This window comes from Haliotis rufescens, unplaced genomic scaffold (genome assembly GCF_023055435.1).
Source record: "Haliotis rufescens isolate VD_foot unplaced genomic scaffold, xgHalRufe1.0.p SCAF_12, whole genome shotgun sequence".
NCBI classification, from domain to species: domain Eukaryota; kingdom Metazoa; phylum Mollusca; class Gastropoda; order Lepetellida; family Haliotidae; genus Haliotis; species Haliotis rufescens.
Genome location: NW_025963802.1, coordinates 31,260,604 through 31,404,782, shown reverse-complemented (window position 1 = coordinate 31,404,782; position 144,179 = coordinate 31,260,604). Strand labels below are relative to the sequence as shown.

The 144,179-nt window shown below is 40.5% G+C and overlaps 6 protein-coding genes across 12 annotated transcripts in view; 3 read left to right on the top strand and 3 right to left on the bottom strand.

Annotated features, from left to right (window-relative positions):
* The window catches only part of LOC124118122, a 9,391-nt gene extending 7,390 nt beyond the window's left edge, over window positions 1-2,001 (top strand). Inside the window, exon 6 of the mRNA XM_046480214.2 lies at window positions 1,654-2,001. Coding sequence (XP_046336170.2) covers window positions 1,654-1,754 — 101 coding nt within the window. The 3' untranslated portion in view covers window positions 1,755-2,001. The remainder of the gene's footprint in view (window positions 1-1,653) is intronic.
* A 16,730-nt stretch (window positions 2,002-18,731) lies between these two features.
* LOC124118115 (A disintegrin and metalloproteinase with thrombospondin motifs 20-like) lies at window positions 18,732-28,945 on the top strand. Its single transcript, XM_046480203.2, has 5 exons — window positions 18,732-19,089; window positions 20,877-21,169; window positions 22,259-22,423; window positions 25,115-25,265; window positions 28,156-28,945. Exons 1-5 carry the CDS (start codon window positions 18,780-18,782, stop codon window positions 28,209-28,211), a joined length of 975 nt encoding a protein of 324 aa, XP_046336159.1. The 5' UTR covers window positions 18,732-18,779; the 3' UTR covers window positions 28,212-28,945.
* A 5,644-nt stretch (window positions 28,946-34,589) lies between these two features.
* Window positions 34,590-36,849, bottom strand: LOC124117366 (baculoviral IAP repeat-containing protein 2-like). The gene has a single exon (XM_046479196.2). It carries the CDS (start codon window positions 36,516-36,518, stop codon window positions 35,568-35,570), a length of 951 nt encoding a protein of 316 aa, XP_046335152.1. The 5' UTR covers window positions 36,519-36,849; the 3' UTR covers window positions 34,590-35,567.
* A 1,570-nt stretch (window positions 36,850-38,419) lies between these two features.
* Window positions 38,420-69,843, top strand: LOC124117340 (coiled-coil domain-containing protein 149-like). Of its 4 annotated transcripts, none has more exons than XM_046479185.2 (12): window positions 38,420-38,686; window positions 47,148-47,306; window positions 48,693-48,755; window positions 49,823-49,927; window positions 57,455-57,577; window positions 60,504-60,676; window positions 61,712-61,784; window positions 62,613-62,697; window positions 63,326-63,464; window positions 63,710-63,807; window positions 66,698-66,979; window positions 69,103-69,843. In XM_046479185.2, the coding sequence occupies exons 2-12, from the start codon at window positions 47,193-47,195 to the stop codon at window positions 69,501-69,503; spliced, it is 1,656 nt and encodes a 551-aa protein (XP_046335141.1). In that variant the 5' UTR covers window positions 38,420-38,686; window positions 47,148-47,192; the 3' UTR covers window positions 69,504-69,843. The 4 variants fall into 4 exon arrangements, with proteins under 4 accessions (XP_046335141.1, XP_046335132.1, XP_046335125.2 ...); XM_046479176.2 differs by lacking the exon at window positions 38,420-38,686 and adding an exon at window positions 39,590-39,805; XM_046479169.2 differs by lacking the exon at window positions 38,420-38,686 and adding an exon at window positions 44,221-45,493 and having other exon boundaries at window positions 63,710-63,786.
* An 8,441-nt stretch (window positions 69,844-78,284) lies between these two features.
* Window positions 78,285-93,974, bottom strand: LOC124117322 (obscurin-like). 2 transcript variants are annotated; one of them, XM_046479143.2, is made up of 11 exons: window positions 93,812-93,974; window positions 90,041-90,334; window positions 87,786-87,919; window positions 85,992-86,217; window positions 84,635-84,862; window positions 84,173-84,292; window positions 83,246-83,376; window positions 81,630-81,855; window positions 80,796-80,908; window positions 79,551-79,779; window positions 78,285-78,715 (listed from the first exon to the last, which is right to left on the bottom strand). In XM_046479143.2, coding segments are annotated over exons 1-11 (1,827 nt in total). In that variant the 5' UTR covers window positions 93,936-93,974; the 3' UTR covers window positions 78,285-78,713. The 2 variants fall into 2 exon arrangements, with proteins under 2 accessions (XP_046335099.2, XP_046335105.2); XM_046479149.2 differs by having other exon boundaries at window positions 87,786-87,904; window positions 93,812-93,973.
* Window positions 93,975-96,761: 2,787 nt separating this feature from the next.
* Window positions 96,762-124,681, bottom strand: LOC124117302 (WD repeat-containing protein 91-like). 3 transcript variants are annotated; one of them, XM_046479125.2, is made up of 17 exons: window positions 124,553-124,681; window positions 123,194-123,458; window positions 122,670-122,792; window positions 120,962-121,044; window positions 119,047-119,162; window positions 117,289-117,646; window positions 116,379-116,604; window positions 115,204-115,235; window positions 114,229-114,323; window positions 112,812-112,908; window positions 110,029-110,123; window positions 109,588-109,623; window positions 109,402-109,513; window positions 101,957-102,065; window positions 100,506-100,618; window positions 99,758-99,949; window positions 96,762-98,674 (listed from the first exon to the last, which is right to left on the bottom strand). In XM_046479125.2, exons 1-17 carry the CDS (start codon window positions 124,673-124,675, stop codon window positions 98,516-98,518), a joined length of 2,334 nt encoding a protein of 777 aa, XP_046335081.1. In that variant the 5' UTR covers window positions 124,676-124,681; the 3' UTR covers window positions 96,762-98,515. The 3 variants fall into 3 exon arrangements, with proteins under 3 accessions (XP_046335081.1, XP_046335074.1, XP_046335089.1); XM_046479118.2 differs by lacking the exon at window positions 109,588-109,623 and having other exon boundaries at window positions 109,402-109,549; XM_046479133.2 differs by lacking the exons at window positions 109,588-109,623; window positions 124,553-124,681 and having other exon boundaries at window positions 109,402-109,549; window positions 122,670-122,775; window positions 123,194-123,329.
* Window positions 124,682-144,179: the final 19,498 nt, after the last annotated feature.

Below are 144,179 nucleotides of genomic sequence, written 5' to 3'. Positions count from 1 at the left end.
ATATACAGATAGTCACATACATTGTACTGCTATATACAGCCAGTCACATACATTGTACTGCTATATACAGACAGTCACATACATTGTACTGCTATATACAGATAGTCACATACATTGTACTGCTACTTACAGACAGTCACATACATTGTACTGCTACATACAGCCAGTCACATACATTGTACTGCTATATACAGATAGTCACATACATTGTACTGCTATATACAGCCAGTCACATACACTGTACTGCTATATACAGCCAACCACATACATTGTACTGCTACATACAGCCAGTCAAATACATTGTACTGCTACATACAGCCAGTCACATACATTGTACTGCTATATACAGCCAGTCACATACATTGTACTGCTATATACAGATAGTCACATACATTGTACTGCTATATACAGCCAGTCACATACATTGTACTGCTATATACAGACAGTCACATACATTGTACTGCTACATACAGATTGTCACATACATTGTACTGCTACTTACAGACAGTCACATACATTGTACTGCTACATACAGCCAGTCACATACATTGTACTGCTATATACAGATAGTCACATACATTGTACTGCTATATACAGCCAGTCACATACACTGTACTGCTATATACAGCCAACCACATACATTGTACTGCTACATACAGCCAGTCAAATACATTGTACTGCTACATACAGCCAGTCACATACATTGTACTGCTATATACAGCCAGTCACATACATTGTACTGCTACATACAGCCAGTCACATACATTGTACTGCTATATACAGCCAGTCACATACATTGTACTGCTACATACAGCCAGTCACATACATTGTACTGCTACTTACAGACAGTCACATACATTGTACTGCTATATACAGCCAGTCACATACATTGTACTGCTACATACAGCCAGTCACATACATTGTACTGCTACTTACAGACAGTCACATACATTGTACTGCTATATACAGCCAGTCACATACATTGTACTGCTATATACAGCCAGTCACATACATTGTACTGCTATATACAGCCAGTCACATACATTGTACTGCTATATACAGCCAGTCACATACATTGTACTGCTATATACAGCCAGTCACATACATTGTACAGCTATATACAGCCAACCACATACATTGTACTGCTATATACAGCCAGTCACATACATTGTACTGCTACGTACAGCCAGTCACATACATTGTACTGCTATATACAGATAGTCACATGCATTGTACTGCTACATACAGCCAGTCACATACATTGTACAGCTATATACAGCCAGTCACATACATTGTACTGCTACATACAGCCAGTCACATACATTGTACTGCTACATACAGCCAGTCACATACATTGTACTGCTATATACAGCCAGTCACATAAACTGTACTGCTATATACAGCCAATCACATACATTGTACAGCTATATACAGATAGTCACATGCATTGTACTGCTATATACATCCAATCACATACATTGTACTGCTACATACAGCCAATCACATACATTGTACTGCTATATACAGCCAATCACATACATTGTACTGCTATATACAGCCAGTCACATACATTGTACTGCTATATACAGCCAACCACATACATTGTACTGCTAAACACAGCCAGTCACATACACTCTGTTGTTTCTGTTTCAGGCCGACACAAGCGAGCCATCTGCTACAGGCTGCGCTGCAGATACTTCATCTACCGTGGACGTCTGTATCGCCACTGCATCCTGACTCTGCGGAGATGTTAGAACACGCGGACACGACAACGGATTGCATATCCTCTGAAAAAACATCGACATATTGAAAATATATAAAAACATTGAGTTACAGAGAAATCCTGACATGAGTTCGCTCTCTTGGTACAAGTTATTTAATTTACACACGAACAGCTGACCTTTTATGATTGATCTTGGTATAAGTCCAGTTGCATCTGGAAAAGACTTGCCACCTGTCAATTCCTCGTGAATTGTTGAATAAAGTTGTTGTTTTTCACAATCCTTTTATTTGATATCGGTTCCTAATGGGTGCCAACGTGGACCTTCCGGGTTAGAATAGGTCCTTACCAAATTATGCTGGTCTTTATAAGCGATGAAATAGACGCCATGGCCAGTGACTGGGCTTATTGCGAGTCAACGTACTCTGATGTGGCTCACGCTATCAACCACTGGTTTACCATGCATCATTTGGACACTTTGCCACGTGCATCAAATAAGCCGGTACACACAAGTATATGCATTTGCATAGAATTTTACGGATAGGACTACAACCTTTATTTAGGCCTTGACTTTCACTTAGGCCATGACCAAATAACTCTTAAGCAAGAGTCGTATTACGTACTTCGAAATCTTTGCAGAGAGAGCATGTCCGATCGATAGTACCTCAAAAGTTGTGAAATGTAGACACCAAAGGCTGGCGTTCCGGGTTTCAATAGTTACCAAGAAACCCATGGTTGTCGTTAGAGGCGATTGAGTAGATCGGATAGTCAGACTCGCTGATTTGGTACATAGCATTATATCCTGATTCAAGAGTGAGTGAGTGGGTGAGTGAGTTCGGTTGTACGCCGTTTTGGCAATATTCCAGCAATATCACAGCGGGGGACACCAGAAATTGGCTTCACACATTGTACACATGTCGGGATTCGAACCCGGGTCTTCGGCGTGACGAGCGAACGCTTTAACCACTAGGCTATCTGTCCACACACACACACACACACACACACACACACACACACACACACACACACACACACACACACACACACACACACACACACACACACACACACACACACACACATATACCACAATTCAAGAGATGGAAAAGTTTGAAACATCTTGTTCTTCAATGCAACACTGCCTGTGGCGCTTACATACAAACACACCGACATTACTCCGTAACCATGATACTCGTTAACCAGGACGTTAACCAGAAAATGGTAACAAATTAAACCGTTTATAGCTGCTAAGATGCGTTCCATTAGATATACAAAGTTTGTGACAGAGAACTTTTAGATTGAAAGGAATTAATAGATAAAAGACATTTCACATTTATCACAAGAGTATTCTGGACATTTCATATTCATCATTGGATTGGTACTATGTTATCGTCGATTAGTTAATGAAAAAAACAGAGAGGTAAGATACTTTTCATTTGTAGCATCCGGAGTTAGTCACAAAATCAATAGAGAGATGATCAATCTGGCACGTAGGTTTCGGTATTTTTCCGATTACGACACACATGAGTTCATGGACATATCTAACTTTTAACGAATGAAAATGAGGTATTGTGACATCTGACAAAGACAGGCCAGGCTCGAACACTGTAAAATGATACCTTCAACATTAGGAGAGGAGAGCGTGGTTTGCAGTAGATCGAGTCGAATCCCGATCGTTCTAAGTTTTCTCCATTAAGTGAACGAGTCTAGACGGTCTGATCCTTTCCTGTATTGATAGACGGACTGAGAGTAAGTAAAACTATGTGAGTATAAAGCTGTTGTTGTTTTTCTTTATTATGCGAGTATGAATGCTGATGGAGACAACTTGGAGTAAGCGTCGTTAGACGAATCACTCCTTGACTGAGCTGAACCGATGCTGACAAGGCGAGTTGCACAGTCATGGCTTAACTGACCATAGGTCGCACTTGACACCCAAACGCAGTTACGACAGTATAACCAATATGTCCCCGACCGCTATACAAGACAATTGAAAAAGAATTACCTAAAACATTAAGTTTCCAGGCGAAATATTAACGATATGTTATCAACTGACAGACGTGCTTATCATTTGTACAAATAATAGTATCAGAAAACAATTACAAAGCCTTCATCATCACACAATGATTACAGAAGACTAAACTCAAACCTCAAACCTTTGTCTGAAGGCCTATACAGTACAGATGTTATGGTTTAAGGAGAGTCTTTTTTCGAATTTAATTGCTTTTTGGAGTGACAGAAAATTCACATTTGCATTCTCCCTATATTTTCTTATGCGAATTCCGAGTAGAATTTGTCCCCAGCAACCTATGCTGGTCGTATGAGGTCCAAATACACTCCGCGAGTTAAACTTATCGGTCCTATTTCTCGGCACACAACCATGGCACTTTGAGCGGTACGCTGTCCGATATTTTCTTTATAATATTCTCATTTGTTTCATCTGATGAAAAGTTTTTGTTTGTTGATGAAAAGAAAACACTCAAGGTCGTTAACTTTCTGTTTAATTAATCATAAACAAAAAGAATCTGGATCGTTACATAATCTGTTGGAAAAGATCGGACACGATCATCTGTGGGAAACAATCGGACACGATCATCTGTGGGAAACAATCGGACACGATAATGTCCACAGGGGTAAACACCACATGCAGCGTGAGCCCGTAATACAATTACAATCCTTTTGTCACATCTTACTTGATTTTCTAGAATTATTCACATAGATATTTCATTTTTTGAAAAATTAATGTCGTATTTACCAAGTTTTTATATGATTTCAAATAGTAAACTTTAGATTTACCATCCCGCTGTGTTTGGTGATAACAAAATATGAATTCAGATGTTACATAAGAGATCTTATGGTTTGGTTTGGTTTGGTTTGGTTTGTTGTTTAACGCCGCACTCAGCAATATTCCAGGTATATGACGGCGGTCTGTAAATAATCGAGTCTGGACCAGACAATCAAGTGATTGACAACATGAGCATCGATCCACGCAATGGGGACCGATGACATGCATCAACCAAGTCAGCGAGCCTGACCATCCGATCCCGTTAGTCGCCTTTTACGGCAAGTATGGGTTGCTGAAGACCTATTCTATCCCGGACCTTCACGGGCCAGAGATCTTATGGAAAAGAAGTGGGACACCAAGTAGTATAAATAAATTACACGAAATTAAACCAACTATCGGTTACACCTGCTATGGTTGCCAGTCCAGATTTGAAGATGTCATTATACGACGATGTCTTGTTGGCCACAGCACGTATACACATGAATAGTTAGTGAAAGGTGAGCATCCTCCGTTTTGTATCCCTTGTGATGAGAGAATCACGGTCATGCATGTCCTGCTTGACTGTACTGGTCGTTCCACCACAAGGGATAAATATTACAAATCATCATCTATTAAGGATCTTTTTAATAACTTAAGTGTTCATTTAATCATCAGTTTTAAAACCAAAAATTGAACGTATTGATACATTTTGATGTACATGGTTGTTTCTGAAATTGGTAGTGTGGTAACTGAGATTGTTTGTGGCTGTGCCCTCGACGGGGGTTGAAGTACTGTAAGATTATTGTCCCCCTGAGAGGGTATCGTAAGTCCATGACATTCAAAGTATGTTATTTATTCCATAGATTTAATCGTGGAATATCTAACTTTTTAATTTCGGTTAAATTTGTCAATAATCACGTGAAGGGATGCTATAAATCCTGCTGGGGCCCGTGCAGGTAGCGAAGTAAGTGCATATACATTTCGAAATTGAACGGCTTGACGCTGAAATAATTAATTAAAGCGACAAAACCCTTTCCATACCAAACAGAATAGTACGATTCCGACTATATCATGAGCATGAATTATGAATCACTATCAAATAGTGGTGATGCCAGGTTGTCGCGAATACACTAACACTAAATGCGTTTATTGAAATCCGCTCAACCTTATTCTTTTGTTATTTGTTTTATTGATTATTTAGAACATTCAGACATTAACTTCCGCTATTTACAAAGAAGACGCTTAACACATGTCGACACAAGCTCACAACCCCAGTCAATCCCTATTGCGTACTAAATTATAGTCATTTGATCACATCTGGATACAAACTATAGCCTGCCACCAATGTTCTGCCTTTGTAAAACGTGAATAATTATGGTCACACCCAAATGTGACAGCAGATTTATTCCCTTCAATCGATCTCCAGGATATTACTTTTTCAAAAAGGTTTAACATGCTTTGGAGAGTATTAATGGTATGAGAAGACTGGATTTGCAAACCGTCATATTGCCGATATCTCGATAAGTCCATTACAACATGTCGAAGAATGTCTTATATAGTTATTATTATTCAATCGCTTCCGTGGACTAGTGGATAGGGCATCTGTCGGGAGAGCGGGAGGTCGGTGTTTTCGGCCCCTGGCCGTGTCATACCACACGACGTTAAAGATTCAATATATTGTAATTTTATTTCTGATCATGTAAATGGCATCATATTGATTGAGGAGCTTGTAAAATATCGGTTGATTAGCTGTATCGGTGTTGGCTGTAAATAATGGAATCAGATCAGGTAAGTTTGGGCTTGTTTACTGTTTAACGCCGCACTCACCACTATTCCAGCTATATGACGGCGGTCTGTAAATAATCGAGTCTGGACCAGATAATCCAGTGATTGATAGCATGAGCATCGATGCACGCAATTTGGATTGATGACATGCATCAACCAAGTCAGCGAGCCTGACCATCCGATCCCGTTAGTTGCCTCTTACGACAAGCAAAGTCGCCTTTTACGGCAAGCATGGGATGCTGAAAACCTCTTTAGGATCTTCAAGGTAAGTTTTGGAGTAAGATAGAACCAAAAGGTGTACCCACACGGTTCGTACAAGCCTAACTACCAGAACCACTAGTACCGCTATACTGTATTGTGTTTGGTAGGTCGAGTCCTGCGAATCAGGTATTTTTGTTAGAAGTAGAGCAACAGTGAAAAGTTGGACTTGCGACGGGGTGAGGTGAGGTGAAATGGGGTTTAACGTCGCGCCCAATAGTATTGCACATAGCGATGTGCATGCTCGTGTGTGTGTGTGTGAGTGTGAGTGCTTGTGCGTGTGCGTGTGCGTGTGCGTGTGCGTGTGCGTGCGTGCGTGCGTGCGTGCGAGTGTGTGTGTGTGTGTGTGCTAGTCCGGACTGATGCCGATTTATAGTGCTTGCCCACTGAGATACCATGGCGCAGTTTAACATGGATACCCCACTCAGACACAGTACACTGACTCCGAGCCCACCAGTCCTTGTTTTTGCCCCTTAATGCCAAGCGCCAGACAGGGTAACAACAAGTACCATATTTTAACGTATTTTGGTATGACGCGGCTGGAGATCGAACCCCGGACCTAGCGCTCTCCGGGCGGACGCTCTACCACTAGACCACGGAGGCGGTCCGGACCTGCGACAAGGGCATCAAACGCATGATGACACATATTCACGAGACACAACTGATAAAGGTATTTACTGCGATTTTGTTGCAGGTCAGAATGTCGCAGTCTGCTGCTCCGAAATTCAGGAGCTTCATTTCACGTGATCGTCAGTGAAGATCTTTTCTTGAACTCGATGTGTTGGTCTGCATGGTTCGTTTTCCTGTTTACTTTCAGGTTTGGGGAAAACTCACGGGCGTGTTCCAAAGAATTTTGTATTTATCATTTTCCATGACGCCCTCTACATATTTTGGGTCGTTCCATGGATGGACCTCTATGTCAAAACCACAAGCATGGCGAAGACGGTAAGAAAGGGTCGAGCCACTCTATCACGTAGCTTAAGTTTCTGGCCATCCAGCGACAATGAGTTGGACAATGATTAAAATCATTGCATAATCTACATTTCATATTTACATATTTAAATATGTAAATTTTCAAATGTTTTCATGCCTTAGAAAGTTATCTATCATTCCGGATATCAAGGGTATGTATGTGAAGAGTTTTATATGCCCATATTACCGGTATTAAATCACGATAGTCATAGATGTTTCCACAATGTGAAATATTGGGTTCAAATTACTTTATTTTCACATATGCTGATGCCTTTGCCATCAAAGCTCTGTTACAACCCTTAATGTAAAAATTACTCTTAATGTAAACATATCTTACATTAAGAGTTGCGGGTTCACTCTTGTTACAACTCTTAATGTAAAAAATACTCTTAATGTAAATGTTTTTACATTAAGGGTTGAAGTGATAGAAAATTATTTTTACATTATAATACTTATCGAACTTTCCTGAAACTTCGCAGATTTAATTGATCGTTACTTTGTCTAGATGTGCAAATGACTAATCATTTTTAGATCCCCTCTCTACAACGACCACCTGGTTGTTATATTCAGGCTCCATAAAAGGGTTTATAACCCCTAACCCTTTTAACCGATTTTTATCAAACTTGCTGTTTTACAAAGGTTATTTTTCGATGCTCTGCAAGGCAGGGTTACTATCCTAATACCGTAACGAAGGAAAGGAGGACTCAGCCCAAGCAGATCAGACCAAGTTGTAGATGATGTTGGGTTGTTAGAATGGTCCATAAACAGTGTTTTAGGCATAAAATAAAGGGGGGGGGGGGGGGGGGGGGGGAGAGAGAGCTGACATAAGCTACATTTCGACCAATCAGATGCCCCGGTTATATTGCCATGATGGTAAATCTCTGAATATCGATTAATCAGCTCTGCAGATGCCCTTTCTGTTACCATGAACCAAGGAAGTAACGTAAATAACGTCATATTGTATAGCGTCCCTAGATACACCTTTGTAACAAGATTTACAAAATCGTCAGTTATGACCCATAAAGAAAACCTTTAAATAACGACCAGGTTGTCGTTGTTGAGAGGTTGTTGGAATATAAAAGGTGTACTGCACTTACACAAGTTCAATGGCTCTACTTTTTTTGGTTCCTGAATAAACGCGCACAGTTGAAGGAAGCTATTACGAATAATAAGTCTTCACTTTATTCAGTACTTGTAGGCCATGGGACTTTATGTACAAACGAAATACAATTTAGGTGCAAACAATATAAAATACAACACATTCCTTTGCATTTTATTTTTGAAAAAGCAGTTTTAACATTATTGCATATTATCAAAGTTCGAGTATTTGTGTCCTTACAGCATTGGCGTAAAAACAAGTACTTTTCTGTATTCATATTGATAATAGGGTCTTGCGATGACAGTAGTGTATTAAACTTCAGAATATTTGGAAAGATATAAAAACTTTGCCTCAGATCGCTATAACATAGAAAAATTTAAAAAAAAGGGATATTCATTTTCGATATGGTTTAGGTTACAAACTTTACATTTTCTAAATTCACGAAAACGAGTCCTGGTTTTATTTACAGTTATACTACTCCAACAGTTCTCACATGAAATGGATGTTTTAAACTGTGCATAATAAGCCATTTGGTTTTTTTCGCATAAATTACCATGCCAAACCTAAAAAAAGGTTTGACCTGCTGACGTAACATATTTAAAAACGCGGTTTTATTACCACATGTTTGAAAGTACCAGACATCACCAAATCCTAATCTGAAAGTAACAGATTTAAGTTTCGTTACCCAATTTAGGTGGCCTTGTTCATCGTACAACCGCAACACAATTGTAACATTTGGGGGGTATACGAGATTCCTGCATGTTATAAAGAGACAGCCAATATTTGACACATTTCAAAACAGCGAGCGACTGAATAGAAAATCTGCCAGACTCGGTTCTATGTCATTGAACCCCCAAATTCCAGCCCCGTATAAAAGTATTAGTGTTATCTTTGTATCGAAAACATTTTCAGTAAAAGTGAGGCGAGTATGGTTTCAAGGAATGTATACTAATTAACAGGACCTTGAACACCTTTCTTGCCTCAATTGGAATATTATTTAAGCGTTTATGAAAAAAACTTAAACAAAAAGGGACAAAGCATACACCCTTGAATCACACCCATGAAGTGAGTGAGTGAGTTAATATTTAAAGTCACATCGGCGATATTTCAGCCATATCGTGACTAAAGCGATTAATACATTAAGGAAACATTAATTTAGACTATAAAAAAACCTGTCAGCAAAGGACAGTAAAATTACCAGACTTATCACAGATATTAATTTTTAAAACTAGTATGTGACCATAAAAAGCTATTACTCAACAGAAAATATACATTGGAAAAACGGGCTATAGATCGCCAGCAATTGAAGGTGGTTCACCATACTAGGGACCATGGGGACTTATAGTACCTTTGCTACCTACATGGACCCAAGCAGGATGTACACCATCCCTTCAGTCGCTGGCGATTGTATGCAAGTTTAGCCATTGATTAAAACTAACATATATACTACGATTAAAATCGTCAGTGGTAGGCCTAAATGTACTTCGAGTGATGTGGAACTTACGTATCCTCTCTGGGGGACAATAATTTTACAGTGCTTTAACCCCTTTCGAGGATACAGCCACTGACAATCTCAGCTGCTTATTTAATCTATCAAATTTAAAACAACATTTATTTATTTTGCTTAACAGATTAATCAAAAATGTTCAAACAATTCTATCCTTTTAAAAAACCAATGATTAAAAGAGAAGTAATATTATTAAAAAGATCCTTGACAGATGAAGATTTGAAATACTTATCCTTTGTAATGTACGACCTCTTCAAATCTGGACTGACAAGCCAAGTAGCACACCCATGAAGCAACACATATACCAGATACTCTGTTGTTTGAACGAACACATTACTGTACAAGGATTGTAACATTTTACCCATTTTAGCACTCAAACCATGTTTGTACAATGGCTTCCATAGATGTCGTCAAGCCAGCTGACTTATTATGTTTCCAGGCACTGATGCTTTCAAAAAGTTCTGGTGATTGTGGATTCTAATATGTCAATTGTCAGTTCTTGCACATAACCTTGACCTGTCACTATGTCCTCCACCTCACCAAGATTATCCTGAATACCCATTGGTTCAGAATTCAGCGACGAGAAATAGTCCCCCAGTCTTGTATATCAGTAGGGTTGGGTCGTTGCGGTCGTCCAGCCATACGTTTTATGATGTCCCAGAAACGTTTAGAGTCTACCGCTGCTGCATTTTCTAGGGAACTCCTCTTACATTGTGTAAACTGGTCCTTCTTGGTTCCACACAGTTATCTGTATTCATTGCAAACTTTGTTTTACTTAATGAGGTATGAGTTATCTTTAGTTATTTCTGAACGCGTTTACATAATGGCACTGTTCATGTTTTTTACAGAGACACTCATCATCATTGGGGAACATGTCACTCGATGCCAAACCATAATCTATCACACTACATCCTGAATGCCCAATTGGAGGCAAGGTGGCCCAGTGGTCTAGGCGCCGCGATTCGCTGTGCAGTTGCGTTCCTTGGGTACGCCAGAAACCTATGACTGTAGGTTCGAATCCCGGTTCGCCCCGATTATGTTGCTAGGTTTGTCAGCACCTTACCCGTGCTCGTGGGTTTCACCGAAGTGGTAAACGTCTGAGGCCTGCATCACTTCGGGCTTTCCTCCCACATTAAACTGACATTAAGCCGTGATATAAATAGAATACTGTTAAAATGGCGTTAAACCCAACTCACTCACTCACTAAATGCCCAATAAATGTTCAGTCACCGACTTGATAGTCAGTTCCAAATCTTCCATTCACAATATGTATATTCAGAATTGAACACATTTCCAAAAGAGTTTGTCCAAAGTAAATTATCACATGAGTATTTTTCCATCTCAAATTGTGTAAAAACATCTATTAAGTAATTATTACTTTTAACATGGTGAATAACATCGTTCTCCACATAGTCCCGCGTCACACCGGTTCTACTGTTCATGTACAATGGGCCCGTGAAGATCCGGGGCAGAATACGTCTTCAGCAACCCATTCTAGCCATAAAAGGTGACTATGCTTGTCGTAAGAGGCGACTAACGGGACCGGGTGGTCAGACTCGCTAACTTGGTTGATGCATGTACTCATATCCCAAATGCGTGGATCGATGCTCATGATGTCGACCACTGGATTGACTGGTCAAGACTCGATTATTTACAGACCATCGTCATGAAGCTGGAATATTGCTGAGTGCGGCGTTAAACAACAGGCAAACAAACAAACAAACAAACAAATCCAAGTACAATGATAGAAACAGCTGGGTCTTCTTACAGTCTACTCAATAAAAAATACAACAACATCTCTACCCCATTTTGTCTATCTTTGTTATTGTTACCAGGTCGATCTCTCCGGCTGGATATACAATGTACGTAAACATACATAATGTAGCGCTACTGAAACCAAACATACTTATATCCAACAGAATAGTAATAGCATGTTATCTGTAGCGAAAATCAATAACACGTCTTACCAGTGAATAGTTTATCAAGGGTATTCCTCCCGAATACCTCCCGAACCATGACCTTTTACGAATTACGCTTATTACGAATAATTGCAAGAAACCGAGCAAAAACAATAAAAAACGTGAACATAGCAAAACGTATCCTATATTTCAAATCAAACTTTGTTTATAAGAAGATTTTACATTAAGGGGCGATATGTACGATATTAACTCTTAATGTAAAAAAAAAAGTTTTTACATTAAGAGTTGCGGGTTGTTACTGTTAATGTAAAAACGTAACCCTTAATGTAAATTTTTTTACATTAAGAGTAATTTTTACATTAAGGGTTGTAACAAAGCTCATATGACCTCATTAAGTTTAAGACGCTTAGGTTGTGGCTAAGCAAAACACTATTATGCAAACTGACACATTCCCATTAGGTCACCAGCTTAACCACTTCCATGAACCCGTTCTTCAGACAATTGCGAAAACTTTTAAAGTCAAAACATTTCCTTACACATTTAGCCATAGCACATTATGCTTTTTATAAACGTTTACCTAAGTTTAATAATATGATCATTATATTCTTCACTTGCAGCTGCCTTTCCTGGCAACATATGAGTCGCATGTTGAAGATCCAGTTTGACGAGAGTGAGGTGAGGTGAAATGGGGTTTAACGTCACGTCAAAGATTATTGCACTTATATAGCGACGTGCATGCACGTGTATGTGTGGCTGCTTGTACTACTCCGGACAGAAGCCGATTTATAGTGCTAGCTCACTGAGATACCATGCCGCAGTTTAACATGAATACCCCACTCAGACACAGTATACTGACTCCGAGCCGACCAGTCCTTGTTTTAGTCCCTTAATGCCGAGCGCCAGACAGGGTAACAACAAGTACCATTTTTAACGTCTTTTGGTATAACGCGGTCGGGGATCGAGCCCCGGACCTTCCGCTCTCCGGGCGGACGCTCTACCACTAGACGACGGAGGCGATCGTTTGACGAGAGAGTAATCGATGGAATGAAGGAAAAAGTGTCGCATTTGTAATGCCTCTTCAAGTTTCCTATAACCATTTTACGGTCTGGTGACATCTTACACGAGGACAGGATACATAATTCACTCTCTTTTCCTGGTGGAAAGATCTTCAGGTGTGTGACGTCGTGTGAATACCACGGTTCGTGATTTATGCATGAGTCGCGCGATCCTCTGAACTACAGTCCGTTTGATTCTATTTGAGACCGATGAATTGCTCACTAACTCAAAATCTAATAATTGCAACAAAACCAAAATGTGCACAGCGACATGAATTGGACAGACCAACTCTGATGGTTTGTCTCATAATTTTGGACACCCGAATAAAAAATTGTTTAACAAACGATCATCATATTGTTGACATTTTTCGCCATCCCATACCAGGGAGGACCAGTCGCTCATGGAACAGCCAGGTAAAGAACAAGCACGTGCACCGTATATGGGGGTCATCTCAAAAGCCGTTTTGGATGTTCAATCGGAGTCACTGTTGCAGGTTTCTGAAGCCGTGACAGTGCATTCGGAATCGGTGTCGCTGTTGTCCGAATCGCTATCGCCGCTGTCCGAGTCTACCCTGATGACCACTGGCTTGATTGTGGCATGGTCCAATCCACTATGATCCCAATAATGTCTCTCTATTTCATTCTCAACTTTCTCAACACTCTTTTGCCACGTTTCCTGCGTGATGGTGTCTATTGATTGTTGAACCAGTTTCTGTACATCCCGCAGTTTGAATGTTGTATTTTGCCTGGCAACATCAGATTTAATGATACCCCAAATTAGTTCTAGTGGGTTTAAATCGCAATGATAGGGCGGCAATCGCAAAACTGAATGGCCATGTTCTTTAAGATACTCGTCAACTTTAAAGACAGGTGTGGTTTTATTAGACTTTATAATATCACACAGAACAGGTTTCGTTGCTTTTTGTGGATACGGTATTTCTTTGTGTGTCAACCATTCTATCATATCGCCCTTCCTACTGTTAGACGTTGGGGCTTTTGTGTTAGGTACCTGAACGCCATGATATGGAGCATTGTCCATGACAACCAGACTCTTGGGGGGCAATATCGGTACCAGTTGAGTTTTAACCCATTCTAGGAATACCGCTCCGTTCATTTTGGTATGATAGTCTCGGTTGTCCTTGGATTTTGCCTTGAAGACTAGCGAACAGCCTGGTAGGAATCCCCGACTCTTGCAGTCAGCATGGAGCACAATAAGCCGCTCACCTTGCAAAGTGGCAATTTCCTGGCACAGGTATCAGAAGAGGAGCTAGGGAACCATTGTGTTCCTGTGGTATGGGAAGCGTTTACCCACGTTTCGTCCAAGTATACGGGCTCATAACCCTCGTAACGTTTTTCTCGTATGGTGCGTAAGAAATGGTTCCTTAGTAGAACAATATCAGACCCCTCGCATAATGCATGTCTATTATCAGAGCCTACTTTTTTGTAACGGAAACAAAAAATGGTGTAGCAATTTCCATAACATATATTGTTTTAGAGTAGGGAGAGAGACATAGATATTTTGTTTATACAGAGTCTTAATGGCGTTTCTAACCATCTCTTGTTGAAATGAATCGACTTTAAAACATCGCTTGGGTTTTGAGATGGTCCCCTCATGTGTGTCACATCAGGTTGAATCAGTACACTTTTTTTAACAGTTTTTAATTTCCCTTCTGTTATCCCAACTGCACGTGCAGTTCGTAAACGATACTTTTTCAAAGCATATTATGGTCTACCGCTTTCACATTCTTTTTAAAAAAAATTGAAGACGTTGCAAATAATTTACTTCGCGTCGAGTGATGTTCTCATTGTTTCAGGTATAGCAATCACGCATCTATGGTTTGCTCAGCAAGCCTTACGTCACTTTCGCACATGAAACTCGCCCACCTGGCTGTTCTATGAGCGACTGGTCCTCCCTGGTATGGGATGGCGAAAAATGTCAACAATATGATGATCGTTTGTCAAACAATATTTTTCATTCGGGTGTCCAAAATTATGAGACAAACCATCAGAGTTGGTCTGTCTAATTCATGTCGCTGTGCACATTTTGGTTCGGATGCAATTGTTACATTTTGAGTTAGTGAGCAATTCATCGGTCTCAAATGGAATGAAACGGACTGTAATCCATGCACACAAAGCATTGCATCGAGTACTGGAGAGCCAACTTCATTTATAACTGTAGAAATAAAGTTCAGTTAAGGGACTGTAGCTTACTAAACTTGTACTTAAAGAACAGCTGAAGGTGTTTTATATCATGTCTTATGAGATATTGGTGTTTTATTACGTTCAGTATATTTATACCGATATATATATATAGCAAACATTGCAATTAAGCACGTCCATTTTATGAAAAGCATGATATTTCACAGAACTTTGCGACATGACACTTCGAAATGCCACCTGAAATCAGAGGTAGTGACATCAAATGTAGTTGGATAATTAAATGTCCCTCGTTTTCTATTGAGATAATATCGGGAACAGGTAAAATGTCTGAAACAGGTATAGTGCAAAAAAACGGATATAATCATGCCTAAAACAGATATGAGGCCTGAAACAGATACGATGCCTGAAACAAATACAACTAATGTAATTTTTGTGGTTGTTATAATCCCGGAAAAAAGTGTAATGTCCCATATTGGGATAATGTCTGCAACGAAATGAACGTGACAACTGTACTAGCAATCTCCACTATAATCAGAGGAAACTTATTCAGTTTATTAGAACTGGGCATATATCATGACAAGGATATACATTTGCTCGGGCTTTATTCTGGTATTTATGAAATATATCCATTTGTTTAATCTTTAAATCTTTTTTGTTGTTTTTCAAATTATATGTCACTGTGTGTATTATTTATATCGTTTATATTGTTATTTATGATAACGTGCCAACCAACACGTACACCCCTATTCAAACTTCATCAACGAACCTGGCTGCTGTCTTCTTAAACTTCACCCTCTGAAGGTTTGTCTCCCATCGGCCGGCTGGGCTACCAACCGAGGGCAACTAGTGCTCTTCCACAAAATGTAAAAGAAGTTTTCAAAGCCTCAATCACCTCCATTCCACTCACAGAGCTTATTACATCACCAGAAACGACGGAACATTCGGTTAGATTGATTAAATTGAGCGTTTAGAAAGTGTCCAAAAATATGTGTCGAGTTTTTTCAAGCATGAAATAGACGAAATAACGACGCATTTGCTGCGCCTTGTACAAATATAAAAAGCCAATCACATAGAACCACTCCCTGGTCACCTTCAGTTATATGCACTATTACCTATTTCAGACAGTCCTTTGTGTATTGCACGATTACACAGTAAATGACATCAAATCTTTAGGAATATGATTTCTACTTACACCTTGTGTACACTCAATATAATCTTTGGTATTGATTGTGAAGGAATACCTAAAACTTGGTTCTTACTTTTACGGAATTAAACGTAATCAATATACAGCAAGGACGCATATCCACTCTCGGCTAATGTAACCCTGTCATACATGTCTGGCATAAGGACGACCATGCACTGTCTCAGGTTGACATTGGCTTAACGTTTTCGACGTCACCAGTCCCGACCACGCCTATGAAGGAAGTGCCATGTGAATCGGGTGTCATCTGATAACATGACGTTGACGTCGGCACGTGGGCGGCACAGCACGTGGCTGTCGAGCATGGTGATGAGCTGCATGTAGACGATTTTCTGATCGGCGGACCCGTACTGATGAACGTTTGCAGTAATTTGATTGGCCTTTTGAGCTCGATTCCGTATGTGCCGGTTTCGGGTCAGGTACTGTACGACCCTGTACTCTTGTCGTTGACCTGGAACACCCCAAACAGTATCCATCGTCAAAATTTGGGGTTTGTTGGTACCTGCTAAACACGAATTGTTCGCTAGTTCATATAAATACAATGAATGAAATCAAGTAAATCACAACTGCATCATAAGCAGAATCAATAAGATTGACAAAACTAATGGTCCACAGAGATTAATCCACCTTCCTCAAAACAGTCCAAATTAGGAATGCCACCCACGCACGTTTGTGGCGCTACTGCGTGCGGGAGGTGCAAACTATCGGATGTGTTTTGGTTTTATATTTTACAGACATAAACATACATTCGTGGGATGCTTGTCGTCAACACTTATGTTTGTTCTAATACTTGGTATTAACATTTTTATTTCATGATTCCCAACTTTTGTAAAGAGTTTATTACATATTACTTAGCCATATAAAATCACACGTCTCTTAGTTAAAAGATCCTGGCATGTATGCGCAACGCAAAAGATAAGTGTTAGATAACATACATGAAAACTTTGCAGGATAACATTTTGAGGTAAAATATTACTGTTTGAAGTAACATGTTATAAGGAGGCCCAAACTAATAAAACGTGTAGTTCATTTCATATTCTAATATCTGGCAGATACTAACAGATAAGTCTCAAGCAGCTGCAGTGGTGCTGACGCAACGATAGGGGGAGTAGTTTGGAGCCTCTCGGTAGTCCCAGAAATTGCATTCAAATCATACAAAACGTGTTTGTTTGTCTGTAAACAAATCGTTACACACAATCCCTCAGATATGAGTCACTAATCAGCACGTCTATACCTAGACGGAAAGTGGGCATCCGTTCGTAGAACATTGTAAAACGTAAAACAATTTCCCTGTGTTTTTATTATTTTAGATAGAACCCATGAACACATAACAACCTAATGTAAAAAACCTGTATCAATGAAACGCATATTATTATATATTCCAATTTTATAGTTTTGAGTGATTTGTATACCCCCATATGTTGGAATTTGCTGGGATCTGAGTAAAGATTGCACAGTCCCAGAAATGAATTTATGTATTTAAAGAATAAAGTAATATACTTTCAGCTGTTACAGTAATTTTACTGATGAAAGAACTGGTGTGGCATATTCCAAGATCCTCGGAGAGCATACCGTATTCGACCTAATAAGCGCCCAGGGCGCTCTCAAAATTAGAAATAGGGGGCTCTTATTTGAATTTTATTTGGTGAAAAAGACAGAGTTAAAAGATAAATTTCGTGGTTTATGCTGACAGCCTGAACTGTTTATATACGAGAGATACATTTTTCCAGAATTTAAATGCCCATAATTAAGGGTGCATATAACACACGTACGTATTATACGCGAATAAATAAGTGTTGTGTACATTGATCAATCGGAAGGGGTTCTAATTGGTATTGTTCACTAGCCAATATATTAGCAAATATCGCCGTGGGCGCTTATTAGAGCGGGGCGCTTATTACGTCGATTACGGTATGCGTCTTATCCAACAACCTCATGTATGCTCTTGGTACCTATTTTTCCAAGGACAAGAATATAGGTATAATTAAAAGTAAATATACGTTATCTATATCTCTTCTTGTCTGGCCGATGTAGTAAATCGCCTTGTACGTATACGTCAGGCATAGAAATACCCAAGGGAACATTTATTAAAAACCTATTTCACACTAGCATGTTTTTCATTATGTTCATTGTTGGTTGAATGATCATGTATGCTTCTGTGGGCGCCAGCACAAAGCAGATTCTACCCAGACCTTCACGAATTCAGTGCAGGACTTTGTCTGTAGAAAGAATAAATGAGTGCGCATTAAGAATTCGCTAAGTGATGCTACATTGTACCGACTGACTGTGGAAACCTGGCAGTGAAGATACAGACTCACGTATGCAAACACTACATCTTCGGGATGGATCTGTGGACAATTTTGCATTTGATGATCACCATTGCAATATCATACATTTCATGTTCGGAGCAGCACTGTGGGGTGTTTATACTATTTAGAAGACGCGGGTACGCTTCCGCCGATACTGTATCAACATATGAGTCACTGGTGGACCGATTCCATAACGTATCCATGTTAGAGTGTGCCGACAGGGTGTACACCAAGTACAACTGGTTCATCTATGGTGCAAAGAGCAGAACATGCACCGGAAGCAAATGCCTGTTTCTGCCAGTAACACTTTCGGAAACTCCTTCAGACTACATCATCTATCATCGTAAGTTACACCTTTGTTTGATTGAGTGTTCTTGATATCAGTTACATAATGTGGAAGAAAAGACCCAATTGACGCAGGTGGTGGGCGCACACCTTTCAGTGAAGATAATGAGCAAGGAGAGGGTTGCCATCAGCTCAAGAATTATTATGGAGGGAATCTAGGCTTGTAAAGGTTTCTTCAAATAATGTACTCTAGTAGGTTGTCAACATAGACCTCAAAATGGTATTTTCTCGTTAAAAAGGCCAATAGGCAAATTGGATTGTTCAATAAGAATCAAGTCGTTTTGTCATGTATTTGTCAGTTATTTTGTCTATCTAAAAGGTACAGTAGAAATGTATTTCAGTAAATGACTGGACGTGATTAAAGCCGCAGTTAGCAATAATCCAGCTATATACCTGGTAGGTGAGTGAGTTGGGTTTAACGCCGCTTGTAACAGTATTCCAGTTATATAACAGCGTGTCAGCTTAATGTTGGAGGAAGGCCCGAAGTGATGCAGGTCCCAGACGTTTACCACTTCGGTGAAACCCACGAGCACGGGTATGGTGCTGACAAACCGAGAAACATAATCTGGGCGAACCGGGATTCGAACCCACAATCATAGGTTTCTGGAGTGCCAAAGGGACGCAACTCTGCACAGCGAATCGCGGCGCCTTAGACGTCTGGGCCACCCGTGCCCACTCGAGATTAGAAGTTCATTGTGTTTAGCGCGACCGGTTTGGAATCTGAAAACCTGGTGGGAAATTCATTGGTCGGACAAATGCAGGTTCCTGCTCCATGTCACAGACTGACGACTGAGTGTTCGGGGTCTATATGCCAATCATGTCCGAGGTCGATTCAAGTGTAGACATCATTTTCAGGTTTATATCGCCACCGACATTTATGATAAGATATATGTGTTGTACTGGAAAAAGTAGATTGAGTGGTATTGCCTCTGTAAATTTAATTTGAAGTATATTTCAACGGTGGTACAAGAGTATATATATATATACAGCATATAATATACAATGCAGATCAAGATGGTAACAAGCCTCAATAAAACAAATGTAAAAACATAAAATGAAATAAAATAGAATAAAATAAAAATAAAAATTAGACACCTTAATGTAATACTGTGTTCAAATGTACGATGAATCTGGACAGATGTTTCAGAGTGGATATACTTTAGGTGATAAAGTTTTACACAATTTACACATATTTGGCAAGATATAACAATTCTTTGGGGTGTAAAGAAATGGTTGTTGGAGAAGTGCTAAATAGATAGTGAAATTCTTGTCCAACAGCAGATGAATTGCATAGTGTGCAGACACGGTCTTCTCTCAGTAACCCTCTCCATCGGCCGGTTTCAATGGGTAAATGATGATTGGATTTGCGAAATTGTAAAATGTGCTAGTAGATAGTTTTGGGAAGTAATAGAATGTTTTCGAATTTTGGTAATTCTTTTAAATGTTGGTAGTATAAACCTTTTGAACTTGATAAGATACACATATCCATTTTGTCGCCCCTTAAAGCATAGGTCACTGGGGATCATCACGTTTTATCATTTAGATGTAGTGTGTGCAGGAAGAAGTGTTCCTCCTGGCATCTCCTCATTTTGTTATATATTGTTACAGCAACAATACTCTAAAACGGCATGGTATAAGCCATAGGGTGTTAATGTCATGGTATTATAAAATTAAAATATATATGCTATTTAAACAAAACATTGTTTTCATCGATCTGAGAAGTTGAAAATACCATCACACTTGCGGGGAAACAACGGAAAGTCATCTTTGAACATTTGATTCTAGGTGACCAGCCACATATGTGTGAAGACATTAAGACCAGGGACCCGACAGCTGGTGACGGGGAGTATGTGCTATATCCCACAGCTGCCTCCATGCATGGGTGTCCTACTAAGATATACTGCAGTAACATGGCGTCTGGATCCCCGCTCGAGTTTGTGACTTTACCAACACTCAACGAAGGAAATTACCCAGAGGTCCACACTATGAACTGCACTGAAGAGATACCCTATCTGTCTGGGTTTGGAGTTGGAAGTGAAGGCAACTATCTATACTCTAAAATACGAATCCATGTAAAGGTGAGAAAAGGAAGCTGCAACGCTAGTACCATTAAGTCGAGAGTTTGTAATGACGCTTATATTTGGGAGGTAGTCGACACTTAATCCTGTGTGATATACATGTAGGAGAGTGTTTACTAGGTTGGGTTTAAGGTCAGGTAAAAGCTCAGAATGATGGAAGCCATAGAGGTATACCCCTTTGTGGGAAATACACGAACACGGATAGGGATGCTGGTAGACCAATGATCGTTATCAATACCGGTCCTATGTGGGATTCCAACCAACGACCAGTCGATTATTGCAACAAAGGGAAGCAGATGTGATACACATGCGATTTATCATCCAAAACTGGCTACCACAGGAGATATCGCTTGGATGAGATCAAGCGATTTATTACTTACACGTGAAGAGATCACCCGTTTAATAAACATACAGCTGTATTACACATTGTGTAATACCAAAACGCGTGCTTATGTACTCTCGGAACACGTTTCACGAACAAATATTGAAAGCTCTCAACATCTCATGGCGTATTCAACGACATTGTGTGTGGAGATGATAGGTCACTGGGGGGAGCTTATGCACACCCGATGACCCCAGCAACCTTGTTGCTAGGCTGACGTCACATGGCATTGTTTCGCCGATGGATCTTGCAACCAAATTCCACAAATTACGTCATCGGGTATTGTGACGTCGTTGTAAACTTTGAGGTGCAAGGCCCCGTTCCACAAGGTGATCGTACTGTAGCGCAACGACAGTCGTTAGTCTAAGTTAAATTATGTGAGTTGCGATAGCCACTTTTATCAACTATTGACTATTATTTGCTCAATTACATTCAACGGAAATCATTTGTGGTATCGGTCCCTTGCATGTAATAAATACGTTGATGTCATTTACCCTTGATATCCTACCCAACACGCTATCACGATATGGCTGAAATATTGCCGATGTGACGTAAAGCTTTTACTCACTCACTACCCAACACGCTATTTCTCATTGCTGCTATCGCCCCTTGACATCCTACACCAGCCAATCGAGTCTATTGAAGTCGTGGCATCTCACACATGATACTCTATTCTGTGTAATGAAGTACTCACTCCTGTCTTTCAGAACATGACCATCAAGGCAGATGACTTCACGTTTGTCAATGTGGTCATGGGGAATACTTACCCATACGGCACAGCGTCTGACTGCTACACTTACCAAGCTACCTGTGGTCCTAAAGGAACGTTCCACATCAACACCCTGGGAACGGGGATGCTTGTGGATAAACAGGTACTGTGTCCGTATGTAAACTGTTTCAAAGACATACGTTAAATCGCCTATGCAATAAATCACACATCACCGTCATATAGCTGGAATATTGCTGAGTGCGGCGTTAAACAACAAACCAACTAAACCAACCAACTTTACACCAGTTCCCCTTGCAGTCAATGGTGTCTTTAACGCATTTTATTGACGCTTCTTACAACACAAAGACGACGGTCTATAAAATTTGGGGAATACCCCAATTACTTGCCTTTACATCGGCGAAGGATCGGGTGTAAAATAAAACAATAACCTTGACAGTACGTTATTGAAAACACATGTGGTTTTTGTTTGGTTGTTAAAGAGAGAATGACAATTAAATCCATACAACGGGAATTACTAATATGTTCTTTGTACCTTCTTCACCTGGAGGCTCAGAATGGAGAATCTTGCTAACTATGCTTGAGGGATGGGTTCTTTTGATTTGGTATTCGTTTACCAAGTGAAGAGTATCCGAATGTTTACCTTTATGCGCATGCCAAGGAGCCAATTTCTCCGCGAAACACGGAACTTGATGAAAATTGTATGGAATTTCCTCAAATTACAATGAATTAATTCTTTAGAAGAGAGCTAACCCAACGGATCATATATTAGCTGCGCCCCGTAAAATGCATTGTTGCCGAATTTCCATGGTGTAAAAACAAACACACCTAACATTATGATGTGGTGAATGTAGCAGATATTCTTTATATATACTTTGCACCAAAAAACAACAACGCAAAAGTGATTGTGGATGTATATATCATATAAATAATGATGATAATCAATTGTTCTAAATCGGCATACATCACTCTCATTGACCTAGGTTCCCTATGGCACACATGAAACAGTACATTTTCAAGGTGAAGATCACCTGTGCTCATTATTTTGTATGTCCACCATTAGAGTTCAAAACTGACTGTCATCGTCGTCCCATGGAAGCAATCAGATTTGGAATTGTGGCCTGGGGAATGTTTACCCACTCTTCCTGCAGTGCTTGTGTCAACTGTCGGAGGTTCTGTGGATGTTGCTGGCGTGCTCGCAGTCATAAATCCCGTTGGGAAATGACGTTCTCTTGTTGCATAATGGGAAGGACGTGTGGCCGAAGAATCTCATCCTGTTCTACCCGTGTAGGAGATAGCTGCCCACACCATCACACTACCACCGCCAAATCTGACACCTTGACACGTTGACACCTTTGACCTCGCAGCCGACGATGCAGGTTCGTCAAAATGACCCCTCGAATAGGTCATACCTTCAGCGCGTAAACGTTCCTCACTGCCTGGGCTGATATCCTTCGCAATCCTGGTATGGCCGTAGTGGTTCTTTCACGCAAGTGACGTAGCCATATGAATATGTTCTGTGCTGTAGTAGTGATACGGGAAGGTTACTTGTTGCCCCGTGTGTCTGATAACAGTTCCAAAGTCTTGTGATGATGCTTGGTGCTTCGTCTGTATGCAGTCGGCCGATGACGTTGTTGCGTCAGTCAGTCATGGATGGTTTCGCTGTTCACTTGCTCTACTATTGTGATAGCGTGCAAATGAAAACCCAACGTTTTCATAGGCCTACAAGTGATGTTCGACGTGCATGTCATATTGGTGTGTTTCGGCGCTAGGCTCTCACGTACCAAATTTCTGCAGTACCTTTTTCCACAAATATAAATCCCAATCCATGCAGAAATGACGAATTCATCATTGTATTAATTTTGCATGGATATCGGCAGAATTGTTTAAAGTTGAATACGGTTATATTTGACAAAAACAGAATGTAGCATTACATACAGAATTCATAAAAGTATTAATACAAATATTGATAGATATTGATATAGAAAATTGGTCTGAAAAACATCTACATTAAGTAAATGTTATTCCTATTCAATGTATAGAAGTAATTTCTGTATATGACTGTAATTAGCAGAGGGGAAAACATTAAGGACAATCTTACCACGTTTTCAATGCTCGTCGCATGATTTATTCATTGAAAAGGGAAGATATATAAATAGTAAAAGAGAATAGAGAATTTGACAACTTTGTGATTTAATAGCAGACGAAGATGAAAATCACTTCATCCTTGAAAGACCAGCTTTTACAACGTTAAAATATTGATACATCAAACAAAATTATCTTGTCCATCCAAATATAATCCAAAGTTTTATCTTTGTAAAGCAGTATACTCCATGAAACACTGCAGAATCTGTCCATGTTTACTTATTAGGCAATGTTACAAAGAAAGATATATTACACTGTAATATATATATATATATATATATATATATATATATATATATATATATATATATATATATATATGTATATATATATATATATGTATGTGTGTGTGTGTGTGTGTGTGTGTGTGTGTGTGTGTGTGTGTGCGTGCGTGCGTGCGTGCGTGCGTGCGTGCGTGCGTGTGTGTGTGTGTGTCCGTTATTCAGTTATGGCCTGATGAGACTCGTACGTGGTACGAGTTGAAAGCGCTAGCCTATTAAAACTGTGTTCAATCTTACTCCACTTATTTAATTATATATATATATATATTATACTGTATGTAATGTTATATAGGCATGTTGACTCTTGAGTAGCGATTTAATGAATTGTTTATTATTCCAGTGCCGTGAATAACGGTAAAAGCATCGCAAAGTGCATCTCAAAATAATAAATAATTTCTTATTCTTTTCAGCTCAACTGGATTTTGCATGATTTTTCCCATAAGGGAAAACTGCGTGTCGCTAGATCACCAGGGGGAGAGAAGATTGAACTCCTCTGCGGTGGCTTCTGCGGAGGATGCGTGCCGGATGGACCAATTGTGCTATACCCGAATACCGAGGATGGTGAGACAATCGTATTGTTATGATCGATTGGCTCGGTGGGTTTAATTTCAATGATCTAAAACCTGATAAAGGTCATGGTATCAGTATATGTTCTTTCCTTGCGTGAGATCTTCTCTGAGATTAGTCTTCTTGTAATATGATCAATTTACTTAGTTTCGCTTTGTTTTATTAAAATAAGAAATCGGTGTCAATACGTTTACATTTTCCTAATGAAATTGTTTCAAATAGGCCTCTCAAGAGTCTATCGTATACATAACAGAAGGATGGAGTTGGGCTGAAAGCCGATTTGAACAGTATTCCAGTTGTTTCACGTCGTGTCAGCTTGATGGGGGAGGAAAGCCCGAAGTGATGCGGGTCTCAGACTTTATCCACTTGGGTGAAACCCGAACACGGGTATGGTGCTGACAAACCTAGAAACATAATCGGGGCGAATTGGAATTCGAACTAACGGTCATAGGTTTCTGGCGTGCCCAAGAGATGCAACTCTGCACAGCGATTTGCGGCGCCTTAGACAACTGGGCCACCCGTGCACCCTACCCCCGTGATTTTCTTTCAAGGTAAAAGTGGAACTATTACCATGTATATTCTCAAAAACTCAATAATTTGCTTTTAAGTTTTCCAATCTCAGAAAAGAACCTACTTTAATTCTGCCCAAACCATTGATTTTTCATCTTTGTTCACCACTATCCCACATGACAAACGTAAGCGAAAACGTTAGTGACTAAGGTGGTGATCATGAACATGGTTACATATCTACGAGTATCTTCAGAGGTTCAGGATAATTTGTCAAATGTGAAAGCAAATGTCATCTGAAGTTTATGAGAAAACAATATGTTAAATGCTAGACTTCCCCATTGATAACATCTTTTTGCAATTGGGGGTGAGACATTTAGGCAAAAAGCAGGCACCCCCCACCAGCAAAAATTGTGATCCCCTTCTTGCTGATATGTTTCTTTATCCATACGAACCGGAATTTCTGCTCGGACTGGCAAAATCAAAAGCAAGGAAATTTGGCCAAGAAGTTTAACTTAGGCTTCAGGTATATCGTTGATCTGATATCGTTCACTAACGGTTAAATAGCCAATTCCCTTCCTCTAATTTACCCACCTGATCCAGAAATGTAAGAGGACATTGAAACAGCTTCATCTGTTTCACTTTAAGAGCTGTGCATAAATATTCCAATAGTGTAATTTGAACTAATTTCCAATATTCCAGCAGTTCAAACCTTTGGTGTCCACATTTCACAACTTTTGATGTACAATCGAGCATTCTCTTTCTACCAAGAGTTCAAAGAGCGCCATACGACTAAAATGTTGTTTGATCAAGGTTACAGCTTTTCGATCTTTCAAAAGGTTTGATGGAGGACATCTCCAAATGTTACGCTTCGGTGGCATAAATGATATCCGATGCAAACCTATTTTGACACTCCGGTGTGTTTTTCGGGAGAGAACAATTGACTTGCCTTTGCATGTGTTTTTGACGGGTGCCACCGGTGGGACAGCATCACCGCGATATTTTTAGGATAGTTATTCTTTTACAGTCATTGTCAGTAGGCTTATCCAAACAATTACATGTACAATTATAGGCTACAAAATGCAATGTTGCAGTAACTACAATATTCAAAGGGTGAGTGGCAATACATTTCGTGCAGAAAACACGACAGAAATCTACAAAGAGAAATTTCAAGTTTTGAGGACAACAGAGAGCTTTGCTATTTGGCGCTTTTCTTTTATTGTGACGTGCGGTGTAGAACAAAACCTTTGCAAGGCTTGCTTAGTTTTCTTTAAGGGTGCCTACCTCATGTTAGCTAACGAAGTTGTCGTGCTATACGTGCTTTGAGTGCCTGTCATAAGTTCTCGTGAAGTATAACGGTGCAAACAAACTGCTTGAGCATATAAAGCGCCATATTTTTTATGATATGAGAGGTGGAATGTGAATGGTCAATAGGAGGGGCATAGAAGGGACATTACTCGTAAAAGCTACTAGCGGCGCTACGATCTAGCCCAGAAATTCCAGCCAAGTTCCGCAAGGGTGGAAACTTGGCTTTTAGAGTCTTAACGCCCTTGCCTCGGGAAGATGTTCAAAACACTGGACTCAACCCATGCTGTTTCACTCAATGTATTTTCTAACTTCAAAGAGTTCGCTTTTTATTTAGTCATGGTAGAATGGAGATAAACATACAGTTTTGAGCTAGGTTACATGAAAATTTAACATTTGAAGTCGCACGTATCGCATTCGGTTCCCAATTGAGTGTAGCGCAGTGAATATCAATCTGCTGAAACAAAAAAACCCAAATAATTATGAATTTATCACTGAAAATCGGTGATGCCACCAGATGTTCGTGAAAAGAGTGAGCATATCTTGCTCTCCCTATAGCACCCGCCACTCACACAAACGACATCACAATAGTATGTGAAAGTAACCTGGGTAACGAGGTTAGAAAATCCCGTGAAAGGTAATATCATGGTACATGTATATCGACGCGAATCATGGTAACAAGCAACGCGTCATATAAGTCAATTCCTCAGAATGTCTTCCATAAAAGTTATGAAATGACTTAACAAGGTCTTTGATGGCGAAAGTTCTAAGCAACATTTTGACGCCGTAAATTGCAGCTGATAATGTATTGAAAACGTTTCTTGGAGACGTAAAATAATAAAAATTCTGACACATTTAGTCTTACCTCCACATTTTGTTTTGTCATTTGTCGAAAACAGACAATGTATAATTCTCTTTGATTCGAACACATAATGATCTCGAAAGCTTTCCCTCATTTCTAGAATACATAAGCAGCTCCCAATGGTCTAAAAAATAACCTAATTATATGTTCTCCTTTTCATAAATATTTACTTAAATTCAACAATATAATCATTATATTCTTTAATTGCAGCTGCATTTCTTGGCAACATAGGATCCAGTTTGACCAGAGAGAAATCGATTGAATGAAGGCGAAGTGTCACATTTCCCATGCCTCTTCAAGTTTTCGGTAAACACTTCACGGCCTGGTAACGGGAATATTATAAATAATTTTATTATTAACTCTCTTTCCCTGGTGGAAAGGTCTTAAAATGTGAAGTCAAGTGTGAATGCCCCGGTCCCTGATTTAAGCGTGGGTCGCGCACTCCTGGATCGAGTACACAGCCGCTAGAGAGCTAACTGTACAAATAAAGTTCAGTTAAAGGACTGTAGCTTATTAAAATTGTTTTAAAATAACACCTGGAGGCGTTGTCTCATGAGAGTTTGGTGTTAAATTACGTGTGATATATTTATATCCCGAAATATGTACTGCAAACATCGCAATTAACCACGTAAATTTTATAAAAAAAACACGTGATATTTCACAGAACTGTGCGACAGAACTTTTGAAAACAAAAAGTTCTGTCACCTGAATTCCGAGGTCGTGGTATTTAAGAAATAATCGACGAGTGAGAGTTGTTTATCGTACAATAAAACACGAGTGGTTTATTCTTCCTACATTGTTTTATTGTACGATAAACAACGACCACGAGTCGTTTATTATATGACATATCAACATTATGTACAGGCTCTTTAAGGATGATAATAAAATGTACATGCCTTAAAAATATTTACCCGTATTTGAATTATGATGACACCTCGGCATTGTCGGACAAGACGATTTTATGTACAGGTGGGTATTTCCCGCATTTTCTCACAATCCACAGGTCGATTACCTGTACCTTTTCTCCCAATACCGATTGTCATGTCCCTCCCGCTTTTGGATGCGGTCATTCGGCCATCGCGTTTATTTGCGTTGCCGAGCTACATCTATGGGGAACAGCTCACTAGACAGCCCCCCCCCCCCCCCCCCCCCTCTTTATACTGTTTATTTATTTACTGTTCGTTATTTATTAAATAAAATGGGGCGGTCGGGTAGCCTAGTGGTTCAAGCGTTCGCTTGTCACGCCGAAGACCCGGTTTCGATTCCCGACATGGATACATTGTGTGAAGCCAATTTCTGGTGTCCCCCGCCTTAATATTGCTGGAATATTGCTAAAAGCGGCGTAAAACCATACACACTCACTCACTATGAAATAATCCATGTGTTTATTCCGGTATATCTGTGAAATTTATCAATGCGTTTATTCTGTTTGTTATTTATGAAATCTATTTATGTGTATATTTTTTTGGTTAAATGTATTGATATTTACGAAATTTATCTATGTGTTTATTCTTTGTTCTGTTTATATTGTTAATGATTCAATTTATACATGCGTTTATTCTTTGTTTTGTTTGTATTGGTAATGATTAAAATTATGCATGTGTCTATTCTTTGTTTTGTTTATATTGTTATTGAAATATATGTATGTGTTTATTCTTTTGTTTGTATTGTTATTGAAAAAATCTATGCATGTGTTTATTCTTTTTTCTGTTTATATTGTTAATGATGAAATATATGTATGTGTTTATTCTTCTGTATATATTATTAATGATTAAATTTATCTGTGTTTATTCTTTGTTCTGTTTATGTTGTTATTGAATACATTTACGCATGTTTTTATTCTTTATTCTGTTTATTTTTTTATTGCTGAAATGTATGCATGTGTTTATTCTTTGTTTTGTTTATATTGTTATTGAATAAATTTATGTTTGTGTTTATTCTTCGTTATGTCTATAGTGTTATTGAATAAATGTATGCATGTGTTTATTCTTTATTCTGTTTAAATTGTTATTGATGAAATTTATGCAGGTGTTTATTCTACTGTTTATATTGTTAATGATTAAATTTATGCATGTGTTATCCTTTGTTCTGTTTATACTGTTGTTGAATAAATCTATGCATGTGTTTATTCTATATTCTGTTTAAATTAGTATTGATAAAACTTACGCATGTGTTTATTCTCTGTTTGTTTTTTTATTTTTAATGATAACATTTATCTATGTTTAGTCTTTGTTCTCTTTGAATTGTTATTGATGAAATTGACACATGTGTTTATTCTTTGTTCTGTTCATATTGTAAATGATTAATTTTATCTATGTTTATTTTTTGTTCTGTTATTGAATAAATCTACACATGTGTTTCTTCTTTATTCTGTTTAAATTGTTATTGGTGAAATTTATACACGTGTTTATTCTTTGTTTTGTTTATATTGTTAATGATGAAATTTATGCACGTGTTTATTCTTTGTTTTGTTTATATTGTATTGTTAATGATGAAATTTATGCTTGTGTTTATTCTTTGTTTTGTTTATAGTGTTATTGATGAAATTTATGCTTGTGTTTATTCTTTGTTTTGTTTATATTGTTAATGATAAAATTTATACATGCGTTTATTCTTTGTTTTGTTTGTATTGTTAATGATTAAATATTTATATGTGTTTATTCTTTTGTTTATATTGGTAATGATTAAAATTATGCATGTGTCTATTCTTTGTTTTGTTTATATTGTTATTGAAATATATGTATGTGTTTATTCTTTTGTTTGTATTGTTATTGAATAAATCTATGCATGTGTTTATTCTTTTTTCTGTTTATATTGTTAATGATGAAATATATGTATGTGTTTATTCTTCTGTATATATTATTAATGATTAAATTTATCTGTGTTTATTCTTTGTTCTGTTTATGTTGTTATTGAATACATTTACGCATGTTTTTATTCTTTATTCTGTTGTGTTTATTTTGCATATTGATTATATTGTAATTTATAAGTATAACCGTTGAACATATAATCAGATTGAGAAAACATTCAGTGCTCTACGTACGCACACCATCATTTGGTAAGCATGCTCCCTCGGACATATTCCTTATAAGGAGATTGAAAGGAGGAAATGAACAATGTTAAAATATTTTTTAAAACCCATGTTTTAACATTCGAACAATTATGAGTTTTGTATGTAAAGCCTGATGCTAGATTCTTTATTCAGACAACAGTCCCTATGACTTTGAAAGCAATATGGGATTTGCAAAAGAAAGACTTGCCTTATTGTTGTTGGTTAAAGTGTAGTTAAGGTCACCTTCGGCAAACCTGTTTTAAAACTTTCACAATGTTTCACTTCACTGCTAGTACAGGACAATGGGTGTTTCTGTTCAGATATAAGTAAGGCATATTTGTCCATTTGCTGTGTTAAAGTTCATTTTTCGTTAATAAATATGAGATGAAAGTACAAATGGGTGTATTTATTATTCCTTAGTGAACTATGAAGATTGTTAAATTTATATGCATCACTATTTAGTTATAATGGAAACCACAAAAATCTGAACGAACGGAGGACCGTGTTACAGTATTTGCCGCTCGATGGAAAAGTCCAATGTTTGTGTGCTCGAGCCGGAACCTCCCTCGTCTGTGTTTCGCGTGTATGAACTGGAACTTCGGTTCAATTTCTTATTGTCATGTGTTTTCTTTATGTTATTTAAAGTGCATGCAATATCATATAAGTCTTTGAAAAGAATTTAAAAGTGATACACATAAGGAAGAGAATTAATGGATGTCAACTTCTTTATTACGTTGTGTTCCTCATAATAAAGAAGTTGACATCCATAAATTCTATTCCCCATATCATATAACCACCTCAACGACAAATCGCTTATTTAAGTACTTGTCCGCACATGTATATCTTACCTAGTGTCATTTTAATGGTCTTAATCGTGATTATTGCCTGAAGCAATATCGTTGTCAGCCTATCGATGTCACATATGAATTTTAACTATCTATTTGTATTTTCTGTGTTGTAATTATTTAAGGGCTTTTGAGGACAAAAGTAGTGTCATAGTGGAAACCGCATCAATATTTTTGCTTTAAAATGCTTTAATCCAAAATACATAATTGTTTCAATATGTTTATTTATCCAAAATACATAATTGTTTCAATATTTTTCCAAAGTCTCCCTTGTCTGTTTAATACATTCTGCAAAAATCCCCTCTTATTAGGACCACTCATCCACCTATCTTTAAAATAAAGTGTTAGTTATCACCCCAACACGTCCCCGGATCTTACGTATGTTTATGTACGTGGGTCAATGACCTTGCGCCATCTTATTCTGTACAGCTCACGGTCTGTGTTCTGTCACGTGCTAACCAAGAAGTAAACCTACCTGCTGCCTTCCATCGGCCGAGTGAGCTACCAACCGATGGCACCCCGTCGTCTTGGACAAAATGTTGTAGAAGTTTCCAAAGCCGTAATCTACTATGGTTCATGCTTGGCTTGGCTTCTTATTGGTACTGACCCGTGAAGATCCGGGGTGGATAGGTCTTTAGCAACAATTGCTTGCCGGTAAAGGCGACTATGCTTGTCGTAAGAGGCGACAAACAGGATCGGGTGGTCAGGCTCGTGACTTGGTTGATGCATGTCATCGTATCCCAATTGCATGCTCATGTTATCAATCACTGGATTGTCTGGTCCAGACTCGATGTTTTACAGACCGCTGTCATGTTGATGAGTGCAGCGTTAAACAAGAAACACGTCGTATTGGTAATTGTTAGGTATTCATTCTACCACGTTGTAACTTAACCATGAATGGGTAAGCCTAGCTTGTTTCATATTTTCTTATCCTTTAATTCCAGTGTCAGTAGTCTTGCCTTGTGTTTGCATATAACTCGTATACAAATTTCTACCAAACTATCAATGCGCCACGATATATCACTTTCCCTGCCCCTAAATATTTCTCCTCAACTATCTCCTCTCACATTTCTCTCTCCCGATCTCCCTCTAGTTGAATACCATCATGCCTGGGGCACCCTTATGTAGTAGACACATCAACGCAGTCGTCATCCTTTAGTTTTAACGTCCATAAGGAACTGCCACGTCAACACGATTTGACCATGTGGCTTATTTACACATTGTACACAGTAATCGTCGCACCATGTAAGACCCAAGTCGGTCTGTGGAAGTTTTAACAGAAGTAAAATATTATAATAACACTTTATAACACTTTATGGATAACAACTTCTGGTTTATTGTACGTAGCGATGTAGATTTGTACACTGTTATAAAGCTGGAGTGACTACAACAAAGTGATGAAAAGTATCTTTATTCATGTTATGAAAAGAACCAGATTAACATTGACAACAACAGGTAATAGAAGCATCCAGGCAAATGGATGAAGCCAAAGTGCAGAAAGTATAACAAATGGCACACGGGTAATGAGGCCAGATGTGCAGGGAGGATAAGGATTATACAAGTTGTAATAAGATGATTGGATAATAATTAAAAGAGTCTAAAAATATCTTATGTGGCGCTGTGACAAGATCTAGAACTTATAGTTCTTAACATTTGTCATTACAGGCTCATATTTGTCAATAATATCCAGCTTGGTAGATGTTTTAGATTTCAAATCAGGCTTTTTAAACTGGTGTATATATTTATAATAACCACAGAGTGGTATTTATCTGTAGCTGGATGTATAAGTAATAGACCCGTGAAGATCCGGGGTAGAATAGGTCTTCAGCAACCCATGCTTGTCGTAAAAGGCGACTAACGGGGTCGGGTGGTCAGGCTTGCTGATTTGGTTGATGCATGTCATCGGTCCCAAATGCGTGGATCGATGCTCATGATGTCAATCACTGGATTGTCTGGTCCAGACTCGATTATTTACAGACCGCCGTCATATAGTTGGAATATTGCTGAGTGCGGCGTTAAACAACCAACCAACCAACCAACCAACCAACCAACCAACCAACTATTATTGATAATATCGAGCCGTGTCAACATTCAGCACAGTACAAACTACAATAGCACCATGTAAGATAAAGGCTAAGAGGTATCTTCTAGGTGTGGCTCTACAGCTCACCTTTTGCCATGTTTTGGATGTTGTTTGATCAGTTTGTACTAGTCACTTGCTATACAAGGGATTCCAAACAGAGAAAAAAATAATATCTTGTAAGATTTTCGGAAAGAAATGAAACCATTGTTCGCGTGGCATTCTGCATTTCCTGTGTTGTATTGATATCTTGTGAAAACATTGGTTCTACTCCTTTCACATATAAAACATGCGTGTTTTAAAGTAATGGCTGAATAAAAGCAAAATAATTGTACATCATGGCTTCTGCCAGTTGTAATAAAAATTAACATAAAACATCGGAACAAAGAAAGAAAAATAATAACTAATATACAGATTAATTAATGTAGTAAATCACTGGCTTCTACAAGGTACCCCTGAGGTGTAATTCAGAGTAGGGTATTCAATATGTTACCCACAGTGGCCGATCGGTTACTGGTTAACCTTTCTTTCAGATGACGGCAACAGTGACGTCATGGGCATTCATGGATTATGGCATTTTCTTTTATTCGTGACAGTGCACTGATCAGATGCTTCGTTGTTATAGGCTACTTCTCAAACAATGAAACCAGTCGTACATAGGTATGAATAAACGTTAAAACATGTTTTATTAATTCTATTGCGTATTATTGAAAACGATCAGTCATTGTCTCTATCAATTATGCAAAAACTGATAAATCATATCCGTGCAATTATTAAAAATACAAACTCTATGCGAGCAAATTATAAACAATCTTTACTACACACAGAACGTCAGGTATCAGGTACAGGAGATAGGTGGTTTTGAACATGCGAAATCAGAGCAATTATCAAGGCTAATTTGTCCTGTTAGTAAATCATTACAGAAGTGTAAATACCTTCGTTTGCAATGATAACATCGAAACAAAAAGTCTTGAAAAAGGAATCTGAATGTCTGCCCTAAAACTAATAATTTTCGAAATAATTACGTAGTTAGGCACCCTTATTCTGCTATCAATAAAATGGCAAATACACATCAACATAGCTAAAACGCTTAAATGCTATAAACACTCTTTCACTAAGTCATTTACAGTTTCAAACAGTATCGAAGCATAGACAAAGCGTCACATTTATGTTATATGGCCACACATTGGATTACTGTAGATTGGTATTGTTTGCTTTCACAATACATATCAGATAATATAATTACTACAGATGTATGCAGGTTCCTCCAGGAGAAGTGAAATCTTAGTTCTTACTGCATGTAGTAGTATTCGCAAAATAATGTGGCCCGGTCACCTAGGCGAGTACATCTGCGCCACCTGTAGTACATAAAGTATTCCAAAACAATTAAAACAAATAAAAACCGATAAAACAACACCCACATGACAAAGTAACAAGGTAAATTTACCATACAAACATCGGATGCGGTTCGAATGAACTCAAGCCTAACATCTGAATATATTTATATGCTTATATCTACCAGTATTGTATATCCTTATTAAACATTGTAGAATTAAGGAAGTAATTCTAAATTAACATCTAGTTAATTAATATCAACATTCTTCTGACACGGCTCTGAAGCTGAAAATGCATCGTCTCGAGAGTTTTACATCAAGTCTTCCACCGCCAGAAACAATGACGTGGCGTCAGGAAAGTCTTCCCCTCTGTTCTGCTTCCTTGATGCAATAGCTTGTCGAATTAGCTCCTCCGAGACGCCCATGGCAAGCACTGCCTCCACCTGTGGAGAGTTCCTGGGTTTACTCGGAGGACTACCTGCGTGTCCTTGATTCTTTGTGGGACATCCAGTTCCAGGTCCGTCTTTGTCCCTGCTGGATCCAAGGTTTGCAACAACTACACCAGGTGCACAAGACGCTCCAGCGTGTCCAGGATCCTGTTCACGCATGTCAATTTCGTTCCCCTGTTTGCTGTTGTGGGTGTGTTGTATGTACTCACATCTAGGAGACCACTGGAGATGTGCATCGAACGGATCATCACCAGTATCCCAGTCCCTTAATGTCACCCCACAGTAGAAGCACCGAGCTCGGTCTGCAGAACCAATGTAGAAAAACCCGGCGGCAGCCATGTTTTGAGGAGAATGAATATCCAGTTTAAGGGGCCATGCTTCAAATGTGCCAAGTCTCTTCACCTGGTCAGCGAAGCTGCTATACTTTGCCTTTGCAAGGTCATACCCAGACCGTATCTTAGGCGTGACCACAGGAAACCACTTATTGAGGAAGCTGCAGTCTGGAGAATGTTTCCTGTGTGCGTCAAGAGGCACGTCCTTCTCCGTCCAGTTGTACAGTTTGACCTTGCAGGTGTCACACTCCACTTTGTCCCCGGGTCCGATCAACACGAACCCGGCAATGGCTAGTGTTACTGCTCTAATCTTCCCAGTCCAATTTGCGAATGTTCTCAACCTCCTAGTCAGGTTGTCCTTCTCTGGGGTCGGCTGATTATCGACTCCAGGCAGTCTACCTCGACTTTCACTTCCTGTTTGTCGCAGTACTGCACCATCTGTACACACAGACTCTTGTGATTCCGTATTTGATATATCCATGGTAGTATGATATAGATCACGTGCACATGCACCTACATGAACAAGCTTGAACGCCAATGTCGTCGGGGGTAACCGCTCGTAAGATTCAAATCCGTCCTTAATCTGTTGTTGTGTTGTAGCTATAAATAGATCCACATCAAACGCCTATAGTATTTTATTAGCAACACGTCACCCCATAATGCAAATCTCATTTCAGTTCCTTGTTAGTGCAGCAAAGATACACAAAGATCTGAGGACATATCCTAATGCGGGCGGACGTAAGAACGACATATTGTCCGACTAATCAGATCGGGAAAGTGAAAGTCGGACACACTCCACCGCAGTGGTAACTTAGCATAACACCACTGCCACAGGCTAATTTGCATATCACGGGAACATTCTCTTGTTTGTAAACAAGGCGACTGGCCTAATGCAAGCCTCTCGGTGCGTTTAACATATTAATTTGCATAAATATACAAATGTGCTATCACAACTGTGACAGTGAGGTGCATGACAATATATATTTATAGATCAAAGTGGCCGTATCGCTAGCTTTCCGTATGGCTTCGATGACAGCACGTGGAGCCGTACAACCAATGTAAACAAAGGATTACTACGCACATGGAATAGTTTTTCCCGTTTTAGGATAGTTTCTCAACGAAAGTTGACATTCTATGACATATGTGTGTCAAAAATGAAACAGGTGACACACATATGCAATATCTTGAATGGACTGAGTAATGCGTGACGAGTCGTCACATGCAGCGGGCCTGTGACAGAGGTACCATGCTGGAACTCTGGGTAGGAGAATGACAGTCGGAGTGTGTTTTCTAATCATGCAGCCTCGAAAAGGTTAACACGGGGTGTTCCGAAGGATATAGTCACGGGCTGCACGGCTGATTCCGTCTCTCGCTTCAGTGGGATTAATATTTGAAACGGATAGACTTTCCATAGCCCGTGAGAAGTACTGCCACACAATCTCGGGCATCCAGGAGACATCCCATTTTTCATTCGTCCAGTTGCCAAATTTTGAAGGATGTTAATCAAAGCGCAGTCTGGAATGGAAGTCGCTAGTTTGAAACTAGTGTCGTAAAGCTCGAGCAAGTTGCTTTCTGATTGGCTAATGTCGACTTCTTGTCATTCATTTAATTGTTCGGTCAAAGTTCGCGAAAGGTCGTTCTGACGTGACCTGTAATGGGATGTCCTCAGATCTTGGTTTAGCGGTAGCGGGCACTTAAAATTAGGTTTCATTTTAAGGAGATTTCAATAATGCAGTTAATATCAAGGCGAATACAGCGGTATCAATGCCCGCTTCATGCTAGCTTCAGAACTAGTTTTGTTTGTTTGTTGTTCAACGTCGCACTCAGCAATATTTCAGCTATATGACGACAGTCTGTACATCAGAGAGGTATATACAATGCTACAATTTATCTTTCTGACATGTTTTGATATGACGTTGTAAAAGAATTGAAACAAATTCAAAATTGATAGAAAACAGCTGTTCGATTAAACGGAGTTTAGCTGGTGCTATGTCACGTGACGTTCATTGACTCCGAAAAAGCGTGCGGTAGGGAAGGAGGCAATGTCTGTAAATGAAAGAACTGTTCTTAAATTTGATTATGTCTTTTTAACCATCGCTCATTCCTGCTGCGGTTTGTAAAAGGTAATCTATGGCTGGATAAGTTTGTATAAAAAGTAATTGGTTCAAAAGACTATATATAGTGTTCAATCTTACTCCACTTATTAAATTATTACTATATTGTGCCTGAGAGTTAGAACATTCCTGTGCTTTTATATTTGGGGAATATAAGATCTCTAACGTAAGATATTTTCAACTGAAAATGAAACATATGATGAAATCAAATGAGAGGTATGGTTTCTATTGCGGCTCAGTTTATGTTAAGTATTCATTTTAGACCGGAGGCACGTGCCTATGTACTGCACAGAGGTCACAAATCAGACTTGTCACGTGCTCGTCATTCCCGAGAGTTCCCGTTGCTTCGCTCCTGCCCGAAACAGAAACACGGGTTACATGTGGTGTCGCCTTGGCCAAGAGACTTTGTTCGAAAAACGCGGAAACACACCTAGCAGTGAATAGGATGATAGGATTAGATGGACGTGTGACTAGAAACCTACCACTTCATAAGGCAGCTTGGGTTGCATACTCCTCAGGGAGCTGAAAATGAAATGTAAGTACACTGAGGTAAAAAAAAATGCATGACGCATACTTTTATTAGTGAGTGAGTATGGTTTTACGCCGCTTTTAGCAATATTCCAGCAATATCACGGCGGGGGACACCAGAAATGGGCTTCTCACATTGTACCCATGTCGGGAATCGAACCCGGGTCTTCGGCGAGACGAACGCTTTAACCACTAGGCTAGCCGACCGCCCCAGGACTTTTATTATTGTGCATGTAATATTTATCATTCAGTATAGGAAAGAATCCACATACCACCTATGTTTAACCCGTGATGATGTGATTGACATAACTTTGATATGAAGTTAACAGTCACATTTGTTTTTCGTGTGCAATAACATTTGTTTTTTTATGATTCAGGCGACACCAAAATGCACATGTACTATTTAAAAATATAGTGTGTGCATGGATGCACTTTCCTTCCCAACATACACGACAAACAATAGATAATTATGACTACTGGTAATTTCAAGGTTTGTTCTGAATCGTGATCGGTTTTTGTACAGACGGAAATACAACCCAGTCATATTATTTTATGGCGCATCAGTGACCATAGGATTGAACAGCTCAACCATGTTAACATCATCCAAACATAAGTGACATATTTTACGAGTCTTGATTGTACTTTGTATATTTACACAAATTTTCAAATATGAAAAATAGTGCGGTATTGCATTCTCTTCTACGAATTCAGCATTGTACAGCGGAATTCTGCAAAACCCGGGCGAAAATTAGCCCAAACTAGGAAAGACGAAAACAGTTAAATGGGTTATTTTTGCATTTGTCTTAGTTTGTGATTTACTTATTTTAAAACTGAAGAACATATATTCTTGTTTTCTTTTTTCAAATGTTATTGTTTCATGAGAGATTCCGTTCCACGCGGGCATCCTCAACCAATCCCTCTGGAGAGTTACCTCCCTTAGAATTGGTTTCAAGATGGCCGACTCCGGTGGCAGTGACAGTGTACTTGACACAGTTGTTGTGTCGATTTGATGTTTTGTCCTCAATTTAAAAGCCAGTATACACGGCCGAATGTACTTAATTACGCGAAAATGTCTGAATATGACCACAAAGAGTTGGTTACCAAGTATGAACTTCTGGCAAATGAGGTACGTATGTTATCTGTTGACACATCGCTTCATTCATTGTCCTGTTTTCGATCAAATCAATAGTGACATATTCATTTAATACGCTCCATTTTTTATCCAATCAAACACAATTATCATTGAAAGGTAGGTTGATATGAATGTTAGACTTCTCATGTAGATTGTGTTTGACATGACAGAACTTAATTTATAGAGACAATATTTGTTTTATGATTATATTGTGATATTTTTAGGGAAAAAAACATGGTGAACTGAAACATTATTTCAATATCATATCTCCAATCGCTTTAGTTGTATTTAGAGCTGTTTGTGTAGACCAAAACACTTTTGCACGTTCGGAGTTCACTTTACTTAGACTTGTAGTAGTGTCTCAAAAGTTGTAAGTTGAAGTGGTACCACAGGGGCTTGTAACGCAAAAATAGCAGCTACAATATTGTCACACCTAATGTCAGTATACTATAAAAAAGGAAAGGGATGTACCGGGGACAACTCACTAAGTACGTTTTGTGACAAATTCAACAATGTCAACACTAAATAGCCCATAAAACTATACACTCATTTCAAGCCAATACATTTAGCTACACAATGAGACATAAATGAAGAAAATCGAGGCCATACTTTTGTAGCTAGTGTCTTCAGAAGCTCAAATATTGTGATTTTTCTTTTCCAAACCAAAATCCCTGCTCAGATTTTGAACCATTACTTACAGATTTTTTTGTTTATTCGATTGTGGACACAAATACCACGCGCGAAACACGTTGAATCCATGGCACCTGTCAGCCCACCCATCATCATTTTTTCTGATGGTATAATGCGTTTACATACATTTGTTCATCTCATTAAGCCCTTTGCTGTGCACAGTCCTCCATAGACAACCTTGGCCCTGACATACCCCGTACTGAAAAAACCCGATCAGCTCGGCTATAGATAAAATATTCTTTCTCTACATCGTCTGCTAAACATGCTAAATGAATGGCGAGACTTTTTTCAGTGTGGGGTTTGTCAATGTGTAAAATGAGTCAATTTGTAAATTGCCTGATTCACTAAGACAAGTTACAAAATGCCTAAATATTTCTCTCTTTTAATAATTTGACTGAAACATCTGTCCATGTATTTGACAGTTTGACTGAAAAGTATGATAACGAATTGCAGTTGTGTTGATGTTGAATCTCATCACCCAGAGACTGAAAATATTAGGATTACAAGAAAATGATGGTCAATGTTGATTGACATTAAACAATATCAGAATCATTGCATCTTTGACATTTCTTTCTTTGTTTCTAATCAGTTCTTATTGGGCACAAGTTTGACTGATTTACACATTAACTGCAGCCATGGTAACATACATGTCAAGGACGCTATCGCTATAGGCCACTATGGGTCACATTCACCTTGCTAGCCTTTATCAATCTTCATGTACGACTTGCTGTGTCAAACTGTTTTCATTTAAATGATTGATTTCATGGGATAAAGTTTTTTTGTCCTGGGTTTACATAAGTATGTCAGTCCTCAACATATGTACAAGTAAAGAGAAACTGGAACTATCATGTCCAGTCAAAATAAGAAATACTCAATACTTTAAGTAATGACTAGAAATGAATTTTATTTTGAAAGACTCAAGGGCTCGAATCTACTATATAAAACATGCACTAGTGCAGACTATTATTGAAACATGCAACCTAGTATTTATGACTACATGCACCAAGGTTCCATCTTTTTCAACCCCAGGAAGTGCTTGCATGTCTGGCATCATGATCAAGGTTCATACAAGCTTGAAAAAGTCAACCTTGAACATGTTGAAAAGCCTTGAATTTTTTGTGTCAACCTTGAAAAGCCTTGAAAATCATCAAAGTTGCTTTAAAAGCATTGAATTTTTACAAAATGACAGAAATCATGACAGACTTATTTATTTTATTTGTTGGCTGTGAAATAAATCTTGTTGGAGACTTTGTGATGTTCATACTGCTGTATATAGGTCTGGTGACTAATATATAGTAAGCGGGATATAATAACCCTTCTAAAAAGCCTTGAAAATGACATTTGAAACCCTTGAAAAGCCTTGAAAATGACATTTGAAATACTTGAAAAGCATTGAAAATGACATTTGAAACACTTGAAAAGCATTGAAAATGACATTTGAAACACTTGAAAAGCATTGAAAATGACATTTGAAACACTTGAAAAGCCTTTAAAAGGCCCTGGAATGTAATGTTCCATATCTGTACAAACCTTGAATTGATGATTCTAACGGGTAACGATATGATGACATGCATCAACCAAGTCAGCAAGCCTGACCACCCGATCCCGCTAGTCGCCTCTTATGACAAGCATAGTCAGCTTTTACGGTAAGCATGGGTTGCTGAAGACCTATTCTACCCCGGATCTTCGTGGGTCATGTAGAGTTGGGGCCCATTTGGTGTATCAGAAACTAGACTGACATTTAGTCCGTGAAATAGGCATGATAAAGGTATCTTATTTAAGAATATATATCTACAAAATAAAAAGAATAAAATCCAAATGGAGCCTAATACAATCCTTAATTTCATAGAGCTGAGGTAGTCTAGACTTGCCAAATTTTAAAATTTCTCTCTCGAGCCTGGGAGACTAATCAGAAACCTCTGATTAGGTTTTATTACCATGATGTTTGACACAGCACCAATCTCATGCTCATGGGTTTCAGCATCAAGCTGAGACACCATGATATAACTGAAATATATTTCAAGGGGCATAAAACATGACTCACTCAGGCTAGGACTGCCAGTGATGTTTCAGAAGGCAATGAAGATTGAAAATATTAGGAGTGTAACGATATGTCAAACTATTGAACTATTGCAATTATTTGCCCTGTGATAGAACCATATCAATAGGAATTTACAAAATGTCAATAGTATCGTTGATAGTATGCATAACTATCAATAGTTTCAATAGTTGCAATTAGTTATAAATAATACATTTTATGCTAATATCAAACCTGTCTGTGTGGTTTGTTAGCAAGGATTACGACAACTTCAGATTTGAGCTACTTTTCTTTGAGTTGCGACAGGGAGGAAAATGGCCATCTTTGTGATTGTCATCTATACTTACTGTATTCGACGTAATAAGCGCCCACGGCGATATTTGCTAATATATTGGCTAGTGAACAATACCAATTAGCACCCCTTCTGATTGATCAATGTACACAACACTTATTTATTTGCGTATAATACGCACTCCAGAAAAATGTATCTCTCGTATATAAACATTTCAGGTTGTCAGCATAAACCACAAAATTTATCTTTCAACTCTGTATTTTTTTATCACCAAAATAATATTCTAATAAGAGCCCCCTATTTCTAATTTTGAGAGTGTCCAGGGCGCTTATTACGTCGAATACGGTAATTCATTTCTATTACATTGATTAATATAATTGTCATGATTATCAAGCCTTAAAGTTGGTTTACTGCTACCACAATTCTATTGCAATAGTTGATAACTACTGCAATAATACTGCAATAGCTGCCCTACTTCAATAGTGTGGGCAGCTATTGCAATACAATTGCATAGTGAAAATAGCCCCAATAGCCAGCCTAGGAAATATGGAGCATCGTGCGCTAGAAACTTGGAGAATACCCTCTGATCTTTGACAAAGGATAGATTATGTCCTGAGTAAATTACCGTATTCGACATAATAAGCGCCCAGGGCGCTCTCAAAATTAGAAATAGGGGGCTCTTATCAGAATATACTTTTGGTGAAAAAAAACAGAGTTCAAAGACCGTAAATTTTGTGGTTTCTGCTGACAGCCTGAAATGATACAAAAGAAAAGTCTGTGTGTATTATACATGATAGATACATTTTTCCAGAATTTAATTGCCCATAATTAAGGGTGCATATAACACACAAGTGTGTATTATACACAAATAAATAAGTCGTGTGTACATTGATCTATCGGAAGTGGTGCTAATTGGGATTGTTCACTAACAATTATATTAGCAAATATCACGGAGGGCGCTTATTAGAGCGGGGCGCTTATCATGTACTTCGAATACAGTAATTTTGTAAGTTCCGAGCCATGGGGAGGCACGTTTTACATTATTTCATTCGGGCACAAAATGTGTAATTCTGAGTTGTAAACAGATTTCATCAGTCAAAAAACAGTAATTTAATAAATGGAAAATGGAAATACTGATTCTAATGTTGCCAATATTCCAGAACAATTCATGTAAGCTTTAGCTACAATGTGTCCTACAAAATCAATTGGAAATACTATGTCTTTCACAGTCTGCTCCCATCTTAACCATGTTTATTGGCTATTCAACATTCTATGCATAACAATAGCAGAAACATTAGACCCTGAACATGTTGAAGAGACAGTGGTGAATATATGTATAATTATGTGCTTGACAGGTGGAACAGTATCCATGGTAACCATGCTGGGAAGTATTATGAAATATATTCTGATCAGCTTTGCTTCACACATACAATTCTCTTATGGGCTTCGTACTGCTTACCTTGAATTGTGCTTGGACATCCACTGACACAGCGTCACACAGCATAATGTTTTATCTTATGTCATGTATATGTTGTAAAGGTGTAATTTGATATTTGGAACAACTGGACGCCAGTGGACGTGTTGGACGGCTCATAAAAAAAGACATAAAAAAACATTATTTTACCTACAACGTAAACATATTCAGAAAATATGATCGAATATTTGAACAATGGCATGCACACTGGATTGGCCATGTAAAGAACATAAAAATATGTTACTTTTTACCTTCTTTTACTTACTTGTTGTGAAAATATAATCCAATATTCTGAACAACAGCATGCACATTGGACTGCCAACAGAAAAATAAAAAAAATGAATCAATTTTACCGTCTGTCATTTACATATTGTGAAAATATAATCCAATATTTTGAACAACAGCATGTTGCTGGACTGCCCACAGAAAGAGCTTTCAAAGATATTAGATAAAGATATTACTCTTTACTTTACGTACCATGTGTACATTTTGCGAAAATGTATTCCAATATGTTGAAGAAGAGCATGCTTACGTCAAGTCTTGGACCCTGTGGTAAATGTCTTCAATGTGTTGAGATTGTGAGTGGTGCCTTGATTGAGTTTCCTGGGTGGCACAGCTTGGAGGGTTGACGTGGGCCGGTGTTATTGATGATAGTTAACATCAAGGTCAGCCAGTGGAGATATCAGATCCTGCTTGTATGGATGACGACAGACAGGCTGTGATTGTCAAGGTGTTGTTCTTGATTCACATCAGATGGTTCCCTGATTGAACTGAACAGAGGAGCGGTGCATACATCGGAAGTTCCTGCATCAGACATTCTTTCTAATTGTCCTGCTAATCTAGGAAAGATTCTACAGATCAACTAAGTCAGTGATAATAGTAAAGAAGATTTATCATGTTGATGCATGCTGGATCATTTCTGAAGGATTTGTGTATTTTGTGTCTGAACATGGGAATTCCACACTAAGAACTGTGAATCTCAAACAAGGAGATGATATTAATAATCATGAAGACTTAACTCCATGACCTCAAGTGTACAGGTCATCGTTTACCTGTGTACAAAAGCCGATGTTCACACCCACTGCACTGACTGCTCCAATGGCAAGTCTACCACTACAGGACAGAGGGGAGGAGAAGAGGAGTCTCCTGGGCCCCGAGGACATGGAGAGCCTTGAGATCTACCTTGAGGTGTGGATAGGGGCAGTTCTTGAAAATAATGTTTTGAAGCATTGTGCAAGGAGAATTTCCTTGAATCTCAATGATATATCTCTCAGCATTTTGGGTCTTGCAGCATTACAAATTGGCACTAGTGCTTGCCAAGTCTGTTTAGTGGACTAAAAATGTTAGTTTCTACCGCTGGCCTGGTAGTGGTCCATATCAGGAATTATGAAAGGGGATACAATGGCTATAGTTTGTTGTTTAACGCCGCATATATGACGGCGGTCTGTAAAATAATCGAGTCTGGACCAGACAATCCAGTGATTGACATCATGAGCATCGATCCACACAATTGGAATCAATGACATGTATCAACCAAGTCAGCGAGTCTGACCACCCGATCCTGTTAGTCGCCTTTTGCTGAAGACCTATTCTATCCCAGAATCTTCACGGGTCTATAATGGCTATAGGGGCAGTGAGGGACGTATTGGCTTGTCAAGCGAAGCACCACTGGGTATCATGGAGAACTTAGGTCCCCTTCAATCTATGGTGGCTTAATGGTTGACTTGGTTGATTGAGTGTCAAACACCTGAACGGCATAAATTGTTGCTCATAATTTCAATCACTGGTTTGTGTGGTCTGGACTTATTATTTACAGCTCGCCCTCATGTACCTTGAACGCTGACCATGCTGAAGGCAGCATTAAGCCAAACAAGCACATTCTTGATGTTCCTAGATATTGCAGTGAGAACTCAACTCACTCACTCACATTCTGGAGTTACTCTGATGTCTACAACACAATGGCCACTGAGCATGGATTTGAACACAGTCTGTACCAAAGCTGTTTGAGTCTTTCAGCTGGAATATGTCACCTGACATGGATTTTAGTGTTTAGTATCAGCTGTGCTTGCTAGTCTGGCGGACATTTGACTAGTCTATACCGACTCCAGTTTCAGGCTCGTGGTTAAACATGCTCGAGTCACCAACTCCATCACTTTGACAAACTACTACGCACGTCTGTTGTGTCTTGTCATGGTCCTGTGTCATGGTAGTGTGATGTGGACCCTGGGACCATGGGTTTCATCGTCCTATACTGCTTACTGTATTTCCTCTATTAGACCCCAGGGTTCCAATGCAAGCTGGCCTCTGATTTGGCCATACGCTCTGTCCAAAAAATAGAAGCCATGTCTCTAATAGAGGTCGGGTCCATCATTTGATGATCATATTAATTTATGGCACTTCAGTTTGTAGAACTGCCTAGAATTTGGGATTGGGTAAGCATGGTAAGATAGTGCGTTGCCACTGTGCCAGCATTAAACAGGAAAGACGCCATGTCTCTAATAGATGGTAGGTCAACGGCTTGTGTAAAATAAATAGACACACAGGCATCTAATAGGGGAAGTATGGTATATTGCACAACTACAATTATACAGTCCAGGAAGATACAGGATAGAATAGGTTCCAAGTATCAGCGTGCTTGTAATAAGGTTGTGCTCTGATGTTGACAGAGATGGCTTCACATAAGTACATTTGCCGACAAACAGGGTTCGATTCCCAACATGGGTACAATTTGTGAAGCTCTTTCTGGTGTTATACTGTCATACTGTTGGAGTATTGCTAAGAGTGGAGTAAACCCTGACTCACTCCTACATTAGGAAACCTGTCATTGGTTGCTGTATTTCAGTTCCAGATCTGCCGGCGGAAGCTGGAGAGCAAGAACGAAGCGCTGATGATCCTGAAGAAGGAGATGGACGAGTGCCGGAGTGAGCGCGACCAGTTCAAGCTGATGGCCGAGCAGCTCCGGGAACGCTACCAGGCTTTCAAGAAACAACTTGTGGGAAATGTGAGTGTCTTGAAGCTTTGTTCATTGTTGTTTATGTTTCGTGGTTGGTAGAGGTAATGTGTTCAAATTAGTATGTTTCATTCATGATTGGTTTTGGGTCTACTACTCAACCCTTGATAGGGGTACTTATATTTTTCTTACTTTAAACGAACACAGGAAAAACCATTGATGGAATGTGTACTTATGTTTGAATGAAGCTGTTAGTGTGGCAATACTGAATACTATTGGTATGAAAACAACTCCAGGCAATCGGTCAAAATCAGTCCAAACCTGGACCATTGTGGACACTTACCAAACATTTGAGTAGTATTGTATTAATTATTTATGACAGTAATTTTTTTTTTTAAATTGACATGTTTTAAAATAATGAAATTCTGATAATTATGACAATAGACAATTTTTCAAGGCCTGTTGCAGTTGATCATGTTGATAGCTCTTCTAGACCTTTGCAGACTTGTTTGTGTTGCAGATTATATATGAAGGAGAGATAAAATGCAAATTAACTTTTTTATAATTTTCTAGTCTTATTCATCATTCATTGTGTTCATATAAAAGTAGAAATGAGAAAATAGAAAATGGCAGTAAATAAAATGGCATGAGCATAGTTGGTGCCCAAACTGAAATACAAATTCTCTTTCATAAAAATGTTTCTAGTCTTGTTCATCATGTTCATGATTATCATTGTCTTTAATCTATTGTCTATGATCAGTCATGAAGCAATTAAACATGTTAAAATTTGGCAAATGAGTACATGGTACTCGCCTCCGGCTCGTGGTATAAAACCTAGCACAGGATGCATAAAACTCCATGTACCACGAGTGATCCCTCTTTAACCAATTTATCTTACCGACATCTTTTAATATGACATTGTAAAAGAATTAAAACAAATTCAAAACAGCTGTTCAATTGAGATGAAGATAACTTATGCTATGTCAAAGGACTTACATTGACTCGGAAAAAGTGTGCAGCTTTTTACTTTGAAGCGGGGTATAAGGGATATATGCTGCCTCGCAGAAATCAACTGCAGCCTGTCTTGTTCATGGCAGGGTATAAGGGATTTATTCTCCCGCTGAAAAATTTATTTCCCTCCAACTCCAAGGCGTGATTCATCAAGATCATTTAGCATGTTTAGGCCAGTCAGATCTCATTATTCTGACAACTCCATGCATATGAAAGATGTCTGTGGGGAATCTGGAGCTGAGGGTTTGTTGTAAGAGCCTCAATATAATGAGGATTTGGTGCTCATGCTGTCAACCTTTTGTTTGACATGCTTAGACTTGATTATTTGTCATATATGTATAGTGACTATGGCTGACTACAGTATTTAACAATATTCCCACATATAAATTGTCTCTGTGTCTCACTGTATTTATTGCATTGCCACAGTCTCCGGCCGGCCAGGCCAACAACCACCATGACGCAGGATACTACATGGACATGCAGAATCAGGTAGTCCTCTAACTCAGCTAGGTCATGTGGCCTCAGTCTGTGTCAAACACTGGTCAGTCTACCAGCCTGAACTTGTATTTTGTAGTTGCTGTGCATTGGCAAACTATCTGTATTGCTATTATATTGCAGGATGTTTTGTGATATGTTGGGAGCTAAAGTGTTTGACAGTGACTGACACTGATTGTACATGTTGGTCAATTAATCAGGGTAATAACGCAGTCATGCATTTTAGCATGCACCAATGTGATCATGTTATTGAGTTGCCTGTGGATCAGATTGTGTCTATCATGTCTGTGGCTATACGTGTGTCGCAGAGATTCATTATTAAATCTGATGACAAACATAACGCCTGTGAAGATCCGGCTAGACTACGTGTTCAGCAACCCATGCTTGTCATATGACCTGACAATGCTTGTTGTATGACCTGACAATGCTTGTTGTATGACCTAATATGAACTAATAGGATAGGGTCTTCAGGCGCGCTGATTTGGTTGATGCATGTCATTGTGTCCCATTTGTGTAGATCGATGCTCACAATGTCAATCATTGGATTGTCTCGATTCAGACCGTGTCATATAGCTGCAATATTGCTGAGTGCGGCATTAAACAAAAAGACACACAGAGATAAATTACAATGAAATAAATTATGGAAATGTAAGACACATCCTTGAAACTTTTACCAAGGTTTTGCCTGTGGGGAATCACCTGTTCCATGCTGGTGACAAGAGGCAGCTGAAATGGGGGTTAATTGCAATGGCGTGTTGTCTGTCATTATCCCCTGGCTGCAATGGTGCTCATGCCATCAACCTCTGGGTATCTGCTCCAGTCTTCATGATGTGCAGGCTGGCCAGATATATTCGTCCTGTACAACAGCTGATTGTGTTTTGGGATGTTCACTCACAGAACATTCGGGGATGTTTAATGGAACCCAAGATCACCTGATATTGCTGGAACTGCCACACTCACCATTAACTCACCATGCTTACAACAATCAACTGGTTGCACCATTTGCACTCATTTAAAAAAAAATTTAATGTCATTTTTTTCACGGAATGTTTTGACTGCAGAGTCTGGTGAAGTTGTTGTGTGAGACGAAGGAGAACAACAAATCGCTTCAGTTCGAGGCCGACGATCTCCGCCAGAAGCTGGCCGATGCTCAAGGTGACATCAAGGTGAGTGTACTTGATCATGTCTCTGTGTTTCTGCTGCTGAAAAGATGAGGCAGTTACATTATTATGATCCCACAAAGCCATATCTGATCTAGTGAAACCCTTTCGAGGACGGAACTGTTAACAGTAATATCATCTGGATAACAAATCCAGGTTGTTCAGAATTTGGGCTGTTCTCCATAATATAACATGTTTTATGATTTCACTATCAGAGTGAAAAGTGAACCGGGTGCCTGATTCGTATTTCATTTTTGAATTTTTCTTCTAGTGAAATTGTGTTGGCTCCTAAAATATTGTTGTCAAATATGACATGAGGAACGGCCATTTCCTAGGATAAAGTACTTCAAGGTACATTGGCATGATTAGCCAATATAACTACAGTTGTGTCTTCACCAATTAGGTTTGACAAGTAAAGCTGTTGGTGTTATTGGCAATTACATTAAGAAAAGTAATGCTATTCCTAACTTATACCCTTCTCAAGGTGTTATCACATTTCTCCATCCTCATGCACATCAGACAAACGTACCGTAATTGAAAAGGATACGTCTCACATGGGATTACTCACAGGTATCAGCTCACCCAAGTCTTTTAAGAGTGGAATCTGAAGGACTTCATGGTTATGGCACTTTGTAGCTGTCACATTCATTTTGAATGATGTCTGCATATTTCAGTGTTTTGGTCCCATGACAATTGCTATGAAAGTTATATATTGTCATGTATTTTTCAACCCCACCAACTATAATCATGATAATATTTTGTAGCCATTTGGATAGTTTTTGTATTGTAGTTATATTTATTTTATGACCACTGACCCTGTTATGGCAAAGAAATATCTAAAATTTCGATTTAGAAAAAAGTCAAGGGTGAACATTTTGAAGTGGTTAACAAAAGAAAAAATGACAAGAAGACCAGAAGGGGAATATTTATGTTTGAAAGAAATGCAGTGGGAGTTATGATATTTGGTTACATAAAACAGAAATGGAAATTACCACTAGTCCGCTTCCCCAGACCAGTTTCGTTGGTGTTAAAGGTATCATAAGGGCTAGTAGAATTTTGAACATTTTCGTTTTTTTTGGACTAGTAGACCCTCACACATAGGGCACCTCATTTCATGTGCCCCTCACATGTGCCCCTCACACATAGGGCACCTCATTTCATGTGCCCCTCATATGTGCCCCTCACACATAGGGCACCTCATTTCATGTGCTCCTCACATGTGCCCCTCACACATAGGGCACCTCATTTCATGTGCCCCTCACATGTGCCCCTCACACATAGGGCACCTCATTTCATGTGCTCCTCACATGTGCCCCTCACACATAGGGCACCTCATTTCATGTGCTCCTCACACATATGGCACCTCATTTCATGTGCTCCTCACATGTGCCCCTCACACATAGGGCACCTCATTTCATGTGCCCCTCACATGTGCCCCTCACACATAGGGCACCTCATTTCATGTGCTCCTCACACATATGGCACCTCATTTCATGTGCTCCTCACATGTGCCCCTCACACATAGGGCACCTCATTTCATGTGCCCCTCACATGTGCCCCTCACACATAGGGCACCTCATTTCATGTGCTCCTCACATGTGCCCCTCACACATAGGGCACCTCATTTCATGTGCCCCTCACACATAGGGCACCTCATTTCATGTGCTCCTCACACATAGGGCACCTCATTTCATGTGCTCCTCACATGTGCCCCTCACACATAGGGCACCTCATTTCATGTGCCCCTCACATGTGCCCCTCACACATAGGGCACCTCATTTCATGTGCCCCTCACATGTGCCCCTCACACATAGGGCACCTCATTTCATTAGCTCCTCACATGTGCCCCTCACACATAGGGCACCTCATTTCATGTGCTCCTCACACATATGGCACCTCATTTCATGTGCCCCTCACATGTGCCCCTCACACATAGGGCACCTCATTTCATGTGCTCCTCACATGTGCCCCTCACACATAGGGCACCTCATTTCATGTGCCCCTCACACATAGGGCACCTCATTTCATGTGCTCCTCACACATAGGGCACCTCATTTCATGTGCTCCTCACATGTGCCCCTCACACATAGGGCACCTCATTTCATGTGCCCCTCACATGTGCCCCTCACACATAGGGCACCTCATTTCATGTGCCCCTCACATGTGCCCCTCACACATAGGGCACCTCATTTCATTAGCTCCTCACATGTGCCCCTCACACATAGGGCACCTCATTTCATGTGCTCCTCACACATATGGCACCTCATTTCATGTGCCCCTCACATGTGCCCCTCACACATAGGGCACCTCATTTCATGTGCTCCTCACATGTGCCCCTCACACATAGGGCACCTCATTTCATGTGCCCCTCACATGTGCCCCTCACACATAGGGCACCTCATTTCATGCACCCCTCACATGGGCAACTCAGTGTTGTCTCAGCTGAGCATAACGATCTTGAATATTTTTTTAAATACAATTGTCATTAGACCCGTCAGGATTTCTCGGATAACCAGCTGCAGTTATATCAGAATTGATAATGGGTTATAAAATGTACAAACCAGTATCCAGGTTTGATATTATTAATAATCATTTGGATAATATCACCATAAAATACTTACAAAAAGGCACTGAATCCAAAGTTTGCAACTGTCTATGAATGACATAAATCATTTATAATCTGCTGGTGCTATATCAATCTCGTTACAGTCCTTATTTGTTGTTAAACGCCGCACTGAGCAATATTCCAGCTATATGACGGTGGTCTGTAAATAATCGAGTCTGGACCAGACCATCCAGTGATTGACATCATGGGATACGATAACATGCATCAACCAAGTCAGTGAGTCTGACTACTTGATCCCATCAGTTACCTATTACGATAAGCATACTCTAACTCTATCATATGTCTGCGAAAGATTGTCACACAAAACTTGTCTTGATCACACGAGAGAGAAGCCTGATACAGTTTCTCCTATCTATAAGACCGATATATATTTACAACATGATAAAGTTAGGTGTTATTACCCACCCTATTGATTTCATGGAAGCGGTGCTGTCACAGATTTCCAATCTACGTCATGTGTCAACATTGCTGTACATAATCTCTGCTCATGCACAGATGGAAGCCAATTGATTAACTGATATCAATATTTCAGACAGGCAACGTGTTGGAGTGTTGATTTGATATCATGATAAATCTGTGGCCCAGTTTTTGCCTACCAGTAGGGGTTGAACATTTATGAAAAATGTTACTTGACCAAAGGCAAGTATGACCAACATTCTTACTTGCCTTATTTTACAATGTACTTGCCCAAAATCAAGCTAATAAACTCAGTAAAATGTTACATCCACAGAACTGACAATCAGAGATACACTTGTCCTCCATGGATTTCTCTTATAAAAGAGTGCAACTGACCCATTTGTCTTATTATTCAAGATCAATACAGTGATCCCTCGCTATTGCCCCCTTAAATACAGCTATTTATATATATTTTTAGTAAATTCAAGTTTTACACAGAGCTCCAGATAAGCTTTTGGTGTTGTGGGTATTTTACCCATGCATTTTAAAATCATTGGGTATCAGTAATGCTATCTGGGTATTCAAATTTCTGTTACCCACTAGTTTTTACACATGTGGGTATGTAAGTTAAATATTTAAAAACACTATTCATCTAGTCCCTGCAAATTGGTGTCTTGTGGGTTCGAGAGCTTTGTAGGACTCAAAAATACCACGATACTTCCACAAGAAAGTGTGATGGCAAATGATCATGATGTAACTGTCATCGTGGAGTTTGGCATTTGGCAAAGTTGACGGAATGTCCGTATATAATTTCAAAATAAGTTGCTGATTTGCTAATCGAATACGCAGGATTACTTCACAATATTTTTATACAGCACAAGTTTTATTTTTGTAGCGTATCTGTAATGTTCGTTGCGTATTTCATACGCTTGGATTTTATTTTACTGCATATTTCTGCATTTCTGAGGTGTATTTTACGCAGATACGCAGCTTATCTGGAGCTCTGTTTACACTGATCAATGCTGACACAATGTTCTTTTCCTCATCGCAAAAAAACCAACATTACCAGCTGATCACTGAGAGCAGAAGACACTGGAAATACTAATAAACAAATCCAAACTGAAGTCCAAAATTTAGTCCTATCATTACACTATGGATGATATACGGTTATGAAAACATGTTCGTTGTATATCTGGACTTATGTTTGTAGCATATTTTATTCAAAATTTCATTCAATGTTGTCAGATTAATTTACAGCAACCACGGTCAGATTATTGCTGTTGATGCCTTGAAAAAAACTTAAGTTGACAGGGAATGGATACTTATATTATAAATGCCATAGTTTGACTCGTTAAAAGTCATATTTGTTGTAGTAGTAAATTCCAAGAAATGTAGTCAACTGGCTCTCATCCCATGTCCAAGAAGCATGTGCCACATATGGAAGTGTTACAATGATTTATCAATGAAACAAGCCTGTTTCTCGTTGTTGACCTGCCTGACATAGAGGTACATCAGCGCACCATTGCATCGTGAGTTTTCATGCGACGATCGATATATGATACGATACGATACGTTTCTTCTGTATCATGTACCTGCTAAACTAAATTACTTACTTGTTTAATTACCCCCACCCCAGTATTTTTGTCATTCAGATATTACAAAATTTGTTGTAATTAGCTTTGCAAGTTCACTTCTAAAAAAAGCCACTATGAACATGTGTCTACAGCTAGCTTTTCCTTTGGAATCTGCTCTGAAATATTTATAGTCAAGAAGTTTCAACGTGATTTTATGTAAATGTGCGTATCATGATCCATATTGTATCGTGACCCATGTATCATGATACGTATTGTATCGTGACCTATGTATCATTCACCCCTACTCAAAAGGAGTAAAAGAAGTCTCGGTTTTTCGTCTGACTTGGTAATCTGTCATGGCTGGTAGGTATTACAATAGACAGCTGTGTGTGTTCTTTAACTTGTTTCGTGTAGTAGGGGCGGTGGGGTAGCCTAATGGTTAAAGCATTCACTCATCACACCGAAGACCCGGGTTCGATTCTCCACATGGGTACAATGTGTGAAGCCCATTGCCCATGTTCCCTGCGTAATATTCCTGGAATATTGCTAAAAGCTGCGTAAAACAATACTCACTCTTTTTGTATAGTATACGTGATAATAGCTGAATTGTCAAGATATGTTGAAATTTCAAGATATATATATTTGGTCCATTCAAATATATGTATAAGAATGGCCCAAATAGGAGTCAGTAGTCTTTAGTGCAGACGTATTGAGTAAGTTTTATCTATGGCCCAGGATCAGTAGAATCTGTTGTCATTTCAGCTATAGAAATAAACATAATAGCCTGACTATTTCTGTAAGTCTGCACAGGCTTTTTCTATTGTTTTACATTTATCTTCCCTCAACCATAACTAGCATTTTTTCCTGTGACCTTCTGTATAATATTCTTTATTGAAACCTAAGGGACCAGTTCAAAGGTTTGATGTTAGATAAAAATCTTAATTCCTAAAGTTTAGGGAGGGGGAGGTGGTGGTTAGTGGCCCTGCAAGTTTTCCATCCAAAAACTTAACTTACCTGATTTCTCATTGTTTTATACAGTATCTGAACTAAGCCAATCCTATTTTCATTCATATGCTGTAAGGAGTTGTCTATGCACAAGGTAGGGTTTTATCATCACCGGCAATAGTCAACTAGTGCAGTGCGTAATATATGATAACAGATTTGGTCTATAAATACCCTTTAAGTGATTATCAATACCAAATAAATGAACTTCATTTGATAAACATTCACAAAAAAACAGGACAAAGCACAAGAATGCATACCAGAAGAGGCCACAAAACTCGGAATTTCAACATTTTCCAAATGAAACTTTTGAACTGGTCCCTTAAGCATTGTAAACAGACCAAATAACAACATGTGTTACAGCTGCCACCAGCAGTGTTTCCTGATGGAAAAATAGGAAACAACCCACATTTTCAATGAGCCTAATGCAGTGTGTGAATGTTGACTGATGGTTGTCTTGGAACAGAGAATGTACCCCACAGATCTAGGCGGTTTGACTCCACCTCAAGGCTGTGTCGTTATGTGCTATTGATGTATGGGACGTGTGACAACATTTTTGAAAGGTGTAACTTCTGGCTTTGTAGATTCAAACAGCGATACGCTGATGGCCTGAACACCTGTTGCACATATTTAATTATAATAGTGTTTGAAGCTTTTCTATTTGAATGGGAAATCAACACATTTGTTCGCTTTGTCTGGTTTATATGCATGAAAATGTTGATTTTTTAATTTTGTACGTATTGCCATATTTATCTGGGTAATCATGGTAATAAATTTACCAGTAATGTCTTTTTGTAATGTAATGTACATTTAGCCACAATATAATACATGTCTCTATATAAGGGTTATGTAATGTACGTTCGCCTCTGTGGTCTAGTGGTAGAGCATCCGCCAGGAGAGCGGAAGGTCCGGGGTTCGATCCCCGACAGCGTCATACCAAAAGACGTTAAAAGATGGTACTTGTTGTTACCCTGTCTGGCACTCGGTATTAAGGGCCAAAAACAAGGACTGGTCGACTCGGAGTCAGTATACTGTGTCTGAGTGGGGTATTCATGTTAAACTGCAGCATGGTATCTCAGTGAGCTAGCACTATAAATCGGCATCAGTCCGGACTAGTACAAGCAGCCACACACACGTACATGCACGTCGCTATTTAAGTGCAATAATCTTGGACGCGACGTTAAACCCCATTTCACCTCACCTCATGTAATGTACATTTAGTCACGATATCATACTCACCTCAATAGTAGGGTCATGGTGAGATACACTTACAGGGATAGAACTTAACACAAACCTGGGGCCAGTATAGATTTCCTAATTTTCCCATTGTTTTAACATTGCAAGGGTATTTCACCTTTACCCAGGCTAGTAGTAAAGCTTTTGAGTTCAGTTCTAACCCTGACTTAGCTGTGACACATTACAGTAATCTATGATGTTACTTCAGTATCTTTTCAACACGATTATTATCACCTCTGAATGATCGGCCAGTTGGTCAGTGATGACAAACACCTAATCTCCACGAGTTCATTAACAACTTCGGAAATCTCACCCATCACGATGATCGTGTCAAGCCATTTTGACGTCCTCCACTTGAAGTAAATGTTATGATGCACTGTGACTGACTGAGGTAGTTTGTAACCAAACTTCAAAAGATTTAACTTTGCAACAATGTGAGCATACTTTCATAAGGTTTGGCCCTCACTCTATGAAGGGTCATACGTTAATAAATTCACACAAAGTGAAAGTCAGTTCTCTAATAACTTCATGATATGATACTCATATGATTGCAAATGGTATGACAACGCAGGAACCTAACGTGATTAGATAACTTACTGGATGACACGAATTACTTACCAGTTTGATCATGTTGATGCCAATCTGTTTACTGACTACAGTGTGAAATAATCAGTCACTGATATGATATTTACTTTACAGTTGTTACGAGAGCAGATAGCCAGACAGCGAGTGGGCACCACGGATGAAGGTATCAACACTCGGCACTTCCCGGCGTACGAGAGAGAGGATCTGGTGGCCCAGCTAGAGGCAGCCAGAGAACAGGTCAGTTCAGGACGGTCAACTGAGATCAGTGACCATGGTCATGCAGTGTTTGCAATTCCTTATGCCAATCATACAATCTAGGGCGGGGTCGGGTAACTCGGGTACTCGGGTCGGGTGGATACTGAGACGGACCAGGGTACTCACATGACTAACCGGACCCGTGGGTTAGTCATGTGATATATTGTTTAATGACAAAAATGATCTGGAACAATATGGTTACACTAAAAGTCACTAATTTTCGCATATCTTTTTTACTATGCACCCATTCCTTCTGACTTTTATGTTTGAACATTGTGTGTTCATAAGATATTGGTTGATAATATAGTTAGGTTAGAGTTTAATACTTGAGTTATACTGAATTGTCAAGAGATTCAATAACTCACTGAATTGTGAGTTCATCTCAAACTATTAGTATTTTCATGATACATTATATTTCCAATCAACCAAATTAGAAATAAACTACAGAATTTACCCTATATCTAATCATAATAAAATGGGAATCATCCACATATACAACATGCAATACATCATCAACTAACCACATACGAGGGGTGTTCATTAAAGATTTCCCCTAAACCACTTAGGGTTATCATATTTGGTTGAAATTTCACATGTGTAATGATACATGTATCTATGGGTTATGTCTGAATTTGCAGCACTGAACTATTAATCTTACCACTTTTACAGGTGTTATGATCGAGTAGGGTGTGACAATGGAGCCAGTAGAATACCGAGCAGTGATTAGGTTTTTATATTTGAAAGGTCGCACACCAAAAGAAACTTTCTTATGGGGAAGATGCCCCATCATATGACGTTGTTAAACGTTAAGTGTGGTCGGACATCTGTGGAAACAGCTGCCATTCCTGGTCGCCCCCATTCAGCCATTGATGAGGAAACTATCCATCAAGTGGAGACCGCCATTTTGGCAGACCGACGTATAACTGTTCACCAGTTAGCACAAGATGTCAAGATCAGTGTAGGGTCTGTGGAAAATATCATCCATGACAATTTGAACATGCATAAGGTGTCAGCACGATGGATTCCCAGGTTGCTCACACCTTTCCAAAAGCAGGAAATAGTCAATTGCTCAAAGGATCTTTTGGACATGTGCCAAAAAACACAGGCAAACTTTTTTGACAGACTAATCACACAGGATGAAACATGGGTCCATCACCCTGATCCTGAGACTAAAGTTCAGTCGATGCAGGCAAGGTCATGCTCATGGTGTTTTGGGACCAGCATGGAGTAGTGATGATGGATTTCTTGGCAAAGGGTACCACAATTACAGGAGCTTATTATGCTTCACTGCTGCGGAAATTGCGGGACGCTATCAAGCTGAAGGGGTGTGGCATGCTGACCAAGGGTGTCCGTCTCCTGCAAGACAATGCTCCAGTACACAACTCTCATGTTGCCCAGACGGAAGCGAGGTCCTGTGGCTATGAAATCCTTCCACATCCTCCTTACTCTCCTGACCTTGCACCATCTGACCTCCACCTCTTTCCAACCATGAAGTCATTTTTGAAGGGAAAACGTTTCACAGATGATGAAACACTGATTTCTGAAGTCAAGTCCTGGTTTGAGACGCAAAATGAGGGCTTTTACAAGCGAGGTCTCCATAGTTGCATAAAACGATGGGAGAAGTGTGTAACTCTTGGTGGTTCCTATGTGGAGAAAGACTAATACCTATGCCAAGTTTCATTCCACTAGGTCCATCGGAAGTGGGTCAGGGGAAATCTTTAATGAACACCCCTCGTATATCCATGAATATCTCACAAGTTACTCCAAATCCTCACATGAGAACCGACAACAAAAGAACTTGGCAGTAGATAAACTGTGATATCCTTCCTTCAGAAGTAACTGGCATCTTATTTTAAAAGTATATCATCCAAACACTGAGGTCGAGCTATGGTCAGCTTGGGCTTTCAAGGAGACAAAAGAGGGGGCCAGGCATACTGGGCCAAAGAGTGATGTGAGTCAAAAGCATGCAGTGTGACGGTCAGTGGAGGTTAAGCTGAGAGAAACCTTACTAAATGGTACAAAGCAATAGAATGAATGTTTAAGGTACAAAGTGCTAAAATATAAAACATCACTAATATTCTAACTATATTTACTATATTTGCCTCATTCAACAAGACAAGATTCTTATTGCTTAATTAAAGTATTAAAGGTACACTAAATGCAACAAGGTCATACTGCCTTACTAACTAAAGAACTAATCCTAATTAAAAGACAAACACATATGAATAAGTACCGGACACTGCCACATGTGCACATTATTATGCCCCCGACACATAATGCAGGGGGATATAGTCGACGCCTCGTCTGTCTGTCCATCTGTCTGTCCATCTGTCTGTAATTATTTCCTTTCCGGAGCGTAACTTGAAAAACGTTCAATATTTTTTCAACAAAAGTTAGCAAATATATTAAACAGATCCTGAAGTGGTGACTTTTGCTATTTTCAGAATTTTGGCATTTTTCTTTTTCTTTATTTCCTTGGGAATGATTTGGACTTAATGGTGTGTTTGTGTGGACCATATCTCTAAAACTAATAGGTACTCTTTCTTGAATCTGTGCACACACAAAGACCAGGTTATCAACTGGTGCTTTTTGCTATTTAGGGTTTTTTAGAATTTATATTTTTCTGTTTCCATCTTAACAAGTTTAATTTTGACTCTGTTTATAGTGGTGTGTACCTAAACATAGAAATACAAAGTTCCGAATCCCAATTCCATGATGTTGTTTTGATAGCTCAATAACTACTTTTGTATCACGGACAGATAGATTAGATAGAAATTTTCTCATCAAGTTGTACTTAAAGTAACAGTCAGATGATTTGTTCTTTCGAATTTGTGGGGGGCCGGGGGGATTTGTCATTGTTCATGATGATGATGATGATGATGATGATGATGATGTATGTTGTTGGCAGTACCTGCAGCTAGAGAGAGACCTACAGCAGGTGCTTGATGAGAAGGAGGAGCAAGTGACAGAGAGGGACGCCTACAAGACCAAGTACGAGCGCCTCAACACAGAACTCAACTACATCCTCAAGGGCGATGAGAAGAAGATTGTTGACATTGATGCTTTGGTTAATGAAAACAAGTAAGTCTTTACTTAAGGAGGTGATGATTTATGATGATTATGGTGGCCAAGAAAATAATTGAGTCTTGGTCCTCAGTACTCCTTTCCTATCATCAAGTAATAATTGATGGAAGGATCATGTGGTTGTACTGGATATAAATGTGACAAATAGTTCAGATATGGGTAGCCACCTCGAAAGGACTGACTTACAGCTCTAACTTGGCTTATTGTGTTCTGGCCATTGCTCATACTATCAATCACTTGTTTACCTAGTCCAGGCTGAGGTACTTACACTTTACAGTAAACGTTGCTGATGAGAAGATCAAGCAACGTCCACTAACTATTTGCTTGCACGTTTGCTACCTCTTAGAGACAGTACTGAGCTTGTAGTGTATTTATATTTTACCATTAACATTCACTCACTCATTCCTGAGATTTGGCCCGTCCGCGTCATACCAAAAGACATTAAAAGATGGTACTTGTTGTTACCCTGTCTGGCGTTCGGCATTAAAGGGCTAAAACGAGGACTGGTTGGCTCGGAGTCAGTATACTGTGTCTGAGTTGGGTATTCATGTTAAACTGCGGCATGGTATCTCAGTGAGCTAGCACTATAAATCGGCATCGGTCCAGACTAGTAAAAGCAGCCACACACACACATGCATGCACGTCGCTATATAAGTGCATTAATCTTGGACACGACGTGAAACCCCATTTCACCTCACCTCACCTGAGATTTGGGTTAGAATATGTCTTCAGCAACCCATACTCTCCGGAAAAGGCGACTATGCAAGTCGTAAGAGGCAACTAACAGGATCAGGGGGTCAGACTTGCTGACTTGTTGATGCATGTCATCATATTCCAATTGTGTGGATCACAATGTCAATCAGTGGATTGTCTAGTCCATGCCTCATGTCTAGCCCCACTCCCATGTTATTCTTGTCTGCCATGTCTGCCATGTCTGCCAGTAGTGTAGAGTGGTGTAAGTTTCAAGCAGACAATTGACTATCGCTAACTCCACCATTGCTGCGTCACTGATTGTCTGCATGTTTGGTGCAGATATCTCCTGGAGAGGCTGAAGCAGATGGAGGAGGAGAAGACAATGGCCATGGCTACGGTGTCCAAGTACAAGGTGATGCATAGTTAATTAGGATGGTACTCAAGTTGACAAACATACATTATTGCCGGAGTGGTGGCACATGGTCCTGTGTACAGCACAGTTGACTGATCTGGGCCCACTTGCACAAAGCGATCTTAGCGCTAAGATGATATTAACGCCCATACTTTAACATAGGCTTACAATAGTCTTAGCGCTAAGATCATTTTGTGCAAGTGGGCCCAGGTGAAGTTAGGCACCGTTGGTCCTGGAGAGTAGTTGGATCCATGTTTGGTAGCTTGACTCCTGAGAGCTTCTAGAACTCTGCTCCTGCCCCACACTATTTGTTTGTTTGTTTGTTTGTTTGTTTGTTTGTTTGTTTGTGGTTTAACGCCACACTCAGCAATATTCAAGCTATATGACGGCGGTCTGTAAATAATCAAGTCTGGAAAAGACAATCCAGTTTTTGACATCATCAGCATCGATGCACCCAATTGGGATACGATGACATGATTCAACCAAGCGCTCCACACTGAAGTTGCACATGTGGTGTCTCATTCTATGGCAAGGATTTTTGTTTAGTATATGCCTCTGTTCACCCAGCAGTGAATGGGTAACAAGTAGGGTGAGATGGTAGTGTGACTGTTAACCTTCTAGCACCTCAAAGCAGCTTGGGTTGCATACTCCCCAGGGAGTTGAGAATGAAAATGGAGTGCACAGTGATCCATTGACGAGAGTTCTAATAATGTAGCGCCATGAGCACTTTGTGAATCTGGTGTGTCATACATGGATTTATGTGTGTGTCGTCCATGTGGACTGGTTGTGATTGTTCAGTAAATAGTAACTGGGCACTGACTATTCCAGAGCATGCTGGAGAGGAAGAAGAACAAAGGCATACTGAAGCTTGGCCAGAGTCGGAGTGGCGGCCTGGTCATCTCACAGAAACAGGGTAGGGTTGTGATGTCATGTTGCACTGGCATCAAGCCAAAGAAATCTTTAAACCCCCAGTACCAGTGCTAGTCCAGGTGAAGGGATTTGAACGGAGATGGTGGCACATGGTCCTGTATGAAATGCCTGATTATGAGTTTCCCAATACTTGGATGGGAAAATCTACAACATTTTCCTGAATATTGGAGAGAAATACTGTACTGTTCACCAAATTTATTTCTAACAATATGCTGCATGACTTCATGAGCGGATGACATTGGAATGGTTGAGAGAATGTATGAACAGAATGATTTCATATTGATTCATTGATGAATAAATATATGAGTTAGTGGATGAATTGATTGATGAATTTGATTGATGAATTAATGGATGAATTTAAAGTTTTATAATGGATATATATGAATTGATTGATGAATTAATGAATTGATTGATAAATTAATGGATAAATTAATTGGAGAATTAATAGATTAATAGATGAATATTTCGATGAATTAATGGAGGAATTAGTGGAGGAATTAATGGATGAACTAGTGGATGAACTAGTGGATGAACTGATACATTGATTGATGAATTGTTCAGCCCTCAGCTGATGTTGCACTGATGTTGATGTTGTGCCTGTGTGTCCACAGTTCAGCACATCCTGCAGAGTCAGACGGGCATCCCGGCCACGCCCCAGTCGATGGCGGACCTCCAGGGTCTCTGCAGCGCCCTGCTCGACACCATCAACGACAAGAGTCTGGCGCTGTCACATCAACGCAAGACAAACAAGTAATGCCTTATCAAGCATTTGAAACCTGAGAAGTAGAACATATTTTTCTCGAGAAATTGATCATTTATAAAGCATATTACAAGGGGTCTGGGGTATTTAAAAAAATATTTATTTTTTGTATTTTTTTCTCTCAGGCGAACAATTATAATTTGTTTGTAAAATCTTATTATTACTTTTTTCCAGTATTTTCAGGAACAAATTACTTTTTAAGATAAATATCCTTAAAAAACACCTTTCTGTCCAGGATTCTGGGAAACCGTGTGTCTGAACTGGAGAAGAAGCTGAAGACGCTGGAGGTGGCTGGGTTGTGGAACGTCCCAGGTAATCAGGGGTTCGAGGAAGGTGCGTAGATGACGATGTGACTAGGTGGAGGCTCTGGGATGGCCATGTAGAGCATGCCAAATCTACTTTTATCTTCTGGATGCAGAACCCTGGAACCTTGCAGTTTCTCCTGTCTTTGGTCTTTGTTTTGATGGTATTGTATGGAGGTGATGTTGGGTACAATGTTATCTTGTATATGAAATGGAGGAGAACATCGAGCAAAGAACAATAATTTCATCTTTCCTCTCTTCAATTTTAATGAATGCAGTGAAAGCCATTAGATTTTCTTTTTATTTTATGCATGGGAGGAAATATAATGGTATTTGCTCTCTCTTCTCAGAAAAGGAAAATCATTAGATTTTGTTTGAATTTTGCATGATACTTGCATGGCACGATTTTCAGCATTATAGATTTTTTTAGTCCTTTTTTATCAAATTATGTCAAAGTTATTATTTCTTTGGAAACCTGGGTGCATTTTTTCTCACTGTTCCTTGTGTAAATTCCAGGGCTGAGCGTGACTATGCATGTCGTGAAAGGCGACTAACGGGATCGGGTGGTCAGACTCGCTGACTTGGTTGATACATGTCATCGATCCCAATTGCGTGGATCGATGCTCATGATATCAATCACTGGATTGTCTGGTCCAGACTCGATTATTTACAGACTGCCGTCATATAGCTGGAATATTGCTGAGTGCGGCGTTAAACAACAAACCAACCAACCAACATCCAGGGCTGAGCAGGTTCCCAGTATCTAGGCTGGTAGTAGGCCTGGAACAGGGAGACAGAACAGTTGAGATGTTTACTGTGTGGCTAAATCCTGAGGCCTGCAGAAGGCCATGCAGAGACTCACTCAGTGTTCTCTCCTTACTTTTGGATAGTTCATTTCTTTCAAGCTTTGAAATTTTTTTTGTTATTTGTTTCATTCACTACATGCAGTGCATCATTTATGTTGTTTGACTTTACCTTCTTTTTATGTATTTACCATGCTTATGTTACATTAACTTTTTTTTATAAAAGAAATGTTTTCTTTGTCAATAACTTTATTAGACTGACAAAGTTCAAGGTTAATTTTAATTAATCTTTTTTATCTAATCAGTTTTTGTCTTTATCAAAACGTTTTAAAATCTTAAGGAATAAGGAATCAGTAAAACATTAGTTGACTGGAAAATAGTGCAGCAAGTTATGCTTATCTAACGGCAAAACTTTTGGACTGCAATAGAATTTTGTCTTGTTTTGGCTGCTGATGCTAGTAGTGACTGTTGTTCTCATGTGTAGCTCACCTGTCTGAAAGGCAGGTGAGTTTTTGTGGTGGTGTGCAGTCTGTCACCAGGTTGTCTGTCCATCGTTACAGTTTGGACACCTCTGAAACCACGAGGCAGCTTGGGCCATCGTGTATGTGGTGTTACAAAATCATATGTACTTGCGGGAAAAAGTGACTGTGTTCATATAAAGTGGTGTAAATGTTGTTTTATTGAAAATAACAGCATTGTTTTTGATAATTTGTCTGATCAATGTTTTATCATATGAGAATTCATTGACAAAACCTATACCTGGTAACAGGAGACAGAGCGACAAACCTAAAAGATGGATGGTGTAGCAACGCTATTATTAACAACATCGGAAGTGACCACAATTTGTGTTGATACAGGCAAGGCAGAGGTGTTGTGTTGAAGACACCAGATGATTGTTCCAAATGTCAATCAAAGATTGGCCCAACAGAGCGTAGGCATCCTCCTATCTTACCCCAGACATGTTCTATGGGGAGAGGTCTGGAGAAATAGCCGGCCATGGCACTATAGCAATGCTGTGCTGCCCCAAGAAGTCTGTTACAACATGTTATGTCCCTGCATTTGCACAAATAGTGGAAGATGATGTCAAACAATGTCGTACCAGCAGCATACACCACTCAAATTGCCCATTAACAATGACTTGTTTTCTCGCATTAGGTATGATACCTTTCCATACCATAACACTTCCACCCCCAAACTGACTACGTTGAGTAACGCTAGCATTGCTAAATTGTTCTGGACACCTTCGGGCCCCTTGCACGACCATCAGAGCTGTCCAGATGAAACCTGAACTCATCTGTGAACAGTATACTGTCTCAGTCTTGTCTTCTGAACCTCAGATGCTGTCTACACCATGCTAGGCAGTGCCTGACAGCGATGTGGAAGCAAAATTGCATGTATCGCTAGACGTCGGGGCCATGTTGTGCTCCCTCAAGCAGTTGCCTACCGTTCTGCCAAAATGTGGTCTCAACCCAATTGTCAGAGCTGTTAATGTGGCAGTTTGGTATCGATTCTGTAGATGCACCAAGTAGTTCTATGGCTGTCACACTTGGACTACCGGCATCTCCAAAGAGTTGATATTTTGCTTCTTTTATTACTATAAGTGTTTGTTCAAGGCATCACTATTTGCACTCAACATCGTTGTCCTAAACAGTTGCAAAAGTAATTTTTGGTTTCTTTTTTTCTGGAATCATTTGCACAAATTATTCTTTAACTTGCTGCAGAAGTTTGTACCAAAATAAGCTTGAAGTATTGAATTATTTCTTCAAAGGCAGGTGAGCTACAGAGCCTTCTGGCTTTTATGTTTGACGTCTCCTCATAAACTAAAAGGCCCATACAGCTACAACTTTGTATGAATGATATCGCAATGGTGAACATGGCTGCCATTGTAACTTCATAATTTAGGTCTCCCACCGTTATATTGCTGGAATATTGCCCAAAGTGGCATAAAACCATATTCACTCACTTCATATTCAGGTGAGCTACAGAGACACGTGGCTCTATTTTTTTCACTGAACAATCAGTTCATTTAGAACCAAGATTAAGAGAACTGTTGTATCGGTATCCTCTTGTCCTGGCTGGGTATGAGATGCTGATCCGCTGTGAATGATCTTGTTACAGGAACTATCCAAAGTCTTGCCAAACTGAAAGCTGAATGTGAGGAGATGAAAATGCTGGTTCCCCGCCAGATGTCTCAGTCGAGTGAGAACTCTGACCAGAGAGACATCCTCGACAGCCTGGATTCTGACATCTCCTCCGTCACATCCACGCCTAACATTAGCCCTGCCCACAAAGGTCAGAGACCAGGGGGGACAACTCTGTGTATGGAGGACCTAGACTTGCTGCCCACTAAAGAAGAATGTATTCGAATAATGGACAAAGGTGAAGTGCAATCACTCCTAGGTAGGTCAGAGAATGAAATTCTGGAAAAATTGTTTGACTAAACAATTTATTGATTTATTAAATCATTCCCAAAGGCAGCCCCAGGTGAGGAGTGAGAGAAATGTACCGTATATCGCTGTGTATAAGGCGAGTTTTTCGTACCTAAAATAAGGGGGCTAAGAAGGGGGGTCGTCTTACACACGGAGTCGAAGATCTCACATTTTTTTCCCACTGGCGATGTCAACCGGCGTCCGATAGCCAGCCCAGCATTTGACAATAAAACTTCGCATTTCGTCCTCAATAACTGTTCCAATAACTATTTCCATACATAAACATGATTTGTATCTCTTTTCCTTGAATAAAGTTTAATAATTTCTGCAAATAAAGTTGAAATGACCCTCGCCTCGATGCAGATTGACACGGTAAAACAATCAACATCCGCGAGTAGAGAGCCGGAAGTACCGGTAAGCATTTGCATATTGCACATGTGACCTAACATGTGATAACCGGTGAAGCTGAAATCAATTCCCGCTGTTTTTACAGTTGTATTAACAAGTGTTGGAGACGGTGTGTACAAGTGATTGTGGAATAAACACGCTGAATGTGAAGCAAACATAAGTCTAGTTAGTTACAACATAGTTAATTGGCGATTAAATTACTCACCATTGTCTCTTATGTGTTATTACTTCATAAATGAATTTTATTTTACGGGCCCCAATTTGGTGTCGTACCGTGTAAACACAAAATGGCGACGTGTGCTGGAGTTACACACGCGACCTATCGTTGTAGAAAAAAAACAACGCAAGATAAACATATTTTTATTGCATATATAAGGTTTGTGTGCGCACTTGTGATGTGTGCGAAATACGCATCAGTCGGAAAGCGCACGTTAAATCTCCAAAGTAACTAACTAACTTCTGATGTCCGTGTGCGAAATACGCTACAGTCGGAAAGCGCATGTTAATCTTCTATATCAGTCAGACTTGTGATATGTTTCATTCCCGGTCGCCTTATACACGGAGTATAGGATTTTGGGTTGATTTTTAAGGCGTGTACAGGGGGGTCGTCTTATACGTGGGGTCGCCTTATACACAGCGATATACGGTATGTCATTCTTGTGATTGCTAAAGTCACTTTGTTGATATGAAGTTCATTGGTGTTGGGACCAAGTCAGAGTAGATTTGAATCCCAGATTCAACGTGATAATGATCCTTGATCCAGATACATGGTTCGCACAGGCCTTAAAAAAGGCCTAAAATTTTGATGTTTGCCTCAAAAAGCCTTACATGGAAACTAAGCTTGAATTCAGGTGAGCTACAGAGCCATGCGACTCTGTTTTTCATTCTGAACAATCACTTCATTTAGAACCAAGATAATGAGAACTGTTTCTTTATCTGCATCCTCTTGTCGTGGCTAGGTATGAGATGCTGATTGGACTTTTGCCTTAAAAAGCCTTAAATGCAAAATTTAACTTGAAAAGGCTTGGAATTGAGACAAAATGCCTTGAAAAGACCTGAATTGGTCATAAACAGTGTCTAAGTCCAGTCTATTTCCAATTTCGCTTTTCAAATAATTATTGTGTTTATATTTCCAAAGGGAATAAAATTGTTACATGCTTAACTGCTTAAAATGTGAAATATTGACATTTGTTTTTGTTTGTTGAGTCTAATCGGTTCAAGGATCAAGCTCTGTTCCATTTTAGGTCATTAAACCTGTTAAAGCATGTTGTGTTTTTCATCATTAGGGCCTTAAATCTGTGTGCAAGAGCCTTGAAAAGGCCTGGAATTTGTGCCTGAAATTCTGTATGAACCATGATATAAATGCTAGTTAGTGAACAAAAATGTTGCTTGATGAAAGTTCTGGCATCTTTACCGAAATGATAGAATACAGAAGTTGAACTGAAACCTCATCTCTGTCTTCATTGAGACTACAGCCTCTCAAATGCAACTTAAAGATATTTAAGTGGTAAATGTCTGCATACTTTGGGCTTTCCGACCTTTGATCTGACATGCTGAGGTATGACTGAGATATGTTCAAAGCGGTGTAAAACTGAACCCAAAGTTGCCTAAGCCCAACTCACTTTCTCGCTGTATTATGTGACTAGTAAAGCATGAAACTAAATATATGGACAACTGTCCTTGCAGGAGATGGAGATTGTTCCAGTTTTAACATTCAGTGCAGTGGGTCTAACGAGGACACTACTGATGAAAATCCAGAAGAGAGCATTGAAGAGGAGGTAACTCTTGAACATGTTGAAGACGAAGAAACTGCCGAAAAATTGAAAACATTAATGGAGGATGTGACCGCTAAAATCAAGGAACAGTCACACGGTGATCAAAGGTCAAGGCAGTCCGCCTCCGATGAGGACTATATAGACAATTGTGAAAACCCCTTGTTGAAATCTGACACTGTTGAAAACGGAATTGATGACAGGAAGGGAGATAACTCTGATCGATCTGCTTCCCCGAGTTGTGACCAACCTTTGCTTGATGATGAAAATGACAGACAGGACAATTCAGAATCATTGCATAATGTACAAGTGTAAATCTTATTAATGTTATTTCATGTTTTCTGAATGCTAAGCTTCATGTGCAATGTTACGTCCTGATCAGTTCAAGGATTTGTATAAAGGGTGTCAGTTGTGTTCAATAACATGTTTTGGATGTGATATAATCCGTGGATTTTATGAAACTAATGCATGGCTAAGGTTGTGGTAAGCCTCTGTTCCATTCCATTGTTTGACCCTGGTGTAGTGTTTGTTGTGTTCTAGATAACAATTGTTGTGCAGAGACACCCTGTCAGTCCGGGAACTTCTTCCTGGATGCCTGCTGTCAGGAACATCCACTACATACCAAACACTACCCACCCCATCCCACCCTGTTTAACAGACAATAAGGCAACCAGACTGAATTACTATATGATACATCAGAATGAAAGACCTAAATATAGGTTAGAAAAACCCTGAAGATTGTGCCCAAAATGTGTCCCTATTGATAGAAAACCAGCAAAAGTCTTCACAACAAATTAAAATTTATCAAGTGACTTAATATTCACCCATTTAGTCTTCATCGATGGACTCATTACAAGATAAAATTCACTCACCACGATAAATTGTTTTTCTTTTATTGTCCGTGTTTGCCACTATGGTGGACGAAAGCAGGCTTTGTAGCCATTAGTTTTCTTGGGTGCACATTGTTCTGTTTGCCAATATTTTGTTGTCAACATCGCTGATATTAAGATTATAATTCCGAAAGAAATACTTTGAAGTGAAGTGTAAGAAGGCTTGAGAACTAATTTTGTGTCTTTCTGACTTTGTTTTTCATATTGATAAAACATGTATTTATCATCCAAAACTGGCTTCCACCGGAGATAGCGCTTGGGTGAGATCAAGCGCTGCACTACATACCAGACAACGGGTACTATCTACATTGTAGATATCGCTTGGGTGAGATCAAGCGCTGCACTACATACCAGACAACGGGTACTATCTACATTGTAGATATCGATTGATCTCACCCAAGGGATATCTCCTGTGGGAGCCAATTTTGGATGATAATCTCTAGTTATTCCTTTTGGTTGTCCTTTTGTCCGTTTGTGGGGCCTACACATGACATCATTACTCCTTCTTCCTGATTTCATTCCTGCACAAGGAACATGGTGTATCTGTATTTGTTTTTGTTTATTGTGTGATGATAGATTTCAAGAATCATGTGTTCCTGTTAGTCTAACATGATTCCATAATCTGGACATTTGTGAATCCCAACAATTTACGGGGAATGGTCCTGTCCTGATAATTGGGTTTCACTGTTGTGCAAATAAGGGCAGTTTGTTTATGTAGGTAAGAAGGAAGGTGCCATTATATGATAATACTGTCATTGAAATCCAAAAGTCTTGTGATACGGTTGTGTTATACATGATTATTGTTGTTGCTGTTATCTGGAGTGAGGTATAAATAGTACACAGGAGATAATCGTCATTGTTCTACAGATGTTGATTTGAATCTCTGAATTATTATTTTGCATTTACTCAAGAAGTTCACTTAGGTTCTGGTATGGTTAGGGCTGAACAAATTCAGCAATCAGGCATTGACTTTCTAAAGATGTGTGTTTGGGCAGGTGGCCTCTATTTTGGGCCGAAGGCACATGTGGGTGAATATAGTTACGAGGATGGCACTCCGTCATTTCAGTTTATTTCTGGAGCAGAAGAATAATCACCATTTGTTTGCATAAATAGCAGCATATTTTTATTTTGGTATTATTGTTTGGTATTTCCATGGAACCAATCTTGGCTTATTCAATCTTCTGTTGAAACTATAGCTCCAAGCTTGTTTCCTAGGTCTGTTTTATTGTCTGGTTGATAGGTGTCCCTCCCGTTTTGAAAACCCATCAATAAAGTCCAGTTTACAAAGATGCAGACAAAAAGGTAACGCTGTCTTTGAAATTCACGCTAGTCTGCTAGACCAAAACTAGTGATTTGTGCGGAGGACAATTAAAAGTCCAGTGACTTGGTCCTCAACAGCTTGTAACATTTTAAGGCTGTAATGTTTTTCCAGGTCGACATGCTATGATTTGTCTACAAATCAGTCTAGCAGGACTAGCTACAAACTCAGAGGACTGATGAATTATGTTTGGCAAAACAAATTCTTAGGCTGTGACTGAAGGTCAGTTAACAAATTAGAAATGAGATCATGAAATCATGTTTTTTATCATTATAGAATCTCTTCAACACTGAATCTCCATGTCATGCAGTGCATAAAGCAGTTCTTGTGAGTGACTGCCTCGTGACTGATTTCTTCATCCCTTGATGTATTTCCGGAACATTGGATCGAAGTAACCAGGAGCCATTGTACAAAGCATTCTTATAGCTGAGGTTACGACAGTTGTATCCCTGAGGTTGTTTTGTACAACAGCCCCTGTTATCTTGCCAGTTTGTTACTGTTAATATGTGCCAGACCCTGCTCCCTCTGTTCATCTGGTGAAGAAGAACATGGTACATCATTCATTTATCTTATTTATTCTGTGACAAGGAGCTGCTGTTTTTAAGCTGAAAACAATTATATGTATCCGTTATATATTGTGGAAAAATTGATCTCACTGCATTCAGACATGTGTTTGTATGCTTGTATACAGTCAGGAAATTAAAACACTATTTGGAACTTAAAGAACATTTTGCCGGACTGCCTGGACAATGTGTAGGGAAGGGTAACGTTTACTGTTTTGTCTTGTCTCTGTGGGAATTGAATAATGATAGAACATTATGTCAGAAATTAGTCAATTTGTTCTTTTAGTTCAACTGTAAGATGTTTGACCAGTGATCCTTGATGGGATATGGGAAATAGGTAGGGCTGGGACGATACACCAACTGTGCGATCCGATACGTATCACGATACCTTGCTCACGATCTGATACGTATCACAATACTTGCATGTGATGTTATCTGTGGTGTGAAGCCATCTTTTTCATAGACAGGATGGCCAAATACCTGGCACACTGATAATTTACAGTTGGCAGTGTCAAGTATGGCGCAACTGATGAAAATATTTTCGTTTTCACTAGTAATTAGTGTTTGGTGTATTGAGAAGTAAAAAATTAGTGTATCGTCCACTACTAGAAATAAGATCTGATGGATATACAGCTTGTGTGAAGTTCATCATTAAATTACGTGTAATACCTCTTGGCATGCTGAGTATAAGGTCACGGGTTCAAATGTCAGAAGGTATAAATGGAATTCTGCTCTATCAGATAGAACATCTTCCCGAGGCAAGAGAGTAAACTGACGATAAAAGTCCAGTTTCCACCCTTGCCGAACTAGGCTGGTATTAGGGTGTTACATTTTGTCTGGACTAACGAGTCTGTGCATAGTCCAATCAAAATTGCGCACTGAAATCAAAATTTGGTTCATAAACTGTCATGCAGATTTCGATCGATTGCAGAATTTGCAAAGCATGTGCACCATGATTGTGATTTGATGTAAAAATGATCGATCAGATCATCCTGACTGAGCGCCACCATTTTGTATGAAGCAAAGTGATACAAGAGGTGGAATCTGATTGGTCCATAGGAGAGGCTTAGAAGGGACATAATTGGTAATAGCCACTGGTGGGGCAATGATCGATCACAGTAATTCCAGCCTAGTTCAGCAAGGGTGGAAACTGGACTTTTAAAGTCCGTTAACTCCCTTGCCTCGGGAAGATGCAGATAGAATAGATAGTGGATATTCAAGAAAAACTCGGACCTCAGAAATTATTATTTTACCTTGCCATGACATGACATTCCCTAGTCAAATGATGATGTGTGAACTGTTATTTGTTTTCTGTTTTTATTATTTTATTAGCATTTATTATTGTTATTTTTCAGGTTTATTAAATAGATGTTAATTTAAAATTCAGAGATATCTGTGTTAAGTAATAAATGTTGGATTTCAACATAGAAAGTGAAAAATGCAGTGTTAGTATGACGTGCATTCATTGCACCTGGCTGGAAGTCGATTGAGTTTCTGTAGTGGCATGTTTGTCCATCATGTGTCCTGTGATGTAGACATCTCCTCCTCACAAACCACTGGACCACGAAAGCTGAAACTTCACATGCTCACATGATAACAGCCAATTTGTGCAAGTGGTTTGAATCTGGTTTTCAATATGGCTGCCATGTCAGACATTTTTATTCAAATGTAATAAAATTTGGAGTAGTTAGTGGTGGTGCTCAACATGTCTATACATTCCATTTTTTGCAGTATGTAAATTTTGACCTTAATTTTACCTATGCACTTCAACCTTACTGAAATTCCTTTGTTCCATTTCTCAGCCATTTTTGTTCAAAGTGACATGACATCTTTTCCATTTTGCATGATGGTTTAAATGTAGACCCTTATTTGACCTTTGACCTACAACATGCTCATTATTTCCTGAATAGTTTTAAATCATCAGGATTTATGCAGAAAATATTTGAATGTCATCACCTGTCTGACATTTTAAACTGTTGACTACATGTCCGGGTGAGCTACATTGCTGAGATGCTATTTTGTCAGTTGTCTGAGGAACTGCAGCTGAGTGTGCAGGTTTGATGATCCATTTGTCAACACTAAACCTGTGCCTGTGAGTGTCACCAGAGACCTCCATCACTAAGGCCAGGCGTTTAATATTTTTCGGATTACGGACCCGCCGACTCTAATTTTTGAGAAAAATGTTTAAAAAAATAATCAGATTTCCATTTTTCCCCCCTGCCGATAGCCCCGTAGTCAGTTATTTTATTTGTTATCCTCATCTTTTAATAAAAAAACGTGAGTTACATACATTGTAAACTAGTAAAGAGATACATAATCGATCTTTGTTGATCTCGAAGTCGAACATGAATAACCTCCCTTGACAGTTGTCCGTGTTGGAAGTGGTAGCATTTTTATTGTTACAAGGGGCTTTATCGTCACAAATGGCGGTCTTTTGAGCACAGAATATGTTCATAAAGTATGATAAAATTTATGCAGTGATATAACTGAGGGTGGTGACGTAGCTGAGTGGACAAAGCGTTCGCTCTTCATACCGAAGACCCGGATTCGATTTCCCACAAGGGTACAATGTGTGAAGCCTATTTCTGGTGTCTCCATTATGGAATATTGCTAAAAGCGGCATAAAACCATACTCACTTACTGATACCACTGAAATACTGTCCAAAGCGATGTAAAATCTGACCTCCAAAATAAACTCTTGGAATATAAACTATTGCTTGCCTTTACAGATGCTCCCTCATCTTTTTTCATCAACTAAACCAACAGACATGTTTAATATTTGGTACCTGAAGTTACCATTACCTATCAGTTTTGTTTCTATTGAGTCTATGTTGCCTTTGTTCTTTGTGAAATGACCATGAAAGTATTAGAGTCTTGTTACGTCGTGTGACTGCAGCTGTGTATATATTGTTGTATAAAACTGTTCAATCTTATGTAGATTGTAGACTGTGATATATGAATTCCAGGGCCATTCGATGTTAGTGTTAGACTTCGTGTTTACATATCAGTCACTATTTACAGGCCTGAGCATGTGTGTCAAGATTGCCAGCGCCCACTGCAAACACTTCTGATTTCCATTATACACGTTGAAGACATGAATAAACTAATGATGGAACCTTTCATATGTCTGTTGTTGTGTCTGTACTTTACCTGTACACGGGTGGCCAAGGTGTCTAAGGCGCCGAGATTCGCTGTGCAGAGTTGCGTCCCTCGGGCAGGCCAGACACCTATGATTGTGGTTCGAATCCAGGTTTGTCCCGATTATAGCATCACTTCGGGCTTTCCTCCCACATTAAGCTGACACGCCCTGATATACCTGGAATACTGTTAAAGCGGCATTAAACCCAACTCACTCACTTACTGTACTTTGGAGCTCCCTCCATCATTTTGCTAAATAAATGGATGGTTAGGCTCTGCAACTTGGCCGATCACAGATCCGAACCATCCTGTGATTTGGCTGATATCCTGTGAAGATCTGGGTTAGAATTGGCCTTCAGCAACCCTTGTACTGACCTGGTGGTGAGCCATGCTGGCTTGGTTGATGCATGTCATCGTATCCAAATTGGGTAGATCGATGCCTATGATGTTAACCTCACTTGATTGTCTGGTCAAGACTCGATTATTTACAGACATCCCTCAAATGGCTTGAATATTGTTGACTGCGGTGTTAAACAACAATAAACAAACAACTTACCTGATCGTTGGTCATTGTGCCATGAATATTTGCTCATGTTATCAACCACTGGTTTGTAAAGTCGAAGCTCAATTATTAAATGCAAGAATATGACCTCTAACGATAACAATCAAGTTGAACACATCCTCACTCAATTGGGGCGGTCGGGTAGCCTGGTGGTTAAAGCATTCGCTCGTCACGCCGAAGACCCGGGTTCGAATCCCGACATGGGTACAATGTGTGAAGCCCATTTCTGGTGTCCCCTCCGTGATATTGCTGGAATATTGCTAAAAGCGGCGTAAAACCAAACTCACTCACTCCTCACTCAATTGTTAATTCATGTATTAAAGTTTTGTTTATATACCTAGAGTACTCTGCTTTCATTGTATTTGACTTTGATGTGGAAACAATATATGGTCAATATACTAACAACAGGTTAAGTTTTGTAACATATTCAAGAGAACACTAAAGGAGTAGTTTCTTTTTACCCACCCGGCTTAAAACCGTTTGAGTGAGTATGGTTTTACGCCGCTTTTTGCAATATTCCAGCCTTATCACGGCTGGGGGACACCAGAAATGGGCTTCACACATTGTACCCATGTCGGGAATCGAACCCAGGTTTTCGGCGTGACGAGCGAACGCTTTAACCGCTAGGCTACCCGACCGCCCGGGTCTTATAGAGGAAATACAGTAAGCAGTATAGGACGATGAAACCCATGGCCCCAGGGTCCACATCACACTACCATGACACAGGGCCATGACACAGGACCATGACAAGACACAACAGACGTGCGTAGTAGTTTGTCAAAGTAATGGAGTTGGTGACTCGAGCATGTTTAACCACGAGCCTGAAACTGGAGTCGGTATAAACTAGTCAAATGTCCGCCAGACTAGCAAGCGAAGCTAGTACCTCACACATTGTACCCATGTCGGGAATCGAACCCAGGTCTTCGGCGTGACGGGCGAACGCTTTAACCACTAGGCTACCCGACCGCCCCTAAAAACCGTTTGAGACGAACGAATATGAAACAGGGGAAACTACTTTATTCTATTTGTTCAGATGAGAGATATAAACTATTCAAACGACCTTAAAGAACATCCAGTGTTTTCATATATGACTGTAGTTAATCTATCATGCCAGGACCGATTAAGTCTAGTTACATGAATACATTTGATCTCCCTTAACTTCTTTGATTGGTTTGTTTGTTTGTTGTGTAACGCGACACTCAGCAATATTCCAGCTATATGACAGCGGTCTGTAAATAATCGAGTCGGGACCAGACAATCAAGTGATTGACATGAGCATCGATCTACGCAATTGGGATACGATGACGTGCATCAACCAAGTCAGCGAGCCTGACCACCCGATCCCGTCAGTCGCTTCTTAGGACAAGCATAGTCGCTTTTTACGGCAAGCATAGGTTGCTGAAGACCTATTCTACCCCGGAACTTCACGGGTCTCTTTGAGTGGCACACTTGATGAATACATGTTCAGAGGTGCTACATAAGTAAAAGAAGGACACATCTACGCAAGGTCACGCTGATCCCACAGTGTATGTACTTGCATACCCCTATACAGTAACTTTAACACTGACAAAGGTTATCTGATAACCCAACATAATGTGTACAGTAATTTCTCTTCAAGTGTAACACAACACGGGCCCTCGTTAGACAGTTAGATCTGATGATGCGCCTATAGAGTGTCTACCTTGAATGAAAAAACAAAGCCATTTCAGTCTGTAGCATCATTGACATGCTATTCTCTTCTAAATGTTGTCGGGGGGCACGGGTGGCCCAGTCTTCTAATTAAGGCGCTGCGATTTGCTGTGCAGAGTTGCGTGCCTTGGGCACGCAAGGAACCTATGATTGTGGGTTCGAATCCCGGTTCGCCTCGAATATGTTTCTAGGTTTGTCAGCACCATACCCGTGCTCGTGGGTTTCACCGAAGTGGTAAACGTCTGAGACCTGCATCACATCAGGCTTTCCTCCCACATTAAGCTGACACGCCATGATATAACTGGAACACTGTTAAAAGCGGCGTTAAACCCAACTCACTCACTCACTCTAAATTTGCGACCATTTCGCGTAAGCGTCAACACTGGTATTCTCAAGGCACAATGAGCACGTTGAATTTCCCAGAGATTACAAGTTCCTCAGGTGTGACAGACAACTGAATCACCGGTCTATCAAAGCAGTTGCATCTGGTGTTCACCTGTGTCAGTTATGTGTTGATGCTTGCTCGAAGTCTCCAGTACATGCTTTTACTTCGAGTCGTATCTCGTACTTCGAGTAACGGTAAAGTCGTATCTCGTACTTCGAGTGACGGAAAAGTCGTATCTCGTACTTCGAGTAACGGTAAAGTGGTATGTCGTACTTCGAGTGACGTAAAGTCGTATCTCGTACTTCGAGTGACGGTAATGTCGTATCTCGTACTTCGAGTGACGGTTAAGTCGTATCTTGTACTTCGAGTAACGGTAAAGTCGTATCGCTGTGATGTATCATAAACATAACTTAAATTTTTCATATTTTTTGCAACTTCGACAGTAACATAGTCTGTCATACAGAACTTGAAACAAATATATCTGATACAGTCTATAATATTTGACAAGTCTAGATTACTGCAGTTTCTGAAAATAAAGAAAGTCTTTTCACTCCTTTGTATTATATTTTATTAAGATGATTTTACAACTGTTTTTTTTTCTCAGAAAAAAATGTTCATATCAGAGACTAGATGTTTGTCTAACCGGTAGCGTTGTAATGTGCAAAACGCCAATGGGTGTGTCAATATACACAAACACAAAGGTAATATTTGAATATTTACTACTCCGCCCACACCTGCACGAGGGGACAACACTCAAGAATGCAAGCCGAGATTCCCGGCTACCTTGAGTGACTCCCGTGTGTTATTTTTTATTGTCGGTTGTCAAGGTAACAGAAAGACCAAACACTGAAGCCATCAGTACCCAATGCTCCAGTTCCAGGAGGGAGTGAGTAAATTCCAACAGTGAAGCAGATGTTGCCAACGTCCCTGTGTGTTGTTCCTTCATCTAATTTCCATAGCAACATATATAACATCGTTTCCTCTGAAACAGAAATGGCATTTAATACACTTAGATGTTATAAAACTATACTTAGCAGTAGGTCCGATTAAAGTTAAAGACTGCCTAATGTCTTCAGTCAAATTATTATTAAACTGAGAGAGAAAGAGCTTATGAAATTGAGTAAAAGTTCGCGTTTGCTTTTGCTTGTTTGTTGTTTAACGCCACTCAGCAATATTCCAGCTATATGGCGGCGGTCTGTAAATAATCGAGTCTGGACAATCAAGTGATTGACATCATGAGCATCAATGTACGCAATTGGGATACGATGACATGCATCAACCAAGTCAAAGAGCCTGGCCACCCGATCCCATTAGTCGCCTCTTACGACAAGCATAGTCGCCTGTTACAGCAAGCATGGGTTGCTGAAGACCACCCGATCCCTGACCACCCGATCCCGTTAGTCGTCTCTAACGACAAGTATAGTCGCCACTTATGTCAAGCATGGGCTGCTGAAAATACAGTTCTCCGAACAGTGTGATTTGGGAATGTCATCGATCCACTTAATTGGGATACGTGGACATGCATTAACTAATTCTGACCACCCGATCCTGTTAGTCGTCTCTTACGACAAGCATGGGTTGCTGAAGATCAATTCTAACCAGGATCTTCACGGGTCTCGCGTTTGCAAGATATGTCTACGATGGACAATTTATTGGTACATAGTGCATCAACTTAGTGCGGAGATACTTAGTATCATTTGGACCCCGCTTACAAAGCGATCTTAGACCACTGAGTCGGCGTGTCAGGAACACTTGTAGATGGGGTGCAGTGTGGGTACAATGGGTGTGATTTTCGAAATTATACAGACTGAACCTACATTGTCGAACTCTTAAGTAACCTTGGTCGTAGTCCTGGCCTCCTCCATGAGACCAAACACAGAGGTATTTTCCTTGATTGGAAGGCTTGACTCCATCACTGAATATATACGTGCTCAAGTAGCTTCCAGCAGTCTCCCAAATAGGGTCAGGGTAACCAAGGGAGATAACTGCCATCCCGAACAAAGACCTTGTATCCTCGTTGTAATCCTCTTCGACCTCTTTATACCACTGTTGGAGAAAGCGATAGATTTTTTTTCAACAGAACCACGTTGAGAATTATACTAAGTGCTACCGTCAAAACAACGATCCGTTTGTTTACACAAATAACTTCTGACAACGTTTCTTGGCTGAAAGGGTATATATATATATATATCATGTGGTATTTTCACGAGGTAAGGGAGATAACTGTCTATAAAAATCTAGTTTCCACCCTTGCCGAACTAAGCTGGAATTGTGGAGTTATATTTTGGCTGGACTAACGAGTCTATGCATAGTCCAATCAAAATCATGTGACGAACTTGACATCCGGTTCACAGACAACATGGCGACTGCCGTGCAGAATTCGGTCGATTGCAGGATTTGCAGAGCATGTCATATTTTGCAAATCTTTCATGTTTTTATTCAACATGCTCAAGCGATTTGATGCATTTCACGAGACCCGTTTTTTTTACAATATAGATCTTGATTATCAATCACATCACCTTTACTGGGTACCGCCTTTTTGTTTGAAGCAAATGCAAGTGATATGAGAGGTGGACTCTGATTGTCAATCGTGGCTATTACGAGTTATGTCCCGCCTAATGACCAATCAGATTCCATCACTCTTATCGCTTGCATTTCCTCAAAACAAAATGGCGGCGCCCAGTGAAGACGATCTGATCGATAATCAAGATCTTTATTGTCATACAGCGGGTCTTACCCCGCGAAATGCATCAAATCACGTTAGCATCTTAATTAAAAACATGAAAAGTTTTGCAAAATATCTGTCCACGCCCAGTTGGCTGTACACATGCTTTGCAAATCCTGCAGTCGACCGAAACCAGCATGTTGAAATCCATGTTGTTTACAAACAGGATATCTAATTCGTTACGCGATTTTGACTGGACTCTGCATAGACTCGTTAGTCCAACCAAAATGTCACTCCGGAATTCCATCCTTGTTCGGCAAGGGTGGAAACTGGACTTTTATAGTCAGTTAACATCCCTAAGATGCAGGTGAAGTCAGACTAACTATCCAAGCACTACCTGTACAGTGGGTGTATTGTCGCTCTCTACTCGACATTGCAAGACGATGTTTTCACCAACAGCAACGCTCCTGTTGCCCATGAAAGGTGCCATGATACGTGGGCCACGATTCCCTGTAATACAGAATGCAGATTGAGAGTAGCTCCTGGGGTTATCAATACCTGTTACAGCTTCTCGATGCCATATCCGTGTGTTGTATACTTATGTTATTCAGTTCATGAAAAAACGTTGTATAACCGGCTGCTGTAAAAGTAATGAAAACTTTACTCTTAAATATGGATGTGGAGAAATGTGTGAATAATATGTACGTTGGCAACCAATACTTTTAACACATAACTCTCCATATTGGTAAGACATTACCAAATCACACTGTTCGGAGAACTGTATTTTCGGCAGACCATGCTTGACACAATAGGCGACTATACTTGTCGTAAGAGGCGACTAACGGGAACGGGGGGTCAGGCTCGCTGACTTGGTTGATGCATGTCATCGTATCCCAATTGCGTAGATTGATGCTCTTGATGTCAATCATTGGATTGTCTGGTCCAGACTCGCTTATTTACAGACCGCCGTCATATAGCTGGAATATTGCTGAGTGCGGCGCTGAACAACAAACCGTTAAGGACCAATTCTAACCCAGATGTTCACGGGTCCAAAAATAAAAATGTTGACATCGCTTTAAATCCCAGTGACTGACATCATAAGCATCGATCCACGCAATTGTAAAATCCTTTTAGTCGCGCCTTACGACAAGCACAGGTTGATTGGGATCGATAATCTAACCAGGAATACCCATGTGTTTTTTCCATCTAAGGGTGCAGTTCTCGTACTCACGTGGCAGGACGGTCAGTGTTGCTTCCTCACGGGCTCCTGCGACATAGCACACATATGTCCCAGCATGCTCCGTACTGACGTCATCTATTTGAAGTATATTCAAATGGTTCATCTCATCACGTGACCATGTTTCGCCTAACCCGACCAGGCGGTATGTTATGTAATCTATGAGAAGGGCGTGTCTGATGTCACACACTGGCACACTGGTGTCCGGCTTCACTAACCACTGGAAAATGAAACAAAAGTGTGCGTTTTTAAGTTTAAAATATCTGTTTATTTCTCCTCATCCTTCCTCTTAAAGACCTAAAGTAATGCCAAAAACGCTTTAATCTCTTGACTACCCCATTGTCCTATGGTCCATGGTGTATAGTACCCTGTGAGGACTATTTGCTGAGGTATGAACATTTGCAATATGAACATTTGCCATTTCGTGCAACCACTGTCTAAGTATTATATGAGAGGAATATCCCATCTCCTTCAGAAGATAACATTATGTGTTTTTAAGAGATGCGTTACAGCTTCTCTCACAACCAGACTGACAGGCAGACAGTGTAACACAATAAATGACATACCTCCATGGCAACTGAACCACATGTTCAGCAGAATACGGTTCAAAATCCTCAAAATCGAAGTTGATAAATATTGTTGGAAATTATTATTAAATGAAAAGTGTTTCCATTTTGCCCACCTTACTGTCATGGTTTTAAACTTAAGAGAAAGAAAACTTATCACGAGAAGTATTCATACGCAGTAAAACGTCTACAAAATGTCCGGATTCCCAGTCCCATTCAACAACGATTCTCATCCAAACAGACTACGACAGAAAAACGCTCGTTTTACAATCTTCATTAATTGGATCATGAAACCAAATTATTTGTTTTCCATCATTTTCTTGAACACATTATGTTTTCAAGAAGATCCCATCCCCGGTCAGAATATCCCTAACCACGGGATCTATTGGTGGACCTACATTTACAACTGACATTACGTTAAAAAGAGACTATCCTACATATCATATATTAGGAATAAAAAATATATTATGCGAGCGTAATACATATTCGTTATTCCTAATACATGATATTCACGATTCGAAAGCACACGAGGATAATAATCTCCATATCATGTAATGTCATTTAAAAAATATTCTACGTTTAAGACAGTGCTTCAGAAACTTTAGAAACCGCGTAGGATTATGAAGCCTGTGTGAACCGCCCCATTTATGATATAGTACTAAACGATTTGCAGGCGTCGTTGTTTACATAAGTACTCGCACACCAGGAAACCCCTATTTAATCATTTAGGGAACGTTATGCAATTATTTTTGATTATGTAAACCCACATCTATGTACAGATATTTCAAAAAGTAGTTCCTACTAGATGACCTCATTTGCATATTTATTGGATCGTGATACTGAGTTTATCGGATTTGTTTATCGCATCGATAAAACTAACCGTTACATGCTAAAGTATTGGTTGTTTCAGGGTTTTAAGAGTAGATAGGATGGCAGCTACCTACTGAAATGTTTCATTCTGAATGCGAAAGACTGCTTTGTATCCATCTGAAGCCAAATAAACAAAACCCAAAGAACATAAGTCCCTTTCCAAAGTATACGTACTGCAAACAAAGGCTTTGGTTGTCCTCTAACATGGCAATATAACGACACGCTGTCTCCTTCCTGTACCGTCATACGCCGAGGGGTCAAGGACACGATTCCAGACAGTGACTGGCTAGCCTCGTTCTCATTTCCTTGTAAAAGGAAAAATAGGAAACAGGTAACGCGGGAACTAAACTCAGGCGGAGAAGCAGTTCAAGCAGTTTTGAATCAAATCTCTCGTTCAAGCTGTATGTTGTGCTTTATCTAACAATGCTCTAATGTTAGTTCATCTTTAATTATACGGAGACAACATCTCAATTTCAAACTTGGCATCAGAAACAACTTAATCACGTCAACTGAGGGGAGGGGGGCACTGCTGTGACAGAGCCTGTGTCATCCAAGAATATGAAGTGTGTTCCTATAAGACTGATAAAAGGCTGTGTTTAATATCAATCCCTAAAGACCTGCATCACAGGTACAAGGAGCCAACAAATAAGAAAAACAAAAATTAAAATATCACCATGGATACTGAACAAAAACATGTTAGGGATCATGAATATTTTGGGGTTTGTTGATATTTGTTTTGATGAAGACTGAGCCCACAAATTCATATTTATATGAATATATAATTATATAATAAACAAATATAATCGAATCCATGACTTGTGGATCCTGGCAGCTAAGGGGCGTAACTCTGCACAGCGAGTCGTAGCACTTGGTCCTACGGATCACCTGTTTTTTCCAACTTTATGCTAGTAACACTAGCAGTTACATGCCTACCGGTAGAGTAAGAAATGGTTACCATTCTCGCAAACACCTAGTGTACGTCACATACATGTACTTTTCCTCACTATTTTGCCTTTGACGGCCAATGGAATCTCTTTCAGCAGACAAAAGAGACAGATTATTGTCTGGCGTTGTTGTCACAGTAATAACCCAGATACTCACCACCTTCTTGAAAGGTCACCGTGGCTTGACCATACATAATAGTGCTTCCTGATTTGTTCTGAACCAAACAACTATACTGCCCACCTTCACGGGCAGATAACCAGTGACCTTGCACCAGAGCTGAAAATTAAATACAAATAAATAAACTTTTCCAACACAAAATAAGTGAGATTAGTCACCAACCGTTTTTCAACTGAGGGTAGTAGTGAAGGCTGGCCACAGAATTTACTAAAAAATATCCCCAAAAATAAACTTTTGGGTTACGTATATATACATCACTGCACTTAAATTAAATCAAATAGTTGACAGAGAAAGGTAGCTATGAGCTGTACATTGTAAGTAGCTATTTCTTGACTGTATTGGGTGGTTCGTATGACCCTTGGGTACAGTGATGGTTTCTTTGACGTTCTCAGCCACTGTAGCTTGCCATATGACTTAAACTAAGGAGAACATTAGCCTTACGACTGAAGGTCATGGTGCTGCTTATTTCTTCTACGCAAGAATCAACGACTCTTGATTGGTTGAGGTGATGAAACACAAACACTTCCGGGTCAATAGGTTGGCCTTCCTTCTCCCAATGGAGGTAATACCCCACGTCAAGGGGCACCCGAGCTACACATTTCAGGGTGAAATTTGGTGCGTTCGTTGAAACTGATAGATCCTCTAGCTCCTCCACAAAGGCTGGTAGACCTGTCAAACACAATATGACTTGTGGTTTTTATATGTTTTACATGTACATTTTTACCTGGCGCGCACCTGAATGTAATTCACAATGAACACACATAAATACTTATTCTAAAAAAAAACCTTTGTAAAAGGAAGAACATTTCTACATGTCGCTGTGCGGGCAACATTCTCAGAACACGACCACTAAAACGTTGATCCATCCGACTCAGTGCGGGCACCTGTTTTAGAAGAAAGGCATTCCGCCGACTCGAATACATATGAAAGTAGTCTATATTCGGACTTCTCAAATTTCATGAAAAAATGTTTGTAAACAAAATAGGTAGGATCGGAGCCCTATAGATAAACATGTGTTAACGTTTGTTCTTCCAGGGGTCTTTTGGACGAACAAGTTCCACTGTAGAACCGTTTCATGCCATCAGTCTATGGATTACCTACAAGAACTGGTCTCATGTGGAAACTAGGTGAGGTGTAATTGGGTTTAACGTCGCGTCCAAGATTATTGCACTTATATAGCGACGGGCATGCACGTGTGTGTGTGTGTGACTGCTTGTACTAGTCCGGACTGATGCCGATTTATTGTGCTAGGCCAGTGAGATACCATGGCGCATTTTAACATGAATGCCCCTCTAAGACACAGTATACTGACTCCGAGCCGACCAGTCCTTGCTTTAGCCCCTTAATGCCGAGCGCCAGACAGGGTAACAACAAGTACCATTTTGGTATGACGCGTCCGGGGATCGAACCCCGAACCTTCCGCTCTCCAGGCGGACGCTCTACCACTAGACAACGGACCATGTGGAAACTAACCATACGAGAGGGGCTTAAAACCGTTTTGAACAATATTTTTCACAGCGTGGCAGCTTATTGAGGAAGAAAATCCCCAAGTGGCACAGGTCATGGGCGTTCGACAATTGATAAAACACATGAACACAGTACATTGCTGGCAGACCAAAGACCGCTATCACACGAATCTGGGATTAAAACCCTCAATCAAAATAGGAGTAAAAGAATAACTGCATGTTTGCACTTCGCCAGGACATTCAATGTCTTACATTTGGTGGAAGCAACTCGATGATACTGACAATGGAATATCTTGGCGATTAAGAACCCAACACTCTCCCTGCCCATGTACCTGACTGAGGTTGCACTCGCACAAGAGTACTGTTGTAACCGTAGCCGAAGGTGTTGGCAGCTAGACACACGAGTTTTCCATTGTGCACCCTTGTAACGTTTGGCAATCGGAGAACGTCATCTTCTTGTGCAGTGCTTTCTAGGACGACGTAGGACTTGGAGTGCACGGAAAGGATGCTGTTGGGGTCGAATTTGGAGCTGCTATTAGCGGGAATCTCCAACAGCCACTGACAGAAAATGCACATGAATTATTCAATTTTGATTATCCATTGTATCATATCTCTGTTCTTTTTTATATTTTTATAAATACCATGATCCCATCGCTCCTCGAAGCACATTATTTCTCTCGCTCGTTTAAGTAATTTGATTGGACGGCTATTTTTAGCGTCGTTCTGTTCGAATCGAGCTCAAAACGAGTGAGTTAGTTTGGGTTTTAATCCACTGTTAGCAATATCCCAGCTATGTCACTGCAGGGGACTACAGAAATGGGCTTCACACATTGCACCTATGTGGGGAATCGAACCGGGGCTTCAGCGTGGCGAGCGAAAGCTTTAACCACTAGGCCACCCCACCTCCGCGGCTCAAACCGAGGCTGTGGTAGATAATGGGTTGTTATCATATTAGAAGGAAGATGTAATACACTGGGTATTCAAGAATAGGGTTATACTTGTAGAAGAAAGTAAAAATGAATGTCTGTGATCTTTCACACTACACAAATATGGACCTTTGGTAGTTAATGAGTTATTCTGCTGTAAACATATTTAACTTGACCATGGTTTACAGTATAGGTTAAGTATCACGTTCCTTTGGGATCAATGTTTCATTGTAGAGGTTTCATCCGGTGGTTGCGATTAAATGCAGTGGTAAAAGTTGGTGGGGAATCTATGCGTATGCCGCTTTTTACGGTGGCCCATAAGGGACATGGAGTCTGTTTTTCAATATTTTGATATTTCACTTACTTTTATCGTATCCTATTAACACTATTAAATGAAAACTATTTATTTTGAAAGTACATTTTCCATGTTTTCTATTGTTTTTATACATATTTGTATGACAAATTGTGTTCATTTGCAAAAGTTCACAATAAAAGTAAGTAAAATATCAAAATATTGAAAATCAGATTCCATATTCCATTGTACCCATGTGGGCAATCCAACTCGGTCTTGGCTTGAAGACCAATGCTTTAATCACTAGGCTACACGATCCATAAAGGAAAAGAAACAAACGTTTTGTACAAACTTTAATTTTAACTCTTTTATATAGAAAACGTAAACCCGGTCTTTGTTCTTTCAACACGGTGTGGGTGTGGACCGGTCGTCTAAGGCACCGCAGGATACAGTTGCGTCCTGATGCGTACCAGAAACCTATGATCGTAGGTTTGAATCCAGGTACGCCCTGATTATGTTTCTAGGTTTTTCAGCACCATATCTGTGCTCGTGGGATATACCAAAGTGGTAAACGTCACACAAACCACCCGCCCATCCACTCACTCACTCTTAGGGGCGGTCGGGTAGTTAAGTGGTCAAAGCGTTCGCTCGTCACGCCGAAGACTCGGATTCGATTCCCGACATTAATACAATGTGTGAAGCCCATTTCTGGTGTCCCCCGCCGTGATATTGTTGGAATATTGCGAAAAGCGGCGTAAAACCATACTCACTCACCCACTCAACCACTTATCACGTCCCTCAATCACTCACTCACTCATTCATCACGTCACTCACTCACTCGCTCACCCAGTCATCACGTCACTACGTCACTAAGTCACTCACTCACTCACCCACTACAGTCCTCCTACCTGTATGTGGGAGTTGAAGTCGGACTTGTAGTTACACTTGAACACTGCCGTGTCCCCACACCGGACGTCCAGCGTGGGTGGCTCCACCGTGATGGCCCTCGGCTGCAGGGGTCGGGAATCTGTCAGGTAACAACCTACAGCTTTATTATGGTACTTTCACACAGCATACACCGACATGTGTTGTTTGTAGTTAAACACCGTACTCAGCCATAATCCAGCTATATGACGGCGGCCTGCAAATAATCGAATCCGGTGATTGATACTATGAGCAACGTCCCACGTCGTAGGGGTACGATGACACGCAAATCAAGCAAGTCACCAAGTTTAACTACCGATCCATTAAGTCGTCTATTCCGACAAGCAAAGGTTACAGGGACCTGTTCCAAACCGTATTCCCAAGGGGCCACCGACATTCAGTGGGGTCTGGTAAACTAGTCGTTACCAGTAACTCGATGAGGATAAGGGCCTTTTCCGGCCACCTGGAAACGTCAGTTTAAAGTTCCGGAAAACTCTGAAATGTTGGCTCGAGAATTATCAGACATGTTCAAATAACTGACAACTAGTCTTTTCCTTTCTTAAACTTGTGAGTTTTGGACTTCCGACATGAGCAAGTACATAAACATGGTTAAAATGAGTGAAGGGGGCTGATTTCCAAATTAAAGGTGAAAGTTGGAGATCCAAGGTGTTTATTTTTACTTTTTAACATATGCTTATACTGTTATTATTCCCCTATCATGCAAAAAATAGCATGGGTAAAAGACTTGCTCATTTGATCAAATATTAGAAACATGTTCAGCAAAAAACCTCTAAAACCGACCTTTTGGGCATTATTTTTAAGCTTACTTGTGTATTTTACAACACTTACCTAGTAGGTATTTACTTTTGGGTAGGCCCCAAACATGCACTTACGTAACGTTAATCACAGATACAGGTGTATCCCAGCTAAAGGCCCAGTCTAACGGCGTTTTGGGAAGTATATAAAAGTAGTTAAATATAGATGGTTATCCATAGTCTTGTCGATAATTATCGTGCCTGCAGAACACGAGATATAATCATGTCGGTTGCAATGTATAACATTATAAACAATAGTTGTCATTTAGCAATGCTGTGATGTAGTTATTATAGTTTCCAGGTAGCCACAGTCGAGCGTCTTGAGCAGAGGTGTACGTATAAGGTAATTTAATGATCATTCTGTGACTGGCACGAGGAGGTCTGACAGCTAGGCAAACTCACCTCGATTATAGAACTTGTCTCCAACATAACTTACCCCAACACATCCTGACATCCATGAAATGGTAAGAAATCTCTTACACATTGAGATGATTTCTGCCGCGGGCACAGTATAAACTATAAACGGAGGTCTCGAAAATGAATAGATAAATTTATCATTTAACTAAAGCATTTATCCATGACATAAGCTCATGACATAAAAACATGTATGTCATACCCCAATGACATAAGTATGCAAATTAGATATGCAAATTAGATAACCGGAAGTGGGACTTTTTTCGCCGGTGCGCGTGAGTAGGTGTTTACAAACAACATGGATACCTTTGATGTTAGAGACATTATTTCAATTATTCTGCAAAAGTCTGTTCAAGTAATTTGTTTAAAATAATCCGAGGAACTTTTTTTCTCAGCGAAGGAATATGCCATAAAGGAGTTAAGAGGTTGTTTATTTTGGTTTACACGGCTATGGAAAACATGTATCACTACGCACGATCTATACGTAAGATTTCGACAAGTTGCTGATGTTAATGTTTAATGCAATTATTCCTTAATTGGGAAGCAAAAATGTGAAAATGATAAATAGAATTCATCACGAGTGTTTTGTAATATGGGAAATATCAACCTCGTCCCGTTAATCGGTATTTGCCTCGCCAAAGGCTCGGCAAATACCGATTAACTAAGACTCGGTTGATATTTCCCATATTAAAAAACACTCGTGATGAATCCTCTATATTCGTACTCAAGACACTAGTTTGTATTGTTTACAAACTGAAACAAACGGAAGAACGATTTTGGATGACAAATAGAATTTCAACCTTGTGTGAAGATATAACAAATTCTTCATAGGAGATCGGGTCAGGTGAACTTCTTAATCAGCAAATCATCATGAAACAGCATACCTGATTTCTATATCTCGAAATGTACAGTTCCGAGTGTGAACAATAAAGGCCGTGCTATTATATTTTGTTATGGGTCTTTTCTAGTTTCTGATATAAACTCGTTAAATATCAATCTTGGACACTTACCAACCACGGAAACTGTGTACGTTTTGGTGATTTTTCCATATCTGTTGGTGGCACTGCAGGTGTAGTCTCCGGAGTCCAGAGAATCCAAATTCCGGATGGTCAGCACGTTATGATTCAGTCCATCACGTAAACGAACCTTTTTCCTATCTTCCACTATCTCCTCGTCATACCGGAACCACGTGACCTCAGCAGGTGGATTGGCGGAAACGGAACACCGCAAGCGCAGAATTGAACCCTTCCGACTGATGCTCGTCCTTGTGTCACTGCCGTGAATAAACTCGGGTGGCTCATGACCTACGTGAAAATGAAGCAAGCATTGTTATCGTGATGATATTTTTATTAGGTCTTTGACAATACTCGACAGTATGCATATTGCTGTTCTTTGCAATACATAAGCAATACCTAGGACGATACATTCATCATTCATCAACGGCTTTGGACACGAGAAGATGTCTTGGCATCAACGACCTTAGACACGCAGCATGAAACATTGGTTGACACATGGAGAGGTCTTGGCATCAATGATCTCAGACACTCGGCCTGACATGTTGTGTGACACGTGGAGATGTCTTGGCATCAACGACCTTAGCGGGCGGCCTGAAACATTGGTTGACACGTGGAGATGTCTTGGCATCAACGACAATAGACGCGCGGCCTGATATGTTATGTGGCACGCGGAGATGTTTTGGCATCAACGACAATAGACGCACGGCCTGACATGTTATGTGATACGTATGATGTCTTGGAATCAACGGCCACTGACACGCGGATGGTCACATTGGTTGCCACATGGAGATGCCTTGACATCAACGACCGTGGCCATGTGGTCTCACGTTCTGTGATGGCTGCAGCAGTGTTTTGACATCAACGACCGTGGCCATGTGGTCTCACACGTTCTGTGATGGCGGCAGAAGCGTATTGACATCATGACCGTGGCCATGTGGTCTCACACGTTCTGTGATGGCGGCAGAAGTGTTTTGACATCAACGACCGTGGCCATGTGGTCTCACACGTTCTGTAATGGTGGCAGAAGTGTCTTGATATCAACGACCCTGGCCATGTGGTCTCACACGTTCTGTGATGGCGGCAGAAGCGTCTTGACATCAACAACCGTGGCTATGTGGTCTCACACGTTCTGTGATGGCGGTAGAAGTGTTTTGACATCAACGACCGTGGCCATGTGGTCTCACACGTTCTGTGATCGCGGCAGAAGTGTCTTGACATCAACGATCGTGGCCATGTTCTCTTACACGTTCTGTGATGGAGTCAGAAGTGTCTTGACATCAACGACCGCAGCCATGTGCTCTCAGCACTGGGAACAGTCAAATGGTCATGCGTCGGATAAAACAAAATCTTTATTAGATAAAAATGTAGCCACGCAAATCCATTCCCAAAAATCTCACCAACATCAACACACCTAAGAGTTGTTATGTATAGGAATTAATACATTCTCAGACCTGGTATAACACGAATGAAATATTTTATCCGACATGGAAGCTGACCTCGTACTCTTGAACTAATTCTCATATAAAAACGGGCGGTCGGGCAGCCACATGGTTAAAGCGTTCGCTCGTCACGCCGAAGACCCGGGTTCGATTCCCGACATAGGTACAATGTGTGAAGCCCATTTCTTGTGTCCCCCGCCGTGATGTTGCTGGAATATTGCTAAAGGCGGCGTAAAATCAAACTCACTCACTCACTTATATAAATACCATAAGGATTCATATTGCATTATGGTATCACAAGATCAATTTGCAAAAAATCAGGAGAATGTACGTCGTTAATGGAACAGTGGTGGTTCCAGTGAAATGGAAGAATCCATTTCTATTAAACATGGAACATGGGGTGGAGTGTGACGTCTGCACGTAGAGTTCCTCCTCGAGGTCATGTATTCGTCAATGCGCCACGTCGACTCGACGTTGGCACTTTCTATTTACATTCCTACTTTTATTATATCAAAAACCTCCATTTCTATTGTGCACTCGAGCATCAAGTTTGCAACTGTTAAACAACAGCAAGCAAGCACACAACCCACCGGCCTAAGAGCAAACCGTCCACCCCTGTCGTTGTTAACGACTGCATAGAATATGCACAAGAAGATAAAAACTAACGAGCCCGACCACCCAATCCAGATAGTATTCTCTTCCACAAGCATTGGTTGTTGGGTAGATAGCCTGACCTAGAATCCCCATGTGAAACAGGCTATTTGAATCAGATTTACTGTTCATCTAGACATCATAACTATACATAAGGAATCCTAATTTCTTTTGCACAGTTCATGCAAATACATCTTGTCAAATTTCGCGTGCATATACGCAAATACAATTTGCTTATGAATAAGTGTAAACAAAACCCCAATACATTAATACCTTAACACATTCTGACCATGACATGGCATTCATATAAAACATCTGTGACGGCTTCGTTTGACTGAGAGAGGGCACGGGTGGCCCAGTCGTCTAAGGCGCCGCGATTCGCTGTGCAGAGTTGCGTCCCTTGGACACGCCAGAAACCTATGATTGTGGGTTCGAATCCCGGTTCGCCCCAATTATGTTTCTAGGTTTGTCAGCACCATACCCGTGTGGTAAACATCTGAGACCTGCATCACTTCGGGCTTTCCTCCTACATTAAGCTGAAACGCCGTGATATAACTGGAATACTGTTAAAAGCGGCGTAAAACCCAACTCACTCACTCGTTTGACTGAGACGCTCAATATAGAAGCACCTATACTCAAAGTATGTGTACAAAATACTGCTGATTTTGTGACAACGATCACTCACTCACACCAAATCTACATCAGCTTCTCCTCAATCATCATTTTGTCATCATTTTGCTTTAAGAAAACATAATAAGTGGTTTGTTTGTTGTTTAATGACAAGTCTACTATTACACCTATATGAGCGCGCCCTGTAAGACCGCCTCCGTGGTCTAGAGGTAGAGCGTCCGCCCGGAGAGCGGAAGGTCCGAGGTTCGATCCCCGGCCGCGTAATACCAAAATACGTTAAAAGATGGCACTTGTTGTTACCCTGCCTGGCGCTCGGCATTAAGGGGCTACAACAAGGACTGCTGGGCTCGGAGTCAGTACATTGTGTCTGAGTGGGGTATTCATGTTAAACTACGGCATGGTATCTCAGTGGGCTGGCACTATAAAACCGGCATCATTCCGGACTAGTACAAGCAGCCACACACACGCACGCACGCACGCACCAAGTCACGCAAACACATCACAAACACACACACGTGTGCTCTACCACTAGACCACGGAGGCTGTCTTTCCTCTGGATGGAGGATCCACAAAATTGTTTTGGACCAACAACACACTGTTTTTCAGTTCTTTGTAACACCCGAAGACAGGTTTTTTTCCAGCATTCATATTATGCTTTTTTCAGGTTGCACGGACATACGTCCTATTTCAAGGATTCAATTAGAGCTCCCATCACTTCATGGTCACAGCTAAAAGAGTATCTTTGCTCACCCCTGAATCCCGAATACAACTTAACACAAATCTCAAAAGCATTGAGAAAAGGGTGCGATTTGAAGCTAAATTACTGATAAACTATCGAAAAAGTAAAATACTATAAAGAAATTGTTTACGTGCACCATTCATTATATAGAATCTGAGTACCAAATACGATTTTATTTGCGTCCCCCGTACCACACAACCGAGTCCTGTCTAAAATAGATCCCCGAATCCCGCTTACCAAACGGGGGTTCGCAGCCTTCTGAATCGTGTGTCCATCAACACAATTAAAGAAAGATATGACACGTACCTTTTTGTAAAACTGCTGACACTTCACAAGAAAAGAAAATTACATATATAACAACAATACGCAGGTCCATTTTACAGGCAGGCGATGGCGAATTGTAGTCGTCATTCGACAAAATGCGTCTCATTCAACTGAGGACATTTGACCTGATTGGGGCACTTACCGCACAGGAAATTGTGACTTTAAACTTCATGTTATAATGTTCCAGCTAACTGCGTGTCGCGTTGAATATCTCACAATACTCAGCATGGTTCGCGGGGAACGGGTTAGTTTTTGTCACCATTGTCGACTATTGTTTGGGTTATTTGTAGTTAAGCCTGTGCTCCTGTGTCCGCGGGGTGATGAAAACGACAACAATTATGCAAATCGTTTGAAGTGTTATAACATGGGAACGGAAATACTGGAGCGAACGTCAAACGGATTGATACCACGGATTTGACTGGCTTGCTTCAAATTACTACAGTGCTTGCTAAGTTTTGGGGAATAATCGCTGTATGAAAGCTACAATTTACTATGTGCCCTCGTGGGTATGGGGAGGTAGGGTAGTCTAGTGGTTGCAGCGTTCGCTCGTCACGAACGAGCCCGGGTTCGATTCCCCCCCTGGATACAAATTGTGAAGCCCTTTTCTGGTGTCCCCCCGCGTGATAATCCTGGAGTGAAGCTTAAACCTGTGTAATCGGGTGTGTCACATTTCACCGAAGTATCTATGAATCGAGTTTACATCTGACGATACGTTAACCATATGACTAAGCGGGTATTAAAAATGTAATACTTGCATAATTTTGTAATAACTTGGCCTGATAATTACTCTGGCAAGTATTACCTTGTCCTCTATGGCAAAACAAAATGCTAAAATTGAATTGCATCACACTATTAGACGCGCATGCACGTGTTTGTAGTCCTGACTTACGCCGGTTACATAGTGCTAGCTCACTGAGATACCATGCGACTGTTCAACGTGAATGCTCCACACAGACACAGTATACAGACCCAGTGCCGACCAGTTCACATCTTCTCCCCTTAATGCCGAGCGCCAGGCAGGGTAACAACAAGTACAATCTTGTAACGCCTTTTGGTTGGTATGAGGTGGCCAAGGGATCGAACCCCCGACCTTCGGCTCTCGGGGCAGATGTTCTATCCACTAGACCACAGAACGAACCTTAAATATTCGAGTTCGACATTCAAGTCTTTGATAGGCATGTTGAAGTTGGAAGAACATGAAAACATGCCACTTTTTATGGATTGCAGCTTCTTTTATTCTTTGTCACGGCTTTTAAGGGCTACTCCTAGCTCCTTGATCAGGTGAATGCTGAATGAATAGAGTTAATTTATATATATAAATGACGATGTTTGCGCAACACAAGGTGTGATGAATGTACAAAGATAACGATATAGTGACGAAACCAATGGGATAAACAGGAGAGGATTCAAGTAAGTCATCTTCCCGAGGCAAGAGAGTTAACGGACTTTAAAAGTCCAGTTTATAGTCAGTTAACGCCCTTGCCTTTGGGAAGATGCAAGTCAGTACACTGGCGGTGTAATTGTGACGATGATCTGGCTATTGTGACACAAGCAATAGGGCAATCAAGATGTCCATAGTGGTTAATGATGTGATTATAGCACGGTTGTTTGTTGTTCAACGCCGCACTCAGCAATATTCCAGCTACATAACGGCGGTCTGGAATAATCGAGTCTGGACCAGACAATCCAGTGATTGACATTAAGGACATCGATCCACGCAATTGGAATATACTGACATGCATCAATCAAGTCAGCGAGCCTGACCCTCCGATACCGTTAGTCACCTCTTACGACAAGCATAGTCGCCTTATTAAGGGTCACGGGTCAGAAGTAGCTCTAAAATGTCGTGACAAAGAATAAATGAAATTGCTATCCATAAAATGTGTCCTGTATTCGACATTCAAGTTGAATAGAAACAGGTTGGTAGCAAAGGTTTCTTGTTCCAGATGGAATAATACGCAAAAATGGCGCAAACAGATTATTGCGATATGTCTCGAAACTCGAGGAAGGAGACCAGTTACATGTGTGGACATGGGTGTGTAAGCGAACACCACATCTGATCCATGGGCGTGGGGACGTGTTCACAAATCAGGTCAACACTGGCGGTGAACAGTAGTGGGTGGGTTGGCTGTGGTTCCCTATCCCCGATGTTCCTTTACAGTTTTTCTTTGTGTCACTGTTTGGCCTCCGAACAGTCCCGTAAGAAAAGTAAGCGGATTTGCACTTTTAATTTTACAGCACACTTATACGTTCTGATCGACTATAATGCGTTTAAAATCTATATACGTCTCTTCCTGAATCACTTACCTCTATAGGCCCGTGAAGATCCGGGGTAGAATAGGTCTTCAGCAACCCATGCTTGTCGTAACAGGCGACTACGCTTGTCGTAAGAGGCGACTAACGGGATTTGGTTGATGCATGTCATGGATCCCGATTGCGTGGATCAATGCACATGTTGTCAATCACTGGATTGTCTGGTCCAGATAATATTATTAACAGACCGCCGTCATATAGCGGGAATATTCCTGAGTGCGGCGTTAAACAAGAAACACACAAACAAACTTGCATTTCAACAAAAGGTGAACTTTGAATAAGGATTTCAGACCGACAACAGCCACCGCCGGTTTTTGTTTTCGCTGTGTAAACCGTACAGCGCAAATCCGCAACCTTTTCTCATGGAACTATCCGTAGCCCCAAGTAGTGTGGGACTTGCTGGGCAGACAACATGTACAGTCACAACTACCACATGGAGACGTTCAGAACCTGGATCGGTCTCTCCAATGTGACTGGCAGCAGATCCCCCAATTGGTAATTTGACATCTCATACTGATCACGTGACGTGGCTGCAGAAGTGATCAGCGGGAATACCTCAGAACTGAGAAATAACGTCAGTCCTGTTTATTACATAATACAGAAGTTCGTAACACAAATATGTTCTGACAATGTATTTATTGCACAAAGCTGTTCTGTCCTGCAGCTCGCCCTGGAATGTGGTTCATGGTTGCTCCAATGTCGATACATTATAACACACAAAATATTCATGTTCAGGTTATATATTTGTTGCCAGGACAACACCAGTAACTGACAAACGATCAACAATTCAATATTGAATATTTCAAGGCCAGGCTCATAAATAAGCACCATTCAATGACTTCATACAAACAAACTATCACATCATCAACCTAACTGCACTGTCAGTGTCACATATTCAACAGACGTTAGAATGTTTAGCACTATTCCGTCAGTATCACAGTGAGGTACTTAAGAAATGGACTTTACACATTGTTTCCATGTGGGGAATCAAACCCAGGTTTACATTTTGATAAGTGAAAGTTAACCACTAGGCCACCCATTGTCCTTTCAAGTTTAGAATCTGAACTACAACAAATTGAGTACATTTGTATAAGCAGGCCACTCTGAGTGAGTGTTTTGTTTGTTTGTTTGTCACACTCAGCAATAGTCCAACCTATTTGATGGCAGTCTGTAATCGAGTCTAAACCAGACTATCCAGTGATTGACACCATAAGCATCGATCTCAATAGGGATACCATGACATGCATCAACGAAGTCAGCGAGCCTAACCACCAGATCCTGTTAGTCACCTCTTACGACAAGCATGGGTTGCTGAAGACCTGTGCTAAACCAGATGTTCAGAGGTCTGGTGAGTTAGTGAGTTTGAGATGACAACCCCAAATAGAGGCAACTGTGAATGTCTGGGATAACTTGGGTCTTATATTTGTAATTCAAAACTTCAGGAGTCATTATTAGCATAATTGAGTGCATGGTTTTGACAAAAATATATCTTTTGCATCACTGGCAATGTTTGTATGACAAAATTCATAACATATTCCACTTAAACATTTGTTTGAATTTGGTTCCAAATATTGTAGGAATTCTGCACAAAAAGGTAACGACTGGCATCTCTGTAATCCAGTAATGTCAGTATGCCAGCATCATGGGGAAGGGAAGCCCATAGATTGTACTTGTTTTCCATGTACCCTGTTTTGGAAACCAACTAGCAGCAGCATGATGCGAACACACAAAATCTGTGATCAGGGCATATTTGTCAGGCAGAAAACACTGCATTTATTGCCACAACGTCTGGAATAAATCTGACTGAAGTTAAACCCTGTTGATCCAGACAGTGACGTTGCCAGCGACATTGTCCAGATCTACTAATGATACACACCCAAATGACCTTTTACCATGACGGATGTTCTACATGGAAATCAGGCAGGAGGCAGGGTGTCAAGATCAACAGGGTCTGGACAAACAGGGTTTTACTCTAATTCCTGATTCAGTACCACCCTGAATACAAGGACCTGCTCATCACTTCCAAATACTCAAAGCACTCTCAAAGACTGAACAGGTCATTCTCAACATCAAGATAAATGCACCTAGGTGTTTGAATAATCATCCTGAACATGTGTGTTCTTCATTAATGAACCAAGGTGTCATCAGCTTCTTCATGTAATACAGTGTGACCTTGAAATATGAAATATTGCATAAATAAAAATTATTTAACATCTTTTTTTTACACTAAGAACATGTAGAATTGCAACATCGCTTTACATTAGAAAACTATTTGTCTCATTGGCTCAAAACTGTCTTTACATCACGTCACAGTAATCACATTTAAGTAGAGTATTGTGGTTACGAAAAACTGCAAACGCTTGGCATCTTTGTTCACTGTGACAGCAAAGTTGACACTTTTATCTTTCCGTCCATGGCCCCCATGAGACAGACTCTGGTGTCCACAGACGGTGACCAGTCCACGGTTGTCACTGCGCTCTTGTGACCTTGAACCTCCATCATCTTCGCTATGCCAGGGTCAGCCTCTCGGGTCTGGAACAGAGGAACATTACTATCATGTGGGTGGGTGCCTTGAGTGAGTGAATGGGCAGCTGGGTGTGGGAGTGAACAGGTGGGCGAGTGAGTGAGTGAACAGGTTGGCAGCTAGTGAACAGGTGGGTGAGTGAGTGGGCAATCGAGTGAGTGAGTGAGTGAGTGAGGGCAGTCGTGTGTGGGAGAGAGTGAAAAGGTGGGTGAGTGAGTGAACAGGCGAGTGAGTGAGTGAGTGAGTGAGTGAGTGAGTGAGCAGCCACTTTTAAGGTTACAAATCGAGGCATACCTCAGAAGAGTGGGTGGGAGGCAACCACAAATGGCCTCACACATTGTACCCATGTGGTCTTTGGACTGACCAGAAAATGTAATATGTATGGAAGTGACTGAGTAAATCCAGTTTTACGTCGCTGTCAGCAGTATTCCAGCTATTTCAGAGTGGCCTTTAGATTATCTAGTCCAACCATCGACTGACATAACAAGTAATGAACTTCACCATCAGATGAGGGTCTAATAACACAGAAACAGTCAGGTGATCAACTGTAACCAACAAATCCTTATTCCGATTAGATTTCATGAAATGAAAACATCAAATGGAGACTATCAATTTCCCTTGGCAGATTTTAACATCTTAAAGAAACTGAAGGAATGTCAATTACTTGACACATATCAAATTCTCTTGAGCTGCGGATAGTACTTACTTGTGGGCATTGGCAGTAATGCTTGTGGTAAAACACATTTTTGGCACCATTATCAGACAAAGTAATGATTTGGCACCCTGCCTAATCTCCAGTTTTTAAAAAAACCTACAATTTCACAACCAACAAAAGGTAAGAATCACTGTAGCAGTAGTCAAGACTTGCTCGGAATGCAATCCATAATGGGTTATCATTCATTTTGACAGCATGGGTTATCATTCACTTTAACAACAGGGTTATCATTCATTTTAACAGCATGGGTTATCATTCACTTTAACAGCATGGGTTATCATTCACTTTAACAGCATGGGTTATCATTAACAGCATGGGTTATCATTCAAATCTTAACATATGTCAGAGGACATTGCAAGATATTGTACATGTTTACCTGATACAGGACTCCTTTGTTTTTATCACAGGTGAGTATGTACTGGCCCTCGGGGTCAAACGCGAACAGTCTCCCTCGAGGTACTTCCTTGTTCCCCGTGGGACTGGTGGCCAGGAATGGCAGTGCGGCTCCCTGGTGGATCGCCAACTCTCGGACTATCGTGCCAGTCTTGTGGATATTCCATTGTATAAACTGGAAGTAAGTCAGTACAGATGTATCAAAACTTCATTGTGCTATTATCAAACTGGCACTTTCTATTTCCTAGTGTATGAGTGCCACGATACACTTAACATATTTTCTTGAGTAAAGTGTGCACCCTTTTCCCAAGAAACACAGCTGTCTAGAAGGGGTTGCACATTATTCACGCCACAATGAGTTTTGATGTTTTTTACTTCAAGTATCGATACATACAATCATACATATGATACTTGTGTCATCATACTTAATTCAACCTTTTTTTGTTCATAAAATTAGACAGGTTTCACTGCACTGGCTATCAGTAAGTATGGTTTATGCCTCTTTTAGCAATATTCCTGCAGGGAAATGGGCCGACACACTGTACCGATGTGGGAAAGGAACCCCGGCCTTCTACCCAGAACATGTCAACCACCACTACATCTCAATGTTACTGTGACTTTTCTTTGATTACAATCATTGGGTGGATAATGCTGTCAGTGTCTCATGTTGTGACTCTTTCCTCTTGTCGACTATTGTCATTATTCATCTACCACACTGTTATGGCCCATACCTTCCCATCCCCTCCCATACTGAAGCAGGACGTCTCATCGGAGCTGAACTGTACGGAGTGGACCTCCCCATCATGGGCTGGCCACTGGGTGATACACTTCTGTTGTTGTATATCTGGAACACAATTACCCATCACACACACTGTACAATTAAAGGAAAAACCATTTAGTTTTCTACCCGTTCACCTAATTAATGCAAACTTCTTTGAGAGGCATTTAGAATGAGTGAGTTTGGTTTAACGCCGCTTTTAACAGTATTCAAGTTATATCACGGCGTGTCAACTTTATGTGGGAGGAAAGCCCGAAGTGATGCAGGTCTCAGACGTTTACCACTTCGGTAAAACCCACGAGCACGGGTATGATGCTGACAAAGCTAGAAACATAATCGAGGCAAACCGGGACTCGAACCCACAATCATAGGTTTCTGGTGTGGCCAAGGGACGCAACTATTCAGCGCCTTAGATGACTGGGCCACCCGTGCCCCCGACAGACATTCAGAAGTTGGAGTACTAAGTAAGAATAAGATATATGGATGAACAACTTCATACAATTAGGAACGATGTTTGATAATCTGGTAGAACCTTCACCAAACGTCGCTCCTAATTGTATTATAGAAGTTGTTCATCCATTTATCTTATCCTTAATTAATGCACACACAAAACAAACACTCACACCATTTGGCAGAGTGGTTAATGTGATTGACGATATGACAAGATTCCACAGAAAGGATTCGGCCTACATAAAGGTTACACTTTCATGAAATTAAGCATGTTAGGAGAGTGGCAATACTTTCCTGCAAAAGATTTCCTTTCCTGTGAAACAGGTAACACTTCCCATTGATGCCACATGCAGCAATATTCAGCAGTATTACTGCCCCCGCCAAATAATCAAGTTGGTACAAAACAAACCAATGAATGACGTTATGAGCAACATCCCTCACCTGATCAGGGTACGATGACCCGCAAATAAACCATGACTCCCTGATCCATTTAGTGACCTCTCAGATAATGTACTGAGGACCTAACACAGACTCGCCGCGGGTGGAGATTAGGCCTGGGATGGGTCCAAATGTACTACTCGGGTCCCTGACCCTATCCGGGTACCCACTGCAGGTCTCAAAGTTGGGAACAAAATGTCTGATTAGGAATTTACTGCAGCCCTGGCAAAAACTATTTAGATACATGTTTCAAACGATCAGATCACTGAAGTTAAATGAAGCTTATCCTTACTCAAACATGTACAAGTCAAAAGGAATGTGTGCTTGGTCAGAAAGAAATGTGACCATTAGTGACTTGTAGTGTCACCATGGAGTTACAATGAATTATTGTCATTAAACAAAATGTCACATGACAAACCATGGGTCCAGGTAGTCCTGAGGGTACCTGGGTCCTACTCCGGCCCCACCCGACCCGAGCACCCGAGTTACCCACCCAGCCCTAATGGAGATACTGACCGAATATCCTGATCCTGCCGTCAGCAGCTCCAGTCATCAACAACTGACCATTGTGGTTGTACTGACAGCAGTTGATGGCCACAGGGGTCGGTTCCAATGGGAGCTGTTTCTGTCAACACAATAGTCCGCACCTTCAGACATCTTCCACACAAACACTGGGCACATCACAGGATTGGTTCATTCTAATGGCTACCATCAAGGTCAATGATACCTTATGATACAAAGTTTACTCCCGATTTGATACAGCCATAGCTAACAGATGCAACCCTTACGCAATCATACTATGTCAATGTTCATGTACAGAAGTTCAGATATAACTCAGCTGCAGCTAACAGTTCTAGATTTGGTTTGGTTTGGTTTGTAGTTTAACACCGCACTCAGCAATATTCCAGCTATATGACGGCAGTCTGTAAATAATCAAGTCTGGACCAGACAATCCAGTGATTAATGTCATGAGCATCGATCCACGCAATTGGGATCGATGACATGCATCAACCAAGTCAGTGAGCCTGACCACCCGATCCCGTTAGTTGCCTCTTACGACAAGAATAGTCACCTTTTACGGCAAGCATGGGTTGCTGAAGACCTATTCTACCCCGGAATCTTCACGGATCGCTAACAGTTCTAACCTCAAGCAGTGATTCAGATATGACAAACTGAACTAGTCTTTGGACTTCATTATATTCAGAGTTTTGTCTATTTCTGTAATTTAACTTTTAATACATGAATGGATTATATAGTCTGTAAACATATTAATGACAATTCGCTTTACATGTCTGTGTGTGCATGTTTGCATGTCTATGTGCTGCAACGCCGCACTAGGCAATAGTCAAGGTAATGATGGTGGCCTGTAAATAATGGAGTCTTTTGGTCTTTTCGGGGAATATTATTGATGCCTATAACACATTACCATCAGAGCTACAGATAAGCTGCATATGTGCATAAAATACTACCCCCCCTCCAAATATTCAAAACCAAATTACATTCAATCAACTTGTGTACTGAAAATTCAAATGTATCACAACAGCATGCGTAAATACCCAATGATGCTTTTCAGCATGCATAAATACCCAATGATGCTTTTCAGCATGCATAAATACCCAATGATGCTTTTCAGCATGCGTACAACAGAGCTAGGTTACGGAACACAATTACAAGCTAATTTACTTTCCGAGTCAACCCTTATCATTGCTTATATACATCCAAAACATTATTTTTTTATTTTTTTTAAAATCTCAAAATCTTAGCTCATTTTGAGAAAAACCCAATAGAGTGATGAATGGATGAGTGAAAAGTTTTGGCTACCCAATGAAAAATGTAATAACCCAATTAAAATAGAAACCTTCGAGTAAAAGCTCAATTGCTCAAAAGGTTATCTGGAGCTCTGTACCATTTCAACCACTGATTCTGTAACACAAAAATGAATAAATGTGGCAGATTTATATTCACTTTAGCATACGAGGGGCGTTCAGTTAGTTTTGCAACTTGGGCATTTGTGTTTACACAAACAATGTCAACTTGTGGCAGGTGTGACACTAGTCATAACATCAGGTTGACACGTGTCATAACAAGTTCCAGACACAACAATAAGTTAGATGTGATGGCTTCATTCACCTAAGGGTGGTCACAATCATGGATTCTCTCAAACATGAACAACGCACTGTAATAAAGTTCCTTACCATGCCTACCAAGGAGGGATGGAAAGCAAAAGAAATGCATGATCGCATGTGTAAAGTGATGGGTAAGGATGCTCCTGACTATTCAACAGTTTGCCGTTGGTCCCTACAGTTTAAAAGGTGTAGGGAGACGATGACCCAAGGTCTGGCAGGCCTTTAGATGCCAACCAACCGGAAAATTTTGTCTGACCGACGAGTGAAAGTATCTGAACTTTCTAGGGAATTCCAAATATCAGTTGGAACTGTTGTAACCATTATTCATGAGCATCTTGGTATGTCCAAGGTATCTGCATGATGGGTATCTAGAAATCTCAGAACTCAAGACCTCCTGGATCTCTATACTGCAGATGAAGCCGGATTTCTTTCTCGTCTAGTGACAGGTGATGAAACATGGATCCACCACTGGGAACTGTTACGTGGTATACACTCTTGTGACAAGAGTTGCTTCCCTTGGCGTATGTCAGCCATGCAAGTTCTAATAAACGTTGATGCTTTAACCTGAGTTAGCTATGGCTATCCAGACATGTGTACAGCATACACAGCACGTAACATGGTGGCAGCAGGTGACTTTCTCACTCCTCTATGATACCACGACCTATTTATGTCAGTTTTATGTCTGAAATGTTATAATGGAAGCCGAGGTGTTTCAGACCACGTGCGTTCGTCTGCTATCATTCAAATGTCTCAGCAGTGATGTCACTCGCTGAAATGAATGAACACTTGAATCTATTAGCTTAATTTGGCCTGATAAGTGACATTCTGCACACTCGAGAGATTCCTGTCTGCATTTGTCAATGTCAACTAGCTACAAGTGTGTATTGTCTTTGAAGATAGTCTAGCCTTGCTTCAAGTCTGCAAATATGGCCGACAATCCTCCTCAAGCTCAACGGCCTGTTAGTGGTATAAAACCTCCATCACCCCTTGTTATTGAATCCAACATTGCTGAAAATTGGAAAACATTCAAGCAGAAATGGACCAATTATTCTATACTTGTGAACCTGCCAGGATATGGAAGGGAATATCAAGTAGCTTTGCTCCTAAACACACTTGGTGATGAAGCCTTAAAAGTTTTCAATGGATTCCATTTTCAAACACCAGAAGCTGAGAGAACTGTTAAAGAAATTCTAGACAAATTCGAAGCATTTACTATTGGTGAAGTTAATGAGACATATGAGAGATATGTCTTCAATCTCAGAAAACAGAAGGATGGAGAGACATTTGAAAATTTCTTAGGATCAATCCGTTCTCTTGTGAAAACCTGCAACTGTTGTCAGAATTGTATCTCTTCAATAATAAGAGATAGACTCCTCCTTGGAGTAAGAGATCCCGACACTCAGCAAGCACTGCTCAAAGAGAGGGACCTCACCCTACAAAGATGTATCGACATCTGTAAAGCCACTGAAAATGCATCAGTTCAGTCAAAGTTGATCAGACCTGAACCTATCAATAGAGTTGCAATAGACTCTTTGAGATCAAGGCAAAAGAAGCCTCTTCGTTCAAGTCAAAAGATGAATTCTCCATCGAGAAGTCAGAGACCCCAATCTCAGCATGAAAGAGACTGTAAATTCTGTGGTTATTCTCATATCATGGCTCGTAAAAGTTGTCCTGCATGGGGAAAAAAGTGCACGAAGTGTCACCAGCTGAATCATTTTGCACCAAAGTGTCCCAGTAAGAAGCAATACAGCAAAGTCAACAATGTTGAGCTTCCAGATGAAGATTGGATAAATTCTGTGCATGAAGATTCAAACACGGACAAGCCTGCTAAATGTAGAATGACCGTGGAGGGAAGAGATGTCGTCTTCACTATTGATCATGGTGCTGCTGTTAATATCATTCCGTCTTCTATGGTCCAGGACAAGTTGAAGAGTCTGAAACCTACAACTAAAAAGTTGAAGATGTGGAATGAGACTGACGTCACTCCTCTTGGTTGCCTAAACATTCTTGTTCAGAATCCTGCTAACAAGAAAAAGTATTCTGTTGAATTTGTTGTTGTGAAAGAGAACTTTGCACCTCTCCTAGGTGTCAAAACTGTTACACTCATGAACTTAGTCACAATTCATGAGAAGAATATTGAGCGTGTTGCCAATATTGAAGTTACTGAAAAGTTCAGTGATGTGCTGGATGGTAAACTTGGTACTTTTAGTGGTGTTGTTCATCTGTCAGTTGATAGTGCGGTGAGACCAGTTGTGATGCCAAACCGTCGTGTTCCTGTTGCACTGCGCTCAAAGTTGAACACTGAGTTAGACAGACTGGAGAAGTTAGACAGACTGGAGAAGTTAGGTGTGATTGCGCCCCGTCAGTGAGCCAACCCCCTGGATAAACCAAATCGCAATTACGCAAAAGAAATCAGGTGAACTTCGAATTTGTTTGGATCCGCAAGAACTAAACAAAGCCCTTTGTAGAGAGCATTACACTCTGCCTGTGCTTGAAGATACCCTACATGAGCTAGGGAAGTCTAGAGTTTTCTCCAAAGCTGACTTGTCATCTGGATACTGGCATGTCCAACTCGATGAGGAGTCAAGTCTTCTTACGACCTTTCAAACTTGTTTTGGTCGTTATCGATTTCTCAGGTTGCCATTTGGACTTTCTGTGTCGTCTTGACACTTGAACTGCGATTGAGTGAAATCACCTTCATGGGACATTTGATAACCAAAGATGGTTTGAAATCTGACCCCGAGAAGGTCCGAGCAATTCAAAACATGGTTCCACCAACAAATCTTGAAGAACTTCGACGTTACCTTGGTCTTGTGAACTACTTGTCCAAGTTCTTGCCAAACTTAACTGATGTGCTAGCTCCTCTGCGTAACCTTGTAAGAAAGGATGTTGCCTGGACATGGTCCAGTTCTCAACAGGAATCCTTCCAAAAGGTGAAGGACATGGTTACCAAGGCACCTGTATTGTCATATTATGATCCAGAGAAAGAGCTGACAGTTGAGAATGATGCGTGTGAACATGGCATTGGCTCAGTACTAATGCAGGAGGGACAGCCTGTCGCTTATACCAGTCGCTCGCTAACTGACACTGAGCAAAGATTTGCTCAGATAGAAAAGGAAATGCTCGCCGTGACCTTTGGTCTTGAGAAATTCCACCATTACACATATGGTAGAAGTGTAACTGTGATAACTGATCACAAGCCACTAGTGTCTATCGTCAAGAAGCCCTTGTCTAGAGCTCCCAATAGACTGCAGTCATTACTACTGAGGACCCAGCGATATGTGTTCGATCTTCAGTATCTACCTGGAACAGCTATTCCTATTGCTGATACACTTTCCAGAGCGCCATTGCCTGACAAACCTTCCTCTGAAACTGTGTATGTGAGTAATGTCTATCATCTGCCGATCAAGGACAAGCTCATGAATGACATTAGAGTTGCAACTGCATCTGATGAAACCCTCACCAAGTTGAAATCAACTATAATGGAAGGATGGCCAACACATAAGGAGAATCTGTCCTCTGAGCTTACTCCTTACTTCAGTTACAGAGACGAACTCACCATTCAAGATGGGATAATTCTTCGTGGACCTAGAGTTGTCATCCCACTTGCATTGAGAGATGAGATCAAGAGAAACCTTCATGTTGGTCACATGGGGATAAACTCTTGTCTACGCCGTGCAAAGACACTTGTTTTCTGGCCCTTGATGTCAAGTGACATAAGACAGTATATCGAGTCATGTGATATTTGTGCTCGTTTCAGTGATAAGCAATCACCAGAACCTCTGATTATGCATGAGATTCCTGATCATCCCTGGGAAAAGGTGGGAACTGATATTTTCACCATTGAAGGCAGGAATTACCTTGTGACTACTGACTACTACAGCATTTTCTTTGAAATTGACTTTCTGCCTGAAACCACTTCTGATGTTGTGGTTACCAAGTTGAAGCACCACTTTGCTCGTCATGGTATACCTAAAGTCGTCATCAGTGACGGAGGACCTCAGTATACCAGTGAGAAGTTCAAGAAGTTCAGTCAGTCTTGGGGTTTCTCTCATGAAACTTCCAGCCCTGGAAACAGTAAAGCTAATGGTGCTGCCGAAGCTGCCGTTAAAGTAGCTAAAAGGATGATGAAGAAATGTCTAGCTGCTAAAGAGGATCCTTACCTGGGATTGTTGAATGTGAGAAATACACCGACTGAAGGCGTACAAACAAGTCCAGCCCAAAGACTATTTGGTCGCCGAACGCGTACTCAGGTTCCTTGTACGTTAAAGACTATTCAACATGATTCTGGTCCGGATGACAAGCAACAACTTGAAGACAAAAGGATGCTTGTAGTTGAGAGACATAACCGGAAGAACTCTGGAAGACCTCTCAAACCCTTACGGGTTGGTGATACTGTCAGAATGCAACCCATTCAAACCGGCAGGAAGGAATGGAATGAAGCTACTGTGACAGATGAGATCAAGCCAAGAACCTACTCTGTGAGATCTGATAATGGTCACTGTTTCAAACGGAATAGACAACAACTTCGTCTTGCCAGAAAGTCTAGAGTTGAGGATGATGTTAATCTTCTCGCCAAGAAGATCTAGAGATGATGAACTTATCCAGGATAAGCAATGTGTTCAGTCTAGTGCTAACCTCTCTAATACTCAGACTGATTCTGTCATTCCAACAAGAGATGTTCCAAAGAATACCTCATCTCCAAAATCTGACATGTTCAAGACAAAGTCTGGGAGAGTAGTAAAGCCAGTTAAATGGCTTGATTTGTAATTCTTGGATGTGTTCTTTAACAGTTTTCCAAAGACTGGAATAATAATGTGTTTCTGATGTTGTTTAGTTAAAACTAATAATTTTGTCATTGCAAGTTGACAGCGAACTTTAATTCAGGAATTATGGGAAAGTGCTTTAACGGAATGTTATAGTGAACTGTATACTGTATCCCAGTATATGGACCGACTCGGTAATGTCACTCATTTCTTGGATTAATGTACCTGTAGTTAAAGGTTTAATTACTTTATTTGTTTTCCTCAAAGGAATGGAGATGTTACATGGTATGCACTCTTGTGACAAGAGTTGCTTCCCTTGGCATATGTCAGCCATGCAAGTTCTAATAAACGTTGATGCTTTAACCTGAGTTGGCTATGGCTATCCAGACATGTGTACAGGATACACAGCACGTAACAGGAACCAGAAACTAAATTGGAATCCATGCAATGGAAGCATCCCAATTCTCCATCCCCGAGGAAGTTTCACACACAACCATCGGCTGGCAAGGTAATGGCCACCATATTTTGGGATGCAAGAGGCATATTACTGATTGATTGCATGCCACCAAAAACTACAATCAATGAACGGTATTATGCTAATGTAATGAAAGAATTGCGAAAATCTATTCACCCGAAACGCTGTGGGATGTTAACACACGTGGTATTCTACTTTTGCATGACAATGCTCTGGTTCACAAGTTGAGTTCACAGGCCGCCATATGTGAATGTGGATTCGAACAGTAAAATCACCCACCCTACAGCCCAGACTTAGCCCCTAGTGACTATTTCCTGTTCCGGCAAATGAAATCTGCCCTACGTGGGAGACGCTTCCAGGACGACGAGGACATAAAGGCTGCCACAGAGGCGTGGTTAGAGGGCCAATCTGCGGATTTCTATAAAAGTGGTATTAAAAGCTTGAAGGACAAATGGAATAAGTGTATTGAGGTGAATGGAGATTACATTAAAAAATAAAAGTGCAAAAGATATTCTGCGACTTGGTCTTATATTGAAGTTGCAAAACTTATTGAACGCCCCTCGTATCTGCTGCTATGTCTGAAACATATCTTACATCCATCTTCATTGTGCGGAGATCCCACAACATGAGTTTTCCTGGTTTAGCCATGACGGAGGTGTCCGCGGACCCACTGCGGAGACGCTGTACGGTGGCTGAACACACAAAACTCATGCCCACAGGGTTAGCTGTGATGTTGATGATCCTAGGACAAACAAAGAACGTCATCCTCATCACACGAAACTCATGCCCACAGGGTTAGCTGTGATGTTGATGATCCTAGGACAAACAAGGAACGGCATCCTCATCACAAAAACATAACAGGATATCTACAGTTAATATAATTCTAAATTGCAAACACAGTAAGTTTATCTCCCAAACACTCTAAAATACAATCCCACAAATTGGATTCTTTCATGAACTGTGCCTCGATGAAGCAATGAAGTTCTGTACCTGAAAAAACAGCTTTGAAGACATTTTTGATGAAACCACTCATGATCGAAACTAGTCAAGTGCAGCTGTAAATATCTTGAAGAATTGTTTTTCTCCAACCTGGAGTGTCCTTCTTTTTGAAAGAAATATGGTTCATAGTATTGGCCCAACTCGTGCTATCCTTGGATTTGGTTGTTTGACATATGGAATAACCCAACAGTATACTGTACCCAATCTTTCCTTGTTTCATACCTGGGATAACTCTGATCTGCTTGCACTTCACGAAATGTTTTGATCTCTTTGACATCAAACAATCGGATATTTCCTGTACGGTTGCCCAACAGAAGCTGGAAGAAATAGAAAGACGATGGATCTCATCACTTAGGTTGACAGCTTTAAATAATTTATCACATTCAATATATGCATATTCATATGCAATATAAGAAACAAAAGGAATCCCATGGTCAACTCACATCAGAGACTACACTGTCTGCTTGATAGCATCTTATTTCTGCTTAAATGTACACTCAGTGACAACACTGTCTGCTTGATAGCATCTTATTTCTGCTTAAATGTACACTCAGTGACAACACTGTCTGCTTGATAGCATCTTATTTCTGCTTAAATGTACACTCAGTGACAACACTGTCTGCTTGATAGCATCTTATTTCTGCTTATGTGTACACTCAGTGACAACACTGTATGCTTGATAGCATCTTATTTCTGCTTACGTGTAGACTCAGAGACAAGACTGTCTGCTTGATAGCATCTTATTTCTGCTTAAATGTACACTCAGTGACAACACTGTCTGCTTGATAGCATTATATTTCTGTTAAAATGTACACTCAGTGACAACACTGTCTGCTTGATAGCATCTTATTTCTGCTTAAATGTACACTCAGTGACAACACTGTCTGCTTGATAGCATCTTATTTCTGCTTAAATGTACACTCAGTGACAACACTGTCTGCTTGATAGCATCTTATTTCTGCTTAAATGTACACTCAGTGACAACACTGTCTGCTTGATAGCATTATATTTCTGCTTAAATGTACACTCAGTGACAACACTGTCTGCTTGATAGCATCTTATTTCTGCTTAAATGTACACTCAGTGACAACACTGTCTGCTTGATAGCATCTTATTTCTGCTTAAATGTACACTCAGTGACAACACTGTCTGCTTGATAGCATCATATTTCTGTTTACGTGTAGACTCAGAGACAACACTGTCTGCTTGATAGCATCTTATTTCTGTTTACGGGAACACTCAGTGACAACACTGTCTGCTTGATAGCATCTTATTTCTGTTTACTTGTACACTCAGTGACAACACTGTCTGCTTGATAGCATCTTATTTCTGTTTACGTGTAGACTCAGAGACAACACTGTCTGCTTGATAGCATCTTATTTCTGTTTACTTGTACACTCAGAGACAACACTGTCTGCTTGATAGCATCTTATTTCTGTTTACGGGAACACTCAGTGACAACACTGTCTGCTTGATAGCAACTTATTTCTGTTTACTTGTAGACTCAGAGACAACACTATCTGCTTGATAGCATTATATTTCTGCTTAAATGTACACTCAGTGACAACACTGTCTGCTTGATAGCATCTTATTTCTGCTTAAATGTACACTCAGTGACAACACTGTCTGCTTGATAGCATCTTATTTCTGCTTACGTGTACACTCAGAGACAACAATGTCTGCTTGATAGCATCTTATTTCTGTTTACGTGAACACTCAGACACAACACTGTCTGCTTGATAGCATCTTATTTCTGCTTAAATGTACACTCAGTGACAACACTGTCTGCTTGATAGCATCTTATTTCTGCTTACGTGTACACTCAGTGACAACACTGTCTGCTTGATAGCATCTTATTTCTGCTTACGTGTACACTCAGAGACAACAATGTCTGCTTGATAGCATCTTATTTCTGTTTACGTGAACACTCAGACACAAGACTGTCTGCTTGATAGCATCTTATTTCTGCTTACGTGTACACTCAGAGACAACACTGTCTGCTTGATAGCATCTTATTTCTGTTTACTTGTAGACTCAGAGACAACACTATCTGCTTGATAGCATCTTATCTTGCTTAAGTGTACACTCAGACACAACACTGTCTGCTTGATAGCATCTTATTTCTGCATGATCAAGCATGAAATTCTGTAGTTCACAAATACATTGAATCTAATATTACTGGTATGCAAAATTAAACACCATGTAAACAATTATAAAATAAGCAGTTTTTTTCAAATTTGTTACTAGATAGCAAGTTTCATAAGAACACATGCAGAAGCAGCTTTCATCAACACGAATATAACCTTTTCACACATATCCGTTGTATAAACAATGCTTAGATACCATTCTGGAATTCTCTTTGAAATCAATAGGTTTAATTCAAGATCGGATGGCAATAATGTAACAGTCAATGATATAAAACAGACAAATATTGTGCCATGACAAAATCTTACATCAATCTTCATTTAAGTTTACTGGAAAATAGAAATTCCAGGACCAATTTACCATTAATTCTTGCATCAAAGAGACAACCTGTCTGAAGCAAGTTTTCAAATGTTATGCCTGACAACCAGTTACTTCCATTTCCTCTGCATTATACGTATAATCTCATATAACTTTTAATGCAAAGTTTGCTCTCAATATTAACACAATTATTCTGGAGTTTGTTTATTTCTGACATATAACAGGGGCAACATACTTAGATACACGCTTTTGTTTGTTTGAAAATGAACTCAGCAATATTCCAGTTAAATGACGGCAGCATGTAAATAATCAAATCTGGACCAAACAATCCAGCGATGGATATTCTGAGCAAAGATCTATGCCGTCAGACTACGATGACATGCCATCAATCAAGTCACCGAGTCTGACCACCTGATCCATGAAGTCGCCACTTACAACCAGCGTAGGTTGCTGGGAACCTGTTCTAGTCTAGAATACCCATGGACTACTTTGGTATGCACAATGAATCATGCTACACAATCACACACACTGAAGGTACTCACCCATCTGTCAGACTTGCTGGCCCACTCCAGGGACAGGAAAGCTGACTTGGACATCACGGTTGCCGTGGTCGCTGGCTGGGGACTCCAGGTCCAAACTCTGAAGAGATGAGATGTCCGTGGAATTTCAACAAAAACTATATCCTTTTACATCTTCATAAATAAACTGCACATGATTCCATGGCATTTGATTGGCTACCCAAACAATTCTTTTTATATAAATTTCCATAAATTGAGAAAAAATTAGGCCATGCCTGCCAAGGAATGCTCTTCCCTGATTGTCTGTCAATAGAATGGGCAGGGGCTTGTGTTGAATTATTGAGCTGAAACAAATTTGTATTGTTGTCTTAAGTTTTTTAATTTATCATGTTTACACGTTTACACCTCCATAATCGCAAAATCACTGAAGTCAATTCTTCGAGTCAAGTCAAATTTTCTTGCATGAATTTTGACTGATATTAATCAATTACATTGAACCAACATGTTACAACTATACATTCTACATTACAGACAACATAGATGATGCCAACAGTTCAAGAAAGGGAGATAACTCTGATTAGGCTTGCGTCTACAGCATCTGATGAAATGTTGTAGAGCTGATCAGTATATGAGAATACTGAAGAACCTCCTGTTGTTACTGTGAAGAAAACACCTGTTGAAACAATGTACCCTCCAGGTATGTGGGGATTACCTGCATCAGTGACAACAAAGTAGACAATTTATGGATAACAACCTCTTCATGGCGATGTTTCAGTATAGATCCTTATACCGTTGTCAAGCAAGGCTGAATAACGATTTGGTTTGTTTGTTGTTTAACACCGCACTCAGCAATATTCCAGCTATATGACGGCGATCTGTAAATAATCGAGTCTGGACCAGACAATCCAGAGATTAATATCATGAGCATCGATCCACGCATTTGGGATCGATGACATGCATTAACCAAGTCAGCGAGCCTGACCACCCGATCCCGTTAGTCGTCTTTTATGACAAGCATGGGTTGCTGAAGACCTATTCTATCCTGGATCTTCACGGGTCGCTGAATAATGAACATGGTACAGAATATATAGGGTAGGTGGAGGATCAACAGTAACAGCAATTGCGAGCATGAGTAGGTTGAGTAATGACAACAGAAGGATAATACTGTAACACATGATGGACAGAGAACACGTGATGAGGAAGCCAGTAAGACAGGAAGTCAATTAAACAGAGATCAAGACTATTTCATCCCATCCGCCTACTATGAACACACTAAGCAATAATCAGCCCACCTATGAATACCTAATCCTGTTTAATTGGCTTTCCGTCTTATTATCCATAAATTGTGTCTACTTTGTCATCAATCAACTTCTAAGTAATGCCTATCAAACAATACAGCAGTGACAACACTGACAACGGCTCATGAACCTGAACTACTTACTTGACCACACCATCAGCATCTAGACTGGCGATGTACTGCCCCGAAACACTGAACTTCCCATAAGATATGGCCGAGTGATGTTCTGCATATTCATCCTGTAAACACAAGTTTCCAGATCAGCAAACATACAAACAATAATTTGTTTAAGCATATTTTATTATGTACAGTTGGATGAGTCAAAGGGGTTCTCTCCCAAGCCACCTACAAAACAAGGAACCTTAAAGGTCCCCCCACCAAAATGTCTTCTAATAATTAACCAGGAGCCACATGATAGTAAAGAAAATGAGATCCAAGTTTAGAGGATGGACCTGTCTGATTTTAAGCATGACCTCTAGGGCTGGGACGAATCCAAATTTACCACCAGGTGCATGACCCCCCATTACCGGACCCCACCCTGTAGGTCTCAAGAGTTGGATACAAAATGTCCACTTGGGAATAGTTTGACCGTTGCCCTGGCAAAACATACAGTAAACTATGGTTATAATGAACTCAACATGCTCAAAGGGACCACTAATTTTAGTTCCTCATAACTATAGTTTGTTAATATAAGCAAATATACTGCATAACTAAATATTAGGGACAAAAAAATAAGTTTGTTACATCTGTCAGTTCGTTATTAGCGTGTTCGTTATAAACAGTTTACTGTATTCAGATACACGCATACAATGATCTGGTGATGCATATACTGAAGATGACTTCATGTGAAAGTCCAAGGAATGTGTGCACAGTCAGAAAGAAAAGCGAACATTAGTGACTTGTAGTGTAACCATAGAGTTACAATGAATTTTTGTCATAAAACAATATGTCACGTGACAAAGCATGGGCCCAGGTAGTCCTGTGGGTACCGAGTCCTTCCCAGGACCCAGCTGACCTGAGTGACCGAGCTACCTGTGCCTGCCCGAATAACCACATTAACTGACAAAGGAGACGATGAAACTTGCTGATGAGAATGAAATATTTGTATAGCAGACATACCTGACTTAACAACAGGAAAGGACAATCTCCTTCTGTAACAAAGATAAACATGCATTTTAGCTTATGATCACATGATGACAGTGTGTGGGGTTAAATATTTTTCAACCGTTTTTCAGATATATCTTAACATGGCAGCTTAATCATATTAATGGGGAAGCAAAGGCAAAATGATGCAAGTCTCAGAGTTTTACCACTTATGAAACCAAAAAGCATGGATTTGGTGCTGACAAATCAAGAATCCAAACCAAGGTGAAACTGGGATTCAAACCCACAATCATAGGAATCTGTCATGATTAAAGGGATGCAACTATGGACAATGAATTTTGGCACCTTAGGTAACCAGGCCCCAATGCCCTCAGTTCATTGGAACACATTTAAGTTCAAAGCAGAAAGGCAGGCATGATATAATAATATCTAAATGCATACATTGATATGAAAATACCAGTATTATGAAGATAAAAAGACACTTGAATATTAACCACATGTACCAAGATAGAGAGATGTTTTGTTACCTGGAATATTGGCTACCCCTTCCAAGGATCACTTGTTACCTGGAATATTTGCTACCCCTTCCAAGGATCACTTGTTACCTGGAATATTTGCTACCCCTTTCATGGATCAATTGTTACCTGGAATATTGGCTACCCCTTCCAAGGATCACTCGTTACCTGGAATATTGGCCACCCCTTCCAAGGATCACTCGTTACCTGGAATATTGGCTACCCCTTCCAAGGATCAATTGTTACCTGGAATATTGGCTACCCCTTCCAAGGATCACTTGTTACCTAGAATATTGGCTACCCCTTCCAAGGATCAATTGTTACCTGGAATATTGGCTACCCCTTCCAAGGATCAATTGTTACCTAGAATATTGGTCACCCCTTCCAAGGATCAATCGTTACCTGGAATATTGACCACCCCTTCCAAGGATCAATCGTTACCTGGAATATTGGCCACCCGTTCCATGGATCAATCGTTACCTGGAATATCGGCCACCCCTTCCAAGGATCAATCGTTACCTGGAATATTGGCCACCCCTTCCAAGGATCAATTGTTACCTGGAATATTGGCCACCCCTTCCAAGGATCAATCGTTACCTGGAATATTGGCCACCCCTTCCAAGGATCAATTGTTACCTGGAATATTGGCCACCCCTTCCAAGGATCAATCGTTACCTGGAATATTGGCCACCCCTTCCAAGGATCCAACAGAGGCTGTATCTGGCATGTCAACTGACTTGACCTTCTCCGGCTCACTGCTGATAGTCTTCGCTGGACTGACGGGTGGGGTGGGGTGAGGTCGGCGGGCACCCCCAAAGGGTGGGGCTGTCTGAGTGTTTGCTGACGTTGGGGTGGAGGATGGGGGTGGATCCTCTGGCACATAGGGCTTTACCTCTGCTTTCTATAACATACACCACAAAAACTTGATTAATACATTTATCTATGTTTAATCAAATGTGAGACAGAAGGTCCTTATATTTTTTATTTAGTACCATCACATAAACTATTCAATGTATCTGTGTACATTAAAGATCGACTGATGTGATCTCATGAAGCATGAATCTTCAGAGGGACTATGTAAAGCTAAAAAAAAAAATAGTCTTGGTTCTCAGGCACTGCCCACATCATCATAAACACGATAAAGTCCATTGCACGTTTCGTTTTTGTTTCTGTTTAATTTTTTGTGTGCATTGTGTTTAACTATTAGGATTTTTATATTTTTTTGAAAATGGAAATAAAAACAAAACCTGTGGCAGACTTAATGATGATGCGGGTGGTGCCTGAGAACCAAGCCTATATATTATTTTTAGCCTAAATGGGGTATTGCATCAAGTTGAGGAGGGAAAACACAGAGCATTTTTTCTTCATCTGTGGGTACTCAAGGACAAATCCCTTGTGGGATAAAGGATTAATTCATTTTGGCTTAAACACAAAAAGAATCATAAGTTTGTTAACTAAAATGTTAAGATACTAAAGGAAAAACATGCAGAAATATAACAAACAACTGTTAATAAATTTGGAAACACAGAGGAAACATTTTCACAGATCAGTAAAGACCATTCAATGTCCTAAATATTCTATGTACCTTTTCATTTGACTTTTTGGGATCAAACCCAAGTAGTTCCTTTCTCTGCTTTTCATACTCTCCAGCATTTATTCTATTCCTAGGTGGCGCCACTATTTCAGGTGTTGTCATGGCAACAGGACCACCTGCCATCTGAAAGCCGGTCTGTGGGGCTGACGATGCTACACTTTGTGATACTCTCCTGACGGATGGCTTCGGAGGCTGGGTGATAGGGTGAGTTACTTTGGAGACTATTTTAGTCGGCTTGGGGTCGGCTTTAGTAAGTATCACCTCTGTTTTCCTCCGACCAATCAGAGGGGAGGTCAGGTGTAGAGGGAAGCGGCGAGTCTTCTGTTGTTTCTCTTGAATTGTAGTATCCCTGATTTAAAATACAATACATTTCCAATAACAACTCTTTATAAAAAATCATCTCTTTTCTTTAGTTATGACCAATGACGAAAACAAAACTTACACACACACATATACCATGTACACAGCATGTAATTTGTGTTGTGTTTAGTATGAATGTCAACTGGTTCTTTGAGTACCTGTAAGTCCTCGGACAAGTATTGATGGATAAATAATGATGTACACGAGGCCAGAGCAAAATTACCTACTACACATCTTCCCGTATGTAAATCATGAAATGCTCAATACATGTTTGATGAAAAATGTTCGAAAAATTTAATGTTATTAAAAAACATTATGAAACGTTATTAATTGAATGCTTTGAAGTGATCATTGCTAATACAATTCAATGCTGCAATTATATAGGTAAAGAACAACATATATGACAACCTGATTTCTCCGGTCCCTTGTAGTTCGTTATATCAATGTTCTCCTGTATCCCTATCTAGAATGCTTCAAATTCCATCGTTAATACTTCACTGGTATATACACTACACTACTCCATCACCCGCAAATATTTACAGCCACAGTGTAGTCACTATTTTTACCCAATAAATCAAGCAGCCAGGCTCCAGCAGGAGGGAAACCATCAAGTGCTCAGCAAACAGGACCACTGAGTGCTTAGATTACACATCTAGCCCAGAAATCCAGCCTAGTTTGGCAAGGGTGGAAACTGGACTTTTATAGTCAGTTAACTCCCTTGCCTCGGGGAGAAGAGATTACACAGCAAAGACACTGTTTCTCGCTTGACATCCGTGCAACATGTATGAGTCTAAAGTCTTGTGGTATATTCACTGCTTCAATGTCAGATAATGGTAGAATCCAGATACAGAGTCTGGTTCATTTGAAGTTGTACACAGCTTCATTTCATTATCTGACAAATGTAGATACGTCACCATAACACTGCAAAGTGATTGAGTTGGGTTTAACGCCGCTTTCAACAGTATTCCAGTTATATCACAGCGTGTCAGCTTACTGGGAGGAAAGCCTGAAGTGATGTAGGTCTTAGATGTTTAGTGATAATAGCTAGTGAGGCCAGTAAAAGTATTCTTGTTTTGCATGATTTAGTTAAAAATATTCTTGTTTTGCATGATATTTTTCAAAACTGACTGGGAGAAAAGATTTTATTTGTTTACTAGGTAAGAACCTACAGGGTAAACTTGAACCAAATGCTCGTTAAGCCATGCACCCTGCAGCCTGAAGAATGAACAGATGGCCATGATGACCACAGTTTGGGTTCCTTGCGAATCTGACATTCTATGAATGGCATATTGTGAGGAAAAGTTGTTTCTGAACAATGCACAAAAATATTTAGGGGCAGGGACAATTTTATGGGAAACTAGACATATATTTTAACAAGTCTGAACTCACTCCGAAAGTCCCGAGAAGTCGTAAATGAGGTCTGATGCTGAAGTTAGGATCTCTGAGGGCATGTCCTGTTCCTTCTGCTGCTGCTCTGCCTCGGCCTGCTGACTCATCAACATCACCTGCGAGGAGGACCAGACTCGGTAAGAAGGGGGACTCTCCTCAGGGAGTCCAAACACTGACTAAACTGTTTGTTATGTTTGGAAAGGATATGTTGATATTGTGTAGTTTATATTTCTTCTTATAGGGACAACTCTCCTGTTGCTGTCCATTTTCAATCTAAATCTAGACATTGTGTTATCAGTGCCACAGGTAAAACTGAAGCACAGTTTCTGCAACATCTGGGTAATAAGCTAGACTGATATACTGTAATACATCACAACATTTGAGACAGCGGACAAACAAAGAGGGTTATTAAACATCCTAAACATTTCCAGCATACTACATCTCCATTCTATTTTGATAAATATTCCAGGCCCCTTTCCCACATCACTCCCTTTCCAGACTGATTTCAATGGCATGAGACTAGAAATTGCCATCCAATCAAACAACACACGAGCCAGACAAATTATGTGCCGATTAAGTGAATAGGGGAATACATTGGGACAGAGATCACTCTCTGATACGTAGCTATAGCAGTGCAGGGTCCAGGCTTTTATCAATGTAGAATTGGTTTGAATGACTTCTGTAAAACTTGCTACTATGCTAGGACCACTAAGCCCAACCTATACCCCAATAACTATGTTGAAATCAAGAGTTAATTTATTTTCAGCAGTAGGAAAGTAAGGAATCAATCTCATTAAAATCAGATCTTAGTACTCATTACCGCTGAACAAAGTTCGTTTGTTGTTTTACGCTGCACTCAGCAATATTCCAGCTATATGATGGCGGTCTGTAAATAATCGAGTCTGGACCAGACAATCCAGTGATTGATATCATGAGCATCGATCCACGCAATTGGGAACGATGACATGCATCAACTAAGTCAGCGAGCCTGACCACCCGATCCCGTTAGTCGCCTCTTTCGACAAGCATAGTCGCCTTTAACGGCAACCATGGGTTGCTGAAGACTTATTCTATTTATCCCATTAAAGCGATAGATAGATGATGATTTTGATTAAATCAGATAAATCTGTGCTCTTATACACTCCATCTGTACCGGATAATCAATTTACTACATATCTGCACATGTACCCAACACCTATATAACCTCGAGACTGTGCACACCTTAATTCTACTACTGGCATCACTGAAACTGAAATCTGCATCATGTACAATATGTGCTCACACCAATCTCATTAAAATCAGAATTAAAATCTGACAAGTTTTCAATTGGTGGTTGTGTTCATCCAATCAGCATTCAGGCTTCTACATTCTCTATACAAGTGAGTGAAGCATTCAAACCACCATATCTGATTTCTTCACCTCGAATAAAAACTTAAAATGACCAGCTCATAATGGAAAAAAAAAGGACTACACCTTCTACGCTGATATTTCTGAGTGCCATGGAACATACATGTATACTAAAGGGAGTACTATTGAAGGAATACTTGTATTCTCTGTGCAGGTTCTCTAAATACTTTGTGTTAAAATCAAATTTCAAAATTGAAATAAGAAATGAAACCAAATGGTTTTTGAAAGCTGACATCTGATTGGCTCAACAACAAAAACGATTTACATTTGGCAGTCTAAAGTTCGCTCAGGGTTCACCACCCGTTACCTTCACACAGAGAGGTGTCAGATCGGAGAAAAGATCTGATTTTAATTAGGTCGTTGTTTAGGCAGTTACCACAGATGTTCACACCTACCTTGTGTTTCAGCATGACGTTTTCCTCCTGGAGCAGCTTCACTCAGAGAGGTGTCATATCGGATAAAGGATTAGACCGCTGCTCACACAGTTACCACAGATGTTCACACCTACCTTTTGTTTCAGCATGACGTTTTCCTCCTGAAGCAGCTTCATCCTACGAAACTCATGCTCAAAACTCAGCAGTGTTGGTACAGGTGAGAGTGTCAAGGATTACACTGGCATGGCATCGTGATTATTTATCCTCATAACGTTATTATTACTAATAACTTTCTTATTTCCATCACTTTCACATCAGAGTGACTATGAGTGAGTTTACACCACCCTACCAAATAAACAGAGAAACATAATCAGGGCAAATCTGGAACCTGAACACACAATCATAGGATCCTGCATCCACAAGGGATGCAACTCTGTGGTGCTTTTAATAACAGGGCCATATTTATATATGATTACCATTAGCAAAATAGTCTGTCTGAACGAACCTGATCATGTTTCAGAGTACAATTTAATTCTGTTTTACCACCCGCACCAGGTGCAACCAAGTAAATTAATCAGGTTGCACCACCAAACAATTGGCGGCACCATTTTCATATAAACTGAAACTCTGTGTTTTCAGTTATTTTGAATATTAAATGAATTCAAAGAGAGAAAAAATGTGCTCCAGTATTTTATTTGGGGGAAATCTGTATATGGCTTTTTATATCATGATATCCAGAAAACAACCTTCAAAAGACGTTTCAAAGTGTCTGTTGTGACTGTCACCTCATGAGTGACAGTTCTGGTGGTAATTGTGAAGAATTAGTTCTGCTGCATTCAAACCTCCTGTGTATTTTTCACTATTTTCATGAACTTCTGTTTCCTGGAGTCTAAAAGATTTGCAGCCAGTTAAAAAAAATTCAGTTTTCCACTTTTATCAAATATGTGGTGGGAAATGTTACCTGCACTGGTGCAGCTTGGATAAAGTGAAATCAATCCCTGTGTTTTCTTAAGGTGGGGAGATTTCATTTTTGAAATGTCATATATAATTGCAAGACAAAGAAAATGTCATGTCTACACAACACTAGTTTCATGCCTAAGAACAATCAGTAATGATATTGATTAACACATTAAGTCAATGTATAGTGCCGTCATAATCAAAATACTGTAAATCTTGAAATTAATGCGAGCGTGAATTAAATGCGAAAAATGCGAGTGGTCTTTGCTCGCATTTTTAAACATCGCATTTATATCTACAATAAGACATTTTGGATAGCAAAAATACCAACTTAGACATACGCTGATGTATTCCACACCACTGTTTATTGAGCAGCACTTGTATATAAAGTATATAAACAATGTCATCAAAACACTAATTACATCTTGTGAATTGTCACTGCTGGGGTCAAGACAAGAGTTCTACTCACTTATGTCATCACTGATCACACAGACGCCACCCTTTGTTCTTTGCGACTGCGTCAAAGGCTGACACGAGCCAGCGTGCATGTATTGTTTTTGCGGAAGTACTTTACTCAGCGCTAATAAGCGGTGCTATTTGGTGTGTGAATGGATCAATGTAAGGTTGGATTAAGGCGAGGATTCTAAACCTGACTGAGGACATTTTCTTTAGATAGAAATCCACTGATGCTTGAGAGGAGGGGGTGTCGCATTCACATTGAGTCGCATTTTTGGCTAGGGTCCAGCGGTCGCATTCTTTTGGAGATGCATTAATTTCACGATTTACAATATTTCAACAGTTTGTGTGGACATACAGTCTGTCAGTTCTCTGTGCTCAATGCATGATCAATCAATGGAATGATCAGACTTATGGACAAAAGGATATGCATCGCCTGAAGGATGACGCTGAGGAAGTTGTGTAGAGACAGGATCAGAGTGTCCTGCCATTGTTTGGTGAAATACATGGAGAAAAGCGGGTTCTCCTGTGGGCTCTGTAGAAATGGAAAGGCTGAAATCGAATGATATTTAAAACATTTGATCATTAATGCATTGACAGCTGAAATTCATTTTTATAAATAGGATTAATTAATAGTTTCAGGCCATAAACAATGATAAATGATGATAAAATTAATTTAGTTTTTTAAAGAAAACCTAAAATTAAATTAGCAGTGTTTACCAACTTTACCTATAAATGCTATAGTTTGCTTTTCTTGACTCCTGAACAAAAACCACATCAAGACATGACAGATGAAATAGAATTCCTCCACTTAAATAACCACGCTCCACTACTACAATGCTTAACATTAATTAACTGGTAATTATTAGTCCATCAGGACTGACTGACAGTTTCAAAATCCAGTGGGAACACTGATTGAATATGTTAAAAATGAAAGTTTCTTGACAACATACCAAACCACTCGCGAAACTCTGGTTGGTTCTGTAGCTCTGGTGTCATCTTCTCGAAGAATTCAACGACCTTGTCTGGCTTGTTTGTTTGAGCCGCGTTGATGATGTACAGTTTGAGGAGCCCCACCTCCAGCTTGCGAACACTCGTCATGTACCGTTGCTCAAGGCGGGCAAACAGGCGGCGGTTCAGGTACACCCAGTAGTCCTTCAGACTCAGCATGTCATAATTGGTTATACATGCTTGAAGCTGATCGATGATTTTGTCTACCTGCAAAGGACCATAATGATGTGGTTTAAATTACTTGTGATATTGGTCATATTTCTAAAAAAACAGTCACTTGTCTGTCTGGTCTATACTTTATTATTTACAGGCCACTTTCACTAAGCTGAACTATGGGTCATGGCTTGGTGACTAGGTTGAATGTGTCATCATACATCAGTGACATCAGACGTTACACATGATATCAATCACTGGTTTGTCGATTCTGTACTTGGTTATTTACAGAGGTGGAAACTGCTCAGTGCAGCATTCACAACAAACTGGCTTGTAGATCAATATTTGTCAACAGAAAACCTCTTAGTGGCCATGAAGATCACAATGTTATACATGTCTGTCGTGTGATAGAAGGGAATTTATTGTGACATACTGATATCATGTGATACTTTAGCAGTCCACAATGGCTTAAGCTTTTTAGCCACTAGCAATAACATGAAGAGGACACAGTAATATTTCTAGTCCAGTAATATTTCCTTTGGTATTGGGGAAAAGGATACGTTTTGCAGAAAGTCATGTAAAAATGTACAAGTCTAGACTAGTACATTTAAAGTGACACAGACTGATTATCACAAAATAATATATATGAGGATCCTGATGGGGTATACTGTTTAGAGTAAAAGAGTTAAAAAAAACTGGTGTAAACGTAAGATGAGTCAAATTTGTATCGTAAAAAAGATTAATGAAACGAAAGCAGAACCAGCTGTTCCCATGATATCCTAACAGACTGACATTCACATAGAGATGATTTCGCAATTTAGATTTCGGTTTGCAAACAGACTAAATAAGATATACAGACTACTGACCCCAGAATTCTACTGGCTACCGACTTGTGTCACCCCCCCTATAAGGACCCTCTTATATCATCTTATCTGTCTTTGTTTGTCATCTATGATACATCCCATCAGCATGATCAGTCTAAACTTAACAAGTTCCCACAATACAAGAGTAATACAAGAATTTTCATGAACAAATATACACATCTCATGGGGAAGACAAAGATCATCTGTTAAGATTATAAATGTACGATTTGTTTAATGATGCAAGTTCCCAAGACAGCACGTTTGCAATTACAAAATATATGTTACCCGTAATCCCTTTTCCTTATCATTCTTCAGCTCACTGTCGAAAGCCTTCTGTGTTTGTGTAAGGCCACGAAACAGCAAATAATCTTTGACAAGTTCGTCAATTCTTCCAGCTGCAGCCGCCATGTTTATGATCATGTGCCTGTGTCAGCGCCCTCTCAAAACATTAAAATCAGGGGATATAACTCATGACTTGCCTACTCTTTGCTGATTATATCAAGTGGAAAAAGAAGGGAACTGATTTTTCCATCATAAATCAAGGTGGTTTAGATTTGGTTGTTTAATTATCGGGGATGTTCACATACGTAGGGGAGAGTGTGAGATGTCGAATACAATAACATATATATGTAATAACTAAATTAAATATATTTTTTCTTATTGAATACTGAAAATCTCAGCGCTACGATTGTCGTTGTAAAGTATGGTAATGTAGCTCTAGAGTCGCTCTGTGGGACCGGGTACAGAAGAGTACCTATCAACTAGGGCTGAGTCGGGTAACTCGGGTACCCGGGTACCCGGGTCGGGTGGGTACAGAGTAGGACCCGGGTACCCACAGGACTACCCGGACCTGGGATAGTCACGTGATATATTGTTCAATGACAAACATTATCTAGAACTCTATGGTTACACAACAAGTCACTAATTTTCGCAATTCTTTCCGACTATGCTCCCATTTCTTCTGACTTTTCATATCTTTGAATAAAGATATTACTTGAGTCAACTTCAGTGTATGCATGACCAGATTGGGGGGGGGGGGGGGGGGGGGGGGGGGTACTCGGGTAGTAAATTCGGACTCGTCCCAGCCCTACTATCAACATTGCCGTCATGCCATTTCTTAAGGAGGGGGCATTCTCGCGTCAATGGCTGCAGGTATCCTATACTGCAGTCAATCAAACGTCCATGTATTCACTGATTCAAATTGATACTTGGTACTTTTTCTAGTGGCGAAAGTACCATGTCCATATATCAGTGGTCCCTTATTTGCATGCTAACGCGTGAGCATTTAAACATTTAGGATTGTTTTGTTGTTTATGCCGCACTCAGCAATATTCCAGCTATATGACGGCGGTCTGTAGACAGTCGACTCAGGACTAGACATTTCAGTCATTGACACCACGAGCATCAATCTACACAACTGGGTTACGATGAGACGCATCAACCGAACTCTTTTACGACAAGAATGGGTTGCTGAAGACCACGAATGACATTTAGGTATTTGCTATGTGGTCGTGGGCAACCCACACGTACGTCACTGTGAACAGATATGTTACTAGTATGACCCTTGGTTTGTGTGCACCAGAATCGTGTCAACCTGGATTCCATCACACGTTCAACAAATCCTGACACGTACAAGGGGCGCAACTCTGAACAGCAAACTATTGCGCCTCATACAACTGGCCAATACCTTTCTTCCTCAAGTCTCTCAGAACGAGAGTTCCTGTATCTATCATTTAATGTACTAGCACGCTGACATGCAGATAGTCCAGGTTCGAGCCCAATATGATCCCGTTTAATGAATTTAAAAAAGAATAATTGTTTGTTGTTTGTTTGTTGTTTAACGCCGCACTCAGCTGTTTTCCAGCTATACGACGACGTCATCATGAAATAATCGAGAAAGAATCTATTGTTGTCTGATGGGTACGATGACACCCAATCAACCGAGTCAGACCAGCCGATCCACAAATCACCTCTTACGGTCAGAAAAGTGAGTGGGTGAGTATAGTTTTGCGCCGCTTTTAGCAATATTCCAGCAATATCATGGCGTGGGGCACCAGAAATGGGCTTCAAACACTCATGTTGGGAAGTAAACACGGTCTGCGGCGTGACGAGCAAACACTTTAACCACTCGGCTACCCCACCGCCCCAACGGCCAGAGCAATTCTATGGGGGCATGTATACCCGTAACGTAATATGTGAGGATGTAACACTAGGCGAGGTGAAATTGGGTTTAACGTCGCGTCCAAGATTACTGCGCTTATATAGCGACGTGCATGCACGTGTGTGTGTGTGTAGCTGCTTGTACTAGTCCGGACTGATGCCGATTTATAGTGCTAGCCCACTGAGATACCATGCCGCAGTTTAACATGAATACCCCACTCAGACACAGTATACTGACTCCGAGCCGACCAGTCCTTGTTTTAGCCCCTTAATGCCGAGCGCCAGACAGGGTAGCAACAAGTACCATCTTTTCACGTATTTTGGTATGACGCGGCCGGGGATCGAACCCCGGACTTTCCGCTCTCCGGGCGGACGCTCTACCACTAGACCACAGAGGCGGTCTGTAACACTAAGAAATATTTATATAAACTGACCTCCAAAAGAAACTTGGCAACTTGAAAAATGAAATTATTGAAACACAGATACTTTCACCCAAACGCATCCAAGCCAAAACCAGTCGCCTAAACCCATCGAATAAAAACTCGTGCAATTACTGAAGTGTAGTGCACGTGTTGTTGTGGGAAAGTGATTTTGGAAGTAAAATCATTATTCGCGTTTTTTTTAAAATTGCACGCGTACAATCGCTAGAAAAACTGCGAAGTTTATCTCTTAGAGATGCAGTATGAAGAAAAAGCACCAAAGGAATGCCCAGGTTAACACAAGAACAGCGTGAGAGGGCTATTCAACTGCTCCCGTAATACCGTTGTCAACTTGGTCCAGCGATTGAGAGTAACAGGTCGCACATCAGACAGGCCAAGAACAGGCAGACCAAGGGTGACCACGACCCATGAAGATCTCTACCTACGCACATTACACCTGCGTAATCGATTCCTACCTGCGACGTCATCGGCAGCGAATGCGTTGGGTCGCGTGGTCAGCAGGCAGACAATAGCCAGAAGACTAAGGGCAGCAGGGATCAGAGCCTATAGACCTTACAGAGGGCAACTGTTGACGAATGAACATCGTCGTCGAAGACTGAGATGGGCGCGAACAGTTAGGCGTTGGCAACGACGTGATTCGCAGCGTGTCCTCTTCACTGACGAGAGTAGGTTCTGTATGTTCCATTCTGATGGCAGACACCGTGTGTATCGTCGAAGAGGCGAACGTACTGCTCGTTGTTGTGTCGAAGAGGACGTACCCTTCGGTGGTATGAGTGTCATGGTGTGGGGTGGCATTTGTGCTGATGAGAGGACGCCATTGGTCATCATTAACGGTAACTTGAATGCCGTACGCTACAGGGATGAGGTTTTACGCGTTGTTGTGCTTCCATTTCTTCGTCAACAACCACAGGGTATTGTGTTCCAGCATGACAATGCTAGGCCACATACTGCTAACATTGTGCAAAACTTTCTTAATGTCAACAATTTCAATGTGTTGCCCTGGCCAGCTCGTTCACCAGACCTTAATCCCATAGAGCACCTTTGGGATTTCATGGACAGGCACATTCGACGACGACAACAACCTCCAACCACCAGGAATGAACTCATCCAGGCCCTCCACGAAGAATGGCGACGCATCCCACGTGACGTCATCAGGCGACTGACAAATTCAGTTCGTAGGAGAGTGTTTGCCTGCTCAGCCAATGGAGGTCACACACGCTACTAGGGTGACACAAACACAATCTATAGTCATTTTGTGCCGAGCTAGTCATTTGCACGTGTAATGAAAAGCTGTTTTGCATACCCCACCTGAACATTACCAGCCATATTTCGCAGGTAACTAAGACATGCAGCAAGCGTGTTCTGTAACCTAAGCAGTGAGGTGAGGTGAAGTTGGGTTTAACGTCGCGTCCAAAATTATTGCACTCATATAGCGACGTGCATGCACGTGTTTGTGTGTGTGTTTGTGTGTGTGTGTGTGTTTGTGTGTGTGTGTGTGTGTGTGTTTGTGTGTGTGTGTGTGTGTGTGTGTGTGCTTGTACTAGTCCGGACTGATGCCGATTTATAGTGCTAGCCCACTGAGATACCATGGCGCAGTTTAACATGAATACCCCACTCAGACACAGTATACTGACTCCGAGCCGACCAGACAGGGTAACAACAAGTACAATCTTTTAACGTCTTTTAGTATGACGCTGCCGGGGATCGAACCCCGGACCTTCCGCTCTCCACAGACACTTTAAGTTTTATAAAGTTCTTAGATACCTCACGTACGAGGAATTATTCCTTTTCTTTAACACCCAAAACTGACTCTAATACAGCCATCCGCGACCTCATCACTAAAGTAAATATAGTCGTTATGCACGAATAACAAGCACAGAAAAAGGCACACTAAAACTGCCGAGGTTTTACAGGAAAGGCACGTTCACGGTATTGATACTAAAGGCATACAATTTGTAACGAAAACGATTCATCTTTATGTGAAATTGCCATTATTGTCGGCATGTGCTGGTATACAATACCGAAGGTGCAAACGTTTTATTTTGTGGGTCTACAATTCGAAATATAAGTTCACAGTGTGCGTCATTTGACATTGACATCTTCATCGTTGTTAGAAGGCGGAAGTCGTCCGCGGATAACCATAGTCCAATCGATATATACCAGTCTAGAAAGTACGAGGGTTGTGCTTATAACGGACAAGCTGACAGAGCGGTTTGTATGTGGAACTACCAGTATTGAGTGAGTGAGTTGGGTTTAACGCCGCTTTTAACAGTATTCCAGTTATATCACGGCGTGTCAGCTTAATGTGGGAGGAAAGCCCGAAGTGATGCAGGTCTCAGTCGTTTACCAATTCGGTGAAACCCACGAGCACGGGTATGGTGCTGACAAACCTAGAAACATAATCGGGGCGAACCGGGATTCGAACCCACAATCATAGGTTTCTGGCATACCCAAGGGACGCAACTCTGCACAGCGAATCGCAGCGCCTTAAACGACTGGGCCACCCGTGCCCCCACTACCAGTATTGATAAGGGAAGTGTGACAGGAATATGATATAACCAACAGTTAAGACAATGGAGCGGGGCGGTCTAGTTCCACATAGTAACAGACCTGAATAACTGATTGATGTGAGATACCTGGGAAGATGGCACGAGGACGTCATTGTTTGTGGGATAGGAGGATTTGAATAATACACACATATAGTTTGTTTGTTTGTTATTCCAGCTTTATGACGGCGGTCTGTAAATAATCGAACCTGGACCAGACAATATACAGTGATTGACATCAAGAGCATCGATCCACGCAATTGGGAGACGATGACATGCATCAACCAAGTCAGCGAGCCTGACCACCCGATCCCGTTAGTCGCCTGTGACGACAAGCATGGGTTGCTGAACACAAATTCTAACCCGGAATCTTCTCAGGACAACACACATTGATAAATGTGTATATGTGTGTGATGTTGTTTGCATGTTTTTTGTTGATGAAGATGATGATGATGATGTTGATGATGGTGATGATGATGATGACGACGATGAGTGTGCGCGCGAAGGTGTGGATGTTATGGTGTGGAGGCACACAAGCTGAAAGAGAAAGAGAGATAGTCCATTCAAAGATGAATATATTGATACATGCAGATAAACTGATAGAGAGTCAAGACGTCCATATTAAGATATACACAGACGGAGAGAATATTCAAGATTTGCATCATAAAAAGGCCGTTTGTATTGCGCAATATTTCCATACTACACAGGAGCCTGCTCAAAGCTCTACATTATTATTACCCGCCGTGTACACACTGGAGAGAATAGCAGCCCATGCTTGCCGTAAAAGGCGACTAACGGGATCGGGTGGTCAGGCTCGCTGACTCGATTGATGCATGTCATCGTATCCCAATTGCGTAAATCGATGCTCATGACATCAATCACTGGATTATCTGGTCCAGACTTGATTATTTACAGAGCGCCGTCATATAGCTGGAATGTTGCTGAGTGTGGCGTTACACAACAAACAAACATTATTATTACGTATACAGTTATAGGTGAGGTGAAATGCGCTGTATTGTAAGGTTCAGAAATATTTGACACTTATATCGACGTCCATGCACTACTCCGAATTTATGTCGGTTTTACAGTGCTATCACTCCGAGCCGACCAGTCTTTGTTTTATCCCCTTAATGCCGAGCGTCAGACAAGGTAACAACAAGTACCATCTGTTAACGTATTTTGTTATGACGCAACTAGGAGATCCAACCACCCACCTTCTGCTCTCCGCGCAGACGCTCTATCCACTACACCACGGGAGTGGTTGCTCACAGTTACAGATAAAAGCAGATGGACTGACAGAACGATTCATACAGTATAAGGTGAGGTGAAATGGGGTTTAACGTCGCGTCCAAGATTACTGCACTTATATAGCGACGTGCATGCACGTGTATGTGTGGCTGCTTGTACTAGTCCGGACTAATGCCCATTTATAGTGCTAGCACACTGAGATACCATGCCGCAGTTTAACATGAATACCCCACTCAGACACAGTATACTGACTCTGAGCCGACCAGTCCTTGTTTTAGCCCCTTAATGCCGAGCGCCAGACAGGGTAAAAACAAGTACCATCTTTTAACGTATTTTGGTATGACGCGGCTGGGGATCCAACCCCGGACCTTCCGCTCTTCCATTTGACCACGGAGGCGGTCTCTCATACAGTATAAGGGGGGTGGCTAACGTGCAGATTGTCCTTGATTATCTTCATGAGTTTGTCAGCACCATATCCGAGCTTGTAGGTATCCCCAAAGTAGTCAACGTCTAACGCCTGCATTATACATGTATCAGGATTCTCCCACATCTAACACGCCGTGGAATACCGTATTCGACGTAATAAGCGCCCTGGGCGCTCTCAAAATTAGAAATAGGGGGTTCTTATTAGAATATTATTTTTGGGGTAAAAACAGACTTGAAAGATAAATTTCGTGGTTTATGCTGACAGCCTGAAATGTTTATGTACGGCAGATATATTTTTCCAGAATTTAATTCCCCATAATTAACGGTGCATATAACAAACGAGTGCGTATCATACGCGAATAAATAAGTCTTGTGCACATTGATCAATCGGAAGGGGTGCTAATTGGGATTGTTCACTAGCCAATATATAAGCAAATATCGCCGTGGTCGCTTATTACGTCGAATACGATAACTGAAATACTATTCAATGCCGCGTAAAACATGACTCACTCGTTCACTTATGGTATATTATTCGATACATACAGTTAGATTACACCCACAAATATGATATTGGACGCACGCTACCTCTCCTCGCGTGTTTCAAACTGCTTTTCGCAACATTAAATACGTTAGGTAGTGTTCTATATGAAGCACCGGACAACGGATCGAGCCAGCATTAAAGGACAAAGGCGCCTTTGTTAATCCCTCTATGATGCCGACCCCGGGGTCAGTTTCACAACATGTTAGGGTGCCCCACAGTCATTTCCAGAACAATTTGTAACAGTTTAATGACGACAGCCAAACGAGATTAAATCATGTCACCCTCTGAAAAGTCTCTCAGTTTAGTTCATTAACCTTGTTAGGAGTGTAAAGATTTCATCATTCCATCGTGCCCATCTCTGTCCGTTCCATTATCCAGTTAAGCGGTGCATGCAGAATTAAGCGAGACACTCCGCAAATAGCTTCCCGCAGTAATGGAAGAAGGCTTGGTAAGATGAAAGAGACGGCGCATTCTTACCAAGATGAGACGACGGACATAAGGCGCTGCTGATGGCGGTTGCACTATGTTACCACCATGTTGCCGCCATCGTCACCGTTGTTGTAGAATGGGATTTGACCAGGATGATATGTGTCATGTTGTATTATCACCGTGTTGTAGCCATTGTCACTGTAGTTGTTGTTGTAGTTGTAGTTGTAGTTTAAGCATGACAGGTTACCAAGACGATGACTTGGTGCTGTTTGTATTGTCATGGTTTTGTAGCCTTTGTCAGCGTCGTTGTTGTAGTTGCAGCATGGATGGTTGCCAAGACGATTGTTGCTATGTTGTATTGTCATCATTGTGTGGCCATTGCCACTGTAGTTGTCGTTGTAGTTGCAGCATGGATGGTTACCAAGACGATTGTAGCTATGTTGTATTGTCGTCATTTTGTGGCCATTGTCACTGTAGTTGTCGTTGATGTTGTAGTTGCAGCATGGGTGGTTACCAAGACGATTGTAGCTATGTTGTATTGTCATCATTGTGTGGCCGTTGTCACTGTAGTTGTTGTAGTTGCAGCATGGATGGTTACCAAGATGATTGTTGCTATGTTGTATTGTCGTCATTTTGTGGCCATTGTCACCGTAGTTGTGGTTGTAGTTGCAGCATGGATGGTTACCAAGATGATTGTTGCTAGGTTGTATTGTCATCATTGTGTGGCCATTGTCACCGTAGTTGTCGTTGTAGTTACAGCATGGATGGTTACCAAGGCGATCGTTGCTATGTTGTGTTGTCATCATTGTGTGGCCATTGTCACCGTAGTTGTCGTTGTAGTTGCAGCATGGGTGGTTACCAAGACGATTGTTGCTATGTTGTATTGTCATTATTTTGTGGCTATTGTCACTGTAGTTGTCGTTGTAAGAGCGAGATGAAGGGTGAAAGAGATTAGGCACACACATTTTAACTACGTTGTTGTTGTGGAAGACTTCCAACATCCATCCAAGCGGACATAGTGTCAACTTTAGGGGATACTGCTCCTTCCTGTGTAGACAGTATGTGGGTAATGTGTAGACAGTGTGAATACCACGTATATGTAACGTGTAGATAGTGTGGATACCACGTATATGCAATGTGTAGACAGTGTGAATACCACGTATATGTAACGTGTAGATAGTGTGGATACCACGTATATGCAATGTGTAGACAGTGTGAATACCACGTATATGTAACGTGTAGATAGTGTGGCTACCACGTATATGCAATATGTAGATTGTGTGAATACCACGTGTATGTAACGTGTAGATAATGTGGATACCACGTATATGCAATGTGTAGACTGTGTGAATACCACGTGTATGTAACGTGTAGATAGTGTGGCTACCACGTATATGCAATATGTAGACTGTGTGAATACCACGTGTATGTAACGTGTAGATAATGTGGATACCACGTATATGCAATGTGTAGACTGTGTGAATACCACGTGTATGTAACGTGTAGATAGTGTGGCTACCACGTATATGCAATGTGTAGACAGTGTGAACACCACGTATATGTAGCGTGTAGATAATGTGAATACCACGTATATGCAACGTGCAGGCAGTGTGAAGACCGCGCATCTGGTTTTGTGGCCATTGTCACCGTAGTTGTTGTTGTAGCATACAATATGTTGTAGCATGAATATTCATGTATTGTCAATCCGTGACAGAGACCGAGCTGCAAGAAGAGAAATCAATGCTTTCCTGAAAGTGAAATCAACTTAACCACATTTCAACAGTTTTTAAACCTTATGTCAACAAACTCCACAAGAACTTTAAAACACATTGGACTATTCCTATCTAAAGTTATGAATATACGTAACTCATCACTGTTCTAACGTATTCTAAAACTATTTGTCTTAACATAACGCCATAGTATATAAGCATGCATGATCTACATTATGTTAACATGTATTATGGGCTGGAGGCCTGATTACTGAATAAATCTGTCTGTCTGTTTGAATATTCAAGAGGGAATCGAAAATGAGACCAATCCGGCAGGTACACGGAAGTAGGTAGTTCAAAATATGGCGCGCTCGCAATCAGACATGAACGATTTACGGCTTCTTCCAAAGCTGACGTTCTGCTTCGTGGAGAAATACGCCGAAAGAAACAGTATCAGTTCGGGAAAAAGACACCTCGAGAAAGGTTTTATGTACTACAGTGAGAGCTATATGTGCATACCATTCGCAGTGAGTATTATTGTGAAATCAACCCGTTAAATCGCGAGTGACACGGGATGGGTTAGGTCATATTCGACAGCTATTTATTATTCACCTTAAAAGAGATCAAAATATCTATAAAATTATTTCTGAGTCACCAGATTCGATTAAATTACATTAAATTATATCCTACGTATAGGAACATTGATTTTTTATGAAATGATCCTTTCATAAAACTTTGGGTTCACTGTAAACACGACGAAATCAGAGTGATGCCCCTGAGCTATTTGTGTGTTCAATTTAACCAATCATCTGCTGATCATTTCGTTCAAAGTTTACCGATGTCATCAAAACGTATCTTGTATATCACAGTGGTAAATCTCGGTTACAAGTAACTTTGAACACAATAAGCTGGTATGCAGTAATAGGCCCAAGCAAGTGAGGCTTTAGGAAGGGGGCATATGTACCGTAAGACAAACATTATCGCCAGATTTGTGTTCATCTTTTTGGCAAACCAGGTATGTACTGAATCCTCATATTCATGATTGATAATTGGGAATGCTCTATATTAGCATCCCCTAACTAATATATGAATACCCTCATGAATTATCACCACACATTGAACTAGGCACTGTATCATGTATATATGTTTATGGTATGTTTTTTCTTCTGTGAATGATATTAGGTGCCCTTAACAATAACGTGTAACACTGTGCAAGAGTAAGTTTGCAAATCATGTATTTACTTCAATTTAAAACAAACTATTTAAATATTTGTTCAGGTATTCCTTGCTGATGATGCCAACAGTGGGGAAGTTCTCAAGGTATGCTGTCCCTGTACTACTGGACAGAGTGGATCCTGTGGTCATGTTGTGGGCCTGCTTTATCATCTGGCTAACTACAAGATTTTAGGAAGACAGTCAGTTCCAGTAGATGCAGCAAAGACATCACTACCCCAGACTTGGCACATCCCACGAGACGACAAGATCAGAGGCCAGACGGTACATTCCCTGCAGGTGAGAGGACAGACTAGGAGAGAAGAGTCAAGGTCATTGACGTCTACCCTCTGCAACACTTTGCGAACACCTTTGCCGGACCTTGCAGAGCATGCATCATCGTTGCAATCTCTTGACAGTTCTATTTCGTTATTGACAGTTCTTCCTGCAGTAGCGACATATCTTGGTTCCTTTCTTAAAGGCAGTCCTTTTAGTTATCAACAGAAACTTTGGTTATGAACATATTCAACCCTATTCCTTTTACTGATTTACTTTTATCTGACCACATGATGCCAACCTATGACAGGGAGCTGTTGTCTGTATCTCTATCTGCTTTGAGTGTGACACAGGACGAGTCAACAGAGATTGAACTGAGCACCCGCCTCCAGTACAGTGAACCAAAGTGGTATACACTGAGGAGAAACAGAGTCACCGCTTCACATGCAGGAGAAATCTTCAAAAAGCATGGTGTGATCAGCTTTGTAAAGGGAATTTGTTCCACATAAATCTAATTTGGTAAAGTGTCCCTTAATGGTGTTTTATTGACAAAACAATTGTTGACCATACTTTCCTCTGCCATAGTTTCATTTCAAATGAGTTACAGAAAATGTCTACCTTAGAGTTTGAAGTTAAACTTAACAATACTGTAAAGTTGATTTCACATTCTATGTGAGATAATTCATTGTCTTAACATTACCATTGCAGATCAAGACTCGTTTACTGAACACCAAGACTACCAGACCTAGACGTGGTGCAAATCTTTAGTATGGACTCGACAACGAGCGTGTTGCTGCCCGAGCATATAGTACCCTCAAGAATAAGGAAATAAATATCTACCCATGTGGTGTTACAGTGAATCCCCATTGCTACTGGCTTCCCGCATCATGAAACATGAAAACATATATCTATCAATTAAAACCCTAGAGGGCCATATGGGCATGCTGCCAAGTACAATGTACAAAAAATTAGCCCATGTAATCAATTTTCTTCTCACAGTACTTATATGGGTGTTAAAACGTACTGACAAATCCAGTTCTAGCAGAACAGCTCTCATAAAAAACATATGCTCATCTATGAGCAGCATTGACCTTGGTCTACCAGCAAGAGATACAATTTCACTTGGAACATAGTACGCAAATTGCATGTTGAGGCACTAGGCTGAATGAAAGAGAAAAATGCACAAAACAGAGCATATGTTCGAAAACCAGTGCCGAATCGTGTCAAAGAATTATCACTGCTAAAACGGTTAACTCAAAACAAGATAAATCTTATCTTTAAGTTCTGCTTGTCACAACATTCCTCTCCTTTCTTGCGAAGTGCTTCTTCCGTTTTCTTGAGTTTCCTGAGTAGTTCATCAACCTGGCCAACATCATCTGCTGCTTTATCTGTGTCCATTGGTATATTTTGCCTGTAATATTAATATGATTGATAATATTATTCATATATATCGACTATGTTTTCAACACACACCTCATGACCGACATGTTTTTTTGTTTTCTCCATTAAATTAGAACAACACTATTTCTGTTTAGAAGATGTTTGCAGTTCCATGGGAAGAATATATAATACACTGTATATATATAATAATATTCATTATAAATTAACAATAAGTGATCGATTTTACTCTTTCATAAAGAAAATCATTGTTAATACCCATCTGTGAGGACTTCTGCTAAACGTTTGCTGAACTGGCTGGATTACAGGTGTGACCTTTCGACAGGTGGTTTCCGCTGTGGGGTGGGGTTGGACCATGCGAAAATAGAGGGCACAGTACCTCTGAAGTATCAGTAAAATATCTTATACAATGCAAACATATAAAACAAATTCATATAGGCATGATGTTGAAAGGAAACATTAATATCATTAAGATTAAATAACTTCAGCAACATAACACACACGGATCAAGCATATCAAATTAAATTGGATGGTAATTATGATTAACATTAAAAGAAATACCTGGTGTCAAGAGTGTTTTACAGATTGTTTTTCTTTTCTCCTCGTCTCTAAAGTGTATACCACAAACGACAGTGCATTTTGATATCTGAAATAGGAATAAATGCACTTCAATCACATTATTAAGAATGCACTTGGATCATCACAGCATAGTTACATGTTTCCATGCTACACACAAACTATTAATCATCAAAGTTGGTAGTTAGTATGTCCCCAAGACATTTGGCGAATAGTTCTATAGTTCTATATGTAAACGTTTATCAGTATTCCATTCGTTCAACAACGTTCACGTTTGTAGGCTTGGACAAAAAACCACACTTCCACATTGAATTACATAATCGTAGGCAAAGGAGGTATGCAGGTCACTGTCAAAGTACCTTGAAAAACGGGCCCTCGTCTCTTCGAATAGATATAGTCCATTTCCTCCTTTAATCTTCTGCCTTGGGGAAAGCGTGAAAGCTGATTTTGATTCGTAGCGCGAATCGCTTGAACATTGCGGGACACAACAGTGAAAGTTACTCGAACGTCTCGCCATTTTAAACTCGCTCTTCCTGGTGGATCGCTATATAGTTTTGTAGCCATTGTCACCGTAGTTGTTGTAGTTGTAGCATGGGATGTTACTCCGACAATTGGTACTATGTTGTATTGTCATCATTGTGATGGGGAATACTGCTAAAAGCGGCTTAAAACCTTACTCACTCACTCACTGCGATGGCCATGGTCACGGTAGTTGTTGTTGTAGCATGGAGTGTTACTAAGACGGTTGTTGCTGTGTTGTATGTCGTCATTTTGTGGCCATTGTCACTGTAGTCGTTGTAGCATGGGGTGTTACTAAGACGGTTGTTGCTATGTTGTATGTCGTCATTTTGTTGCCATTGTCACTGTAGTTGTCGTTGTAGCATGGGGTGGTTACCAAAATGATTGTTGCTATGTTGTATTTTCATCATTCTGATGGCCGTTGTCATCGTAGTGGTTGTTGTAAGAAAACGATGAGGTATGAAAGAGACGAGGTACACACATTTTAACTGTGTTGTAGTTGTGGAAGGATTCCAACATCCATCCAAGCGGACATAGTGTCAACTTTAGGGGATGATGCTCCTGTAGACAGTATGTAGACTGTGTGTAGACAGTATGTAGAAAGTGTGTAGCCTGTGTGAATACCACGTATATGCAATGTGTAGGCAGTGTGAATACCAAGTATGTGCAATGTGTAGGCAGTGTGAATACCACGTATATGCAATGTGTAGGCAGTGTTATTACCACGTATATGCAATGTGTAGGCAGTGTGAATACCAAGTATGTGCAATGTGTAGGCAGTGAGAATACCACGTATATGCAATCTGTAGACAGTGTGAATACCACGTATATGCAATGTGTAGGCAGTGTGAATACCAAGTATGTGCAATGTGTAGGCAGTGTGAATACCAAGTATGTGCAATGTGTAGGCAGTGTGAATACCACGTATATGCAATGTGTAGGCAGTGTGAATACCACGTATATGTAATGTGTAGACAGTGTGAAGACAACGTATATACAATGTGTTGACAGTATGGTTTTGTAGCCATTGTCACCGTAGTTGTTGTTGTTGTTGTAGCTTGGGGTGTTACTAAGACGATTGTTGCTGAGATCAGGAAAACCGTCACCTGCCTCCACTAAAGAAACTGTTTAATATATTATGGATGATCGTTGACTCACCACACGTAATAAAACCAATACAGTTATCATCTCTCATGAGAGAGTTGAGGACATGCATGGCAAAGGTTTCAACACCCTGGGTTTCAAGGTTTCTGGCGCCTGTTTGTGTTTGATGAACGCACGTCTCTGCGTTCACTTGCTGCGTTCAATCGAAGCGATATGTAGCTATTGTTTAATACGTACCCATTGTTATGACCATTCAATAATATGGATTTGAAACACAGGACATGCAGTACGTTTTGAGCTGTCCATATGCTTGCATTGTCCATCTGCAGTCACACATAATAGTGTATAAAAAAGTGATGTATGGTGTTTGACTGTCGGATATCTGTTGACATCAATGTTAAGGATGCATTAAGAATAATCCCATGGGCTCCCGCTTTTGAATACAGCCCAAACACACAATTGCTTGTCGAAATAGGCGACTTAATGGGATCAGGGGTCAGGCTTGGTGGTTTTAGGTTATTGCGTGTCATTGTACCCCGGAGCTGCTCATATTATCAACCGCTGGTTTGTGTGACCAAGACTCTATTGTTACAAGCCGCCCTTATATATCTGTAACGTGACCGACAACAAACATACGCAGATGCTGGTTTGGGACTAAAATCATATTCTTTGACGCAACTTGTTCAACATTCCCCGGCTAAATGAGGCAATAATAAGTGTCACCGTGGATGTGACAGGGGAAATTAGTTGGAAAGTTGCAGAGAGAGAAAGGTCACTGTATCTCTCCATTTAGTAACATCATCACCGTATATGTGGCAGGGGAAATTAGGACAAAGGTCATAGAGATAGATGTTTTCACATTTGTTACACTGTTTCAAATTACACAGAGCAGAGATTGAATAGTTAGGACACGTTTGTTAGAGTGAAGTCTGAAGTAATATGTGGGCAATGTGTAGATGGTGTATAGGTAGTATGTGGAAACTTAGGTAGACAGTGTGAAGACCGCGTACATGCAATGTAACAGCGTGAAGACAATGTTGACATTGTGTGTGTGTGTGTGTGTGTGTGTGTGTGTGTGTGTGTGTGTGTGTGTGTGTGTGTGTGTGTGTGTGTGTGTGTGTGTGTGTGTGTGTGTGTGTGTAATAGGCAATATGTGTAGGCAATATGTAGACAGTGTGTGGGCAGTGTGTACCCTGGTTGTGGGCAGCGTTGCGCAATGTATGGACAGTGTGTACACAGTGTGTAGGCGTGTTTGGGCAGTGTGAGCAATGTGTAGACGATATATAGACAGTATGTATAGGCAGTGTGTGGGATGGGTGTAGGCAGTGTGTAGGCGTGTTTTGGCAGTGTGAGCAATGTGTAGACGATATATAGACAGTATGTATAGGCGGTGTGTGGGAGGGGTGTAGACAGTGTGTAGGCGTGTTTGGGCAGTGTGAGCAATGTGTAGACGATATTTAGACAGTATGTATAGGCGGTGTGTGGGAGGGGTGTAGGCAGTGTGTAGGCGTGTTTGGGCAGTGTGAGCAATGTGTAGACGATATATAGACAGTATGTATAGGCGGTGTGTGGGAGGGATGTAGACAGTGTGTAGGCGTGTTTGGGCAGTGTGAGCAATGTGTAGACGATATATAGACAGTATGTATAGGCGGTGTGTGGGAGGGGTGTAGGCAGTGTGTAGGCGTGTTTGGGCAGTGTGAGCAATGTGTAGACGATATATAGACAGTATGTATAGGCAGTGTGTGGGAGGGGTGTAGGCAGTGTGTAGGCGTGTTTGGGCAGTGTATGAGCAATGTGTAGACGATATATAGACAGTATGTATAGGCGGTGTGTGGGAGGGGTGTAGACAGTGTGTAGGCGTGTTTGGGCAGTGTGAGCAATGTGTAGACGATATATAGACAGTATGTAAAGGCGGTGTGTGGGAGGGGTTTAGGCAGTGTGTAGGCAGTGTGTGAACATTGTGAAGACAGTGTGTGGTGAATGTGTAGGTTATGTTTAGGCAGTTGTGAGCAGTGTGTAGGCAATGTGTGGTGAAAGTGTAGGCAGTTTGAGGTGAATGTGTAGGCAGTGTGTGAACAGTGTATAGGCAGTGTGTGGGCAGTGGGATGGCGGTGTGTGAACAGTGGGATGGTGGTGTGTAGGCAGTGTGTAGGCAGTGGGATGGTGGTGTGTAGGCAGTGTGTGAACAGTGTATAGACAGTGTGTGGGCAGTGGGATGGCGGTGTGTGAACAGTGGGATGGTGGTGTGTAGGCAGTGTGTGAACAGTGTATAGGCAGTGTGGAGGCAGTGGGATGGTGGTGTGTAGGCAGTGTGTGAACAGTGTATAGGCAGTGTGGAGGCAGTGGGATGGTGGTGTGTAGGCAATGTGGAGGCAGTGGGATGGCGGTGTGTGAACAGTAGGATGGTGGTGTGTAGGCAGTGTGTGAACAGTGTATAGGCAGTGGGATGGTGGTGTGTGAACAGTGGGATGGTGGTGTGTAGGCAGTGTGTGAACAGTGTATAGGCAGTGGGATGGCGGTGTGTGAACAGTGGGATGGTGGTGTGTAGGCAGTGTGTGAACAGTGTATAGGCAGTGGGATGGCGGTGTGTGAACAGTGGGATGGTGGTGTGTAGGCAGTGTGTGAACAGTGTATAGGCAGTGTGGAGGCAGTGGGATGGTGGTGTGTAGGCAGTGTGGAGGCAGTGGGATGGCTGTGTGTGAACAGTGGGATGGTGGTGTGTAGGCAGTGTATGAGCAGTGTATAGGCAGTGTGTAGGAAGGGTGTGGTCAGTGGGATGGCAGTGTGTAGGCAGAGTGTGGGCAGTATGTGAACATGTGTGGGCAGTGTATAGGCAGTGTGGAGGCAGTGTGTAGGAAGGGTGTGGTCAGTGTGATGGTAGTGTGTAGGCAGTGTATAGGCAGTGTATAGGCAGTGTGTAGGAAGGGTGTGGTCAGTGGGATGGCGGTGTGTAGGCAGAGTGAGGGCAGTATGTGGACATGTGTAGGCAGTGTATGAGCAGTGTATAGACAGTGTGTAGGAAGGGTGTGGTCAGTGGGATGGTAGTGTGTAGGCAGAGTGTGGGCAGTATGTGGACATGTGTGGGCAGTGTATAGACAGTGGGATTGCGGTGTGTGAACAGTGGGATGGTGGTGTGTAGGCAATGTATAGGCAGTGTATAGGCAGTGTGTAGGAAGGGTGTGGTCAGTGGGATGGTAGTGTGTAGGCAGAGTGTGGGCGGTATGTGGACATGTGTGGGCAGTGTATAGGCAGTGTATAGGCAGTGTGTAGGAAGGGTGTGGTCAGTGTGATGGTAGTGTGTAGGCAGAGTGTGGGCAGTATGTTGACATGTGTGGGCAGTGTATAGGCAGTAAGTAAGTGAGTGCGTGTGGTTTTTCGACGCTTTTAGCAATATTCCAGAAACAATATTGAGAAAAAAAATGGAAAACTTAAGAAATTAAGATGGAGTTAAACATGAGACGAAGAAAGACAGGTGGCTTTGAAAATAAAGATCCTGAAAAGGTTATCATAAAATGCACGTGTGCAGTGAAGAATGCAATTTACTTCATTATTGGCACGCATTTAATTCAATATAATTTTTCCACATGCAGACTTTTCCCACGTGCATTTCGCTTTCACGGAACTTATTACGCTTATCGTCATGTACTTTACAGTGTTGTCTCACAGATTTCTTTTCACTATATCGAATGACAATTGGCGTCTATATGTACCACAATATAGTTCCATAATATATTCTAATTATATGTTATTCTTTTTCACATACATTCGAAAATTGTGTTGTCTAAAATTGTGTTGCCGAATGTTGCCGCCAGTCAACGACATGTCTAGTTCTATAATAGACCCAATCCACTTCAAACCCGCCGCAATACAGAACTGTTTACCTTCGATATCATTCAGCTAATCTACCAAATCCTGTCGCATAATGTTGCTTGGTAACCAAGAGAAAATGAAAGAAAAGACATGTGCTATGATATTTAACTAAACTGTGTCAAGGAGTCTTTCACAACTTCATTTTCTACCCTTTGCCTACGTTTTTTGTGAAATCCTTCCCCTAATTTTTCCATCTCGATAAAGCTGGCTTATTAGGCCCGCAGGTTGTTGTGTGAGACACGAAGAACATTATGGGGGTGACAGTTGCGCCATAGAAGATGTCTGCTGAATGCCCCGAGCTCATTTTGTCTCCACAGGACGGTAGGCCTGGAGGGAACGTCAAGATATAGACAGCTTTACTGTCAAACCAAAGCAAGAAGGTTGGGTAATTATGCATTTACCTGCCGGATGAATATACAGCAGACTCTCGATAATATGGACCCTTTGTAGTCCAACAGTCTTTTTGCATCTGAAGAGTTCTGGTGTATTGCTTTCTAAAGTGTGCATCCTACAAAGGTATTAGTAACATAACTGACATTGCCCTTATAATAGTGTGTTGATTGTCAAAGTGTCGAGGTTTGATAAATAGATTATCACGTGCTGCAGTAAACTTCAATATGACATTTTGTTATTATCAGTGCACATGTGTGCTATATTACATCATGTATTAATACATCTTTTCTCTGTCAGATATGGTTAAGTATTTTTACAAAACGATATGTCATATTCGATTCGGAAACAAATACAATAATCTCTTCTCGAACTTTTCTGATATGTTGGGGTTGGAAGTGGGACTTTTCCGTGTAAAAAAATATTGTGTTGTGGCATTATTGTGACAAAGCGACAAATGTACTTTTATATATATGTACAGTAAAGTAGATATGATTTCATATTCTACTTTTCACTCTTACAGATGTTTGTTTCTTCTATGAATTCTGTTAAGATAATTTATATTGTCTTCAATTCTCAATTCTCATGTACGTTAGGGGTGGCGGGATAGCCCAGTGGTTAAAGCGTCCGAAGCCCCGGGTTCGATTCCCACATGGGTTCAATGTGTTAAAATGGTTCCGGCGTCCCGTTGTGATATTGCTGGAATATTGCTGGGAGCGACGTAAAACAATACTCACTCACTGACTCTATGTACATTTCTTTCACAGCTGTTCACAGCCATCTTGCCCTTAACGCCAAATGGAATCTGTTTCGTCGGATAATAAAGTCAAGTTGTTCTCTTGGATTGACGTTTTATATTTATAAATTGAAATGAGTCAATGTAAGCCTTCTCAATCAGGATACTCTCGAGAATACACTTCTGTTCTGTTCTGGCATAATCAAAAGGTAATAAATTCCAAGAAACAATGACGCCTTTTTTAAAATAGAGAAACGGGAACATAAAAATGTGCCCCTCTTTGAAAGCCTAACATGAAATTTCTCATGAAGCAGACGGATACAAAAAGTTCA

Excerpts from the sequence above, each read along its gene's own strand:
- LOC124118115 (XM_046480203.2), top strand. The coding sequence starts at position 18,780 with ATGGATCTGTGGACAATTTTGCATTTGATGATCACCATTGCAATATCA. Across the intron at positions 21,170-22,258 it reads AAATACGAATCCATGTAAAG|AACATGACCATCAAGGCAGA; the intron begins GTGAGAAAAGGA and ends CCTGTCTTTCAG. Across the intron at positions 25,266-28,155 it reads ATACCCGAATACCGAGGATG|CTGCATTTCTTGGCAACATA; the intron begins GTGAGACAATCG and ends CTTTAATTGCAG.
- LOC124117366 (XM_046479196.2), bottom strand. The coding sequence starts at position 36,518 with ATGGATATATCAAATACGGAATCACAAGAGTCTGTGTGTACAGATGGT.
- LOC124117340 (XM_046479160.2), top strand. The coding sequence starts at position 45,374 with ATGTTCACACCCACTGCACTGACTGCTCCAATGGCAAGTCTACCACTA. Across the intron at positions 57,578-60,503 it reads TAGAGGCAGCCAGAGAACAG|TACCTGCAGCTAGAGAGAGA; the intron begins GTCAGTTCAGGA and ends TGTTGTTGGCAG. Across the intron at positions 66,980-69,102 it reads TGAAGTGCAATCACTCCTAG|GAGATGGAGATTGTTCCAGT; the intron begins GTAGGTCAGAGA and ends CTGTCCTTGCAG.
- LOC124117322 (XM_046479143.2), bottom strand. The coding sequence starts at position 93,935 with ATGAGACGCATTTTGTCGAATGACGACTACAATTCGCCATCGCCTGCC. Across the intron at positions 84,293-84,634 it reads CAGCACCATGACCTTCAGTC|CTCTGGTGCAAGGTCACTGG; the intron begins GTAAGGCTAATG and ends TTTAATTTTCAG. Across the intron at positions 80,909-81,629 it reads AACACTGACCGTCCTGCCAC|GGAATCGTGGCCCACGTATC; the intron begins GTGAGTACGAGA and ends TCTGTATTACAG.
- LOC124117302 (XM_046479125.2), bottom strand. The coding sequence starts at position 124,675 with ATGGCGGCTGCAGCTGGAAGAATTGACGAACTTGTCAAAGATTATTTG. Across the intron at positions 119,163-120,961 it reads ACGTCATGCTGAAACAAAAG|GTGATGTTGATGAGTCAGCA; the intron begins GTAGGTGTGAAC and ends TCCTCCTCGCAG. Across the intron at positions 98,675-99,757 it reads ACAAAGGAGTCCTGTATCAG|ACCCGAGAGGCTGACCCTGG; the intron begins GTAAACATGTAC and ends CCTCTGTTCCAG.